Source organism: Diplotaxodon limnothrissa, linkage group LG8 (assembly GCF_057381915.1).
Source record: "Diplotaxodon limnothrissa isolate DT_005_m linkage group LG8, D_limnothrissa_male_GT1.1, whole genome shotgun sequence".
NCBI classification, from domain to species: Eukaryota; Metazoa; Chordata; class Actinopteri; order Cichliformes; family Cichlidae; genus Diplotaxodon; species Diplotaxodon limnothrissa.
This window is the reverse complement of record NC_140603.1, coordinates 5736698-5880876: the sequence shown is the minus strand read 5'-3', so window position 1 is coordinate 5880876 and position 144179 is coordinate 5736698. Positions and strand designations below refer to the sequence as shown.

At 39.9% G+C, this 144179-nt stretch overlaps 2 protein-coding genes across 2 annotated transcripts in view; one reads left to right on the top strand and one right to left on the bottom strand.

Annotated features, from left to right (window-relative positions):
• The window catches only part of dnah9 (dynein, axonemal, heavy chain 9), a 199808-nt gene extending 169800 nt beyond the window's left edge, over positions 1-30008 (top strand). The window contains exons 74-78 of the mRNA XM_085361180.1: positions 2985-3155; positions 13629-13811; positions 27513-27766; positions 27849-27984; positions 29781-30008. Coding sequence (XP_085217306.1) covers positions 2985-3155; positions 13629-13811; positions 27513-27766; positions 27849-27984; positions 29781-30008 — 972 coding nt within the window. The remainder of the gene's footprint in view (positions 1-2984; positions 3156-13628; positions 13812-27512; positions 27767-27848; positions 27985-29780) is intronic.
• Positions 30009-45600: 15592 nt separating this feature from the next.
• On the bottom strand, positions 45601-126058 carry shisa6b (shisa family member 6b). Its single transcript, XM_085361181.1, has 9 exons — positions 125535-126058; positions 123805-123965; positions 112018-112119; positions 69126-69164; positions 54328-54390; positions 53179-53199; positions 49028-49180; positions 46652-46755; positions 45601-46455 (listed from the first exon to the last, which is right to left on the bottom strand). The coding sequence occupies exons 1-9, from the start codon at positions 126056-126058 to the stop codon at positions 45601-45603; spliced, it is 2022 nt and encodes a 673-aa protein (XP_085217307.1).
• Positions 126059-144179: the final 18121 nt, after the last annotated feature.

Here is a 144179-nt window from a genome sequence, read left to right as displayed (position 1 = left end):
AAATTGAATTTTGAATTTGATGGGGAGCCAGTGCAGTGACATCAGTGGAGGTGTGACATGGGAGGTAATCTAAGGAGCTTGGAAATAAAAACCAACTGGACTTGTCAAGTTTCTTGAATAAATTTCACCTCTTATCCGAGAGGCTTCATCTGTTAATGGTGTAGAGTCCCAGATATTTTGGCCCTAGCAGGAGTTGTCTGTTAAGAGAGTCGTTGACCCTCATCACATGAGCTGACATGTGAAAAAGGGTGTGGCTCTTTAGATTACCAGGACCTGGGTGACTGAAAACCTGCACAGACATCCAGGGAGGTTTTATTGTGACAAGTTAAAATTGAGTTACAGCAATCAAGGCAAGATGAAATAAAATCATGAATAACAATCTCAATCTCAGATTTTGATGCAATAAATCAGAGTTTACTGATGTTTCTCCAATGATTAAAACAGGAACCAAACCTCTGTCCTGCAAATCCAATAATAAAAGACACTCCTGTGTTTGCAACAGTTTCCAAAGATCTGGAGGACCAAGCTGAAAATGATCTGATATCCAAGACTGTATGCAGACCAAACAGTTTTGTATATTTTCAACTTCAGAAACACATTTGAGGTTTAAAGTTTGATGTAAAATCACCATCATAACAACCACAAAACTAAGAGCGATCATGGCCACAGATCTGTGTGTTGTTGCTTTTTTAATTTTGCGCTTGGCTTTGTGTTATAGGAAATATTGAAAAAGCAGTTATTTTGATTGTTGTCGCCTGAACTCACTGAATATCGTTGATCTTCTATAGCCTCCGGTCACTTCTAATAGCGTCCTTTGTGGGCTGCTCTTAAGGTTTATAATGTAAACGTATTATTTTACAAAGTATCCCAGGCCATGCTGTGGAATAACACAAACACAACTTAACAAGCAACATAAATAACAGATATTGTACATTCCGTTCTTTTATTTTATTTTTGGAGTTACAATCCAAATGCTAGGTTTAACTCCACGAATCCAAACAATCCAACCTTGTTCTGAAAAATCAGAAGTTTAACAATTTGATGACATTATAGTGTTAATCCGCATACAGAGAAAATGGTAAGCTTTGGAAAACTGTAATGATGTTAATATTCTTCAGTCAAATTCTTTATATGACTCAGATTAAACCCAGGAATTCTTTTACTGGGTCACTGCAGTGCTATCTTAGTTACACATTTAAGACTCTTCGAATAAACCTGCAACATATTGTACATTTGCCCATTCCCTGTGTGATCACAGTTAATAATGTTGACATGGACATGATGAAACCAGACTGTGACAGCTCCAAGCATTATCACGTTACTGCTTCCCCTCACTTGACCTCACCGTGTTTCCTGTCTGTTACTTGTCATTTAACACTAAACTCTATTGATAGGGTAAAATCCTACAGACTTCACAAGCAAGGCCAAGTATGTTCAGGTTGCTTTAGAATTTATCTTCAGTCTTTGACGGCACAAACCAGCGTGACATTTCCCTTCAGCATTTATGCAGTTCACATTTACTGCATGTGAACCACGAATTGTCATTGCTCTTGTGAGCACAAGAGCACAGGGGAGCACAGGGGACTCCCACAGGGAGTGGAGAGTTTTTTTGCAGTTAGCCTGACTAGGTGGTGGTAACTGAGTTTTTAGCTGTTTAAATTTGTCCAAAGAACAAAGGCTTTAAAGACCTTTGTGTTGTTGGAGGTCTGTTGGGCCATCTCCTACCATCTAAAACAAACCTACTGTATAAGAGAGGAGACAGGTGGACCAAGCACAAAGAAAAAGCCAGCGAGTCAGCAGTTCTCCTCCACTTTCAACAACATACAGGTGTACTCGGTGAGTAAATGTTAGCCAAAAAGTACTGAGGCTATCTCAAAACAGCTGACTACAAAGTGTTTCTGTATTAAAGGCCAGTATATTTTCCATCAAGACTTTCATCAGGACTTGATTAGAAGAACTTTTTTTTTTATTTAAGTGCCCCACAAAAGCCCCCCTTTTCAGTTGAGTTTTCACTTTCATCTGTACTGACTTAAAAGCATATTGATATTCATTATGGACCAGCAGATGGAAAATGTCACATTTCCTTTCCCTTGTTATAGTCATTAACAGTCTGTCAATTGATCCAGAGTGTTTGAATCTCCCCCAGAAATATCTCACCATTTATATGGCTCCATTCTTGTCCTTTGTCAGCAGTACTTCAAACGAAACACCAGAGTGGAGAAAAAAGTGATGGTACTTTCTAGACAGGAAGCAATTGAGTTGCAAATTTCCATTTTGTTATATACGAAAGAATGAAAAGGAATCTAAGTGTAAATTAGGGTTAGTCAAAGGAGCTTGCAAAGAAAAGCGTCTGGACTTCTTTAGGTTACTTGAAGACGTTTCACCTCTCATCCGAGAAGCTTCTTCAGTTCTAAGGTCAAATGGTGGAGAGTCCCAGATATAAACCCAGTGGGAGTTTCCCCCCACAGAGGGACAAACGGACCCCCTGATGATCTCTGATGATCCCCTGAGCCAAGGTGTGAAACTGGGTGTGGGTCCCAATCAGCCAGAGTTTCGGGTGAGTTCATTGTGAAAACCTGGCCCCACCTTATCATGCGAATTCCTGAAATCAGATGGCCCAGGATGTGAGTGGGCGTTAAGGCGTCTGGGAAGGGATCTCAAAACTGGATTATAGATGGCAGAGAGTTGGTGTCGTAAACCACCGCCTCTGTTCAAAGATGGTCGCTCACAGTGGACAAGAAGCCATCTATGTCCACTGTGAGCGACCATCTTTGAACAGAGATGAACCTCTCATCTCGGATGAGAGGTGAAACGTCTTCAAGTAACCTAAAGAAGTCCAGACGCTTTTCTTTGCAAGCTCCTTTGACTACGATGACCTGGATGACTGAGAACCTTCACAGACATAAATTAGGGTTAGTTAATCTTAAAAGAAAACAATACTTTCTGACTGATTCTGATAAAGTTCTGACTTTTTCCTGCTCCAGTACATCGATGACAACCTTCCTCCTGAGTCCCCTTATTTGTATGGCCTTCACCCCAATGCTGAGATTGGCTTCCTTACACAAACCTCAGAGACACTTTTCCGCACTATCCTGGAAATGCAGCCGAGGGACAGAGGAGTGGGTGAGGGAAGCGGGACGACGCGTGAAGAGAAGGTAAATGCTTAATTTGTTTTTTACAGTTTAGTAAGATAGGCAAAGTTTGCAAAGTACCTTGTATTTAAATGTAGTTATTAGTAATTAGGTTGCATTGGGAACCATAAGATAGTGCTCTGAAAATCCACTGTCAGCTTGACGCATCGCAGTCCTATTGAACCATCGGCAAATTAAGCTAATAAATAAAAGTCAAGGACTGTCACTAGTGAGCTCTAATTACAGCGTGTCTAAGAATCCATTTGTGTAGTACATAGATTGTATACAAAGATCGTCACCCATTGGTTTTAACTGGGCTGAACTGAAATCTTGAGAACCCCTCTACAGTTGATCCCATCTTTATCCAGCTGGAGCCAGAAATATAGAAAGCACTTTGGACCAGAGGTAGTGACACCGCAAACATCATTAGGGCTCTGTCAGGACGTAACTTTCTTTGAGGATCAATATCTATCAAATGATTAAAATTATTTTTTTAAAATGACCACTAGCATACAGATCATAAAGAGTGGATTTATCTAATAGTTACTGACCTCATGTCAGGATCCATCCATCCACTTATCCAATTCAGGGCCATGGGAGGGCTGGAACCTATCCCAGCTGCCATAGGGTAAGAGGCAGGGTGCACTCTTAACTGTCAAAGGGCTAACACAGAGGCACAGACAACCTTTCACACCTATGGTCCATTTAAAATCCCCAACAAACCCAAACTCACTAACAGTCTTTGGACTGTGGGAGGAAGCCAGAACACCTGGACAGAACCCACAGAGGCACGGGGAGAACATGCAAACTCCACACAGAAATGCCTCAGCATTCAAACCCAGGACCTTCTTGCTGTCAGGCAACAGTGTGAAGATGTCATAGGGTAAAAAAAATTTGGTGAGATGTTGTGTTTTGTCAGAACCGAGCGAAAAACAGCTCTGGTGCTGAAAAATGAAGCTAAACATAAAGTGACAAATTTCAGATACTTTAATGGTTACTTGAGTCTAAGGCTCCGAAAGTGAGTCAGTCCCAGAGTTTTACAACCTGGTGCAAAAAATAGGCTTTGATTGTATAGATAACATACAACCTAAACCTGTATCAACTGTATGGTGGTTTATTTGTGAGTTGTTGTTTTTTTTTTATTAATAACTCAACCATTTGGTATTGTTGTTAAAGGCTGTGTTGTGTTTGTATAGCATTATGGAAATTTTAGTGGATTTTCCTAACAAATAATATGCCTCGTGTCTTATACCGTCCTTAGATGTTTCTGCCCATGTGACCACTATTATATAATATAATATATGACATAATAAGAAATGGGGAAACCAGGTTTTCCACATGCAGAAACAATATTTCAGGAAATGTAGATATAAGTTTACGATATTTTATATTTATTGTATGTAAATAGAATGATCCCATTAATAAAAATATTAGTTCATTTTGAAAACATTTAAATGAAACCACCAAACAGGGGCCCTGAGGTCACCCACAGCATAAGCTCATCCCCTCACAGAAAAGGGGCTCCGCTGTTTATCATGTCTTGAGACGTGACCAGATACTCTGAAAATCCAGAAATCTCATAGTAATGAAATATTATTTGCAGTAGCAGTAAGATTTTATTTCATTTGAACTATAGGAGCTGGCAACACCCAAGAAAAACCAGACCAATGTATTTGTTTTGAAAATGTAACATCCCGCCTCTACTTTCCCAAAGCTGATGTATCCTGATTCTTTGGCAACTGATAATCATATCTGATAAACTAACCAGCACCATTTTTCTTGCAGTGAGATATGAAATAGTTGCAAATTAATTTTGTGATGATTAACTAGTTGAATAATGGACTAAGAAATTGAGCTCTGATGGGGAAGTACTTTAGGCTGTATAAAATCTCTTTAATTGGCACACAAGGACTTGCAGAAAGATTTGATCTGATTTCAGCATGTTTTTTCCTACTTGCTGATTAATGCTCTGGCATTTTTAGGAGTTTCTTACTTATACTCATTGCTTAGTTTGACTTGCTTTAACTTCCTCCAAAGATTTTCTTTACTTTTGTCATTTCTCCTGATCTTCTGCCAAAAATTGATGTTCTTAGTCTGAACTGACAGATTCATTTTCACCTGGTATTACTTTTGATTTTAAAATTAGGAAACAGCCTGGATCTGTTCTGTGATGACCTTTGTGATCAGGGCAGGGAGGAAGGAATACACATATTCATTAACTCTAGTGACCTGTACTAGCAAGTTCAACATACCAAACATACCCAAGATATCCATTATTTTTCTTCAATTACATCATATTACACTGACATCAGGCTAAGCGGGCACAAGAAGATGGTGTTCAGCCGGATAGACCAACCACGAGTTTTCAAGTCTATCTGTGAGTACATTTACATGAAACGGGGGGTATTGTGGGTATTTGATCAATCAGAAAATGGGCAGGTGTGCTGGCAAGGGAGTGATGTAAGAAATAATGATAAAAACTATGCTGTGAAAAGATAAAGAAGTTACACACATGCTGAAAGCAACTCAAACAGCAGAGTGTGACTGTGTGTAAGAGGAAAAGACTGTACAATATTTTAATATTGAAAGCTTTAAACGACAGAGTTAGCCCTCAAGTTTTGCTCAAATCCTGCTTCAAACTACAGGGCTCTGTTGTCTGTCAGAAAGTGTCCATACCATATAAACATCATATACATATATTCAGCTAAATATTAACAGATCCTCATGAGGTGAGGAGGATCGTTGGAGTGGTGGTGGATGAGCCCAAAACTACATGGGAGAAGCTTGTTAATGATCTGAGGGCACTTTGGAGCACAGTCACCAAGAACGCAACTGGTAACACACTATGGCTTAATGCAGCGATTCCCAACTCTTTGTAGTTTTGTGTCTTATTTTGAAAGAAATATTTACACGTTACCATAGCAACCAGAGAGCATTAAGGGGCAGAGAGGAGGATGTCACTCTCAATGTTGTTGGCGCATTTCAGGAGGACGGTGCTAATAAAGTTGCACAGTTACACAGTGAATTTGCGTTTATTATTATTATATTTACAAAATACCACAGTTTTTGTCTTGTCTTGTCTTGTCATTTCATTTTGTTGTGTTTATCTGTGACATTTTAAAGGCCAGTCCGTAAAAATATTGTCTGATATTAAACCAGTTGGTGGTGCAAAGAAGGTTGGGGACCGCTGCCTTAATGGATCGGGCAATGTACTGCAAAATCTTGGATGAGAACCTTCTTTGCTGAGCCAAAATACTGAATATGCCTTGTGCATGTGTAACCCATTTGTGTGTGTTATGCCTATTGATGTGTTGTGGTCTGGCGAATGAATAAGAGGCAGGAGACAGCACTGGATCTCTGGGCTCTTTACTGCAAATTGCTGTAACATCTGCAATCTTCCGCCATGCTGAAAGGAGCTGTGACTGGGGTACACATGCACGCACCTACGTCATCACGCAGCGCACAAGCACACAAACACACACGGGCTCGAAACACATAGACAGGAGATTAAATGAAGTATTTAATTTTAAAAAAGGGTGTTTTGGGGAAATTCAAAAGCATTTAACACATATCCTACACAGGATCTTCCAGGATGAAAATGACCCAAAACATATTGTTCAGGCAACAAAGACGTGACTGCAGAAAAAGCATATGAAGGTCAATGAGTGGCCTTAGCTGGTCTCCAGACCTCAGTTTCCAAGCAGCACCCAAGAAACCTAAATAATCTAGAGTTTCTGTAAAGAGTGGGCCAAAATACTTCATGAGATGTGTGCAAACCCAGTGAACAACTGCAGGAAACCTCTTGCCGCTGTGCTTGGCAACAATGTTTTCTCAATCAAGTACTAAGTTTTGTTTTGTTTGGAGATCAAATACAGATTTTTCTGTTTGTTGGCTGATTTTGTGTCTCGCCATTTGAAGTATGTTAAAAATTAGAAACTGTTCATTTCTTTGTAAGTGAGCAAATTTAGAAATTCAGCAGAGAATCAAAAACTGGTTTCCCCTTCCTGTGTGGTGCCTACGAAAATTATTTCATTTTAATATTCCATGTGTTTTGTGCCTGCACCATATCTCCAGTTTTATTATTTGACACACATTCTCCCTCAAAGACTGGCCTGACATATTTGGTACCATTACCATCTTCAGTAAAATGTGAATTAGGTTTAAGCAGTGTTTTTCTGCATAGTGAATATTTGTTATGACAACGCTACAAGCAGGTCAGTTATATTCATGGGTATATGGGAATGGTAGCATTTAAACTCAGATTTTGATTTTGATGTGATTTTCTGCCCTTGTGTACGATAGATATCCCAGGCAGATATATGAACCAGGGCCTTAGTAAGTCTCACACGAAATTCTAAGCGAGATCCTTAAAACTTAAATGTGTGATGACAACGGGTGACATTTTCTGTGGCTCCTGCATGGCCAATTGAAAATAAATTGTGACCAACTGTTTGGGGCTTTGAAAACACCTAGGGTGAGTTTTACAAGGATGGCATTTTGTGGTGCATTTTTTGGTTCAGTACTGCTGTGAAATAAAGTTTATATGACTGTAAATGGCCCGTAGCAATGGGCCAGACACCCCATATTCCCGCAACACCTCCCACAGGACACCCCGAGGGACACGGTCGAATGCCTTCTCCAAGTCCACAAAACACACGTAGACTGGTTGGGCAAACTCCCATGCACCCTCAAGTATCCTGGAGAGGATAAAGAGCTGGTCCAGTGTTCCGCGACCAGGACGAAAACCGCATTGTTCCTCCTGTATCCGAGGTTCGACTAACGGACGAACTCTCCTTTCCAGCACCCTGGCATAGACTTTCCCAGGGAGGCTGAGGAGTGTGATCCCCCTGTAGTTGGAACACACCCTCCGGTCCCCTTTCTTAAAGATGGGGACCACCACCCCGGTCTGCCAGTCCACAGGTACTGCCCCTGATCTCCACGCAACATTGCAGAGGCGTGTGAACCAGGACAGCCCTACAACGTCCAGAGCCTTCAGGAACTCGGGGCGGACCTCATCAACACCAGGGGCTCTGCCACCAAGGAGTTGTTTAACTGCCTCAGTGACCTCGCCCCCGGAAATTGGCGGGTCATTCCCCTCATCCCCAGACTCTGCTTCCTCCTCGGAAGACGTGTCAGTGGGATTAAGGAGGTCCTCGAAGTATTCCTTCCACCACCTGACAATTTTCTCAGTCGACGTCAGCAGCGCTCCGCCAGCACTATACACAGTGCAGGTAGAGCACCGCTTTCCCCTCCTGAGACGTCTGACGGTTTGCCAGAATCTCTTCGAGGCAGTCCGAAAGTCTTTTTCCATGGCCTCTCCGAACTCCTCCCACACCCGAGTTTTTGCTTCAGCCACTGCCCGAGCCGCATTCCGCTTGGCCTGTCGATACCTGTCGGCTGCCTCCGGAGTCCCACAGGCTAACCAAGCCCGATAGGACTCCTTCTTCAGCCTGGTGGCTCCCTTCACCTCTGGTGTCCACCATTTGGTTCGGGGATTACCACCACGGCAGGCACCCACCACCTTGCGGCTGCAGCTCAATGCAGCAGCTTCGGCAATGGAGACGCTGAACATGGTCCATTCGGACTCAATGTCCCCAGTCTCCCTCGGAATGCTGTTGAAGCTCTGCCGGAGGTGTGCGTTGAAGATCTCGCGGACTGGGGCCTCTGCTAGACGTTCCCAGCACACCCACACTACGCGTTTAGGTGCACCAGGTCTGTCCAGCGTCCTCCCCCGCCACCTGATCCAACTCACCACCAGGTGGTGATCAGTTGACAGCTCAGCCCCTCTCTTTACCCGAGTGTCCAGAACATATGGTCGCAGGTCTGCTGATACGATTACAAAATCGATCATCGACCTACGGCCTAGAGCGTCCTGGTGCCACGTGCACTTATGGACACTCTTATGTTCGAACAGGGTGTTCGTTATGGCCAAACTGTGGTTAGCACAGAAGTCCAATAACAGAGCACCGCTCGGGTTCAGATCAGGGAGGCCGTTCCTCCCAATCACGCCCCTCCAGGTCTCGCTGTCGTTACCCACGTGAGCATTGAAGTCTCCCAGCAGGACAACAGAGTCTCCAGGTGGAGCACCCTCCAGCACCCCCCCCCCCCCCCAGGGACTCTAAGAAGGCTGGGTACTCTGAACTGCCACTCGGCGCATAAGCGCAGATGACAGTCAGGACCCGTTCCCCGACCCTAAGGCGCAGGGAACAAACCCTCTCGTCCACCGGGAAAAACCCCAACGTACCGGCAGCAAGCCGAGGGGATATTAGGATACCCACCCCAGCCCGCCGCCTCTCACCAGGGGCAACTCCAGACTGAGACAGAGTCCAGCCCCTCTCCAGGAGACTGGTTCCAGAGCCCAAGCCATGTGTAGAGGTGAGCCCGACTATATCTAGCCGGTACCTCTCAACCTCACGCACTAACTCAGGCTCCTTCCCCACCAGAGAGGTGACATTCCATGTCCCTATTGCCAGTCTTGGCAGCCGGGGGTCAGTCCGCCAGGGCCTCCGCTCCTGGCCGCCACCCGGCACACAATGCACCCGACCCCTATGGCGCCTCCTGCGGGTGGTGGGCCTGCGGGAGGATGGGCCCATGTCTCCTCTTCGGGCTGTGCCCGGCCGGGCCCCATGGACTAAGGCCCGGCCACCAGACGCTCGCCCTCGGGCACCCTCCCCGGGCCTGGCTCCAGGGCGGGGCCCCGGTAACCCGGGTAAACTGTTCCCTCGGTGTCCTTTTCATAAGGGTCTTATGAATCGCTCTTTGTCTGGTCCCTCACCCAGGGCCAATTTGCCATGGGAGACCCTACCAGGGGGCAAAAGCCCCCAGACAACATAGCCCCTGGGATCCCTGGGACACACAAACCCCTCCACCACGATAAGGTAGCGATTCAAGGAGGGACACGCCTTTGGCTGGAAACTTCACCTTCGCACTTCGCTTCCTCCCCGAGACCTTCCACCCACATGCCCCTTTTTAATTTGTCATTTATTAAAATTATAAATATAGATTTTAACTCAAAAGTACAGTTTTTAAATTTAATCCTAACCCTTGTGCGTGTTTTTTATTTTGACAGCGAATGCGCACCTGTGGACCACTTATGTGCACCCCTGGTTATTTAGCTCATCATATCCAGCCACAGAAATTATTTTGTCCATGAAACCATAAAGCTGCACTTTCTTTTTGCCTTATAGTCTGATTTGTCATAACTTTTCCGTTTTGCGGTAAGCTTTTCTTTGGCTGTCACTTCTTCACCCTGACCTGTCTTATTTGGCTCAGCAGAACTAAAATATATATCCTGCTGCTTTTACACAGGCACTCACATAAGCTCAGCGATTCTCTGCGTGATCAACCACTCACATGTTTAAGCTTGCTGCGGGAGATTTCACTTGTCATGTTTGCATAGTAAGCTAACGATTGATAAGACGATGTCAGAGGAATTGGTGCACAAATTATCATCACTCACAGATCAGTGCTGTCGCTCTCTATACACAGTTCACGCGATTGCAAAGTGAAAGCAAAAAAACAAGCGCAAATTCAAACGCGATTTCAATATGTCACATATTGACAGTGGCTCACCGATGCCAATGACATAATTACCCAGCTACATTTCCGAAAGAATGCAAAAGCATTGACATATATTTTTCCTTCCTACAATAGCCGGACGGGCAGGGCAGAGATAGATTTTGGTAGCCCGACTGGAAAAATCGCTAGCCCCAGGACGTCGGGCTAGCGATTTTGCGAGCCCTGTATCTGATTGAGGAATCATGCATCTTTGGAAAAGAGAGTTTATTACAGAGAAATGGCTCTTTCCAAAATAAAAGCTATACTATACGCTTCTTCTGGGCTATATTCTCAGCAGCATATTAAACATATCAGGTCCCCATAAGGAGAATCATGTGCTAACGGCTGTCTAAATGACTCGGGTAAAGTTTGTAGCATGCATGCTTGTTGTTTTTGTCTTTGCACTAGGATGATGTCGGCGTAAATGTGCAGTCATATTCGTTATGTTCCCACTAGTGCTTTCAGGTTAACCTCGTTAAAATGACCTTAACGCCACAACACGGCAAATCTCCGTTAACACGTTAACGAGCTAACTGCGCTAACACACTAGCTCCCACCCATGTAATGACCAAAGTTGTTGCAACTGTGTGCAATGAACTTGTGATTTTGTTGCCTTTGATATGGTTGCTTTGAAGACGGGGGACAGATCCTTGACCACTCAGTCAGCTGCTATCTTCAAAGTGATTTTGGTGACTCACAACAGCAATTAAATGACAGTAAAACAGAATCAGTCTCATTAGATGTTATCTGTTTATGATAACACAGCAGTTACTGTAATAAATAGGCAAAAAGTACAAATCCAGCTACTGCAAATGTGTTGCTTTTTACATACACGGAAATTCACATTAAAAAGGAATTCACATTAACTGCTTACATTTAGAATCCCAGAAGATTAGAATCAGAAATTCATTCACAGATAGTGACATAGTTGGTGCTTAAAAATCGCATTCCAACTTTTATATAGGAATATAATGAGAAGACGAGTTGGCAACCGGCTTACTCAAGTCCCCTACTGCAAAAAGGCATGTCACAGACAGGTTCAGCTCATCGGTTCAGACTGACTTAATTGCGAAGTTTTGGAAAATAAATGCCAATTATTTGTTGACCTTGACTAATCTGTCTAAGAATGATTACAGTTAGTCCAAGATGGACTATTTGAAGATTGTTTAAAGATAACTTAGAAGTGACTACCCCAAGGTTAAGCATGAAAAGGCCTTAGTTGGTTGACTCAACTACTTGTGGTCAGATGTACAATGCAAAAAGTTCAATTTATTAATCTGATATGCATAAATCTTTCCTATTCACAAAGAGACTCTCATCCTATTTTTGCTCTAATATGACTGAGAAAAGTAAAAGCTTAAATTAATTGCTTTAAATAAAAGTGCCCTGTAAAGTACATGGTTATGGAAGCTATTTATAAACTAAACTATAGCTAAATAAGCCACACAGCCCAGAGAGTGGTCAGCAACCATCTGACAACCATGGATTGCAAAGGAAAAACAGGTATTCCCCAACCAAACAATTGACTGCTGGCAGTTGTTGTGAAATTGATCAATAAAGCCCCATTCACATGTGTATTGTCCATTATTCAGTCGAGTAAACTGTGTGTTGACAATGTTAAAAATGGGAGTAGTTAATGACATTGGACAGAAAGACAAAACTGGAAAGTTCATCACAGTAACTGTGAACAGATTATGAACAAGCTCCTCCTGTGTAGTTTTGGGCTCATCCACATTCCAGCTCCCGATCAAGGATGATTAATGGACAGTCTACAGGTCTACAGTCTTGTCCCTGACATCTTTAGACAGCTCTTTGGTCCATGTTGGTGGAGGAATTGGTGTGCTTTTTACTCATAATGGGTTGAGATCAGATGTATCTATAATTGACTGATTAATTGACTGTAATCTGCGTGTCACATGGGAACACAGTCATCTGTGGGAGTCAGAATTCTGGTTGGGTAAGACTTTCATGTAATGTGTTTTTCTGGATTTTTGTTGATATCCTGTCTCTCTCCTTTAAAGTAAAACTATGGTAAAAATTAGAGACTGTTCTTTTCTTTGTAAGTGAGCAAATCTATGAATTCTGCAGGGGATCAAATAATTATTTCCACCACTTTATGATTACAATTTGATAATTGCAACAACCCCTTTCTAACAGAAAACATTAATTTGATTTCACCGCTGACCATTAGGGAAGTTTGCTCAGCATGTTTCATTCATGTTTAATTCATATGCGCATGCTTTTAACTGGGATTGATTTACTTATGTTTGCTCTCATCTGTATTTTTAAGTCGATGATTAGTTGACCTTAAAATGTCTAAAAACATATATGTAAGGTTGATTTGTGACTTTACATTTGCCGTGTGTGTGTGTTTCCGTGTTTCCATTGGTCATTTAATATATTATGATTTGGAATCTTTCTGGCTTACTGAAAAGGCCCACTTTGTATTCTGGGTGTTCAGTAGCTGCCAAAGTCAAGTCAGATATTCAGAATCATCAGGAATAAAAAATCCATAGATACGATGACCTGATATCCTTAGTTTGGTACCTAATCCTTTGATTGATCTCTCTTGCTGGTTGTCTTGGGAAAGTTTGGACACAGACATTAGCTTTCACCCCTTGTCCACAAAAATACGATGTGAGCATTGATTTTCTGAAGGAATAATACTGTTATTGAAAACAAAAAGCTGGTGTTGCAAAAATGTGTCTTCATGAATATTTATGGAACAATTTCAAACAGTTTCTCAGACTGTCAGCATTGACAGGACTGAGTTTATGTGACTCAGATGAACCCATCTCTTTCAGATGTTTGCTTAGGATAGTATTGTCTTACCATTGGTGTTTCTTGTCCTACTTAGCTTTAATATTGACAAGCATAATGGGCTACTTTACTGGGAAACACTCCTCTCACTTTTTTCTACATTCCTATCCATGTTATCAGGTGCATGCAGTGCTGGAAGAGATACTGGAGAAACTCCCAGAGGAGTTCAACATGGCTGAGCTTCTAGGGAAAGCAGAGGAGAGGACTCCCTATCAGGTCGTGGCGCTGCAGGAGTGTGAGCGTATGAACATTCTCACCCAGGAGATCAGATGCTCTCTTCACGAGCTAAGCCTTGGACTTAAGGTGAGTAGTGGCTTTGAAGTGTTAATGGGAGGCTATGCACTGTTATGAGACTGGAGATGGAAGTGTTTTGCCTTGCAAAAACATTTACATTGTACATGTCCTGTGGACAAAGCCTGAGTTTTATTATGATACAGTATTCAGTAGCTACCAAGTCAAATAAGATCCATCCATTGATTCCTCCACTCATCCATCTTCTTTCACCTATCCTGTGCTGGGTCACATGAGCAACCTAAGCAAGGAAGCCCAGAAGTCCCTCACTGAGGTGTTCCCAGGCCAGCAGAGAGACCTATTTGACATGGGTCTACTCCTGGGCCTCCTGCTGGTAGGAGATAGCAACTGGTCACACTATTTCAGTCACTACCCAAAGCCCATATCCATACGTGAGGATAGGGACGTTGATCGACCAGTCTAGTCTAAGGTTCTAGTTCTCATTCCCACTGCTTCAGACTTGCAAACCACTCCAGTGCAAGCTGGAGGCCACTACCTGATGTTCATCCTAATAGAGATATCTCCAAATGGAGCAACCTTTGAACGACAGTCAGGACCAATTTTCCAAGCCGAAGGTGCGGGGAAGCAACCGTCTTTTCCTGTAATAAAAACTCCAATGGTGATACGTAGGATATCCAGGCCTCCCCACCTCCTTCCACCAAAGGCAACTCCAGAATGGAAAAGAGTCCATCCCTTCTCCAAGAGACTGGTTCCAGAGCTCAAACCAACTCAAATGCATTGAATTTAGCCGTTTAAATTTATATAACACAAATGACACAGCAAGTGGAAGCCAGAACGACAAGTCTGGGGGGGAGAGATCATCACCCCCACCCGAGATTGGATACCAAGCCCCAAATGCAATGGAAGAAGGATTGTTGAGTGCAAGAGGAACTGACCTAAAAGACAGGATCATAGCGAAGCTTGAAACCTGGACCTTCTGTAGCCGGTTACCAAGATTACAAGTTCCCTCTGAAGGCCTACTGTCGATCAGAATCAGAATACTTTAATAATACCTAAGTAAATTATGTAATTATGTGAATGCAGTACTACAGACAATACCTACTGCAACCATTACCAAGACAAATCAGCTGATCTACACCACGGCTATAGTGATCAGTGAGATGTTTGGCTAGGAGTTGAGCGACCATAAGAAGTATAGAGAACATTCGAGATCTCTGTCCAGACGAGTGCAGTCCTAGGAACAGCCAAGATACTGCACAGGACCCTCAACGACTAAAAACCTGCAACGCAAAACAGTGAACTGTGACTTGAATCCCCACCATAAAAAGCTTCAGTTATTCTCAACACCTATGATTCACTTTACATAGGCTTCTCTACTGTTGACATCAACAGACTGCTTAGTTAGTATTCCTGCACAACTAAATCTTTTCCTTTGTTGTTTGTCAGAAGCACGGTTGTAAGAGTGACTCAGAGATCTGGCTTACAGAGTAGCAGAAAGGAATGAGATGTCGGCATTCTCTGTGTCAAGCCTGACTGAGTCATGTGTTAACAACAAATGAAAAGAGAAAGAAAGGGGGAAAAATATGCATTGACATATTTTTCCCCCTTTCTTTCTCTTTTCATTTGTCAGGAGTTATGAGGCTTCGATCTCCCCGCCCTACAAGCCCCAATAAATCGGCTCAGTGATTTAAAAGCCATGTACACTGTTGTACCAGCAAATGGAATCATATGTTGCCTCTATAGTTCAATAAATAGGAACTATCAGAATGTTATCCTGGTTGAGGTGTTGGAGCTTCATAGTGCTATGAGGTTGAGTATGAAATGGCTGAACTGATGGATTATTTTGAGGAGTGGTTAATGATAAAGTCACTTATCTAGATAAACCCACAGAACCTTATCACCCTCATAAAGAATTCTTATGTCAGAAATGGGTATCTATACATCAGCGATACATCAGCTACACTATCAGCAGGTGAAGGACACTACTGTTTTCACTCGCATGCTGTCTCATTACTCATCAGTGCCATCTTCTCTTGGCTATCTTACAGCATGTTTCCTTATCTGGCATGGCTTGCTTATTCCCATGTTTACTGATTTCTAAAGGGCTTGTTACCATTCAACACCTTAAGTAGCTGGAAGGTCTCACCTCCAGTGTTTAGCTAGACAAGCAGGAACTTTTTTCCCTTCCTGTAAATAGCATTCAAAAACCAGCAAGAAGTTTTTTGCACAGACACAGCATTTGTCAGCACTGAGAGCACTCGCCCTAATTAAAATGGGTATTTCCAGATGATCAAGAAGAGCATGAAAGCCAAATTATACAACAGATTTTTCATATCCACAAGCAGCCTGTTCAATAAAGTACAGCAAACAATGGCAATAGAACTAATATTAGCATTTATGGTGACATCACCAGCCTAGCAAGCTCTGGTGATTATACTGCAACAAATCCGCACTATATCAACATAATGTTATCTGAAAGATTTTTTTTTTCAAAAATGAAGTTAGAAATTGGATAAATTAGATTTATCTATTTTCTATGGCAAAGGGACAGAACTTGCCGATACCCGTGTAGATGTTGCAGTTTCGTGTTTCATGACCTGCCTATCAAACACTGGTCGGGTCACACCAGCAGTTCATATTGCAATATCTAACATTTTAATGGAATCCTCACATTCTAACAAGTAAATCCATACTTTTCTATTGCATCATATTCATGTTTGTTTTAAAGCAAAATGTCTTGAAATTACTGAACTTCAAAGGAATACCAAGGGAGTATCCAAAACAGAGGAAAATGTTGTAGCTTATGAACACAATCAAATGTTATTTTCCTTTTCTGTTGGCTTCCACACATATAAGTCTCAGAATTCTGCATGTGGGATAACCTATTGTTATTGTAATGCCGACATAGAAGTGTTCTTTAATTTATTATAGTGGTAGATTTATGAAGTCAGGCCTAGACCTCAGTTTGCACCCACTATGCAACAGCAAGTCGTTGGTCTTCCTTGGTCTCTTGTGCTCTGGGGGTCTCTGGATGTCTGGAGCCTGGATCTCCTCCATACCTGCTTCATGCCCTGGAGGACGGGGCTGTGGCTCCCCACACCCTCTAGCAGATCATTACATGAAGGAACCTTTTGAATACAAGCGCGCTCATGCTCACAGGTGTACACACGGGTGCTCACAGACACAAATTACACCTTACCTTCCTACCTCAAAGCACACTGTGAGCTGTTGATCTTATGTGCTGCACAATAATATTCAATATTTAGTATTTACTTTTATATTCACACAGGTTATCGTGATGTTGTTGTTTATTATATTGCTCTTTTTTTTGCTTGTTTTCTCTTTTTTCTTTCTCAACCGGTGATCCAGGTGATGATTATGTATTTTTTGTCTGTTTGTTTTGTTTGTTTTTGTTTTGTGCCCTTTATCACCGTTCCTCTTCCCCGCTGTTTTTGTTTCCCTACCTCTCTTTCTTTCTCCCTTTTCTTTCCCCCAGTCATGTCTGTCCCATGTGTAGCAAGTGAAAATAAAATAAAATAAACAATAAAAACAAAGGTCAATCAAATGAACCAATACGGCAAGGCCGGGATGGTCCATTTGGTAAAGTAAATCCGTTGGGCATCTTTCTTGGCCTTTAGACAATAATTCTGATGGCAAAAGAACCAAACGTGACAGGTGGGGAAGAAAAAAAGGCACAACTTCGCATCACACTTTCTTAATTTTCACTATGGCTGAGTGGTTAGTTAGCATACTCTGTGTTAGCTAGCAAGTGTTTGCAGGCAAGGCAGCATCTTCCACACAATCTACAGGCAACCACAGCAGTCTCCTAGCTACCAAAGCAATCACAGGAAGGTTTTTCGTATACCACTGTCTTTGAGGCCAACCTCACCCAGCAACAGCCTCTAGTAACCACACACCAGCTGGTCAGGAAATACACCACTGTCAACCATTCTCTAGGTCTGTGTGACAGAGGCCTTAGCTATCCAGCTATCTGCAGTCCTTTTTGTCTAGTAACACCACTTTGTACCTCTTTCCTGACTGTCCTCAGCCATGCACAACAGGAAGAAATAGTTTTGCTATGCTCATAGAAAGATATTTACTGAAAACGCTGCAGAATTAATAGGATAAACAGGATATAAAGAGTGGCTAGTGTAGGAGCCATAATTGAATGTATTGGATTTTGATGATCACTGGGTTTTTTATTTGTTTGGTTGTTATGGGAGTCACGTGGGTGCTAGCGGTGACATAAATGGGCGTTGTCAGTCTGTCATTCACTGGTTTTGATTTTGACAGAGAGGAGGGCTGGGTAGCCGTAGTTTTTGTTGACCGCTGCACGACATGTTCGCTTCGTTATATTAGAGCCTGTGATGTTGTAAGAGTTTGAATCAGGAGCCGATGATACTACTCTGTAAAAATCGCAAAGCACTTTAATTAAACGAGCAAACAATTCCATCTCTCGCATTATTGCGTAACTGACAGCGCGTCAGGCAAATAGGCAGGCTCCATCCCCGGCCTGTAGCGACTGAGGAGCGCAGGTAAGAATACCTGTGCATGTCTGGTTGTGGAAAAGGAAGCCACATTGGATTAGCGCTGAGATGTTTCAAGAAGAGACACTGAATGGAATGAATGTTGGTTAAATGTGCAACGTTTTTGGCTGCGCTCTTGGAATGATGTCTGCGCTGCGTCTTATTACCGTAATTATGCTGCTTGGATGACGTTCAAATGGACAATTAAAGTGCCGTTACGTTGAAAGGATTTTATGGTCAAAGTCTATTGTGGCTTCCAGTGGATATATGTTTTAATGGATGATCACTGAAGATTAAAATAAATAAATAAAAAATCGAACAAACAAACGGGAAAATCATGAGTCAAACAGCTGGTGATGATTGTTCCTCTAATCATTTGAGGGGAAAGAGAGAAAGAAAATTGACTGGAAAGGCATTGTTGAATAAAATCGAAAAATTACAAAATGAATGCAAAATATATGTCAATAAAATGAAAGGACTAATACAAAAAATGAAAGCGCTCATGCAACACACTGAAAATCTTTCTCAAATTAAGCAGTATTTGGTGGATTTAAAGGCACTGTGTGAAAAGGCTTCAAGTTCACATGTCTTTGGTGCCAGAGGAAGAAGTAATAAAACAAGAGGAATGGTTTTCAAGTATCATGAAATACACCAATGTGTTTTAAATGAAATTCAAAACTGGATAAATCAAAGAGAACAAAATCCTGCTGTTCGTCCAAAGCAAATCAATTTATTGGAAAACAATGTTGCATCAAATACTGAGACAGAAGTGGAGGATGATATCAAGCCAAGTGATAGTGTTTCAAATGTTGAAAGCCACAAAACTTCTTCATCAAGATCTTCAACTTCATCTGTTCGTATGAAAGCTGAGGCAGAGTTGGCAGCTTTAATGATAAAGCAGAAATTATTGAATGAGAAACATGTACTGGAAGAAGAGGAGGAACGTCTTCGTAAAAGAAAGGAAAGGCTAAAATTGGACACTGAAATTGCTGAAAAAATGGCTACAATAAATGTCCTTAAAGCTCAAAGTATAACAAGCAAAAAAGGCTCTTTAAAAGTTTCAGATGGAATGAATTCATACATTTCCCATGAAAGATCTAAACAAACCCTTAATGTTGATGCATTGGAATTTATACCTCACATTTCTGCAAAACAAAATTCATTGACTAATGCTGAAACTCAAAACAGGAGAAAAGATAAAACCCAGGAATGTGTCATGCAACAAGCCGTGCTGACTGAATCTTCTCAAAATAAGCATCTTCGACAATATTCAGTTATTCCTTCAAACCCATCTGATGCAAATGGACAAAATGACTGTCATACAAATGGTATGGTGGAACTGGAACCACAAAATGATGTTATTGGAATAATGACTAAACAAAATGAAATAACAACACTCTTAATCCAACAACAAAGACTCTTTTCTTTACCAAAGAGAGAAATACCTCATTTTGATGGAGATCCACTTCAATATTATTCATTTATTAAAGCATTTGAGAATGCAGTTGAGTGCAATACGAAAAATAACAGCGATCGTTTATATTTTTTGGAACAGTACACAAGAGGCCATGCAAAGGAATTGGTGAGAAGCTGTCAACAAATGAACTCGGATCGTGGTTATCACAAGGCAAAATCACTGTTAAAGGAACACTATGGAGATGAACAGAAGGTCGCAGCTGCATATCTGGACAAGGCACTTTCATGGCCATCAATTAAAACGGAGGAAGTAAAAGCTCTTCAGAACTACAGTTTGTTCCTCAGGGGATGCTGTAATGCAATGGAGGAGGTGCAGCATCTGAGTGATTTGGACATGCCTTCTAATATGGTGAACATTATTAAAAAATTGCCGTATAAATTTAGGGACAAATGGAGAAGCCATGTTTGTGACCTGCAAGAAAGGCATAAAAGAAGAGCCAAATTTATGGATATTGCAGACTTTTTGGAGAAGCAAATAAGAATATTAACTGATCCTGTATTCGGTAATATTCAAGATTCTCCGCTTTCTTTACCAATAAAAGGAATGAGTAAAGCCAAGTATCAAGGCAGACCTGGAAATAAAGGAACAAGCTTTGCCACCACTATGCAAGTTGTGGAGAGTACACCTAAGCCTGCGGAAATGGAAATGAAAATTAATCAGGTTGGAAGGAACGTCTGTATTTGTTGTGGAGGAAGACACATGTTGGACGTCTGTGCACAGTTGGGAAAAATGGCTCATGAGAAAAAGATAACCTTCTTAAAGGAAAATGGCATCTGTTTTGGCTGCTTGTGTATAGGACACATCAGTAAAGATTGCCGTAAGAGGATTTCCTGTTCCAATTGCAGCCGGAAACATCCCACCATCCTGCACAAAGAAAGTTCACCTTCTGAAAAGACCGACAGGAACATGCAGCCGCATGTGAGCACACTGGTGTCGAGTGGTCTTACAGGGGCTGGAGACCAGGACTGTAAACTGCCCATTGTGCCTGTCCAAGTAAAGTCAAAGAAAGGAAGCAACATTATTACAACATATGCTTTTTTTGACCAAGGGAGCACACTAGTTTTCTGCACTGAGAGTCTGATGCGCAGACTTCACCTTGAGGGAAGGAAAGGAAACATCCTCCTCAGAACCATGGGCCAGGAAAGAGTTGTGAGCAGCAACACTTTATCAGGACTGGAGGTTGCCGCTCTTTGTGGTGATGAATTTCTGGAACTGCCAAAAGTGTACACACAGGAGTCCATGCCTGTACATAAAGGAAATATTACAACACCAAGAGATATTGAAGGATGGGCACATTTAAAACGCATAACCTTGCCTCAAATAAATGCAGGAATCGAACTTCTGATTGGAACAAACATTCCCAAAGCCTTGGAACCTCTGGAAGTGGTGTGTAGTGTTGATGGAGGACTGTATGCCGTAAGGACAAGGCTTGGCTGGACCATCAATGGACCACTTTCAGGAAACTGTGAAGCTACAAGTGATCAGAAGCATCCACAAGTTACAGTCAACAGAATTTCTGTTGTCACGCTGGAGGAGCTTTGGCAGCAACAGTTCAAGAATGACTTTCCTGAGAGCAAAGTTGATGAGCAGGTTGGATTGTCAAGAGAGGATCAGAGATTTCTGGAAATAGTGACTAACTCTGCCAAATATGTGGGTGGTCATATCCAGATAGCATTACCTTTTCGGAATGCCAGTATCAGTATGCCAAACAATAAGAAAGTTGTTCAACAACGTCTGTGCTTTCTACAAAAGAGATTTGAGAGAGACACAGTGTTTCATACTGAGTACAAAGTCTTCATGAATGAGCTTCTGGCTAAAGGTTATGCTGAAAAGGTCCCGGAAGAGGAGATCAATCGCAATGATGGCAAGCTGTGGTATATACCACACCATGGTGTTTACCATCCGACCAAGAAGAAACTCAGAGTTGTGTTTGACTGTGGAGTGAGTTATCATGGAACATCTTTAAACTCCCAACTCTTACAAGGACCTGATCTTACAAGCTCTTTAATAGGAGTGATCACAAGATTCAGGAAGGAGCCAGTTGTAATTATGGGAGATATTGAATCCATGTTCCATCAAGTCATGGTTCCAGCTGAAGATAAAGATCTATTGAGATTTCTCTGGTGGCCTAAAGGTGATCTGGAACGACCAACATCTGAATACAGGATGAATGTACATCTCTTCGGGGCAACTTCGTCACCAAGTTGTGCCAAGTTTGCACTCAGAAAGTATGCGGATGACTTTGGACATCTCTACAGTGAGGAAGCTGTGAAGAAGTTGTTGCACTGTTTTTATGTGGACGATTGTCTTGTGTCCGTTGAAACTGATGAGGAAGCAGTGTTACTGTACCACGAGTTGGTTTCTTTGTGTGCCAAAGGAGGATTTTTGCTCAAAAAGTGGATCACCACCAAGCCTGGAGTGCTGGAATCAATTCCTGAAAGTCACAGAGCCACAGGAATGAAAGAGTTGAACATGGAATTGGATTCCTCAATGATCGAGCGAGTTTTGGGCGTGGAGTGGTACATAAAATCAGACTCTTTTAAGTTCAAGATTGTGCTCAAGGACAGACCGCTCACCAGAAGAGGAATCCTTTCAATTGTCAGTTCTATCTATGATCCTCTTGGAATGCTAAGTCCTGTGGTCTTAACTGCTAAGAAAATCCTAAGAGATCTATGCCAGGAAGGAATCGGCTGGGACGATAACGTACCAGAGCTGTTTTCCAAAAGATGGTTAACATGGCTCCAGCAGCTCCAGCTATTGAGCAAGTTTGAAGTGAGTCGTTGTCTGAAACCTGATGGATTTGGAGAAATCACGAGTGCTCAGTTGCACCATTTCTGTGATGCCAGTGAGGATGGGTATGGAACAGTGACCTACCTGCTGATTGAAAACATTTGTTCAGAACGACACTGTGCGTTTGTTATGGGAAAAGCTCGTGTCGCTCCTCTTAAATCCTTTACCGTCCCGAGAATGGAGCTCATTGCAGCAACCATGGCCAGTCGATTGGATGTACTCTGGAGGAAAGAGCTGCAGATGGAACTTCTGGATTCTGTGTTTTGGACAGATAGTGCTTCTGTTCTTAAATACATCAGGAGTGAAACTTCAAGATTCAAGGTTTTTGTGGCCAACCGAGTTTCACAAATCTTAAGAGTTTCATCTTCCTCGCAATGGAGATATGTGGACACTGCCAGTAATCCAGCAGATATGGCCTCAAGAGGAGTGAAAGTCGATGTTTTTATGAAGAATACAAAATGGTTGTCTGGGCCTCAGTATCTTCTACAATCTAGAAGTGAATGGCCTGTCTACCCAGATGACATCAGTCTGCTTGCATCTGATGATCCTGAGGTAAAAACAGTTGCCACAGTGAGTGTTGAGCAAGCTGGAGAAAATTCTGTTACTCGCTTGTTTAAACATTTTTCCACCTGGACACGTCTTAAGAAGTCAGTGGCATGGCTGTTAAAATTTAAGGACTTGCTTCTGTCCTTTGTGAAGAAAAGGAGAGAATTGTGTTCAAGTTTACCACAGTCAGAGGTCACCAAAGAGCAACAGAAATCATTTGTGGAAGAAAAGCTGAGGAACTTTAAGAGGACATCTGTGATTAAGAATCTTACAGTGGAAGATCTGGACAAAGCTGAGGTTGTCATTATCAAGTTCTGTCAGAGGAGGAGATTTTCCTTGGAGCTTGTGAATCTGGAGAAGGGACAACCCATTATAAAATCAAGTCCTCTAAGAAGAAGGAAGAAGGAAGCTTCGCCCCAGAAAGGCAGCAGGCCCAGACAAGGTGTGTCCTAGGATGCTTAAGGCGTGTGCTGCTGAACTTGGGGAGCCGCTACAACGAGTCTTCAACCTCAGTCTGCGACTGGGGAGAGTGCCCGCCCTATGGAAGACATCCTGCATCGTCCCGGTCCCTAAAAGGAACCGGCCCAATGAGCTGAATGACTTCCGACCGGTGGCACTGACGTCACATCTTATGAAGACTCTAGAGCGGCTCTTCCTCAACTTCCTCCGACCACAGGTACAACATGCCCAGGACCCACTACAGTTTGCATACAAGGCGGGTGTCGGAGTGGAGGATGCCATCCTGTACCTCCTACACAGAGCCCACTCACACCTGGATGGGGGAAAAGGCACGGTCAGGATACGGTTTCTTGACTTTTCCAGTGCCTTTAATACCATCCGGCCCTGTATGCTTCAGGAAAAACTGAACAGGATGGAGGTGGACCCCTGCCTGGTGGCTTGGATCTCCGACTACCTCACCGACAGACCACAGTACGTCAGGCTGAAGGACATCACGTCTGACACTGTGGTCAGCAGCACAGGAGCACCACAGGGAACTGTGCTGTCCCCTCTTCTCTTCACCCTGTACACCTCTGACTTCTGCTACAACTCTGAATTATGCCATATTCAGAAGTTTGCAGATGACACGGCCATCATGGGGTGTATCTGGGATGATCAGGAAGAGGAGTACAGAAGTCTGGTGAGGAACTTTGTCGCATGGAGTCACACAAACCACCTGCAACTCAACACCTCAAAGACTAAGGAACTGGTTGTGGACTTTGGGAGGTCCAGAGAAGGTCCACTGCCGGTTCAGATAGAGGGGGAGGAGGTGGAGGTGGTCAACAAGTACAAGTACCTCGGGCTGTGGGTGGACAATAAACTGGACTGGTCATGCAACACAGAGCACCTGTATAAAAAAGCCCAAAGCCGACTGTACTTCCTCAGGAGGCTGAGGTCTTTTAACATCTGCAGGAAGCTCCTGAGGATGTTTTACCAGTCGGTGGTTGCTGGAGTACTTTTCTATGCTGTGGTGTGCTGGGGGAGCAGCACAGCAAAGAGGGACTCATCCAGGCTGGAGAAACTGATCAGGAAGGCTAGCTCTGTGGTCGGCATGAAGCTGGACACTCTGGTGACAGTGGCAGAGAAAAGGACATTAAAGAAACTGATGGACATTATGGACAATGCTGGGCATCCTCTGCACACGGCCATAAACAATCAGAAGAGTCTGTTCAGTGACAGGTTGCTTCTCCCCAAGACAAGAACTAACAGACTTAAAAACTCCTTTGTCCCACACGCCATCAAACTGTTTAACTCCTCTCTGGAGGGGAGAGGGAGGGGAAACAGGAAACAGGAGGACAAAGGAGGGGGGAACAACTAAGCTGTAGTGCCTCTTCACCTCACTGTACAATACCTTGTGCAATACTTTTTGTAAATAGTCAACAGTGCAGTAGACTCAATGCTTGAAATGTGCAATTCACTTGTATTTTTATTTTTTATTCCTATTTATTCTATTTATCCCCTTTGTATACTTTATTTATATTTGTCTCTGTATTTATATGTGTGTGTGTGTGTGTGTGTGTGTGTGTGTGTGTGTGTGTGTGTGTGTATATATATATATATATATATATATATATATATATATATATATATATATATATATATATATATATATATATATATATATATATATATATATATATAACAATTCTGTAACTGTAACTTCGGTCGTTGCTGTGCTTTTTTTGGAAGTCGAATTTCCCAGAGGAACCCACCCGAGGGATTAATAAAGTTCTATCTTATCTTATCTTATCTTATCTTATCTTATCTTAAGACTCTGCCCACAGCTGCAAGATGGAATTCTCAGAGTAGGTGGGAGACTTGGTAGATCATCAATGCCGGTTGAGGTGAAACATCCCATAATACTAGCAAGGGATCAACACATTTCCGAGCTCTTGCTTAGACACATACATCAGGAAGTTGGACATGGTGGTCGTAACCACATGCTGTCTAAGCTAAGAGAAAAGTACTGGTTGATTGGAGCTAGTACAGCAATAAGAAAAGTGTTATCTAAATGTGTCATCTGTCGACGTCTTAATGCTCCACCGGTGAATCAACAGATGGCGGATTTGCCCAATGAAAGAATCATTCCAGATGAACCTCCATTCACGCGGGTGGGAGTGGATTACTTCGGACCCTTCAGTGTAAAAAGTAGGAGGAGCGTGGTGAAGAGATACGGTGTTATGTTCACCTGCCTTGCTATCCGTGCTGTTCACATTGAGGTTGCTCCATCATTGGATACTGACTCTTTCATTAATGCGTTCAGACGTTTCAATGCAAGAAGAGGTCAGGTTCGAGAACTGCGTTCTGACAACGGAACCAATTTTGTAGGTGCTGAACGTGAACTTAGAACTGCCATTGAACATTGGAACCAGGTAAAAATCAATGACGTCTTTCTGCAAAAGGGAGTTAAATGGACCTTTAATCCACCTGGAGGTTCACATCACGGAGGAACCTGGGAGCGACTGATAAGACTGGTTCGCAAAGTACTTAATTCCATAATGAAAGTACAAAATCTGGATGAAGAAGGTCTTCATACTGTACTTTGTGAGGTTGAAGCCATCATTAACAGCCGCCCAATTACCAAAGCCTCAATGGATCCTAACGACCTGGAAGCTTTGACCCCTAATCATCTTCTTCTGTTAAAGACCTCACCGATATTACCACCAGGAGTATTCCATTCCACTGATATGTACACACACAGAAGATGGAAACAAGTCCAATACATGTCTGATTTGTTTTGGAAAAGATGGGTGAAGGAATACCTACTACAGCAACAGGAACGTCAGCGATGGATTGGAGTAAAAAGGAACCTCATCGTGGGAGATCTGGTTCTCATCATGGACAGTTCGGCACCTCGAAACTCTTGGCCAATGGGACGTGTGATAAAGACTTTTCCTGACCGAAGAGGATTCGTTCGTCAAGTTCGGATTAAAACTCAGACTAGTTGCCTGGATCGACCTATTACCAAACTGTGTCTACTGCTGGAGGCAGATCACAGTTAAAGACTTCTGGGTCCAATTATCAGACTTTGATTGTATTTGGATATAAAATGTCTCTCATTTTTCTTTATAGATAGACTTTAAGATTACCTATAGGATTCCTGCGGGTAATATTGAAATACAGTAAATGCTTGACTTTTCTCTGCATGTTTTATGTCTCCTACTTGGTTAATTATGGGTAATTATTAGAAGGGATCCTAATAATTAGGGGCTGGTGTGTAGGAGCCATAATTGAATGTATTGGATTTTGATGATCACTGGGTTTTTTATTTGTTTGGTTGTTATGGGAGTCACGTGGGTGCTAGCGGTGACATAAATGGGCGTTGTCAGTCTGTCATTCACGGGTTTTGATTTTGACAGAGAGGAGGGCTGGGTAGCCGTAGTTTTTGTTGACCGCTGCACGACATGTTCGCTTCGTTATATTAGAGCCTGTGATGTTGTAAGAGTTTGAATCAGGAGCCGATGATACTACTCTGTAAAAATCGCAAAGCACTTTAATTAAACGAGCAAACAATTCCATCTCTCGCATTATTGCGTAACTGACAGCGCGTCAGGCAAATAGGCAGGCTCCATCCCCGGCCTGTAGCGACTGTGGAAGTCGCTACAGCTAGTATTTCGTTTAGCCTTGTTCCTTCCCTCTCTGCTGGTGGTAAGGTGCAATCCAGAGGACACTGCCTAAAGCCCAAATCAAGCAGATTATCCAGCAGATCATCATGCAGGTTGTTTGTTGGAAGGTGTCAATGTTGTATCAGTGGGATTGTAGCTTAAAACACCAGGTGCTCTACTGTCAGTGTGTTGCAGAAATTAATGAAAGGAGAAATAAGAAACAAGAATTTTTTTTATTACTCCGTTAACGTGTAGCAGTATATATTTTTTTATCTCATCTGTTCTCTCTCCTTTAACCCTCGCTCATCAGGGAGAGCTGACCATGACCAGTGACATGGAAAACCTTCAGAATGCTATCTTCCTGGACATGGTGCCAGAGAGTTGGACCAAACGGGCATATCCCTCCATGTCTGGCCTGGCCCTGTGGTTCACTGACCTGCTGGCCAGGATCAGGGAGCTGGAAGCTTGGTCAGCTGATTTCAGCTTACCTTCTGCAGTGTGGCTGGCTGGCTTCTTTAACCCTCAGTCCTTTCTCACAGCCATCATGCAGGCTATGGCGAGAAGGTAGGGCTACTCAGCATTAAGATATAAGAAAATGATGGAAACCACATGGCTTGTTAACAGGAAATTTGTGGTTATGCGGCAGAAACGAGTGGCCCCTGGACAGTATGTGTCTGCAGTGTGATGTCACAAAGAAGAATCGCGAGGACTTCAGCTCTCCACCTCGTGAAGGGGCCTACATACACGGGTTGTACATGGAGGGTGCACGCTGGGACACACAGGTACATGAGTTTTTATTGATTTCCTTGTTTAGCTGAGTGCCGCAAAGTTGCTACAGAAAGTTGATACAACAAACACAACACGCTTTCACTTGCAAGCTCCTCAGACTATATATCTAAATGAGGTGAGCTGACCCTCACCTCATTTAAGCTCACAAAAAAAGCACCTTCACATTTCCTTAGTGGCTTCATTTTCTGCTTTGCAACCTGCTTGTGTTCAGCTGTTGGGGCATAGCACATTACTCAGCTTCCCAAAGCTCTTTCTATCTCTATACATTCAAGCTCTGCATATGTGCCCAGCTTTCAAGGTGCATCCCACTAGACTTCTTAATTAGGGAATGTGCAGAGTGTGCACTTGAGCACTGAGATCACCCTTTGGAGGAGTGGTTCCTTTTTTCTTCATTAAAGTTGGAGGCGCAGGCAAATAGACAGGCAGCCCTACAGGCTGGGTGGCTTCCACTCACACAACTCTTCTCCTCCTACCCATTCTCCTCTCAGCCCCAGGGCCAGTTCTGTGCCACTGGCAGGGAGTAGCAGAGTGTGAATAGGCGAGTATGCAGCGCTCCGTTTGGACAATGCTCTGTGCAGCCATTAAAGTCAAAGATTTATATTAAACCTAATCTATATTAATGAACCTTACATTTTATTCAGAGATGGTTCAGACATCATGTATTGCATGTGGAATCACAGAATATGCAGATATGTCCTTTGAAATGATTTGTGTTTGTGATGGACACTACTTATTGATGTCCTGCTTTGTGATGTACTTGATTCTTTCAATATGTTGTGTGAGCACACGATCAAAATGGATATTCGCTAGTGTAGTAAGAGTGTAGACACAGCATCATTAGGACAATTTATAATTGGGCGATCGTGGCTCAAGAGTTGGCAGGTCGTCTTGTAATTGGAAGGTTGCCGGTTCGAGCCCCGGCTCGGACAGTCTGGGTCGTTGTGTCCTTGGGCAAGACGCTTCACCCTTTGCCTACTGGTGGTGGTCAGAGGGCCCGGTGGCGCCAGTGTCTGGCAGCCTCGCCTCTGTCAGTGCGCCCCAGGGCAGCTGTGGCTACAATGTAGCTTGCCATCACCAGTGTGTGTGAATGTAGTGTAAAGTGCTTTGGGGTCCTCAGGGACTAAGTAAAGCGTTATACAAATACAGGCCATTTACCATTTTTACCATAATGACTTGCTCACTTTAGGATCCTCATCATTGTTATTTACCCGAAACAGATATAAGGTTATTGGTACTTAGCAACTCTTTAAAGTGTTGTAGGAATTGCAGATGCAGTCCGGGCTTTGTCCTCTTTGCTTTCCAAAGTCATCAGGATTTACATTCATTCCTGAAAGTCACTGTGCATGCATGGAGAAACTTCTGTTTGTCAGGAGCTAATTGTAGGAGGATTAATTAGCGAGACAGACCACTCTGTTTCCGACTGTTTAGAGAGTGTGTATACTAAGACAGGGTAGCTCGACTTCAGCTCAGACTCTCTTGACTTTCACCACTTTTCAAGGGTGCCACAAAACTGTGTTTAACAAATTCTAACTCTGCTTGTGCCATCCAAGATTAGTCAAACAGCTTCTTTTCTTTTCTTTTCTTTGCTTTGGCACAAAATGATTATTAAATGGAGGCTCAATGGCAAGCACAGCATCTGAGCAAAGCTTCCTCAAACCTCAAACTAATTTATAACTTCAGTTCTGTGAAATGTTCCTGTCTGGGGTTGATTGGCTTGTCATTCCTCCTTCACACCCTCCCTCTCCTTCCCATCTCCCCGACTTTCCTTCTTTATTTCTTTTTCTTTCAGACTGGCTTGATTGTGGATGCCCGTCTCAAAGAGCTCACCCCAACCATGCCGGTCATGTTCATCAAGGCTATCCCAGTGGACAAATGGGACAACAGAAACCTCTACCAGTGCCCTGTTTATAAGACTCGTCAGAGGGGACCCACATACGTATGGACCTTTAACCTGAAGACCAAAGAAAACCCCTCCAAGTGGACCTTAGCTGGCGTGGCTCTTCTTCTACAGATCTAGAATGGTTTAAGATGAACGCGCTAATGATCCTGAAAGAGGGAATGGTTCAAATGTCAATGGACATATATGAGATGTGTTAGTATTTGGGAATAACAAATGAAAAGGTAGATTTATTGGTCAAAGCACTCAGGGAATTCTTGCTATAGCCTCTGTTGGTTTTACTCTAGATAGTTTCAGAAAGCTAAGTTAGACCGTTCTTACTTTTCCACCTACATATAAACATTTCAAAAGTTTTGCAAAAATAGAAACTGACTCAAAATTAAACACCTTACCCCGCCTAAATAACTCTAAGACCCAATGTTTTTAGCATTGCTTTAACAGGAACCCCATATTATAGCATTTGTTAAAGGTAACTTGGCGTCATTGATTGTGCCATTATTGTTATAGTGGGACTTGTGGCCACAATGGTTGCTGTTCTGATTATGGGACACCCGTGATTATAGGACTTCATTTCCAATCTTGTGCTTCTGAGCATAGGACTCTTTGATGATAAGAACCACTCTGACACTTGTCCTGTGGGGAAAGTTTCTATAAGAAACCTTTGATCTAAGAAGAGATTTCTCATCTTTGAAGGCCTGTCTCTCAAGTAAGTGACACATGAAAAATGGCAACATGTAAAACCCACATTAGTGTATTTTGTAAATCAGTCACACTCTTACATTTTCTCCTGTCAGGCTGTTGAAGAGCTCCAAATCATTTTCTGAGACACTGAGCTTTATTTTATTTTTTTCTGTCATCATTTACGGCAACTATAATTCCGGACCTTCCCTATCAGGAGAGCGTCACATACATTTCACATAAATCATGAATTTATTACCTCTGTAACAGCAGAATTCATTTGAGCTTCTGTGGTAACTACAAACAGTCCATTTTCTTGACTCAGTCTGGTTCATTACATATTATTTAGCCCAGACAAACCAAGACTTGTTCCAAACTTAGCACATGAACATCTGCTTTGGAAGACCTGTACCCCTAAAGAAAATAGGATCACGTTCCATCTGACAAAAATGTGAAGAGTTGGTAAAGAGATATCAAAAAAGTCCCTTTTAAAGATCCCAACAACTTAAAAGGGTTGAGAAAGGTGAACCATCATCTTTTTTCAGTCTATTACAAAGAATTCAACCAATTTGACTAAAAGAATTCTAAGTGGCACATTGGCAGGAAAGTGGAAAAACTAAAACTAAGCTAAAATTTAGAGCAACTCAACTCCAAATTTACAAAGTTTCACTGAAACTAAACACACAAATGAAGCGTCCCATTATTTATTTGTAATTTGTTTTTAAAAACATTTGATTGACTTTATTTGGTTATACAAATCTCTGAACAGTCAAAACTTATTGTTCCCACATGTAAAGGAGGCACTTTAGTATGAGTGGTAAGCAATGTCCCCTCCAGTCGTTGGAGGTCGTGACTCAAAAAAAAGAACACATTACTGGTTACTGTAATGCAGTATGTTACTTAACTACCAGAGTAATGTGTTAAACTGCTTGTTACATTACTTTCTCGCAAGGCCATAAATGGACCTAAAACTCATTGTCACATAATTACCAGTTGACAGTATAAATCCATGCACCAACACATATCCCTGAACTCTAGTGTTTACGTGTGAACACAAAGCCCACAACAAAAAGCAAAGATTAAAACCAGCCCAAAGAGACCTCAAAGCACTCGCCACAGCAGCTCTGCTGTAGAAACATGAAGAAATGGAGGCTGCAGTGCTGCAAACACTCAAAGCAAGTCCTACTCACCCAATCACATAGACAGTGTACAGCACTTTTACATTTATACACACACATTCCAGTGCATGCACTGAGGGCAGTTATTTGCCCAAAGATATTTCAACAGAAACATGGAGAAGCCAGGGACTGATCCACCAGCCTTTCAATCTTTAGACTCCCCATGCTCACACATGCTCCACAGCTGTCTGAAGTGAAGGTGAAAAGGCTAAAAACTGCATTTTTTCCCACTTGAGGCTGGTTCCATACATTCCCATGTTAAAACGTCCAGTTTTACAGGGCTAAAATCATGCTTACAGTCCTGTACAATAGTGTTCTTGTCTAAGAACAGTTTTCCCCTGCATAACAACTATGCAGTGGGCACTTTTAAAATTAGGAGTATGCCTACATTTTTTTAACTGTTTTTCCGAGACAGTCACCACCAGGAAGTGGCAAAAACGTCCTGTTGGTGATTTTATATAGGACTATATAGAAGTGTCACAAAGAGCAATGTTGGATCTTTTGCATGATGTACCTTTAAATGTAACTTTGTGAAGCTTGAAGCGTTTTAATTACTGGTCATCTGTGTGTGGAGAAATTCTGCAAATATGTATCTGTGAGTCACTGTATGAGGAGGTGTTGTAAAAGATGTGGCTGGTTGGAAAATATCACAGAATAAATTTAACTATTGGGTGATTTAACACTTTCTTACTGAATTCACATCAGTAGAGCTACCTACACTATGCACACATAATCTCATAATCATATCTTAACTAACCACATACAAAATATATGTTTGAAATATATTTATATGTGTAAATATTTTATTCATTTGTACTTTCTTCCAGAAAAGTTGCAGAATAAAAATGCTTTATCTTGCCTCTCCAGATTGCACATGTGGTTTTATTTTCATATACTCCATGATATATCCCATTTGAGTGCCAATATGCAGTCATTTCGCCTATCTCATGTTTCCAGTTCCCCACTCCTGCCTCTTCTCTTCCAGCTCTTTAGACCTACTCTCTCCCCCTCTCCTCCTCCTCCTTCCTTCACCCCTTTCTTCCTCTCTCCTCCCCATTTGAGATAATAAAAAAAACATCTCCAAAGCAGAAAGTGCGCAATCTCCCAGATACACCCACGCACACACACACGCACTATGATATAACCCAACTTTAAAACTCTGTCTTCCTTTCTTTTTTCTTGTTCTGCTGCTGTCTAAGCCCAGGTTCCCCAGCGTCATCTTTATCTGGTTATTTGAGAGCCTTAACAATGCTCTGAGAGACAGAGGCACGAGGAGCACGTGAGGGGAAATAGGAAGAGAAAAGTAGCGATAGTAGCACATTGAGGAAATGTATCCAGTGATTACAAAGGACTTTGTAATTATTAAGCCTAACATTTGAACTTTGAAGAAGTTTTGTTCTCCTAAATGGTTAATGCTACATTAGATTTCCTCGATATTGTTTCACATATGTGTGCTTTTTCTTCGGTTTCTTTTCTTTCATTATCCCTCCTACATTCATTTTCAGGTTACCTTAAAAAAGTCAACCACTCCTCCACTGTTTTAGATGATAACAGGACAGTTTCCAAACTCACATTTATTACTACTACCTTAGTTGAAGGAAACAATATCCTTAATAAATTCCAATCTTGTTACAGACAAAACCACATCACTGAAACAGCTGTATTAAAAAATAAGTGCTGACATAAGATGAGCCTTCCTAGATTTATTGGCAGGCTACGCTTATCAACAGATTACAAAACTGGTGGGCATCATTGGTACTGCGCTCAAATGGTTTTCATCCAACAGTTCAGAATTCATATTAACCAATGTGTGTCCTCATCTGCAACCCTCATATGTGGAGTTCTCATGGCACAGGTCTTGGACCAATTGTGTTTTGATTTTTAATATATATATATTACCTCTGGGTAATCTAATTAATAGTTTTAATCTCCTGTCACTGGTATGCAGATGATACACGGCTGTACTTTTCTGTTAAGCCAAAAACCCTCAACAGCCTCTCTAAAATTACTAATTGGATGTATTCAAATGTCCTCCATCAACTGGCCCTGACTGACCTTCTCTGACAAAAGTACACACATTCTGTACTTAAGTGGAAGTATAGATATGTGTTAAAAAAAATACTCTGGTAAAAGTTAGAGCGGATTGTAGGAAAAGCTGACTCAACTTCTTTATTCAAGTGAAAGTGAAAAAGAAGAGACTAAAATGCACTCAAAGTAAGAAATTTAAAAGTAGATCTTCGGTGGATATTTCTAGCAGCTATTTTTGTGCAAAGATGACTAAAAGCTGTGCAATATTAATGGAATAATAAGCAATACTGATAGATAGGATTACATTGGACATTATAATACATTTTTTTACATGATTTCCTCTGGGATTAGAGTATTCTAATTCTAATCCTACTGACTTTTAGTGTGATTTGGTAGGTGGGGAACCACCTGGCTCACTGTGGGGAAAAGAATCACAACTCACAATAATTTCTGTTCAGAGCTCCACTAAAATTTGCTAAAAATCCACACACAGCCCAGTACTTACTCTTTGACTCCCATCACCCACCCAGGGGATTATTACCTGTGACTCTACACCAATTGTTCTAGACCTGAAGAAGCCTCTCAGAGAGATGAAATGTCTTGAAAACCAAGAAGTCCAACTGTTTTATTTTTAATCTCTGAAGATGAGCAGGACAGAGTGTATCGGAATGAATTGGAATTTCAATAAGAATAAATCAAATGAAAAATGTAGTCAGCTTATGACTATTTTTTGAAAGCAACTAACAGCTTTTTTAGACACAAACATCAATAATCCCTTCATGGTTATAGTTTTGGAAAGGCTAACAGCCAAAATATAAATGCTGAGTTGTGTGTTATTTATTTGCAGTGCAGACTAATAATATGAGCTTCAAAATGCCCCTGCAGATCAGCACTATCCTGGTGTGTCATGAAAAGCCAGATGTATCAGCTCTTAAGAGCAGTTAATGATGCGGCTTTGCCTGCTACGCCAGCTACAGACCCCTGGTCTCAAAAGGCTAAAAAAAGCATGACGATTCATATTTCATATTTGTAGGTTATATGAGTGTTCTTGGCATGCTACTGAGGAGAATGCTGGAGTCGAAGTAGTGGGCGGGGGGGATCTATCAAAGGCTCCATGCTCAGAATGGAAAAGAAGGTACCTTTAATCATCTGCTTGTGTGAGATGTCACACGGTTGCTAGGTTACAGGTCAGCCCAGAGAAGCTCCTGAGTGTTATAGAGATGCCTTAGTGTGTATAATGTGTAAGCATGTCAAATTCTAATTACAGTCATACGTGATGATTTAATTCCAGAGCTCGACATTAGCAAATGATCGTGGAGATGTCTTGATGACGTCTTCCCATTTCTGTTTGTTACTGTGCTGCAAACATTCCGCACAAGTCCAGCATATGCAAAAATCATCAAGATGGTCATCTGACTAGAGGGTCAGTAATCCTGCGATCATGTGGCGATTGCTGTCGCTGCTCACTGGTCACGTCTGTGCTGTTTTCACACTATACACCTCTCAGGAACCACTTGGCAGCCAGACTGTGTCCACTGCCCATCCTAAAAACTCACATCCCACTCCTTCTGACTGCTGAGAAACGTGCTGCTGAGATATATCACTAGCAGTAATTTCCATGACAGGCGTGTTACAAGCTGATAAATAGTACAATGTTTTCTCAGCCTGTAATTCTATTTAACCCATTCTTTCCACTTCTCTGACCTGCAACTCTCAGCCATGGCAGAATGGCTGGATTAGCCACTCTGATTCCTGCTACAGCACTGCAAGCCGGTCTTGTCTCCTCGCAGCCTCTGGCTCCTCATATCCTGTCACAGCCAGCAGACTCAGCTGTTATGCAAACCAACTGCGAGAGGAGCAGTTTTTGGCTTTGGCTGGAAACTGGGGTAATTAGCTTTGACAGAGCTGATGAGTTGCTAATTAAATGTTTATCTGAATCTGGCATCTGTCGTAAAACAAATGTCTGTTAGCTGCCTACAATCTGTGGATTATCAGAAATAACTGGGGTTGGGTCCTGCATCCAGGCAGATAAGCAGAGAGGACGGTGTTTTGAGCAGTCAGGCGGAAACTAGTCACAACAACAGCACCTACTGTGTACATGTTAGGAGCTTAAACTCACCCGTAATGGTTAGATGATTCTGTCAGTCCACATTCAAGCTGGCACTTGTGTACCAACAAATGTTGTTACAAGTACTGACTAATATCAATTTGAAAATCTGTTATCAAAGCTAATTTTTGACTTTTTAATACATTAGTTAAGAGTTATACATCTTTGTTTGTTTTCGTGACAGGGCATTATCTTTAAAGGGAAACCTTGACCTTTGACGATATTTTATTTTTGCAGTTGTTTGTGTTTTCTGGTGTGACACTGGATGCAGATGTTCACTTTTCTTGGCATTCCTCATAAATTCAAGGTTTCTTAATGTGATAAATGTTTGAGTTAAGACTAGGTTTTTGTACTACACTATATGCACTATGGGTAAATACAGAATGTGGGGTTGCTAGTTTTGCAATTAACAGAAATTACATCTGGCATATAATAATGAAGAACAATTTAACATGCATGAACACCAAATAATAATAAAACACATGTAATTGCAATGCATAGAAAAAGATAATGCTATGTTAGCTTGGTAGCAAAGCAGTGGCTCAAGCAAACACATTCCAAAAACAGTAGTTTCGAGGGCTGCATGGCTCCAAAACCCAGACTCTAGTGTTAAAATGCCCAGCTGTACACCTTTAAACAGGACGTTTACAACCTGGTCCAAACTCTTTTAAGCTCTATGGATAGTTTTCAACTTCTTAATCACTGCACGTTTGATTTTTTCAAATCACTTGGTTACAATTTGTTCATACATTGTAAGTTTACAAATGCTGCTTGCTAACAATTTGCTAGTGGTAGGTAATAACTTAGCACTCCAAACAATGCTAATCGTGAGGGTTCAAAATGTGTGGTCCAGAAACCGGTGCGTGATGTCATGGCAGCTGTGTCCATTTGTTAGCTACACAATGATATTGTCACCATAAGTGAATCTTCTTTTAACAAGCTAAAAATTATTTCAAAAAATTTCACACTCAACCTTTTGACCATTACGGGTGTTTGTTTAATATTGTAGAATCTGTAGTCTACAATTTAAAGCACCTTGAGGTGACAGTTGTCGTGAATTTGGGACATATAAAAGCCTCAGACTTGTCATCGTGGCTGCACATATACAGCACGTATGCGATTTGAGACACCCTAATCTTTTTTTAAAGATGCTATCACCTGAAATCCTCCTGCTGAACTGTATAACTTTTGTTTAATTATGTAGTTATTAAGATAAAGATCTCTGATAATGCAGATCTTGTACACAAACAGAATCAGGAACAAACAAACTTTTATCCAGTGTAATGAAGGAAGTTTTAAAGTCTTTGGGGATATAATGACACGTTTTTTGTAGGAGTACAAAATAAAAGTTTTGTGGCTTTCTTGTTTTTGTCTCAGTTATTTGTAAAATACTGCGTTCCACCAAACAGCTTCACATGTCCAGAGTAGAGAAGATCAGAGCTGATCATCATGCAGATACAGTCAGTTGTTGCTATGATTTCACAATGACAAACTTCATGAGGTGAGAGTGAGAGTGAGAGATGTGGCGCTTTGAGGTTTTTCAGAGCTGGGTACTGCTTTGTCAGGAGAGTTGGTTGTTGCTACATACATCACAAGAAGACTTGCAAATCATTTTTAGGGCTGAAAATATTTTATTAAGCCTGTTATGTTCAACATTATGCACTCCACACTGTATATAAATGCCACTTGTTTTGCACATATTCAACTCTGTATATTTTATATATTTTATTATTATTATTATTATTATTATTTTATTTTATTTTTTTACTATTTAATTTGTAAAAATGTGTATACACACACACACACACACACACACACACACACACGTAGGAAAATATTTAGTATACACATCCAGAAATGCATACACTATTATATATTGTACATATATTTATTAGTTTCAGGTTGGCCATTCTTGTATTTTGCTCGTTTGTGTTGTTGTGTTTGCACATCTCTGTTGCTTGTGGGGCTCGCACACAAGAATTTCACTCGCATGTGCTGTGCCAGTGTGCCTGCACATGTGATGTGACAATAAAAAGTGATTTGATTTGATTTGATTTGATTTGATGTCTTTGGGACAAAACTGTTGTTGTGTCAGTATTTATGAATATTTTATTATGGCTGAAAAAAGAACTGAACATCAGACTCTTTATACAAGGCACTGCATAGCAAATGTTTTGTTTTGTTGTAATTTTTTTAAATTGTCTTCGACCACCCGTGTAGTCACAGACTGAAGTGGTTTCAGTTTACAGACAACAGATGTTTCTTGGAAACGGTAAAACAAAGTGTCTTTTATTTTGGCTTTTCTTTGGATCTGAAGTTTAAAGTCGCTCTAACCCACCCATCCAGTCTGGTTTCATTGATTAGCTTTTGTTGAATTCATTAGTCTGTCATTCAGATTTGTTTTCCATCCAACATTATGAGTGCTGAATTATATATGCAATATGTACATTTAATGTAATGGAATTTATATAGCCCCTTCTGACTGACTGACTGGAGAAAATGCTTTTAGACTACGAGTTATATTTAATCACACATACATCACTTTTTATTCTGTGCAATTAAAATGGACAAGAGGAATACAATGATTTATGTGATCTTAGTTACAAGAGGTTGTGTAAGTTCATAGTTGTCGAAGATCTGCATATATTTGAATTAGATGGTCATTATTGTGGTTAAAGTATTCATGTTAACAATATCATTATGAAATGTTTGAATAACTATAATGCTACTAGTGAAACTCATCAACAATTTGGTAATTGCTTCATCTTTTTTTTTAATTTAACCTCTTAGGACCTGACATCCACATATGGTGACATCACATTTTGGGTTGTCTAGACCACAGTACTAAACTTTCCTCTTTCAAATGAGCCATATTGCTCAAAAGGGCGCAATTGTTGTTTCTCATTTTGTTTTGTACTCAGGAGAAATGTTGTGTTCAGACACCAAATAAAGAGTTTTGCACATCATTACTCAGTTCTATCGGACACTATAAAACCAAATAGCAAAGAGAAATGAAAAATGCATGCCATGAAAGACTTCAGGTCTTAGGAGTTTACAACAAAATAGTTTTTGTAGTATTTATGATTGTATTACATTTTTGACAGAGGATGCATTACTTTATGTGACAAATGCAAATATATGTATTTTTTGTATTTGTCCAGGGGTTGTGCTGAGCAGCAGCTCCTGTTTTTGCTTTTTGCTTATTTCATTTTAGTGACTTGATCACTTGATGAAACTGATATTTCTTGCTTATTGTGACTCATACGAAGGTGAAATAGCAACTTTTTGTTTTGGATGTCCACAGCTTTTCCCCCCTTCTTGACAGCAGATAATCTTCACCAGCTGATTGTGCCGACAGTTCTGCTGAATGTAAGGTCTGTAATTATGGAGGAGACACAGAGGAAACAACGGCAGTTCAGAGTGGGACCTGTTTCATGTGTTTCATGGAGCATTGCAGCGTTGAAGTGAGACACTGCCGAACTCTTACTTCCCAGACCACAGTGTTACCATACCTGGCTTTGTGGCTTTTCAGACAGAGAGGATGTTATTCTGGTGAGAAGAGAAGTGGTGCAATCCTGCTAGCTGTTGGAATGCGTCCACATGACTCACCGAGGAAAGTCGTCTTTGGTGTTGCTGTTTGAATCCAGTTTGAATCGACACTGTTTGGATTCTGCTGCCAGCAGAGGTCATCCGAATGACTGTGGCTGTGGTGAATGGATGTGAATAATTAGTGGATCCTGAATACTCTGTGCATTACTTACTGGAGATGCACATGAACAGCTTCTCTAACAACTGTTTCAATTCTGCTGAATCACCTCACACAAGCATATCTGCATTCATGTTTAAATTGAAGCTACTTATTTTCTCATATTTAGATTTTTGGTTTATTGAACACTTCATTGTTTTGTATTTTATGCTTAACTGAGCTCTTTGATTAGTGGAAATATTTACCTTTATGAACTATTTTATTCCATATTTGTTGTTTTTTTTGTATGCAGTGCATGTATTTTAATACTAGCAAATCTAAGTTGTTTTTCATGCTATGACTGCTTTAATTCTTTAATTTTCCAAGTTTTAGGATAAATATATTTCTTATGTTTTTTCTTACGTACATTTGTTTCCATTCACTTTAGTTATATATGTTTTGCATATTTAAGTGTACTTTATTTTGCTGTGTTTTTTATGCGACACTCTGCACGACTGATGATTTGACAGTCTAGTCACCTTTACCGCTGCATGATGAATCTGGGCTGTGTGCTCTGTCATGTGTGGTGCTAAACATTGAAAATTAGCGTGCTTTGCCTCGAGGAGATGAAGATTTCCTCGAAGGCATTCTGAAGGGCAGTAGTCAGATTGTAAGTATTTGAGGAAAAGAAAATAAAGAGCAATTATGACTTGAAATAGCTGGCTTGAACATATCGCCACAATGTATTACACGTTGGCTCGACACAGTGAGTGTTTTGGCAGGTGCCGGGCCACTGTCATGTTCTTTTGACCTTTTTCAAGATATCCACGGCAGCTTAAAAAATATCAAATAAAATAACATAAGTCATTCCCTCTATTGTCATCACTGAGGGCAGTAGAAGGCGTTTCATTTTACAGGATTTCAGTTTCGTACCTGTCATCGTGTTTGCTGTATATAAAAAAAAAAAAGCATTTTCCCCACAGCGGACTAAAATTGCAGCTTTCTATAAGGAAGATGAAACCCAGAAAAGAGCCCACTGCCTTTTTTTGTATTTTTTATATGTCTAAACTACATCCTCTGAATGTCACAGGGAAACTGAAAATGTCTTTCTGTTTCAAATCCAGACATGACAGTGCTCACTGACCGCACTCAGAGCTGGCGAAAGCAAGGACCAAATGGAAAAGTACAGAAAAGGAGATTGAATTTTTAACCAGCAAAATAAGACCTCTGTTCCTGTATCATGTTAGCATTAAATGCAGAACACATGAGTAATGAAATACATTGTTGAAGAAATGTGTGCTATTTGAGATGTGGAAAGACAGTTTGAAAGCTGCTGATTGTTTTATGGAAGACCATGTTCTGCACCTCCTCCTCCTCGCACCGCTTGAGCTGCAGTCATTGTTGTAGCCAGCCTTCCTCTCACTCTTCAGCTGCTCTCCCATTCATAGATTCTTTTTGACTGCAGTCTCATATTTTCATTTAAATGCTGATGGGCTCGAGGATCAGTGTAAATTGCAAATGCAAACTTTTTCCATTTTTTTCTTATCGCTCTTTAAAAAAAACAAAAAAACAAACTTGTGTGTTTATGGAGGAGTGCAATTTGCAGACGCTGTTGTTTGCTGCGAGAATTGTCCTTCACACCCATGGATTTCCATGAATTTAAACAAGGTTTGAATTTGCAATGACCAGCATTAAATTAAAGTTAAGTTAAACATGCGTGCCGGGCTGGCTGTGGGATGCTGTCAGAAAAGGTGCGTGACCCCCACCGCTGTACAATCAAACCTGTACAGCTGGCAGATTGGACCTGTAATTACACAGACAATTTTCTGAGGCATAGCTGTTCCAGAATCATAAATAATCTTATTGGTTGCTATACTTCAGTGGGCAGCGACAAAAGTGATGTTTGCACAGTGTGAGCTTCTTAAGTTGAGGTTAAGAAGGTATCGTCATTAGATAAAACGCAGCACTTGCTGTTTGTTAAAGCTGATTAAAACAACCTGTTTGTCATACTGAAACAAGAAACCTTAAAGGGTGCTCTGTAAACCCAAAGTTACTGTTGCATGAAGTTCACACAGGACCTAAAAACAGCAGCAGCAGCATATATCTATTAAATCCATAATGATCAAACTACAGAGAAATGCACTTACTCCAGTGCAACTCAATAATGTAGACATCACTTATCCACACCACAGACACAGACAGCCTTCAGAACTACAAAAGATATGGTTCTGTAAGTGAATTTAACTATTTCTAACTATTATTTTACAATATAGACGCTAGACCTTTATGTCTAAAAATGCCCTTTTGAGTAAGGTAAGGAAGTTCGAATTGTTGTTTTTTTTTAAGGTCAAAGTATAGAGATATCTATGTAATTTTGGTGTGTGTCAACACTGTATATATATATATATATATATATATATATATATATATATATAGTTATATCTCATATAACTAGTGATGTAGTAATATTATCAGTTGATCGCCTAGTGGCCAATCATGTGTAAATGATGCTTTCTGGTTTTAGTTTTCGATCAGAAAGGAATTAGATATGAAAACAAGCTCTACAGGACATCTACAGTTAGTAACTACTACAAAGCAGCCTTACCTTGCCTTGCCAGGCTTGATTTTCACAAGATGAGATTCTGCAAATCATGTGAGGATGAAGCTGTTCGTTTGAATGTGCAAATATTTGTACAGACACATAAAAATATGCATATAAATGCAAACTCTGTTTTTTGACTTTGTTCTTTGAAGAGGTAAGGATAAGCACAACAGGATGGATGGATGCATGTGATAAAAAAAGACGATTGGTCTTTTTAGATCGTTTCCAAGTACACGTAGCAGACACTTGGTTTTTACTGCAATTCACAAGTCAAGTTTTGCAGGTCTACTAGCGACTTGTCTTTGCATTGCACTCTTGATGATTAATCTCCTCGGGCTGACTTTTTTTTGCCTCGAGCAAGGCCTGTAATCCTGAAGAAGCTATGAAGGAAAGAACAGGGTTTCAGAGATGGAGCTTTTCCATCTACCATCCAGCAATCATCATGGGGAATGTGAGGTGTTTGGACAGCGAGCTGAGAAAGACCAAAAGAAACACACTGAGTATAGTTTGATGTGTAGTTTTTGTGAGATATTTCCACACTCACACATCCTAGACCACAATATGAAATTTCAAAGCTTTTTAGGTGCAATAGTATGTTGATGGTATAAAAAAGGCAGATCTGTTACATCTGTTGTCTTGGGTTTGCTTTAGTGTTTTGTGAAACATGCCAGGCCTTAGAATACACTTTCTTTATGAACTTTATAGATTGTGAAATGAGTTCTAAAATCTGGAAATTAGCTACAATTTTGCACTTTTAAGTCACCACCAGAGATGGGCAGTAACGCGTTACTGTAATCCGATTACTTTTTTCAGGTAACGAGTAAAGTAAGGGATTACTATTGCAAAAACGGTAATTAGATTACCGTTACTTTCCCGTAGGAACGCTGCGTTACTGCGTTACTAAAACCGTGATTTTTGGCGAGAATGTCTCATGACAGTGACGTAAGCGAGTGCGACGTTCGTGACAACAGCTGTGTGCAGATCAACAGTGGATCATATGAGTGCGGGAGAGAGTATGAGCGTGCAGCGTTTAAAGCGTGGAAGTACTGACCTTACTTTGAGTTAGATTCCATCAAAAGTGACAAAAACATTAGTGTCCGTTGTGCGTGGGAAGAAAACTTCCTTTTACAGCGAAAAAAACCCCTAAACTTCCAACAAGCACCGAGTAGCTACGACTTAATGGGAAACTCACAGAGAAACTCGCGGATTCTTCAACTGACCGCGGCACACCTGCACCAGGGTAAACCTCCGCCTGCCCAACTCCTGCTTTACAGGTGAAAATAGAGCAACAGGACCGCTGAGTCTTTGACTTTATTTATTTTCTGCTGTGTTTTACTTGCATCTATTTGAAAGACTGAGTGTAAACACAAAAAATATTTTATTTTATGTGCTGGAATGTGTAGAAAATAGGTTTAAATATTAAATTAATTTATTCAAGTCAGAGAATGTTGCATATAATAAAATTTTTGCTTGAGGCATAAAATTAAAAGATTAAAACTAATAAAACAAGTTTAAAAAAAGAGACTTTTCCATTTGATTACATTTTGTATGATGGATTATGTAGAAAAAGTAGAATTGGGCTGAAAGATCTATCGCTTTATCACCTATTCAGGTTGTAAATCGTGTTTTTAAAAAGTAACTAAGTAATTAATTACTTTTGAAAATAAGTAATCAGTAAAGTAACGGGATTACTTTTTTAGGGAAGTAATCGGTAATTAGTTACTGATTACTTTTTTCAAGTAACTTGACCAACACTGGTCACCACTAATGAACTTCAAAGCTACTGCGTGTTCCACGTAAAACATTCATTAAATCAGGCTACAGTAGTTGTCACACACATTTAGTGTGATCCTGCTGAAACTTAATGTTGGTGATACTGAGGATAAGCAACCCTGGTGTAATTTATTTTTGCCTAACATTAGCATTTTACTTTTTTTTCACTCCAGTGCCACAAATGATAAAAGTGGCTTAACTTTGTGAAGATGTGTAATTACACACACACACACACACACACACACACACACACACATATATATATAGTGATACATGGAGAAAGAGAGCGAGAGCAGAAGACACAAACCCGAGCCTGCTGCCGTACAGTACATGGTCGCCTGCTCAACCACTGAGCTAAACCAGTGCACAGATTTGTCAAATTTGTGAAGCACAGACGAAACAGAGGTATCTCTCCAAGAACAATGTTGCATGTTTAGAAAAATATGGATGGTTTATTTGACCCTACTTTGACAAGCATTATATTCCATTTCCATGATGTTCAAGTCTTCTGAAGTCAATGAAACACAGTCTACATCCAAATATGAACAGTGGTATATCATTTGTCAAGAACACATTCATTCACTTTTCGTCCTACAAACAGTTTTTGCAAAGACACACACAGTATAGTATTAATTTATCCGGTCAAATACTCGGTTAAGTGGGCTTCTATTCTGAACTCACGAAACAGTAATGGTTTATAGTTGTTTTTTAAGAATCTATTGAAAACAGACAGTCTAATATAAAGTCCATCCAGTACAGACTTGTCCATAATACTGCTTCTAGAATAGCTTATTTACAATCGTCTACTGGAAGCAAAAGAGGAAACAAAAAAGAAAAAGAAGAGAAAAAACGCCATTGCTTTAAGAACAAAACAAGCTAGCCATTAATATTAAAATTCAAAATTAATAATCAAAAACAGAACATAATGTTTTTTTCATTGATTGTGCTTTGTAACCCACAAAACCACTTCATTTTTCGAAATAGAACACCTATCAGAGGCACCAAATAGGAGTGCTGATAACATCCAGTTCAATTTCTCTCATTGAGATTCTCTACAACTATGAGTAGGACAGGGCATACAAATGGTTCCTTTTTTTCATTTATTTATATATTTATAAAGTTATTACAGGCTCATTCTCTCAGTTCATCACCTGTGGTGGTGTTATGTCGCACAACAGAAGTCACGTAGGAATCGGTTCGTGTGTTTAACCATGCAAAGCCCTTTAAGATTTGCCAGAAAAGGTCACAGAATAGATTTGTTGGACAAAAGGGGGCTGATAAAGGCATAAACAAACACAAATGGTGCTTTCCCACTAAAACATACACAGAATGGTGCCAAAGCCTGTGGATGAATAGGATAGGCAAGACAGTGACAATAATAGTAGGCAAGTTAGCAGGATAATACTACACCTTCCCTATCCATAACCTCCTCTGGCTTCAGATCTGGCTGGGCCTGTGTATGCAATGTACAGTGTAGCTCGTTTTCCCGGTCTCTCACAGTAAGTAAGTGGAAGTTCTTGGTCCTGGAATCTCTAATTTGGCAGAAGCCTTGGTCAAAGAAAGCAAAATTGCCACCATCCTACTCTAAAAGGAGGCCAATATACCACCGTTTGTCAATCAGACCCAGCCCCTGGCATTCAGCAGTGAGTATTCCTGAACATTTACACAGTCACCTCAGTCTTGCTGCCTGTGCGGTAGTGCTGTGGCTGTTGTTGCTGCTGCTGGTGGTGCTGTGGGATGTAGTGGAGTTGTTCCACAGTGTGAGTCCGTCTCGAGGCAAATGCCTGCCTCTTATTTGCTGTCTGGTTCATGGCTAAGGTGTTGGAGTGCCCACTCCCGCCTGCTCCCTGTACCCCACTTCCGCTGCCTCCACCACCGCTGTTGTTAGAGGCACTGGGATGGGAGTGCATTTTGGTCATCTTGTAGCGATCCATTAGAGGCGTAGTTGGAATGAACACGTCTGTGTGTGAGATGGCCCGTGATATTGACTTGTCACTGCCATAAAACCCGCCAGAGATACTGCTGACCATGCCGCGCTTCAGCGACCTCATCAGCTTATCTGGCGAGAGCAGAGGATCCTGGGACAGGAGGCGGTCTTGTGAGTATAGACGTTCTTGTGAATAGAGGCGATCTTGGGAGTAGTGGCGGTCTTTTGAATAAAGATGTTCCTGTGACAGGAGTCTGTCCTTGGAGTACATACGGTCCTTGGAGTAGAGGCGATCTTGGGAGGTGTGGCGGTCCTGTGGAAGAAGACGCTCCTGGGATCGAAGACGTTCAGCAGATAGGAGCTGTTCATCGGACAGGATCCTACCTCCGTACAGGGAAACACCGTTAGAAGACATGGTATAATCTTGCTGGGGGGCTCTTTGAGGGGACAGGACACGATCTTGGGACATAGCCCTCTGGACACGACGGGGCCTCTGCCTCTGCTGAGACTGCTGCTGTGAGGACTGTGACTGCGGAGGGGCCTGGGAGATGGAGGACTGTGGGGGCTGGCTCTGCTGTTGTTCCCGGTGCTATCGAGCAAAAGACGGATGGGGTGAGTTTATTCATAAACTCAGGGGTAAGATGCTCTGCTGCCGACTACTTCAGAATAACTTCTAACATTTAAATCTGGAAACTTGTGCTCTTGCATCATAGATACATAAAACTTGATAGTACATGACCTTGTTTTGAAGCGTGCACTATTGAACGGAACACTTCTGTACCCACCTGTTCTTGACTCATTTTGAGAACATGAAGGGGAAGAGTGCTTCTTGCTGCCAGGTCGGGCAGGTGGCGCTTACGAGTGTAGTAGTCTTCGACTTCTTTATCTGCTGCAGAGGACACAGTGGAAAAAAAAAGACACGAAGTGAAGAGGCAATTCAAGGAGCGAAAGAAAGAGAAAACACGGGTAGGTACAGAATGCTAGGGGAGAAATCGTGTAACGTGGAATTGGAGAACACGGCACACAATGCAGAGAATAGTGTTGGGAGACCCATCGTATTTCACCTTTCCAAGCTCATAGAGGGGAATAGAAAATAGAGGCAGAGTATCACAGTCAGACCACATTACATGCTAGGCACATAACATCCACATATCCAGACTTGATCAGGGATGCTGCAGGCAGTTCTGGCTGTGGGGGATAACTTTTCAAAGGTCATTTGAAAGTCTATAAACAAAAAACATCATATACAGACATGGAGGGAACCACGCAGGCACCTCACATATATGCATGCTGGAAATCTAATAGGATTATTACACAATCACATCAACACTGAAGCTGGGAGTGTTTCATATAAACTCGAGTGGGGGTTTTCTTTCGTATTCCTGTGTGCAACCAACAAAAACCTCCAAACCAAACAATGAATATAACATGCATTTAAAAGCAGATCAAAAAGACGAGAATACATTTGCAAAGACGAAGTGTAGGAGTGAATGTAGCATTAAATTCATGCCACACGACAAAAACACATGCACAGAGAGCTGTATCGACCAAATAAATACATAAAAAACACACACGCACACACAAAGTGATGCACATTTACAAAAACTTGACATCTGGTCATAAAGACAGTAGCATAAACCATTCAAAAATGGAAACATTTATAAGTCTGTGAATGAGCGTTTAACCCGCACAACAAGAGACAGGTGAATGCCATTGCCATTGATGGTGGAAAGGTATAATGAGAACAGATCTCTCCACCTTATTGAGAATTCGTAGATGGCTTTTCGGTGCGAGTCTGTCTTTTTCAATAATGGTACAGCAGTGTTCACACCACCTGTCCAAATTACTCTCATCCAAATCCCCTTCAGCGCCGAGTCACGGGTGCTTGCTGCAAATCGATTCATTATGAGAGATAATAAAACAAGATGTTCCTTTCTCAAGCATAATAGTCTTCAAGATTTGGGCAGCGCATTGCAAACTCATCAACCATATTACCAGAGTGAATGAATAACTCATGATATATAGTGTCCTGCACTGCAATGGGCTAAGTGCTTTTTTTCTCTTCAGTTTGATACCAATTTGCATTAATAAGCAGTACCATTCTTCTTTTATTATCTCAACAATGAAAACTCCGCTCGATGTTCCCTCCAGCGCAATCCGGCATGATCTATCATTGTGCAGACACTAGTTGAGCAACAAAAAGAAACAGCAGAGCCTTTTGGCTATTTGCTGCAGCAAATAATTTGCTTTTGAAGCAAAAAGAAAGTTGGGAAGACTGAAGGAAGGACACCGCCAAGGGATATTTTTCCATTTCAGAACTGTCTCTTTGGTGGGGTCCTATCTCTGACAATTGAATTCATTTGGTTTTGTTTTACGGTCCATCAAAAGCTATTATGTTAATTCTCACAAGCATTCTTCAAATAAATTGTGGTTGTTTTTATTTCTCCAAAACAACTGAGAACCAGTAAATACTACTGCAAACTTGTTTTACCATTTAGTTTCAAATGGTGCCTGGCAGCTCTAAGTGGGAGCCAGTGCAGAGCGACCCCTGACGGGATGAGTTGTAGATGTCCATCTTTCATTTTGACTTGAGCCAGCTGCGAAGCAGGACGCTCATGATGAAACTACACAAGCCGTAACGGATATTTGTATTTCACTTAGAGAATAGCATGAGACGAGAGCTCATTATGCTGTAGAAATTCACCAAAGAAACGCTAAATTAATACCGAGCCAGGCCAGACGCAAGAAGCCGCTGATATATGTGTGATTCAAGAGAAATCATGGCTGCGGCGAGGGAAGCAGGGAATATCAATGAATCAGAGGTTTTTTTTGAGGTGATTAGGCTGCTTTTTTGACAGCTCAGAGTTGAGAAGGGGATACTTTCTGGCTTTAATTCATAGTGCCCTCCATCCACTTAGATCTTTAATCAACGGCGAGCTGCAAAAAGTCCAAAACAACATATACGGGTACTTTTTTCTACAGTTTAATGTCCCGAGTTACAGCAGGTGAGCCATTGTTACATCTGAAATACTTCAGAGCCCTTCAGAAAGTCCCAGCCTGGAGTCAGGAAAGCACACTTAATGCAGTGTTTTTATCATGCAGGGCTTTAGGATCAGGGCAGGGCGCCTATTCTTGCATTATTGCAGTGAACTTGGACCTACTGAGTTTCTTCAAGGACGAGAACCGGTTGAGGTCGGCTTTGACGGCCGCCTCGTAGGAGGGTGGCAGGTGTGACAGGCTCTGGAAGGAGCGTGAGAAAGACAGGTCGTAGGGCTCCGTCTGCGAGGTCAGGATGCCACTTATCCGATTGTTTTCTGGAGACACATACATACATATACAGACACAGAAGAGGGAAAAAGGGGGGGAAATGGGCAGGCTGACGTCTCCTACGCCACCCCCCCCAAAAAGGAGACCCCAGGCAACAATCACAGAAAGACCACCTGCTGTGAAGAAAAAAGAGTGAGCTGGCAGACAGGCTGGAGTTTCAGCTGTACAAATATTTGCTGGAGGCAGAGGTCCTTTGAAATAATCTCCAAATTAATCTCGTCAGTATAAAATAATAATTCCAACCAAGGGAGCCACCGAGTATATGGAAGCCCTGCTCCTCTTCTGGGAGTTTGGGGGTTGTAGTGACCTAAGAAAAAATCTATATTTGTACAAATACACATGAACTCACACATGAGTACATATAAAATATGTTTTGAATAGCTGGTTTTATAAACCAGATAGAGTCAGCAGCTTACATTTCATACTTTGTATCTCTGAGGTGTGAGTCTTTACTAACTCTAACTCTAGACAATCAGAATATGTAGTTTTTGTTTTGATTAAGTTGTTCTCCTGTGTCTTAGCAATCAGGGAGCAAAGAAAATAATCATTCTAAGTGACATGAACTTTCTTTCCTAATAGTCTATTGTGCCTTTCTCCAAACTATAAGGGTAGGGCAGAGTTAGAGTTATCCCTTATGGTGACTAACCTCAGAGGGTTAAAGAAAGAAACTTCTGAAGGAAGGTACATGTGAAAGGGTTGGAGAATGACTGAGATAGATTTTGAGAACAATCACACTTTATGTTGCTGAAATAGAAAACCCAGTCCACTCGTACTAAAGTGGAGTGAGAGAGTTACGTATCCTGTTGATATTTCAGTAAACTAGACTATTAAAGATAGTCATGGCTATAAAACATTTCTTATTTGATAACCCTTAACATTAAAGCCAAACGGGTTGTGTAGGTTCCCCTATGCCAAAGCTACTCTAACCCTTCTAGACACGACACCCTAGGTCCTTTGGTATTAAGCACCAAGATATTAGGACCAGATTCTTTTAGTCATACAAGTTGCAAGGTGGAGCGTCAAATCAATTAGACTTGTTTTTCCAGCACATCCCACACATGCTCAGTTAAATCAGATGGGAATCTGGAGGCTGAAGGACACCTTGATCTCTTTGTTACATTCCTTAAACTATCACTCCAAAATTGTTGTATTCTGGAACCACATATTATCCTGCTAGAAGATACTTTCTGCCTAATAAAGCCTACTACCTTTTGACAGGTGCTGTTATTACAAATGATGGAACTGAACTGACCTGATTTTAATGTTGTAACTTAGTTGAAATACTTCTATCACTTTGGTTGTAGGCTTTCTATGGTTTGTACCATAGCTCTAAAGTTCTAAGTCTTATTGTCTTAATCATCCCTCTGTCCTTTAAAGTTCAGCAATAGTTTGCTGAGGAAAAAAGTTGAATATCTGCCTTTAAGAAACTGTTGCATATTTTAAAACTCCAACTTGTTGGTGCCAGTGATGGGGGAGTATAGGCGGACACATCAGCCACTCAGTGAGTGTTTGGTGTGGGACTGACTTGACAGGCGATGCGGTGGTTTGACGGGAGGAAACAGTGGTCCAAACAAGGAAAGGCAAGGAAAAAATAGACAACACACCAAACAACAGATGTGTGCTGGAGAGTGACCCTGCTTGTGACAGTGCTGTGATGTGAACTGGGACAGGGACGGGAGCAATGCCTGGCTGCCTGTTGTTGGTGTGATGTGAGATGATGCCAGGAAGACGAGGAAGGTGGGGGTGGGGGACTGGACCCAAGCCTTCTTTTCTTCTCACTCTACTCCTTCTCTTTATCTCTCTTTTTCACACATGTCCACACACAAACATCCGCAGTCTGTCCCATTCCACTTCCCTCACTCTGTCAATCTTATCTGTCTTACCATGCTGCCACCCACTTTCCTTTGCTCCTTAATTCTTTCTTGTCCATTCAGTATTCCCTTCTCTCTCATTTTCTTTCCCACTCCTGCTCTATCTAGCTTTCCCCTGCAAGCTCCGAGTCTGTCACGCAGTGCAGAGCAGCGGGCATGGGTGTGACTCCACACTAGCCTCCAAACGACAGATAAGAATAGTGTTTTTAGTAACTGCTGCAGGATGGAGAGATGGAAGAGAAAGAGAACAAGAGATGGGGATAAGAGAATCAAAAAGAAACAAGAGACTGAAATGCTCAGTTGTGGTCACAAGCTTACGTGCATTCATTATGGACATGAACGGCAATAATTTGGTTTTTTTTTTTAATAAATTCTTTGAACTGTTCCTTTTAGGGGTGAAATGATTGTGCATGACTGTACATCCATAATGACTTATTTTGGATTGTCTCTAAAGCACACAGAGTCAAAGTTATCCATACAGGCCCAAAAGTGTACATACAGCTCATTTAAATTGACACTAACGTCACTAAAGATGTAGATGGTAAATGGCCTGGTTCTTATATAGCACTGCACACAACTACATTCACCCATTCTATCCAACATTCACACTCTGATGGACGCATCAGAGACCAACTTCGGGTTATCTGGCATGCAGACTGGGCAGATGGGGACTGAACCACCAACCTTCCAATTAATAGGTGACCTGCTCTACTACCTGATCTACACAATCGTTCCACCCGGGGAAAAAATTGATTAAAGAAATAAAAGCTCATGACATTAATGCCTATGATGAGCGTATGTAAACTCATGACCACGACTGTAAGAAGGAACGAGAGTAAAGTAGCAGGGACGGCAGCATGGCTGAGTGACTGCAGGGGGTCCTGGGAGCTGCGGGGGGGGAGATCGAAGTGAAAAATTTGTGAGTGGGTTGTCTTCCACAGCTGCATTACTAAGTGGGGAATCAACTCAGACTGTGGCATGCTGTTAGCTATCTCATTAGCAGACATACTTTATGTTTAAACACAGTAAAGCCACACAGATGTGGCTCCAAGACTTAAATAGTTAAAAAAAAATCAGCAGAAGATTTTACTTCATAACTTCATAACTATTGTGATATAGTTTTGAAAAACAATAATTATGAGTTGTATCGGTCAAATCTATAGCTATAACTATCTGTAACTTTGATTGTTGTGTTGTTTTTTTCTGGCAAATTAAACCTAAACCCAAAGGCGCTGACTATGTAACATAACCTTTGGTCATAGTAATGACATGAATGACATGACAGTTGATAAGAGCAGCAGTCTTTCAGAATTAAATAACAGTATGGTGTTATGTTCACACAGATGCAGAATTTTAGATGCAGAATTAGTAGGTATCAGTACGTTTACTGACAGTGGCACTAATACTGCTCTGAAAATCAACTCAGGGGATGCAAATGTCCAAGTAGAACATTCTGAACCCTAAACTTAAAGGATACCCTGAGTCACAACGACAAATGCTCATCATTGATGAGAACCACGGGTGACCACGAGAAACTCGTCTCATGGAAGACAGAACATAATTTTGCAACATAAAATAAGCTTAATTGGATACATCAATGAAATGGAAGAAGATAACAACTGATATAAGAGCCTGTCACACAAAGCATTTACATAATTTCGAACAGAATTACACACAAAGTACCAGTCCTCTTACGTGTAACACACATATGTGAGTGTCCCAGTGAAGCTGGGCTCTCAGTAAACTGGCTGCTTGTCAGTAAAAGCCATTCTTATAAAAACCAGCATTCAAAATTGTTGATTTGGTTTTGGTCTTTCTGATGGATTTTTTTGACAGTACGAAAAATACTGCATAAATATAACATAAATAATTTTCTACTGTAACTCATCAGCTTGTGTCCCTGATTCCTGTTGGCCCACATGACCAACAACAAACTGTGCTGTCAAAGCAAAGATCAAACAGAAACTCTTGCTTGAATCAGGTCTGAAAATACACTGGTTTAAGTTAGAGAAAGGAGGAAACAAAGGTAAGAGTCGTGGTATGTACACAAATGTGTGCTGGAATGCAGTGACTGAATATTCACACTAAATTAAACATATGTATGCATGACTTACCACGTCTCAATGATCGGTGAGCTACCGAAACCCAAATGAAAAACAAATATTTCAGAAACATGTTGATGGTAAGAGAAACAGAACCTATTCCTGAAAGACCTTCTGCATATTCAGCACAGCCAGTACAGAAAATCTCCCCTCAAAATTATTCTAATGAAAACAGCTTTTAAGTCCAGAGGCATGCTATGTACACTTGTGTGTATGATTGTGCATTTTCTGCTCTGATATGGAGCAGAATCTCCTGGTTGTTTCAGTCAAGGGCCGCTGGGGGGGTTGTGGCTGTGGGTTTTTATCTGGAAAATACACTGTGTGCCAAAACTTGAAGGATTTCTGGCAGCTTGTGATCAAAGTGTCTGTGTTAGATGTGTTGAAATGGATTTTTCATGTTTTCCATAGATCTCCAAGGCATTTGTTCCCAGTATGCAGTTTTCTTATCTATGCGTGTGATTCTGTGTGAGTCTGTGGATGTATGTGTGTGGACTACACGGTCAGTTGTGTCCATAAAGAAGGAATGAGTCTGTCTGCAGAATTTAGCTATGGCTCCAAAGTGCCTCAACGATAGCAGGTTTTTAATGTTTGTGGTTGAAACAAACAGTATAAAAATCACACGGTGAGATCAGGGCAATGTAATAAATGCACAAGGCAGGGAATATTCAGCTCAATGCCGCTTTTTCTTTTATCTTTGCTATCTTTCCTCTTTCCTCTCTTACACGACTGCTCAACTGGCAGACTGTGACCACGGGCCGCCTCAGTTCCCTCAAAGGAACAGCTGATTAACTTGAGTAATAAAAGCTGATTCACGGTACTGCTCCTCTCAGGCACCGTGAAGTTATGGTGATAACTTTAGTTTTTTAGGACAACAGTGGAGAACATTGTCGTGGGATGGGATGACCTTGACAGAGCATTACGTTGTTTTCACTTTAAAGAAAGAGAGACAGATGGCCGACAACTACTGTCTCTTGTCTCTCAAAGAAAAAAAGTGCCCCCATTTCAAAAATTAAAAATGAAGAAATTGAAAATTAGATCAGTTCAATGAATTTACCCCATTAAACATGTTAAGAGCTGCATTCTAGACTTCCAAACATTTGAAACATTGAACTGACCAGGGAATTTACTTGCATAAGACCCTTTCCCTCTAGTTTTCCTTACCATTCTTAGGTGTGCGTGTGGGGCTACCTAGAGCCACATGGTTATAGTTGGGCTGATGGGTACCTGCAATGACAAAAGCAATGAAAGATCTGTTCAATGTTCACGAGGAATGCTCTGTATGTTCTAAAACACAGACTTCAAGCAGTGTGAGGGTGATAATTAAAGAGATAATTCACTGAAGAAGCTGGAAATGTTGTCTTCTAGTGGCACTTGGAGATATGCTTTTTATATAATTCACAAAATATAGATCTATGTAGAAAACATTGTGCATTTTTAATGGACTTTTATAGTTTAAATAAGACACGATGCCGCAGTTACTTTCCACACTTGCGTGTAAACCTATTCACTGAGTGAAATATCCCTTTAATTTCCTCAAATTAAGAAAAGACATGAGAGACTGTGTGATGAGTAAATCTAAATGGAGTCCCCTGTAAGCTTGACATTAGCCTGCAAAATATGTTTACACCAGACATATTTTGGAAAGTAGGCTAAAACAGACGAAAGGAAAAAAACAGAAATATGGCATACAACATCCTGTCCTGGAAAAGTCAAGAGCAATTACTGTATTTTTTGTAAAGTGTATTATTTAAGAATAAAGACGCGCATTTATGCATTCATCATTACAAAAGATCCATGAACTGCAGTGCTGCAGGTGCATTTGAACACAGGAAACCACCAGTACAACTACAAATGAACAGAGAAAGACATTCTGGTTTAAAATTATATGACCAGTACACAAAAATACACAGTGAACCTACCAAGAGAGGTTTTGCACCAACATTTTTACATAAGCAATGACCAAGCAACTCATTAGAAATGAAAGTTATATTGAACTCACATAAAACATATTTTTTAAAACAGATTTCTTTTAACCTCAGACAAAAGTAGTTAGCAAAAAAACCAAAACAAAGCCAAACCTTCAGAGCAAATTTCAAGGTCTGCAGCCTGTTTACACTGAGCAATTTTTACCTGTTCGTGATGAAGTCTGACTATCATGAGAGAAATTAAGTGAAATCGGTCATTGGTCATCACTTACCAAAACAATTTGTTTTACACTGAAGCCAACCAAGAAATCCCAGAAACTTAGGGGCAGTGTTTGTCAGCTGACTTGAAACCATTGTCATACTTTTATTTACAAAAAATAAAACAACAACAACAAAAAACAGTTGTGGAAAAGAAAACAAAATCCAAACTCAGAAAGAAAAACTATGGAAGAAACACAAAAAATGTTATGACTCATACAAAGAAGGAGCTGATAGTGTTCCCCTGCTTTGGTACATAGTTTTTCATATTTAAATCTAAGACGGTGAAGTTATTGTACATTTTTGTGCCACCAGCTAACTTGCTAACATTGAATGGTATCAGCTTACAGGTCGGCTAGCGACACTGTTATGAACAAATAGTGAAGGATTTAGATTCCTCGGTGATGGGAGCTGTGAAGTGCAGTGACCTTCAGAGATACCACATCAGTAGCGTTCTGAACTGTACTGTCAGCAAAACATTACCAGAGCACACAATTACACAAGGTGACAAATATGTTTCATGTTGTTTGCTTAGCTAATTTAGCTAATTAGGCTAGCATAAGCTTTGCCCTGGTTGCTTCCCAAATCGTGTTCTTGTTAATCTGAATTTTTTAGCATGCATATTATACAGTTGTGTGTTATCTGACACGGTCAAAAATCAAGCCCAGTGTTTGTCCAGACAGGTCATGACTTCAAGCTCAGCCAGAATCCCAGCAGACTAGCTTATGGCTCCAGTCCGTTTTTTTCACTGATGTTCTGTGCTGTAGGTCTTACTGCTGCCATCTCTATCTCTGGCTTTCCACATATGTGCATGGAAAGGCAGTAATTTTTCAGGATGAGTATGCATCAGAGTGATTAATACGTTTCTTATGGATAATGTTTGTACAATATATTTGGGATGTGTTTTTGAACTTGTAGTCTTTGGAATGGACTCTGCAAACTTAACATGCACTGGTCCTCATCTCTGGCCATTATCCCTTTTTTTTCTGTCTCTGCAAGGAAGCTCTAATCAGTAGTAACAGTCAAACGTGTTATCATTTGAGTAAGCAGAGCCTTTTTAAATTTCATCTCAGAGGATAAACAACAGTTGGCCCCAATCACCTATCCATCCTGCTGTGCTGGAGTGTTTGTGGGATGACAGGGAATGTGATGCAGTGGTATGGTGCTCGCCTTGGCACCGCACCGTGGAAGTGCTTTAGTTGAAAGATGGGACCTTTACTGAGCCCATTGTACTGAGAAAGTTGATGAATGACAGCTATTCTCAGCAGCGTGGGTTTGTGTGTTTGTATGAGAGGGGAAGGCAGCAATAGATGGAGACCCCAGTGTAGAGTGTTGCCATTGCAACACGTTCATTTGCTGTCTGCTGCTGTGCCTGTTTAAAAATGCATTAGAGCCAACTGCTGAAACATCCATTTACATCTGTCACAGAAGTGAAGAAGGAGAGTGAGGCCCGACGCTCTCACATCATGGGTTTCAATATTTGCTCGAGCTATAGAGATAGATGAGATGTGTCTTCTGTGTGTTCCTCCACTGGCTTTTTCTTTTTTCTTATCAGTGCTTAACAGTGACTCACAGAAAAGATTATTCAAGGGGATAAATTCACAGACTTCAGAAACTGCTTCTTTGGAACATATTAAATGAACAGCTTAGTAATATAAAGCCATGTATAAAAAGCTATGTCTTTTTAGTTACTATATTATCTGTATCTGTCACAACAGATCTTTCGTTTTTACTTGTCCCTGGTAGCACTATCGTTCATTATTAATGATCTATTATATCACAATAATGCTGCTTATTTTACTAATGCATCAAATCAATGTGTTCTTCACTTTTATCTATGGTCTATGACCATGCGATGGGGTGTATTGCTGGTGGACCAAAGAAGATGTTCAGATTACTGTCATCCTCATTTCTAAAGTCTTCTCCTATCTATGTTAGAATTCAGGAGAAGACCCCTAAAATGAAACCCCTCCTGATCAGGAATACGCCTGCCAAAAAGAGAGATTTCTTCATTTGTTGGTGTGATTAAACAGGTGTACTCACACTAGGCTCATTTGAATCCCAAAGTCCAATTCCTTTGACTAGTGTGTTACTTTGACTAATTGCTGAGCACTGTGTCCGGGCATGCTTAAGTGTAGTGTGACTGTGTCACCACTTACAAATGAAACCACAAAACACATAAACTAGGGAAGCTAATTTTACTGTGAAAAAGCACTTATCAAAAGCTTCTCTGTGCATGAAAGTGAAAGAGAGTGAGAGGATATGACTTGCTGAGACAAACTGAAGTGCGTTCAGGTCATTAAATGACAACAACAAGGCAACTATTTTGTGCGCTGCAGGTGGCACACCAAGAGAGCTTGAACTAGTTTAGCTTACAAAATAATTATTATTATGAAGTATACTACTGAATTATTTCACCTAAAATCAGTGTTTGAGAAACTTGCATCAGATTTATTGTTGATTGATGCAATTGATGTATTTATTTGCCAATTAGGCAGTGAGACGCTTCTATTATGGTGTCTGGATGAATACCTAGAGAAAATAAAGTATCAATACTACTGATACAAAGGCTTGTTTTGAGTAGTGATGCCAGGAATGACTGGATCACTACAACCAAGACTTTCTGTCTCTGCTAAAGCTCACTGCATCTACTTTAGCTTATTAGTATAAACAATTCATGAAATAAACATTTTTGGTATGTCACTGAATAGTAGAGCGACTTATGAATGAATGTGCATGTGATTATGCTAATCGTATTAAAGGTGACTAGTAAAACAAAATGTGGTTGACAAACTGGTAATTACATAGCCCTTTCACTACTCTACCTGAGCATTCAAAGTAGCGTGCAAGCCACATTCACACACTTTATTCTATGCCTCAAGCACTTCCTCAAAATCACACATGGACACATTGAGGGTTAGACACTTTAGCATGCAGACTGGGGGGAGGCAGGGATTCTGATTAGCAGGCGACCTGCTCTACTTCTAACCAAGACATGCTGTGTCTGGGAAAACCCTCAGTAATGGTGATAATTTAAGAGAAACAGCCTTTTAATGACACATACAGGGTACATAATAGCAGATTAACTTCTTTTAATTATTAAAAACTGCTAATGACTATGGCCCAGGTATCAGTTGGTTCTGGCGTGGAAAAAACTGCTATGATTTCACTTGATCTTAATTCCTATACTGCAGAGTAGACACAGGATGCCTTATCATAGCGTGCACAGAGTGCATGCATTTAAATCAAACATGGTTAAAACTGGTCCATTTCAATCTAACAAAGAAAGCAACAACCCCGCCCTATCCCCACCCCCAGGAAAAAAACCAAAAACCAACGTGCAGTATTATGTTAATGAGTCACAAAGTGAATGACTCATCTCTGCAAACAAACTTTTTCTGTAATGAGCTACAGCAGGTGACAAGTAAACATCTGTCCTCTGTGCAGAACATACAATAATTTATTTTCTTCATTCAATTCAATTCAGCTCAGTTCTATTTTATTTATAATGTATTTATATAGCGCCAAATCACAACAATAGTTACCTCAAGGCGCTTTATATTGTAAGGTGAACTCTTGCAGTATGTATGAAGGGAAGTAGAGAAAAATTAATTAGAGTGTAGAATACACACTCTAATATTAGTTACTCCAGTAACACATGAACATCATATAGTTTCAGTTAATTCATATTCATGACTGATTTATATGTTCTGGCTTGTCTTCCACCCTGTGTCTTTTGTCCTGTCTTCCCCCCCCCCTCAGCCCCAACTGGTCGCGGCAGATGGCTGCTCCCCATGAACCTGGTTCTGCCGGAGGTTTCTTCCTGTTAAAAGGGAGTTCTTCCTTCCCACTGTCATCAAATGCTAAAAGGGGGTTGTGTGATTGTTGGGGTTTTCTCTATATTAGTGTAGGGTCTTTACCTTACAATATAAAGCACCTTAAGGCATTTGTTGTGATTTGATGCTGTATAAAATGAAACTGAATTCAATTAAATTGAATGTTTTTACTTTTAGAACTGAAATAATATTTTCATTCTTTACTGATAAACACAACACTAACAGTAAGTATTTATTGTATATTTAAAAATCCAAATGGTATTTAAGCCAATTCCACAACATAGATTAGACTTTTTTAAGTCATTATTTTGGACAGTATGATATCTTTTACCAAGCCTGGTAAAAGATATGTTGCAGTTCAACATGTTTTCAGAATAAGGCTGCCATTTCCACAAAATCCTAGAAGATTAAAAAACATCTGATTTGAAGATAAGAAACATGTTTTCAGTTGAAAAGTAGTTAATTGAGGATAATTGTGGAGAGGTCATCACCAACCATGTAAACTGCATGCAGTTCACGTGTTGTTGCGCATGAAATGTGTAGTTTCAGTACACGCTACCCAGCAAGTTTTTAAAAAGTGACAAACTTCAAGAAAAATGGACCGTGCTGATAGGGGAACTCATCATTGAAGGATATTATGTGTCTCTACTGTAAAAATTTGAAAGCAACAGAACCCAGAAACAGAGCATAACTTTGTGAAGTTTTGTCTCAATCTGGTGATTTCCATTCAAAGTCTGGTCTGAGGGGTCCACAGAGAGAGCCAAAGCTGAATGACGGGCTGAGAAGCAGGAGAAGACTAGCTCATTAAGAGCCTGGAGAGCAACGTTCACTGATCCCAAAGTAATCAGGGGACCAATTAACCACATTGAAGACAGAGTCCCAGCACAGTTAGCACCCCCAAACTCTCAGGGCCATGAGTCTGCTTATCAGCTCGGAACACCCAAATGCACCATCATCCTCCTGGGCTCCTGGAGCTGACATGGCAAAAAAAGAAAAAGAAAAAAACTCTCTTGGTACTACTTTAAAGCACCCCAGGAAACCTATTTTTCAGTGCTTAAGTAAGCTTAGTGTGGAGGGTGAGATCTCCTGAATGTTCCGCCATCCTTTACTTATTGCCTTCATCTGCTTTAATTGGCATATTAAAATAGATTCAAAGCCAGTGCTGCTGTCTAATCATACAGTGGGTTGATTATCTGTGATTGACGTACTCTCCAGATTGTTAGGTTAAACAGGATCCCTATCTAAATTGCTAAATGGCCGATTTGCTGTCAGTATGTTGATGACGGAGCTGTGTGTTTGTCAGATGGTGTCAGTCAGATTTAATGGTTAAATCAAGCATATACACCCATACCTGTGATCAATGGGCTGCAGAGACTAATCTTAAACACCTTTTTTGGATACAGTCACCCTCAAGTCCGCAAGAACATTACTCACATTAAATTTCCCTTTACTGACACGGTAAGTGATCTCTGGAGAATACCTCCTTGGCAAGTTTGCATAATAGCATCCAGATGGCGTGCAAGTGACTCAGTATTCTGACATTTGGCGTGGCATTTTGTTTCACATCACACTTCCAAGCATTGCATCCACATACAACACATAAGGGAGGTAAGAGAAGGCATGCTGAGAAACTCAGAAAATACCTTGAACCCCTTGGCAAGGTTAAATAAGCATTTGTAGTCACATACTCTGAGGTATCATAGAAACTATCAGAACATTCATTTCTAAGGATTTGCGTTCTGTCCAACTACTGAAAAGCCAGCCACTGAATATCCAGTGAATAGGGATATGTGTATTTGGCCACAATCTCTAGTGAAGCAAATGACAGAGAAGAGAGTGGTGAGTGATGAGAGACTGAAAGGGGAGAAAAATAACAAACATATGACCAAGGTCACCAAGCTCTAGACACCAGCTGCCTAATGTTAGCACCATGCACATACAAAATCATTTTGAGCCACATACAAGCATCATGTACTGTACACAAACATAACAGAGTGACAGTGATATATGAATAAATTAGCAAAGGTTGACTTTTCTATTCCAGATCAGTATTCCCTGGGGATTCACTTTAGAAAGGACAGTTTCACATTTAATAATTAATAAAATACGTTCAGCACAAATACAGTGTGCCCTTCGTGTAGCTAGGGTGAAAGTGAGGCTGAAGACGTACAGTAGCTGAATAGCGGAAGCTCCAAATTTCATGAAAGAGGCTGGATTTCATTTCCAGTCAAAGCTGTAGTTAACCCCAACCCCATATCTGGGTAAGGAAAAACAAATGTTAATAAATGGTGTGAACACAAACATATTTGATGCTTCAGGCATGCCCCGCGTCCAGTTTAAATGAGATGTCGCATTGTTTGTGCTCAAGAGTTGAGAAACGCTAAGCTTTTCAAGTCGCTTACAGTTCTCATATAATCACACTGTGTTTATTGAAATGGTTGAGCGCTGCTGCAGGCTAATGAAATCAAATAATGCTTGAGTAGCTTACTGTTCAAGGTGATTTTTTTTCTATGCTAACATAGATGCTATGCTAACAGCTAATCAAAAGTTGTGTTAGCTTGCCATGTAATTTGCTATGACGAACATACCCAAACATACCCATTTAGCCTGTTTTTGAAGATTCTCACCCGCCCTCTGCTCCAGCTGTGTCCCTGTGTATTTCTAACCCTCTCTTCCTATTTTTCACATTATCCGTTCACCCTCATGTGTCTACCAGTTTTCCTATCTTACATCATTTTTTCGATTTCCTCGCATCTCTGTTGGATTAGTTTTCTCCTCAGCTAGATTTGTACAGCATGTTTTGATTTATCCTCTTTTTTTTTAGTTTGGCAAATAGATTTTTTTGTCATCCTGAGATTTTGTCCAACATTTGGATCCATTTCTCACCATATGTATGTTCAGAAATCAAATCCAGATAAATTACAGTTAATACCCAGTGAAATATTCATTAATCCTACAAGACTTTAACCATAGCTTATGATGCCACGATTCCAAAGTTTTCCAAACCTTAACTCTAATGGAGTTCTGAATTGAGGAATCATTTTGCTCATCCAGTATTCTAGCCTGCCAGTAAGGGCTGTGCATACTGCCTGTCTCATTAGCATGAAACTTGAGCTGTTGCCCTTACAAGAATGCATTATTTAAAATCTGCTGAGGAATGGGAGATTTCATAGTAACACATCAGATGCTCTTCACTACCATTAACCAAATGAGGGAAGAGACTGTATTTTCAAAAAAAAAAAAAAATGCTTGCTATCACTCCACTGGTGAACGTGCATCAATCAGCCACAACATTAACACCTGTCTAAGATTGCACAGGTTCCCCTCACTGCATCAAAACATCTCCTATCCACCAAGTCCTGGACAGGTGGGACTCTTCGGTCCTCTTAGTTAGGGTGGGGACTCAGTGGAATAGGTTTGTTCTGGGGCAAACAGCAAATCCTTAGATGGAATGTAGCGCTGGAACTTTTAAGGCATGGTGAACTTTTTTCAGGTAATTTCTAAAGTAATTTTGCTTTGTGGTTGGTTGGCAGTAATGTTTAGATGTGTAGTCCTTGGGAAAGTAGTACACAATGTACAAAAATACTTTGATCCTAGCAGAATGTTGAATTGTAATAAGATCAGTGTTGGGGAGTAACATAATAAGCATGACAATATATTAGGTAATCCAAAGTATTCAGAATATGTTACTCACATTAAGTAAATTAACAGAATACATTACAAACGACATTTTGGGGCATGTATTCTGTAATCTGTAGTGGAATACATTTTAAAAGTAACCTTTCCAACACTGAATGAGATAATCACTGCTGTTTAATTCACCTGTTCGTAGTTTTAATGCTGCAGGTTTGAGAAACTGAGAACTCATCTGCAGCTTTTTGGTGGTGCAATACCTTACAGAAAGCTGGCTTATACAAACGTGTACCATCAAAAGACAACTTTAGCTTGTATAACACAGAGAAGATATTTACTTTTTTTGTTGTGTTCTTCTTACAAAACAAAACATATCCCTTTAGATTGTTTGTATGATTTTTAAGTGTATTTGCTAGTGTGGAGCAGGGAAATTATTTTACTGCTATTGTTAAATAATTGTCATCATTACCATTGCATTAATAATATAATCTGGAGTTTATATTGCATTCAGGGGTTAAACAGTGTCTCTTTCAGAAAGACTGAGTTGCAGGCTGACAGGAAGTTGTATGCAGAAGTGGAAGTTATTTTGAGCCGCAGGCTAAGACGAGGCTTTAACAATGTAACAGATATTTTGAATCTTAACACTAGTTTGGTGTCTTTGGAAAAAACAAAGCATGAGCTGATTATCATAGAAATCCTGGTGGTCAAAGACAGACTTCAAGACACTGGTGTTAAAGCTGCTCATGCACAACTTAATGGAACCCCAAAGGCCTAGTATTTCTGAACAACAAGGAGGAGGAGGGAGGAAAGCAAGCACAGTGAGACAGAAATACAGTGAGCAAAGGATAAAGTGAGACACAAAGTAGATAAGAGAAGGAGAAAGTATGAAAAAGGAGGACGTGCTGGGGTGCTGGGATGAAAAGTAAATGGCCCAGTGACCACAAGGCATCCCTCCACCTCTTCCCTCTGACTCCAAAGCACCCACCCTAGTTCTATTAGAAAGCCATCTTCAGCTTTCTGCTCCACTCTCCTCACGACACCCCTCTTTAAAACCAGCAGCCCTGCCATCCCATTAGCCTTAGCTAGAGCAGCTACCAGCATTATAAAAGGCCCAGAGGAGATGGAGGTGGTGACAGTGGGGTTACACTGTGCATGCGTGTATCTATGCACCAGAATCTGTGCAGAATGAGTGTGACAGATATGCAGTATATGTCCCATTGGCTCAGCTGACAGCCCAGTGGCACCAACATGTCCCTTCCCTTCCTCTCGCAGCAAAGGTAGACGAAAGGAAAGCCGCCATGGGCTTGACATTTACCAACTGAATAGCCCTACTTCACTCAGTAAGTAAGGGACAAAGCTTCAGGCCCCACCTCCTCTCTGATTTCACTGGAAGAGCAGGAGGCTTAACTCTGACCCAATTGCAATCCTAGTGATAATGCTTATAAGTTATATTTATAGCACTTTTACCCCATCTAATTTTAGCCCTCAGTGCTCATTCTTAACTGAGTGGCTCTTATCTGTCAAACACAATTTTAAGCGACAAAAGGCGTAGACTAAATATTTGACTTTAAGGCCATAACAAAAACAATGAGAACAGAAATTTCAGCAGATAGGAAAAAGACTTTGTACAGCATTACTTTGCAGTATCAGCAAAACACATTTCAAATTAAAGAAAGCGCAGGGAACTTGTTTGCAAATAAAACTCTGTAATAAATACTCAACTATAACATCACATTGACATCATGTTAATTAATATGACGGGATTTCCTTTGGAGAAAATTATGACCATCCTAAATGTAGCTGTTTTAATTCTCGTGCCTGACAACAGCGTGGTGTTATGTACTGGCAGAAAGAGCGGCGATGATGAACAGTATATGCAAAGGCAATGGAAACAAGACTGAAAATAATGAGCTAACGGCATACGGGTTGATAATTCAGCACCGAAGTTTGCCATTAACAAATCCAACAGCTCTCACACAACCAAGGTTTTCTGAAACCTTGTTGCTGTCTTTTTCAGCCACTTGAGACTAAACTCTAGAATTCATATCATAGATATATTTGATATGCTATGGCCTTGCAAAGATATGACAAACATATTCACACACAGTTCTGTAATTTCTCAGTCAAACTTCACTATGTTAGATCTTTATATGAATTTTAATCTTAGACTATGAAAACCTGAGTTAATACAAAATACAGTTTTTAAATGATGATTTCATTTATCAAAGGAAACAACCATCCAGACCCACCCGGCCCTGTGTGGATAAGTATTTTCTAATTGTACCATCATGTAATTCAACAGCATTTCATAAGAAGAACATCATGCCAATAGTCAAACATTGTGGTGGTATTGTGAGGGTCTGTTGGTGCTTCATTGCTTCAGGACCTCGACAACTTGCTGTAATTTAGGGAACCATGAATTCTGCTTTCTACCGGAAAATTCTGAAGGAGAAAGTTGGCTGAGCGCACTTGGGTTATGCAGCAGAACAATGATTTGACAAACACCAGTAAATCCACCTCTGAATGGCTCACTCTTTATTTGACTGTTCACTATGCCACTGTGTTCACCAGCTAGCAGGTGTGGAATATATTGTTAACTTTACTTTGTACATATAGCTACTTTCTGATGACTTTAGACTATGAAAGAATCTTATTCCACAAGTAGGAAAGCAGTAGCCATACAGCCTATATTAGTCAGTCATAAACAACACAGGACACCAATTATATATCCTTCTTAGGGTGTGAGACAAATGATTTTTACATTTAAGTGGGAAACTGGATTCCCGGAATCTCTAAAATCTGTTTTGTTTTTTTTCAATGGCCTGAAATACCAAAGAAAGGATTTGCCACACATTAGTGAAAGGAGAACAGAGGGAGAAGCAGGTAATGACTAAAATAAAGTGCAGCTCTACACAGCTAGTAAAAACGATTGAATTACAGGTCAGTTTCACAAAACAAGTTCTAAACAAAACCATGTAGTAACACACTATCTTTTTCTCATCCGTATGCTGTACTTGTCACTGGCTTTAAAAATCAGATGAAAGGTTTGGATCGTATTTTAAATTATTTTATTGATTTTTCACAGCAGCGAGTTCGATTACATACATTAATGAAAATTTTAAAAATTACAGTAACTGGAGCGGTTTCCTGTCTGTATACTTTTAGTATTACAGACACAGTGTATTGCTACATGGCCAAGGTTGCGGACTGATCTCTACCTCATGTCTGTTAATGAGTGTTTTGAATTGTTGGAAGCTAATAGCTGCACAGAAATACTCAGATTTTATTATGCATTCATAGATAAATACATTAACAAAGAGGGTTGCTACTATGTTCTTCCAAGTGCAGTAAAATCCAAATACAACACAGACTGTGTCTATCCACAGCGCCAGTAAGTATCGCTCTTTATCTCATAACTCACAATCACCCCCAAGACACCAAAGGCCAAGCAGTTACTTGACAATTCACTGCCTCTGCTGCTTGACAAATGTGCCATGATAGTCTCAGCAGGGAAGGGGAAGGGCAAGAGGTTGAGATGGACTTCATACCCAGTTCATTTTGAAATGTGATAGACACTGAACCCACTGTGGACTGTGACCCCAAGTGTTAAAAGGCAATAAGGCATCCGTTTTATTGAAGTGGTGTGTCATGATGTTCCTACAAAGCTTGCGTGGTTACACTCGGTTCTCTCGCCACAAAGCCACAGTGGCTCCCTGGGTTTAAAGATAATCTTTCTTGAAAATCAAACAGTGTAACAATATGCCGTTTTCATCGCTTGGCGCACTGTAGGAATAATACCTCAGCAGAAAAGAATCAGTTTCTTCTGCTTCACAGTTGATCGACATACCAACCGACTCCTTTTGCAGGCTGTTGAAAAGCAGACTTCCTTTGGGAGGAGGCGGAGGGCGAAGAAGAGGTAGAGGAGGAAGAGGAGGGTCCGTATATCGTAAGCAAGAATAAGGACAGATTTATCTGATGTCTTCTTAAAATTAAAAAAGTAACATCATCAAAACTGCCTTTATCCATGCCTTCATAGACCAGCCCTCCTCTCCACTGAGACGGACAGAATCGAAGAGCACGTACACCATAGAGGTTAGGACATTCAATTCAGTAAAGAGGACAACACATAGAAAGTGAAACATTTCAAAACATACAGTCCAAAGGGCAGGAATTAGAACACAAGCGTGAAACAAGACCAGTTGGGTTTTAATGCACAGCACAATTTTAAAAAAAAAAAAGTCATATAATGTGGGCCAGCTTCAACAAACATCAGGAGGTACAGAATATTCTTGTTTACAAAAAGTCTGTCCTAGTTTGGTTAGCTTTTAAAAATATATATTTTTAAATAAGTAGGCTGAAACTTTTTTAGTGCAAATCTCCTCTTAACAGTGTTTTCTTATAGGCAAGCCCACATTACCACACCAGTGACCTAAACAGAACTAGATAGGGGTGTTACGGTACATACATATAGCCTGTTACAGGGCATTGGGTTCAGTTTGCCTTTAAATTAGCGTAAGACTAATTAAGTCTATATTTTAATGCAAAGGAAACTTGTTATCTCAAGTTAGATGGTCCCATCTGCAGAGCTTTAACAGATCGCCACTTTTGTCCAACAACATACTAATGTATGTATTAGCCCCTGGATGTATAAGAGGCACCACCCGGCTATCATTCAAAATGACAAAAACTGGACACAGACTAGTGCACCACATTCACTGAGTCTACCAAATACGTGGAACTAAAGCTTGGATGAAGAAAGGTAGAGCTAGGGTAAAAAAAAAACCACACCGCCCCTTTTCAGTTCTCAGGTTTTACATATCAGGACAACCTAAAACATTATCTGGTCCTACTCATTAATCTGATTAGGTTTATTAGCTTGTTTCCAAACAATCTGTCCACGAATCCAAAGTTCTGTAATGGAGTGATGATGAAATGGACATCCAGGGAAAATGCATCCCAAAATAAAATTGACCAGTTTGCAGAGGAATTACAAAAACTTACATCCTGGATCTATAAACTTCAGTAAGCACGTTAAAGTTCAGGACAATACAATTAGAAAAAAACTGAACAAGTATGACATGTTTTGGAAAGGTTGCCAGTAATTAGCCACTTCTCTTTAAAAGAAACATCATTGCATGACATACCAACTATCTAACACGGTGGCGGATCTTGGGATACAGACTCAGTACTGTGTACCAACTTATTCTGGAGTTAAATGTCTCACAGGTAACATAAGGTAATGAAACAGGACAATGATCCCAAGCATACTGGCAAATCTATTTAAAAAAATGGGAAAAAAATAATAATCAAGGCACTGCAATGGCCCAGTCAGTCCAGATCTCAGCTTATTTGAAATGCTGTGGCATGACCTTGACATGAGAGCTGTGTATAAACAAATCTCTGCAAACCTCAATGAAGAGACTGACAAAGCCTTAAAGGAAATGATTAATTTAAGTTATTCCTAATAAAAATGATTCTACAAGCTACTGAATCATTGGGCGCACTTAGTTTTTCCCTCAGTGCTTCTACATTTTGCTTTTATATTTCTTAAATAATGACTTGATATATTTTTTTGTTCATCTCTCATTTTTTGTGATGTCCTGATATGTAAAACCTTGGAATTGAAAAAAAGAGGTATATTTTTCTTTTAACCATGACTTGACAATTCTAATGTGCAATTAACTATTTTAGGATTTTAGAGTCCAGTTAGCGGCTGCATGACAACCAAAATGTGTTGGAGGCAACCTTACAGACATGACTGGAGGCATGCTTTAAGGAAAAACCACCAGTGATCACAGCTGATTCAAAAGTGCCAGTTATTTGGTTGTTTCGTATTATAGCTTTGGACAAAACCAGGTTGGCTATTTCCTCATAAATCTGTTTTTTCTGCTGCTTCAGGCTTGGAAAAATATTCTTTGCAGAAGGGTGACATAGCATGTTTGTCTTTATTATGCACAACTTCAACTTGTTTTAACATTGCATAGACTTTTAACCATACTAATTATTTTTGTGTACCGTTTCACCCCTAAAAATAGCACACAAATGAACCAGACTACACATGTGCACTTGTCACATAGACAGAAAAGCTAAATGTCAAGTAGGAGGTTATATACTGAGTATACAAATAGAGATCAATGGGAAGGCACTTCACTACAATTAACACTGCAGGTATAAGCTGCCTCCAAACACGCAGGAAGTTGATATTATCTTATATTATCTGTATAAATCTTTAACAGGTTCATAAAGCAAATGTAAAATAAGTGGCTAGAGGCAGCTTTAACCTTTAACAAAGAATAGCCATCCCTACCATGGTGACTCTGGGAGCGGACCGGCCAATGTTTTTCTCCTAGAAAACAGAACCAAGTGATTAGATTCTGCCACTTGGATGGTTATAGAACATGATCACACTGAATAACTGGCAGTTATTGTTTTTGCATGTGGTTAAATTTACAATAGTCTTGTTCAGAGGTGAAAACAACCATTTTGCTGTTATTCTACATGCCAAAATTCAGCCTCACTGAAGCGTAGTAGCTTCACTCATGACAAACATGTCTTTTATAGTGGTTACAGGCAAAATGTTACCAAAAGTGAGGTCATTTTTTGTGCACCGATACTGATTGTTTATTAAAGGTTAATATTTTTCTTCCCATCTGCTAGTGTCTGATTCTACCTGACACCATGACACAAAGCATCAAGTCACCTCTCTCCCCACTCCAAAATTCAGACACACATTGCATTCCTCTTAATATAGGGGAGAGACAGAGAGGGTTTCAAGATGAAGAGAGAATTGGGGTAAAAGGGGAGACAAAGAGGCTAATGAGTAGAAAGGAAGAGATGCAAAAGTCACTGTTGTTCCGCACACCCTAACACCGCAGGGCTCCAGCCATGCAGCACTTTGATCCATCATCATCGATTTAACATCAGCTTCTCATCGTGGTTGCCTCCCACACAACAACACGCAGCTACAAGGATATTTTCCCCAGCTCTGTGTCTACATGGTGTGCATGCCAGTTCTGACCTTAAACCCAACGACTCTATAATACATTCATGACAAAAGGTGGGGGTGTTATTTTACTGCGGATATACTGATGAGCATGAATTGCAGATTTAAGTGTAGTTATACATATACATTAAGTGGTTTATGTGAAATCCCCTGTGAGAGAAATCTGCAAACACTACACCTCAGTAATGAAATGCTAAAGTACACATACCCAACAGAGTGAAGACACATGGACACACTAGTGTGCTCACTGTAGTGTATAGCTTACTGGGTCTTTCCTGTCTCCCTTTTATATTGTAAAGAACCACCCATAGCAGAGAAATCAGATCATTTTATCTGACGCTTTATATAGTAAAACTACATAAAATATGATTTAGAACTAAGCTAGTAATAGGTATTTTAACTGTGGACACACTATTGCTCCAAAAACAAGCTCCTGTAACAACATAGTGAGAGCAACAAAGCTCATGGTTACCAGCGGCTGCCAAAATGCGATCTGGCTACACCATTAAATATGTTATATTCAATTTAATGGTGGGAGTGAAAGAAAAAAAAGCATAATGTATGCCAAAGCTTTCCTTTTTTATTTCAATTTTCAAAGTGAAGAACTGCATGCAGCTGCAGGCGGTGGACCGAAAAACTGTGTGTTTGCTCAGCTACGAATAAACAGACGTACAGACAGCGGTTTAGTGTGTCATTTTAATAGTTAATTAATTATTTGTTACTATCATAGTAGTAGTAAATTCATATATTGATTGTATCATTTTATTGATTTTGAGCTGATTCTATATCTAAACAAAGTGCTTTAACTTTTTTGACTTATTAAGCTGAAATAGAAACAACATACAGCAGCTTGGAATTGCCTGCAGCTGAAAAAATAATGAGCTCATATCTTCCAAAAATACGAGGAAAAAACTAACTAATTAGAGCAAACATCTGTCATAAATATTTGGTGGAGAGGTAGGGCAATACACTAACAAATATTAAGACGGGTTGTATTGAAAGAAAAGCTGAGTCATGTATCTTTTTCATTTGAATCTTTTGACATATATATTTGAATGTGCTCATTATGATATCAGTAGCTGAGCTGCTGTAGAGTGTTATTGATGAGTAGTTCATGATAACCTCTTCATCAGATTAGCTATGGTCACTTTGACTTCACGAGGTTGTGACCTTACAGGAGCAGTAAGACCACTGAAATCAAACCCTTGCTGTACCCTCTCAAGCAGTATGGGTGAAGACTCTTACAAGATGACCTTGAGTTTTATTCACATCAATAAATAATAAATGACTTGATAAATCTATAAGACATGTGATGCAAGGCTGACGTATTGATGGTTGCAGAGTGTTTCCCCCAGAGAACACGCTCAATGCACCTGATTGATGCCCTATGCTTGGTGAGGGGGATAATGAGGAGGATGTGGATGTATTCCTGCAGCATGGGAGCGTTGGGGACCTGCAGTGAAATCTATGCTCAGTTTAAAGCCTAGTAAAATGTGTAGCTTCCATAAACCTTCAGCTTTAGTAGCCACAGAATATATTTTCTTTTCTTTATTGGAGGTAATGCAGGCAATTCATCTCTTTGTGACCCTGCTGTAAGAGCTGCAAAAGACCAGCCCTATTTGTGGTTTCTCATGCCAGCCTGAGGGTTGATGCACATTTTTTAGAAGCAAATTGTGACAAGAAACCTTGATACCTGAGCATTAGTTACTGTTCTCCTGAGTCAGCATTATGCAGTGTATTTTATGATGTGTGCAGTGTTTTAGTCAACAGAAACTCATATTGTTGAAGACTGCTACAGGAAGATTCAGCATTTCCCTTCAGCGTTGCACAAGCAAACAACTGTCTCATTTCACAGTGTTGCCATGTAAAGCAGTCAGTTATTTTGCATTTTCTTAAATACCGAGAAACCAGATAAATTAAAGGTTTCAAACAGTCCGTTAAGAAATTAGATAAATCAAAAGCTGGGTTACAAATATAAAAGCTCAACAGTATACGACATTAGATGTGCTCCTTACATGGAATAAGATGGTTACACATACATACATTTATTGATGCTGGCTGTGGAAGCTGTAGAGAGAAGTGGGTGCACAGGGGAGACCTCCTTTCCTAGGAAAATCTCCTTGCCAGCACACCCACCATCAGAAGTGAACAATGTTTGCTCAAATTTTCAGCCCAAGATTGTTCTACAGGGCCGCAGCTGCATTTCCAGCCACCTATGCCCCTGTAGGCCCTGACATATCAGCAGGACTACCTGAAATCAATGATGTGGAGTCGGCCTGCTCAAATGTCAGCCCCAAACGTGGCATGTGTTCATAACAGAGGTGGGACCAAGTCATTGTTTTGCAAGTCTCAAGTAAGTCTCAAGTCTTTATCCTCAAGTCAAGTCTCAAGTAATGTCAGGCAAGTCAGAGTCGAGTCTCAAGTCACTGGTGTAAAAGTCCGAGTCAAGTCACAAGTCTGAAACTTTGAATTTCAAGTCCTTTCGAGTCTTTAAAAAAAAAAACGAAAAAATAATGTTGCAGTTATGCTAAATGTAAATATTAGACCATGTAATTTTAAAATCTGTGTTTTTCTCAACACATGACAAAATAGTGAACTTAGAAAATATACACAAATTGTGAAATTGCACCTCTTTAAAATGCAGCTCAATTAAACCTAGCTCCAAGAATAATTTTCACCGACAGTTCTGAGATAAGCTGCATGTCATTCTTGGATGCGGTTGTAGGACCGGCTTTAAAATCGCATGACAAAAATATCATACACATTAAAAAAAACTGTATCACCAACGTAGCCTGGAAAACATTTGCTAGTTAGATGAAGTCAGCTATCTCATCGTAGCATATTTATATGCATATTTATAATTATACGCTTCTTGGAGTGAGTGCATACACTCATGAAGTTTAGTAACTTCCGGTCACTGCAACAAGCCCAGGTACAGTTTACCGACAGATGGGTGCAGGACCTTGAAATGACTGGTGTCAAGCCAGCCTCCAATTCGAGACTTGCAGTCAAGCCAGCCTCCAGTTTGTTTTACGTTCCCTGTGTATTCAAAGTATTACGGGAATGGATGTGGAAACCGGATTTCAAAATAAAAGCCAACTTCGAGTGAATTAACAGATATGTTAAGAACATAATAACATATAATTTAGGCTTTTTTTTTTTTACAAACTCTAATGTTAGATCTATATGACACAGCCTTGTACCCTAATTGTGCCCTGTCACTATCAAGGCCATCTTATTTTGGATTTCAAAGTAAAAGCCCTGTGAATCTTCATTTTTGAACTACTCTTTCAATGACTTAATAATGCTCTTAAAAGCAAAAGTCGTATTTCCAAATACTATTTGAACTTTATATCAACACTTTCCAACCACAGTCTTTTTACAGTGATACCATATCAATATCAAGTCAGTCTGATTTTGCCTTTCATAGTAATGGCCCTTTGAAATTGTCCATAATTGACTTAATCTTCTAACGATTCAAAATGCTCTAAAATGAAAAATTCTTGTTTCCACAGGGTAATTCCACCTTAGATCAACAGTATACAGCCCCACAGTGATACCATATCAATATCAAGTCATTCTGATTATGCCTTCCAAAATAAAAGCCTTTTTAAATTGTCCATAATTGACCTAACTTTCAGTGATTTCAAAATGTTTTAAAATGGAAATTTCCTGTTTCCACAGGGTAATTCCACTCCAGATCAACAGTATACAACCTCACGATGTTACCATATCAATATCAAGACATTCTGATATTGCTTTAAAAAATAAAAGCATTTTCAAACTGCCCATATCTGAGTTGCTCCTGGAACAATTTCAAAATGCTCTAAAATGGCACATTCCTGTTTCCACAGGGTAATTCCACTTTAGATCAACAGTATACAGCCCCACAGTGATACCATATCAATATCAAGTCATTCTGATTATGCCTTCCAAAATAAAAGACTTTTCAAATTGTCCACAATTGACCTAACTTTCAGTGATTTCAAAATGCTCTAAAATGGAAATTTCCTGTTTCCACAGGATAATTCCACTCCAGATCAACAGTATACAGCCCCACAGTGATACCATATTAATATCAAGTCATTCTGATTATGCCTTCCAAAATAAAAGACTTTTCAAATTGCCAAGATACGACCTACTCTTTTAAAGATTTCAAAATGCTCTAAAAGTGAAAATTGCTGTTTCCACAGGATAATTTCACTTTAGGTCAACAGTATACAACCTCATGATGTTACCATATCAATTTCAAGTCATTCTGATTATGCCTTCCAAAATAATGGCCTGTTGAAAATGCCCATAATTTACCTAACTTTCAGTGATTTCAGAATGCTCTAAAAAGGAAGATTTCAGTTTCCACAGGGTAATTCCACTTTAGATCAACAGTATACAACCTCACGATGTTACCATGTCAATTTCAAGTCAGTCTGATTTTGCTTTTCAAAATAAAAGCTTTTTCAATTTGCCCATATATGACTTACTCTTGGAGCGAATTCAAAATGCTCTAAGATGGAAAATTGCTGTTTCCACAGCATAATTCCACTTTAGATCAATAGTATCCAACCCCACAGTGATACCATATCAATATCAAATCAGTCTGATGTTGCCTTCCAAAATAAAAGACTTTTCAAATTGCCGATATACGACCTACTCTTTTAAAGAATTCAGAACGCTCTAAAAATGAAACTTGCTCTTTCCACAGGATGAATCCATGTTAGATCAAAAGTGTACATCCACACCATGGTACTACTTCAATTTCAAGTCATTCTGATTTTGCCTTCCAAAATAATGGCCTGTTGAAAATGCCAATAACTTACCTAACTTTCAGTGATTTCGGAATGCTCTAAAAAGGAAATTTTCTGTTTCCACAGAATAATTTCACTTTAAATCAACAGTATACAACCCCACAGAGATACGATGTTAAGATCAAGTCACTCTGATTTTGCCTTCCAAAATAAAAGTATTTTCAAATTGCCCGTAGACGACCTACTCGTTTAACGATTTCAAAATGCTCTTAAATTGAAAGATGCTGTTTCCACAGGATAATTCCACTTTAGATCAACAGTATCCAACCCGACAGTAAAACCATGTAAATTTCATGTTGGTCTGATTTCGCCTTTCAAATTAATGGCCCGTCGAATTTGTCCATATGTGATATACTCTTTCAATTATTTCAGAATGTTTTAAAAATGAAAATTGCTGTTTCAACACATATTGGGTTTTCATTTTGAAAAGCAAAATCAGACTCAATTGATTATGACAGAATTGAATCATAAAGATGATGTAAAAGGAAGCTGAAATTGCCACTAGGTTGTAATTGATAGTACGTTTATATTTTAAGTCTGTGGAAAGATGTCATGGTTGGTTTGCAAGCTGTTTTGTAATTTCTTTATTTAGAATGACATCTTTCCACAGACTTAAAATATGAACGTACTATCAATTACAACCTAGTGGCAATTTCAGCTTCCTTTTACATCATCTTTATGATTCAATTCTGTCATAATCAATTGAGTCTGATTTTGCTTTTCAAAATGAAAACCCAATATGTGTTGAAACAGCAATTTTCATTTTTAAAACATTCTGAAATAATTGAAAGAGTATATCACATATGGACAAATTCGACGGGCCATTAATTTGAAAGGCGAAATCAGACCAACATGAAATTTACATGGTTTTACTGTCGGGTTGGATACTGTTGATCTAAAGTGAAATTATCCTGTGGAAACAGCAATTTTCACTTTTAGAGCATTTTGAAATCTTTAAAAGAGTAGGTCGTATCTTGGCAATTTGAAAAGTCTTTTATTTTGGAAGGCATAATCAGAATGACTTGATATTGATATGGTATCACTGTGGGGCTGTATACTGTTGATCTAAGGTGGAATTACCCTGTGGAAACAGGAATTTTCCATTTTAGAGCATTTTGAAATCACTGAAAGTTAGGTCAATTGTGGACAATTTGAAAAGGCTTTTACTTTGGAAGGCAAAATCAGAATGACTTGACATTGATATGGTATCACTGTGGGGCTGTATACTGTTGATCTAAAGTGGAATTACCCTGTGGAAACAGGAAATTTCCATTTTAGAGCATTTTGAAATCACTGAAAGTTAGGTCAATTATGGACAATTTAAAAAGGCTTTTATTTTGGAAGGCATAATCAGAATGACTTGATATTGATATGGTATCACTGTGGGGCTGTATACTGTTGATCTAAGGTGGAATTACCCTGTGGAAACAGGAATTTTCCTTTTTAGAGCATTTTGAAATCACTGAAAGTTAGGTCAATTATGGACAATTTGAAAAGGCTTTTATTTTTGAGAGCAAAATCAGAATGACTTGATATTGATATGGTATCACTGTGGGGCTGTATACTGTTGATCTAAAGTGGAATTACCCTGTGGAAACAGGAATGTGCCATTTTAGAGCATTTTGAAATTGTTCCAGGAGCAACTCAGATATGGGCAGTTTGAAAATGCTTTTATTTTTTAAAGCAATATCAGAATGTCTTGATATTGATATGGTAACATCGTGAGGTTGTATACTGTTGATCTGGAGTGGAATTACCCTGTGGAAACAGGAAATTTCCATTTTAAAACATTTTGAAATCACTGAAAGTTAGGTCAATTATGGACAATTTAAAAAGGCTTTTATTTTGGAAGGCATAATCAGAATGACTTGATATTGATATGGTATCACTGTGGGGCTGTATACTGTTGATCTAAGGTGGAATTACCCTGTGGAAACAAGAATTTTTCATTTTAGAGCATTTTGAATCGTTAGAAGATTAAGTCAATTATGGACAATTTCAAAGGGCCATTACTATGAAAGGCAAAATCAGACTGACTTGATATTGATATGGTATCACTGTAAAAAGACTGTGGTTGGAAAGTGTTGATATAAAGTTCAAATAGTATTTGGAAATACGACTTTTGCTTTTAAGAGCATTATTAAGTCATTGAAAGAGTAGTTCAAAAATGAAGATTCACAGGGCTTTTACTTTGAAATCCAAAATAAGATGGCCTTGATAGTGACAGGGCACAATTAGGGTACAAGGCTGTGTCATATAGATCTAACATTAGAGTTTGTAAAAAAAAAAAAAGCCTAAATTATATGTTATTATGTTCTTAACATATCTGTTAATTCACTCGAAGTTGGCTTTTATTTTGAAATCCGGTTTCCACATCCATTCCCGTAATACTTTGAATACACAGGGAACGTAAAACAAACTGGAGGCTGGCTTGACTGCAAGTCTCGAATTGGAGGCTGGCTTGACACAAGTTTGAAATGCACCGTGTAGAACGAAAGACCATCGTACGTATCATAAGTTTACCAGTCTCACAAATTGTCGTCATAAATACACATTCCTTAACAGTTTATTAATAGGACCTTTGAGCTCAATGGTAATTAATTAGTAGTGGAAATAATTTCTGGTACCCATCACAGAAATGTAGCAGTGACAACAATATTGTATGCTGTAATCGTACTGGGCAATTAGTGATACAAAAAACCTGTTTTATCCTGTGAATAAAAGTATGTTTTTGTCAATGTACCATAATAACAGAAGCGAAACGCAATATTGTGTCAGGACAATTCACTATTTATGCACAATAAACAAAGGAGCATAGCGCGACAATTTCTGTTCAGCGCCAGACTTGCTTGTAACCTATATCACTAATTATGTTATGAAAATGACGTATTAAGTACTAAAAAACACTGACCTTCGTGTAAATGCTTGGAGCAGACTAACCTGTGAGCTGGAGTGTTCTGGGACGTTATATTTGATCTTTGAATGGCTGCAATCCAGGCCATCCGTCGCGTCTTTGTTACTTCGGAAACATGGCTTGAACAATTTCTCTTCAACGACGTAATCCGATAACAACCGATCTCTTTACCCGTCGGCTTCCCGTGGCTGTCATGCGACCGGCTATTGCAGTTAATAATACAACGGCTTCTTGACATTTTTGTGTTTCTTTTTATCGCTGTATAACTGATTTTAATTGAAAGCCTGCGTGCGCTAGTACCGCTTGCCACGAGTTCCCAGAATCCTTTGCGGTTCTACCCGTGAATGACGTCACATTTTCAATCTCTATATAATATGCATGTTAAATTTTATATTTGGGGTAAAATATCAAGTCTTTTCAAGTAAACCGGTTCAAGTCCAATTCAAGTCCCAAGTCATTGGTGTAAAAGTCCAAGTCAAGTCACAAGTCTTAGAACATTTTTTCAAGTCAAGTCTAAAGTCATAAAATTAATGACTCGAGTCTGACTCGAGTCCAAGTCATGTGACTCGAGTCCACACCTCTGGTTCATAATAAACACAGACCCAAGGTGAGGGAAAAAGTATGAGCCAATAAAATGGGCAAAACTTGGCCCCCTGATATTTACTGAGAAGTTCATAATTCACAAATCTGTTTCCATCCAGCAATCAATGCTGTAAACATCACTGATAGTAATGAGCATTAACGAGCAACATGATGGGAATACTGACTTCAGGGGCTGCTGCCATACTGTGATGCATGTTGCAATAAAACTAAATGTTTTTTTATGACTACAAATTCCTCGCGTACTCTTGTATTTCATATTGACGCAAAAGTAGCATATGTTGGCCTAAAATCACATTAGCCATGTTTGCTGATAGTGGAGATGCAGCCTGGGAGCTGAACACACAGTCAAACAAAATGATTATTAATTCATCACAACAAATGGATCATTGTAATGAGCTAACTCGAAACCTTCAGCGTAACATGCAGAGCAGCTGTTGGGATGCCTCACTGGTTTACTGAGATGGAAGGAGCCTCCAATCACTTCAAGATCATTTAAAGCAAGCTACATATTTCCATAGTTCAGTCATAGGACTTGTCTTTAAAATGAATTACTTAATACAGCAGAAGAATGCAGTTAGAATTTGGGGCATATGATACCCTGTAAATAGAAATTCTTGTAGGGTCACATGATTAGCGGTCATGTGACTGCAAACTCTGCAATGCAGCATGGTCCATATACAGCTTGGTATTTGTTTTGGTTAAAAATCAAGTGTGTCTATCTTTGGTCTGTAAATAAAATGGTTTAATTTCAAAAATGTGCATTTTGTTTCTTCCCCACTTCCCCTGTTGTTGATTTCTTTCAATCAGCACCTCACTGAGTGATGCGCGCTCAGTTTGTTGCTTCGCTAATCTCAGCACATTAGCATGTTAACAAATCAAATTCCCTGAAGGAGTGAATCTCTGTACCTGTGGCAAAACACTGGGTGTAATATTATGTAGCGTACTGAATGTGTGATTTGTTTCACACCCCCAGACCCACACCCAATATACATCCACACACACACACACCGCCGCTCCCCTGCTGGATTGCTATCAGTCCCTGAGAAAGCTGCTTACATAACTACACTTCTAGCATCATCCCGCGTCAGCCTCCATATCAGATGATAGCATCTTAAATGGCTATTTGACAATGTTGCATCTCAGTAGCAGTTTATGAAGACATGGCCACATATGAGTGTCTGTGTAAGGACAAGGGCGTGTAAGTGGTATAAAATAAGATGGTGTGTAATGAAAAGAAATAAACAGGGAGATTACTGAGATTGTTACACGGAGAAGGCTGAAGCCATTCGGCCAACTACAGTCCCGATTCATTTGTGTAGCAGCAGCTCATGCAGTTATTTAAGCCGTATTCATAGAGACTTGAAAATAACAATGTTAAATATTCATGCTTAACTGGTTCAGGGGTTGGGATTGTAAAGCATGAAAGCTGATCGTGACATGATTAACAAAAGCAGAGTACAAAGTTGTCAAGAGTTTACCCGTCTTCATGCAGGGGAAGAAAAAAAATCTTCATTAACTCTTCATCTCATACAGCTATCCCCCAAGCTCAGAAAGAGTGGGGTGAGCAAGCAAGGGAAAGATTAAGAGAGGGAGAGTGAGAGTAGAGATTCGATAAAGAAGAGTCTTATTTCAGTGCTTCACACAGTGCTGGATGATCAAAGTAGAAAATGCTGTTTTAATTCCAAGGATCATATCTCATCTCCTGTCCACAAGCTCATTTTGGAGAACTATGCTGTAGGACAGAGGGAAAGAGAAGTAGCAGAAGCACAGGAGGCATCCAGCCAGATTACTACAGTATACTTTTTAGCACTGCTATATAACTAAAATTGCTTGACCTGTGACGGATGGTTTAAATAGTACTGTGTTTCCCAGCATTGTCTTTCTATAAATTCTTCACCTACTTGATCCACATGAGACATCTTCTGTGTTTAACATTGATAGATAGATATTTTTTAAAGAATGGCATTGAAGGTATTTAATGAACTGACAATCAGCAGGGAAACTAAGCATATAAGCAGCACTCTGACTTCAGATATCCTCAAGACCAAAACTCATTAAAGTTGCCGTAGTCTTGGCTGGCTTAAACTAAATGGCCTACTTGTATGCACACCTCCAGTACACTCCTATCTAAATACACAATTTAAATTCAATTCAGTTTTTATCAGGCCAAATGCCAACAACAATCACCTCAAGGCATTCATATTGTAGGGAAAGACCCTACAATACAACAATGTCAAATCTTAAAATCGTGAAAAACCACATCCACTAAAAGTGGATGAATAAAGAAGTTTTTTAGCTTCTGGGCTTTCTTCCACATCATGATTCTACTGCTCATTAATGTCATTACTTCATTGCTTAATCCTAAAATTCATTTGAGTTTACGTTTAATAATAATTAGTGTGTGATTTCTTATGTTATTAAGAAAAAAAGTGATTACAGTGATCTCTCAGGGATCTTTGGCCACTAAATAGTAATAAGTTAAGGTAAGAAATTCCAGCAAGGTGTTCAGAAATGTTACATTCAGAAATTGGTTGAACGTGGGTGAAAAAATAACTGGTCTACATAACTGCACATGTGCACATATGCAAGTCAAGAATATAATGTTTCCAAAATAGCTGTCAAACAATACAGACGTGTTAAAACCAAGTCTGGGTTTGAGAAGTGAACTCAGTGTGGAAATACCTTCTTTCTAATGATCAGCATGAGAGAACTCTTCTGGTTACAATACAATTTCCTTCTGCATAGAAATTGTGGGCTTGTTTCAAGTCATAATGAATACATACATATTTATATATGATTCGATAAAAGTTGTCTTATGAGTGAAAACATTCAGATGCTGTGTCTAATCACTCTGTTCTTCCATTGCTGGAAAAAAGCAGTAAGAACTGGTATACAAATATATCTACGCTTACAATGGCTAATGCCAAATGTCTCTGAGTATACAAGTAGAACTGAGTGCAATGGATTAGTTTAGGTAGTATTTAATGCCCTCTTTTAACTGGTGCTCCAGCTTTAGCAGTTGATGCTTTCTTTACATCAAAATAAAAAAAATTACAATAAAATTCAAAGTAAAGATGAATTGCCACCAGATGACACCTGATGTCAGGCTCCACAGCAGTCACCTGTACTGAAGTGCGACCACTGTGAAAAACCCTTCCCACTTCTAGACAGCGAGCAGACACCTGCACACACTGTGCACCCTGTCCATACTTCTCCAGTTCCCCATTCAACAGCACAATCAGCCTCAGCAGGGTCTCCGGTCTCCAGTCAATACAGACAGTTAATTCTAAACTCATTAACAATGGAGCCATAACAATGGTGCACACAAAAGCAGAAGGTGTGGGTGGATCGTCTTTACACAAGAGGAAAAAAAGAAAAAGCTGGGTTTTTCATAATCAACTGTCAGTCATTTGCTAAGATAAAGGCTTCTTTAAGACTGCATAAGGGACGGAAGCCTACTGTTGCAATTCAATTACCATTTTGCTGGAGTTTTATAAAAGAAACATAAGGATGCGGTATCATGGCTATGACGGGTTTACTTCATGAATAGAAATGTGTTTCTGCAGAAGAAAAGAGGAGAGACTAGAATTAAAGCTTTGACACATTCATTGAAAGTTGTGCTTTTTCCATCTCCTTTGGCCTCCTGGTTGAATGAGGAATGAAATATCAAAAAAAGATTTGTATGCGTATTAATGAGCCTTCTCTGTATGAGTGGAGACCTTCAGAGCCCCGTTGCTTGGCTTTTGATCATTTCTGACCATTTATCAATAATTTTTCACCATTTGCGCCATTAAAATTTCAGAGGCTCATCACATTCCTGGATGTGACAGAAAATGTGTCCTGCTTCAAAATCAGCCTGAAGCACAAAAGCAGACAGCACTTGACATGGTTTGCACAATTGGCTCCAGGCAAAGGGTGTGAGTGAGACAAATTTGAATATTGATTAAGGCTCTTTAATCCACCTAGGGACCTATTGGTATGTCAATCATTCTCCCAAATCTAGTAAAGCGTAGCAGTCTCAAGAGCAAAACAGTGGCCCAAGGACTCTGTTCTTTTCTGTTGTGTTTTAATTGCTGTTGGCACTGCATGCCGTGACTCATGGTAATGATTTAATGAAGTCATTGAGATTTAGTGAGCAGCCACAGGCTACAGAGCTCCAGCTGAGAATAGTGCACCGTTCAGCATGGCTTTATTAACATGTAAGAAAGATGCCACTGGTCACATCAGTTGTACCGATCACAGCAATTGTGATTCATTTGGTGGCGAGCGAGGAAAAGCTACACAAAAGGTTTTTATAGGACAGTATTTAGGATTCTTAGTATTTCATGTTTCTCACTGGGAAGTAAAACCTTGTCTCTTTTGCAGATTTTTGTTTTCAGTTCACACACAGTCTGCACCGCCTATAGAAAGTACGCATTCCCATCTATACTAGATGTGGCTTTTTGCTTTTTGACTCTCCCTAGGGTACTCAAAGCGCTCTATACAACATTCAACTGATCACTTTTCTTCTAATTTTTTTTTTTTATAGCTTCCTAATTCATGCTTCAATGGACGCATCAGAGAGCAACTTGGGGTTTGTATCTTGCCCAAGGATACTTGCCATGCAAACTGGTGGAGCCAGGGCTTGAACCACTAACGTTCCAATCAGTAGATCACCTGCTCTACCTCCTGAGCTACAGCCACCCCACCCCCTTTTTATCCACACTAGTGTAGTGATGGCATAATGAACCTTTCTGCTGGTTGCATAGGATACATTTGAGCATGTAGTAATTCTCTGATTAACTAATTTGCGCCACCTACAAGTCAAGATAGAGAAGTTGGAAGAGCAATCATCGATTAATAATAGTATCCCAATAACTTTGGGAATTTCTGAACTAATTTTCAATTTGTTGTTTCTATTGAAATACTGAAAAAAATCTATTTTCTAACTTTTTGTGGAAATTCTACTTCAGGCAGTCAGGGGTGGTGCCCTGATCTTTTACGCAGAGTAATCATTAGGTTAAACACAGAGAACATGCTGTAATGGAATCACATCATATTATATACACCAGATTTTTATATAGAAGATAAATATGCTTACTTAGTGGGGACTCACAAATATATTAAAAGGCATCAAACAGGTAAGTGTGCATTGGTCCCGTCGTTTAAGAGCCCCTTATTGAGTAGTCATGGGCCATACCAACCCTATTTTCCATGGCTGGATTAATAAAGACACATAAATACACATTAAAGTATTCAAAACAGCCACGGTGGTAGCTTCAAGAGCAGTTTAAATGGACTGGTACTTGCATAGGGCTTTTTTGCTGCAACTGGGCTCTCAAAACACCAAAACCTTATTTTGGTTCATAAATTACAAAGTGAACATAATGTGTTTTTTTAAATGCGACTCAAAACTAGTAATTGAACAAAGCTTACTGAGGTAACGGAGCAAAAGAGCAGTTTTCCTACTACTACAATAGTAGTCATCTCCTGCAGGAAAATTACAAAGAACACAGATTTCAGCATAAGCTTCATTTTTCAGACCAAGAAAAGTTTTTCAACTACTTGGTTCTGCTATTCTTTCCACAAATTCCACTGAATTTCAGCCCTGTTCTGCAAACTCCGCCAACTCAAGTTCAAGATGCCATAATGAAATGCATTGGAAAAGCAGACTTGAATCAAAAGGACCCTTCCTTTTACATTCTTATTAGATTTATGTTATAGGAAGTGCCATGTTATGGGTTATTAAGCAGTTGAAGTGCAGCCTCCTCTAGATGACAACATGGCTATAGAACCAGCAGTCTGGTTTGACTTTGATCAACTCAAAAACACTTGTCTTGTTTGAAATCTTAAAAGAAAATACATTTCCAAGTATACATGCATTCAATAAAAGCCACCTAAATCATTTAAAAGTCACCGAGAAGCCCTGATGCCATTTTAATCAGTCATTAAGAAATGGAGAGAGCTTGGCACAGTTGCAAATTTGAGTAAGCAAGCGAGAAGGGGACTTCTAAGGAAGGACGCCAAGAAACAATAACTCTGAAAGAGCTTCAAGCTGTATCATTCAGAGTGAAGGGACTGTGCAGACAACAGCAGCTGAACCTTGTCCTTCACCAGAATCTGTGGTGTGGCAGAGTGCCAAAAAGAAAGCGCTCAAACTAAACCACGTGACGCGTCAGCTACAGTTTGTCAGATGACACACAGGAGACACAGCTGGAAGACCCGTTCATGCTCTAATGAGACTAAAGATTTACTTGACCATGACGGCAACTTCCTAACAGACGTATTGCATTTTTAGGCACTACGCACTTTAGTTATTATTTTATTACCCAAGTGTATCATGTAATAAAATTCAGCAAAGAAACATTTTTGAAGGGGATAACTGAGCATGTTTACCTAGAATGAAAGAAAAGATTGTACTGGACCACACTTTGTTTAAAAAATAATCATCTCTTAACATCATGTCATGAAATGCTTTCGTTTGTACAACACTTAATTTTCATTATAATTGATTTCAGTTCAAAAGAGTTTTTTTTTCTATTTCTAATGAGCAGTAAAACTTGAAAGATTCTAGATTCCAGCTAATCCTGAAAACAGGGGACTCATCCTGCAGCGAGACATGGGTAGAGAGTAAAGCAAGAGCAGGGATTTGAGGAATGGCATTCATATATTATTTCAAATTTCAAATTTGTCAGGTAATTGGTTAAAGTATCTGCCAGGCGATCAGTATTCCACACAAGCAGCTGGGGTAACAAAAGTCTCAGTTGGAGGCAGGGGAAATGTCTGACAGAGCCTTCCTCCCATCTAATTAAGTAATAACCCTCACTCAGAGAAAACCAGAATAAGCCGCGAGGAAAATCTATAGAATTCATTTCCAGAGATGCAGCAGTAATTTGTTGCAAAATGATAAATATTGCATTTGTTAGATGCCCAAAACATAAATCATGAGACTCTATTATGGTGTGAAAGGCCAGGTTTGACATTCTTGGTCATGGCACATTAGCACTCATTGAAAGAAAATCTGCCTGTGTGGATTTCCTCTTCCTTGATGTCTCCGTCCGGTCTTCCCCGTGCTGTAGTAAATGTAGCAGCCCCTTTGCCAATTTTTGCATTCTCCATAATGGTTGGGGGAGGGGACGATCCCCACTGTGTGAAATTACGTCTGCACAGTCAAAATGACAACAAAACCAGCTTCAAATATGGCAGATGGGGAAAGACAACCAGCGAGTCTCTCCTGCTACCTCTTCATAGCGCAAGCCATCAACAAATCTGGGAAGCTGAGAACGCCTTGCTTGTTGCTTTTGTTTGCATGAAACATCAAACTCTCTGACAAATAGCTATTTGATGGTGTGCGAGCGAGCCATTTCTTTCTTCTGCCACTATTACTCTGCTGATATCGTGTGGGGAAACAAATTGAAAGATGAGTGAAGTGGAAAATGACTGTTGGTATATAACCAGTGAATCATTGTAATTATGCACCACAGCTAAGCATGAAATGTTTACCCAGGGAGATGTTTGGAAAATGCGCAACATGTACATGTCAATATATGAAATACAATTGGTCTTTATGGGTGTGTTTAATTATCACATTCTGCAGCTCTAGAGCCACCACTCCTCCTCTGCCTTTAACAAAGCTTCATATTTCATGTTGGCATGCGTTTCAGTCAAATGAGAGTGAGTCAGGTTGATAGATCAGGCGTCTGCAGAGATGATGCATTTCTTCTGTGATTGCTTTCATAGCCATTACTCACAGCATAGGGTGATTAGTAGGCTGGCAGCTGACACCTCTGCTTGCGCGTGCATGAAGGAGCTATCTCATAGGAGGGTCCTGTTACCTCTGCCACAACACTGATCTTTGGGCACAATCAATGGGCTAAAATAATGGATTAGGCACAATCCTATCAATCAGCCTGTCAGGGTGGAGGAAGTCATGAAGGACAAAGAGCAGCCGAGCTATTTATGTAAAAGGCGACAGGACTTTCTGAAATATCACTCAAACGTTGTCTCCCGGAAGTCATCGTGTTACCATTCATAGGTATTTTGGGAGGAACGTACTGTATCGGTGCTGACCTTTGTTTGCCTCTGCACACAGTGAGAGAAACAGCAACAGTCACAGAGCGTCGCCCTTTAACTGAGGTAACCCAGTCTTTGGCCGATCAATATTTTCTCACAGTCAGGTTTGAACAAGCATGTATAATGTTTACATTAATGAGAAAGCAAATTACATTGCCCAGTCCTAAATCCTATTGCAGAATCAATGTTTAACTCATCATCTATTAACATCAACTATCAACTGACACACAAATAGATGAGGTCAATATTGTCCTGATGTTACTAAAAGACAGTTTCCCATATAAAGGCAGCAAGCGGCCCCATTCAAATCTATGAAACAAAATGCGTTAATGCACACAGATTTGATTTTGAAGTCAATAGATGGTTACATTTTAACAAGCGAAGAGCAGGAGGCTTATGAACTGCAACACACTGCATTAAAAGAGGGTTGTGGGCTGGGATTGGCTTTATAAATGTGATATAAGGAAGGGCTTTTCCAGGATATTTTAAAATGGGAGAGTAAAGACAGAATATTTCTGTTCTGAATATTCTTGTTTAATCAAAAATTCAAATCAGAAATATCAGAGGCCATATATCACATATAATGCTAGATTTAGATATAATAGATATAATGCTAAATTTTTCAAATATCAGAAACATTGATTTGATATAAACACAGGGTGACTGGTTTCTTTAATGTAATGTAACTTATAATAATCATTTATTTCCTTTATTTGTAGATTAATAGATATGTCGTTTTAGTTGTAGCATTCTAGATCATCATTTATGTTTAGAAGCACCACTGAACGACGCAGGAAATCATTCCTGCCTGTGGCCATCTGTACAACTCATCCATTTAACACACTGTATACTGCAATAGCTACACACTTTTTGCAAGTGTTCTTCCTTTTTCAGCTATTTATTAATAAGTGACCTTTATGTATATATATGCTTGTATATATTGTGCTATTCTTAGTTAGTGTATTGTCTATCTTCGTTAATGGTTGTTTATAATGGAGCACTGTAACAAAAAAGAATTTCCCCTAGGGATCAATAAAGTATTCTGATTCTGATTCTGATGTACACTTGTGCAAATAGTTACAATTTTGATTGTATTTTTGGGTTTGAAAAAGGATTTTACAGAGTGCGAAACACAATATTTATTCCCAGGCCAGCTGAGAGATATAATCTCTCCAGCGTGTCCTGGGTCTGCCCCGGGGCCTCCTCCCGGTGGGACATGCCTGGAACACCTCACCCAGGAGGCGCCCAGGGGGCATCCTTGTCAGATGCCTGAACCACCTCAGCTGGCTCCTTTCGATGTGGAGCAGCAGCTGCTCTACTCTGAGTCCCTCCTGGATGGCTGAACCTCTCACCCTATCTCTAAGGGAGAGGCCAGCCACCCTTCGGAGGAAGCTCATTTCTGCCGCTTGTATCCGCGATCTCGTTCTTTCGGTCACTACCCACAGCTTGTGGCCATAGGTGAGGGTAGGGACGTAGATCGACCGGTAAATTGAGAGCTTCGCTTTTACACTCAGCTCCCTCTTCACCACGACGCACCGGTGCAGCGTCTGCATTACTGCAGCTGCAGCCCCAATCCGTCTGTCGATCTCCGGCTCCCTTCTCCCATCACTCGCGAACAAGACCCCGAGATACTTGAACTCCTCCACTTGGGGCAGGAACTCATCCCCGACCCGGAGTGGGCACTCCACCCTTTTCCGGCTAAGAACCATGGCCTCAGATTTGGAGGTGCTGATCCTCATTCCCGCTGCTTCACACTCGGCTGCGAACCGTTCCAGTGCGAGCTGGAGGCCCTCACCCGATGAAGCCAACAGAACCTCATCATCCGCAAAAATCAGAGATGAGATTCTGAGGCCACCAAAGCGAAAGCCCTCCGCCACTTGGCTGCGCCTAGAAATCCTGTCCATAAAAATTATGAACAGAACCGGAGACAAAGGGCAGCCCTGGCGGAGCCCATCACCCACCGGGAACGAGTCCGACTTATTGCCGGCAATGCGAACCAAGCTCTTGCAACGGTTGTATAGGGATCGAATGGCCCGTAGCAATGGGCCAGACACCCCATACTCCCGCAACACCTCCCACAGGACACCCCGAGGGACACGGTCGAATGCCTTCTCCAAGTCCACAAAACACATGTAGACTGGTTGGGCAAACACCCATGCACCCTCAAGTATCCGTAACCGTGAGAAGGAATTTCTTAAATGTAACAGAATAAATGTCCGTGTGAACATGTGATTGTGTAAAAATGTCAGTTCGATTAGAAAAAGGTTATTACAATTTTTTGTTGTAAGTTTGTTGAAACATAAACACTCCAGTTATGAATATTACTAAGTTAATTAGTAGGTTAATAGTGATGCTGGTCTAACATTCAAATTGAACTGGAGCTGCAGATGCCATAAAACATTTATTGTTTTATTTTCTCTTTTTTTTATATAATCTAATCATAAGTATGATAAAAAGAAAGTTTCAACATTTTAACCTCTTCACATACAACAGGTCAGATTTAGGGGATTCTAAAACCTCCCATAACTCTAAACATGTTCCCAACAACCAGGTGGGTATTAAGAACTTAAGCAGTTTTTTGGGCGGTACAGTGTCCTACAACTTATTTTACAAAGCTTTAGTAAATGAGAATAAATTGTTTTTTGCTGTTTAAAAACATTTGATAATGGTACCTTTTGGATGATTGTACATGTGATTAATTGTCTAATTACGTTTTGTCGGTACAAACTAATGCATTTTTGTTACTTCTCTAACCCAATATTATGGTCAATTTCAGTTATAATCAATTTAACCTTAGTGATGCCCTATTCATTGGGGGAGTTGCATCAAAGATCACTTACTCTTTTTTAAAGATCCCTTAGACCTACTATAATGCTAAATAAATCAAGCTAAATAAAGGCATGAAATTAGATCATTTTTACTAGGTGAACTGGGGAAAATGGCATTCCCTCCGTCTCTCTTCTGGGTTTATAGCATTAGATGAGATCATTAGTGAGCTGCTACATCCTCAGAAGTAGGCTCTGCACTTGGTTGGTCTCTTGTCTCAAATCGTTTGACCAAAACCACCAGTTTAAATATGAATATGTTTTAAGTGACCCTAATTGCACACAGATTGCTATCAGATGCAATTTGGTAGCACAGGAGTGCATCTGAGCGGCTCCAGGCCAATAATTAAAATCAAGGTACATAACATCAGCACACTGTCACCAGAGTCTGCAGAACCTGTTATAATGAAGGGCTAATGAGCTAGCTAGAGGACTTGGGTCAATGAGTCACCAGTACTGTAGATGTCCTCCTCTCAAACACTGTTCTTTACTATATCTCCCACAGGGCATTGTGGCAGCTGCATGGCTGATTCCTCCTGGTTTAATTTAATATCTTCATGCTTCCCTAGATTGCTGTATCTGCCAGATAGACCACAGTGGTCAGGAGAGAGATGGAGGAAAAAACCAGTGAGAAGTCAGGTGGAGTCTGGGCCAAAATCTGGTCCAGCTGCGTTTTCAGAAGACAGAACTGGAATGCCTGAATTCCCTCTGCTGCTACCACAGGTTTGAGTGCTTTAACTTCCAGTGAGCAAATATTGACTTACTCTGTTGTAAACATTTAATCTTCACAGTGGATACTGTGGACCACATACTAATTACAAAGAATAACTAATTAATATTTGAAGTGATTAATAATGTAACAAGTCCTGTTTTCCAAAGCTCACCTTGCGCCACAAAAGAAGTGGATCCCAATTATTCAGTTCTCCCTCGCACAAAATAAAGCCACTGGGTGAGATGAGGCGGCATGTGATTCTTGCCAGGGAATGAAGACAGACATGTTTATTACCTCTCCCTAGATGGAGTGCAAAATAGTTCTGAGCTGTTTAGAAAGAACTTGATGCAATATTGATGGTGGTGGTCAGACTATCAGACAATGCTCCGAGTAGGCCGATCAATGCCACATCAAGGGAATAGAGACAGTTTAGTACAGGGAGCACAATTGAACTGGAGGCAGATCTGGTTGGAGATGTTGTGTTGTAGCCCGCTGTGTACAGTTTCTGTCCATTCTAAATCACACCGTGTATTACTGGGGGAACAAAAACAGCCCCTGCAATGACACGATTGCTTCTTTATATCCAACACAGGTACAGTTATTTATGTCGGCAATTTTTATTTTATTTTTTTATTTTATTTATTTAGGACAGTGCATGTTAATGAACATAAACAATAAATTACATGTAAACATGCCAGATTATAGCCAAGGGCTAATTTCCATATGTTGTCCATAAAACATTAAAAAATAGACATGACATGACACTGACATGGTGTCAGTGTCATGTTGTGCTGTGTTTAGGCCTGTTTTACCTACAATTATCTGACTCTTATAATTAAAAGAGTGGGCAAACATACACATACTTTGGTAGCAGAGTGTCTGCGGCATGGATATAAGAAGAGTTTTTACACTAACACCTCGGGTGCTTCGCTGTCAGCCTTTGCAGTTCATTGCCTCTGGCTGCAGGAGTCAACTCTCTCTGCAGGGTCCTTTTATGTTTTTCCCATTATCAACTGACTCAGAGAAAACACTGACAGGAAATTGCTTGGGTATAAGACATACACGCTAGTCTTTTATTTCAAGTTTGAGTTATTAAGTGTAAAGGAGAATTTCCATTAGATGATTCAGCTGTAAATACAGAAATAAGATTGAAGTGTCTTTAAGTGATTGGACCTCTGTGATATCCCAGCAGTACTTAATATTATTTTATTTTATTTGACAATTGAATGAGTCATTATTGGTTAGATTAAATCCTGTATATATCTACAGCCTAACACTTTGTTTCTTTTTTAATACTCGTTAAATATTGTCTGTAGAAATAACGATATAATAAAACATGGATGTAACATGAGGGTTGGAAAAATGAAGCTTATCCAGAGTGATTTAAACTTGAATTCTAAAGGCTACCAGATGGTGATAGCTGTGGTTGCAAAAAGATGGTCCTATAGAAGTCTATGGGAAAATGGCTTTCTCACTTGACCTCAATTTAGTAAGTCTTGCTCTTAAAATGTTTTACAATGGCAAATGGTGGTGGTATGCTCGCTGGCTTATGACTTAATCCAGCGAGTAAGTGGTTTCGCGGTCAGACTGAAGCGTGAAGATGGTGACCAAGAAACCATGATGGATTCGTTTGTTTTTTTTATTTATCACCAGTCTATATTTAGGTTTTGCAGACACATGGCTACTAACAATATGACATTAGCTTGCTTGCCATCGTGGATTATGTGGCAGTTATAGTAACAATGTATCAAGTGAATACGGTCCTAATCAAACAGTCCTAGATTCAGGGTCACAACCTTTGACAACCACCAGTCATGAGGGAAAAATTTGTTTTGCCGGATGTTGATGGCAGTCATGTAAATCCCAGTCATGCTGGCCTACAAACCAGTCAGCAACCCTGCCAATATCCTGTTGCTAGGGGAAAAAGTGCATTTTCCAATGGAAGTGGCAGACTGGTCTACGCACACTATCCAGCTACTCTCTGAGGCAAAGTGGAAATGGAGAAGGTTTGCCTTCTAAGTAAAGTTGTGCCTCAACACTGCAGCCAACATGTTGTAAAAGGTGCAACTTTTACTTTCTTTTTTGCTCAGCAATAGTAGTTTATGGCACACACATAATGTCTTAGAGAAAAATGACTTTTATTGGTTGTTTCATATAATGTTCTGTAAACCCTGTTGTTCTTGTGGCAGCCTCTATTTTATAGCTTCATCCATGGACTAGCCATGATGTTGTATTCCCAGTATGGATTTTTGAAACATCGGTCTTTCCTTTACCACAGTCAGCATTCCTCTGGGGATTCTGAGTTGTGTGCAAAATAAAAAAGACCAGCCAGTATACCGTATCTCCAAAGGCAGACAGAAGGAGAGAGCGAAAGTATCGACACTCTTCTGTTTTATGCCAGCATATGGATGTTTCAATTCTGCCATATGTGCCTGAGGGGGATTCTCCCTTGAGCTGGCTCTTTCTCTTTCTTCTGCCCCTCCGTGGGGATCTATGGCCCCCTCCAACACTGCTTCTGTCATCCAAAGCATGCTAGCTGGGAGCTTTTTCTCTCCTGCGTCCTCCCCTGGCTTCTGTCACCAACCGCTGTCTGAGTGTCTCAGTTGAGTCCCTATCTCCCGACAGCCAGCTCTGCAGTGCACTGTGCCAAATGTGAGGTAATTAAGACACAGAAAACTCCTCCACTCAGTTGGGAAGAGGATTGAAAAGCTCATATCTGTCAGAAGCGGCAGCATGCGGCTAATTTTGCCTGATTTGAAAGCGCTCCAAGGGTGCACCAATTACTATGTGCATATAGTATAGGCAGTGACATGTGATTCACGTTTGGGGATGGGCATAGAAAAGTAATGAACACCACCAACAGGCTATAGTTAGCCTTTTGTTAAATATCAGATGGAAGATTACAAATTTTATATTAACCATCAGAACGTAGCCATCCATAATTTTTACACTGAATTTCTATCAGTCACCATATTGCCCACTTTAAATAATATTTCTTTTCTAGCATCTTTTCCAAACAGTCTTTTATCTCTGAGATTGAACATTGTGTCGTAAAATTGGATGAACTGTGTGTCACAGATATAAATCTTGCTGCTTTGGACTTGTCTGTAGTGAGTCAATTAGCCTGCCGTAATTAGACATAATATAAGTAACAACATGGAGACAACTTTGCCATAATAAACATGTCCTTTCTGCAATAACAACAACAAAAAGTCATGCTTATATCGACACTATTTTAAAAGTTATAGACTATTGTACTATTTTATTATTTCGTGCACATAAGCTGAAATCAGCTGATTGCAACAAGTGTGAGGAAAAGAAGCCAGCTTTGATATTTGTTTTCTTAATAACATTATTTATGGCCAGCTAAGAATCACCAGTTGACCTAATAAGCATATCTTTAAACTATGGGAGAAAAACCCGGGAGCCAGAGAAAACCCATACAGGCTCAAGTCGAACATACAAACTCCAAATAGTTTATCATTTCTATTTGAAAAAAGAATAAAGAAGAAGTGGCAGTAGGCTAATAACCTATATTTGCCAAATTAAGATCGATTGATTATTGATTTTATTGTTTTTATTTTATTAAGTTATTATTGTTCAAATAAAATAAAATACTGGTTAGGGCCAATGCAGACTCAGTGTAGGCCGTGTAGCAATAATGGCAGAGAATCCAGCTTGGATCCAGAGAGAAGGATTTACTCTCAGTTCCTTTTGGATTTTTTTTAGTAGATGGCAAAACAATGGAAAGTTGATTGACTGAATAGATACAGAATAAGCCTTATATACTGGCTAGTAATAAAAGTGTCCCGCGCTGCTGGTTGCTCATGGTGTGATTTTTTCTTATGTCATGTTGAGTAAAAGATAACCGCAGAACTCCCTTAGAATGAATGTCCTTATTTTCATATCTTAACTCTTGAGTGATATTTTATTTTCTAATGTGTAAATATGTAAAGTTGGCATTTAAATAAATGTACATATAGAAGTAGGTCTGTTTTTCTTTTATCCCCTGTAGCTGTGAATGGTTCATATCCGTGTGTAGGGTTTTTGAACAAATATTAAATTGTGACTTTTACCCTGACATAGTACAGACTTTATTAATAAGAAAATATTTTAAAGTAAATGTAGTTAAAATATGAATCACACACATATTTTTGACAGACAATTTTTAAATGTACGCTGCACAGTTCAAATGTACGGATTTTTATCCTGTTCAGCAATTCGTCTTTTTTGTCTTGGTTTATAGTTTGCCAAATTTTGACAGCATAAACATTTAATGTGAGTTCAGTGACTATTTAATCCACTGGTTTTCATTGTCGTAATTAAGGAATGTGAAAGTAATAATACTACTAATAATAGACTGGTTTCATAACTGGAGGCAAGGTTCAGCTATATGGATATTGTGTCTGAAAATTAATGGAAACTAATGGTTTTGACTCCTTTCTGTAAACCATTTGACAATCATAAGATACCAACAGATTTTTAACACTCAAAAATGAAATAAATGTTTTAGGTACCCGAAGCAGCATTTGTAAACTTAAAAAAAAATCAATTTTGTTCCATTTCTTGTTACCCTTTACTTAATATTTTCTCCTCAAAGTGCCACTGATGAGATCTAACGCAGTGTTTAATGTCACTGAATACACTTAATTTACATACAAATGAAGTGAATTTGAAATCATTTAAATACAGTACATACATAATCACTGTTGCCATCATTAAGCAAAAGTGAGGTTTGAAAATCTTTTTTCTTTCTCAGTTCACAAATCAACATTAGAAATTATAGTGTGAATAAGTGTGAACACGAGTATACGCACTGGGTTGTTGGCCCTATTCAAAAACACTGAACTGTCCCAAATATTTTACAATGGAAATGAAGCCCTATGCTAGAGCCATTTGAACTGAACAAGTAGAGGGCAGTGTTATCACCAAATGTGCCATGAAACTGATTTTTGTAACAACCTGACCTGGGTAGATGTAGCTCAAAGGTGCACGGGGTTAAAATTCGTTCAGTATTTGGAAACAAATTATTTAAAGCATATATCAGTGAAATCATTACAGAACATTGAAACTGCGGTGTGGTTAATGTCCAGCACGTTTTACATACCATAACCCAAATCATAAAAAGAAGAACTGTAATTCCAAAATGAATACAGTCAACATAGGTGATAATCCTAACCCTGTTCCATGAATGCCAAGACCTGAGAGAACAGTTTAGTTGCACCCCGCCTCTCACCCTATGGATTGCTGGATGGACAAAAATCCGTGTTATGGCCCTTGCCATAATTTGAATCCCAGTGGCTGTTTTTTTGTTCTATGCTCTGTGTCTTTAAGAGTCTCTGCAGGTCGTTCCTGATTGGAGAGCTGGCAGCTGCTGATTGGCTTCCTGATCAAGTGGCTATTTTGAAAAAACCTCTCCAGCAGTTGTCCCCAGGCAGCAACTGACAGCAGCAACAAACCCGACCTTGGCCTCCAAACCCTCTGTGATTCTTGTGCATGTTTTCCCGAGGACTGTTGAGCTTTGTAACTAGGTTACTTATCACGTGTAAGTAGGAGGTGAAGCTGAAGGGGTGAGCTGCCTTATTATTTTGTTTTCTCAGTTATACTTTAAATCCAGTTTAGTTTTAAGTATATGGCTTTAATGGACCCTAGATGCGTCACCAATGACCTAATGTAGAGTGGTATTCTAACCCTAATCCTATACTTTGGAGAAAGGGAAAACAAGCTTATGTTGGAAAACTGTGAAAAGATGTGTGCTAAATGAATGCTCGAATGATTGTCTCTGTTCCCTGAATGAGATGTGAAAAAACGATTTAAAACTGGTACTGTTAGGATTGGGATCGACACCAGTGATGAGTTAGGCCTCATGGGTTCAGCTAGATTTTAAACATCAACAAACGACAACTGCAATCATTTTGCAAAATGTTTAGCAGTCACATACATGATGTGTAGTACATTGGCTGTGTCATGGAAAGCTGCTGATTTGTCTCCCTAATGTCTCACTGAATTTGTCAGTTAATAGCACTTTCAGATAATACCATGTTTGCGTCATGCACAGACCTGTTCCAAGTGATTCATAATGAAGCCGTGTGAGTGACTCCCCCTCCTGTGTTTTCACACCCATATCATATTCCCTCCATGCCTCACCCAGTGGGGGGTTAACAGGATGACTCGATATATGTGAAAACACCTTCCACCATCTGAAACTCTGCCTTCCCCAACCCTTAACAGCCCACAGGGAAACTTCATTATGTATCGCTACTGAAGGGGCCTTTCAATTATAATATCTCAGCCTCCGTGTCTATTACCCCACAGTCTGTACTGACAAATTGATAGATATTGCCTCTATCTGTGATAATTCATTCGCCCACCATGTGATAAGTTCACAGAACCAGGAACGGCAACAAGGTAGAGGCAATTTGCAGGTCTGGTCGGAGATAGCTGAGAGTACCATGTTGTAATGTGCAGCGGGGGAATGGAGTCAGTGACAGCTAAGACATGTAGACTTTGCTGCACGTTCTCTCTTCAACCAACAACTCGTGGAGTAGCTTTTTCACTCCAACAGAGTACCTCTCAGCATGTCAAGTCTCTCACATCTTGTGATTTTTTTTCAGATTGCAGCCTAATACCGAGCCTGACAGGGTGTTGATCTCTCGTCCCTCCAGCTTGCGTGTACAACAGTGTGAAATAGATGCCCAGGAAAACACCGCCTACTTTATGCAGAGACAGAGAGACTTGGTTTGTTGTTAAATATATTGCAGAGATAATAAAACAATTACGTATAAAAGTGTGGTTGAGCCCAGATCAGGAAATGTATTATCCCTCTGTCCGAATTCACTGGGAACAATAAGGTGACTGTGTCGTAGTGGTTTATCATCTGTGACTATTAGCAAATTGTGAAGGCGCTCAGTAAACAATCGCCCTCTGCAAATTGATAATCATTACTGATTATCTCAACAACAGGAGTCATTTATCAGCTTTTACACCAAGAGTGGGACCACTGTTTGTTTGTGTGTTTGAGTGTGTCAATGTGAAAACATTAGTATGTTTGTTTTTGTATTTAATGTGACCATCCTGAAATGATCACCTTTTTACCTTTTTTTCATATTTATTCATCAGTTATTCGTTTTTTACAGTGATCTCAGCTTTGAGCTCCACAGCTCCTTTTTATCACATAACAAATATATCTGAGGTTAGAAAATCTCAAGTTAGATTACTGCAGGATGCCCCAAATCATCAGTGGGATGACTTCAGCTCATTGAAAATGCAGCAGATTCCTTACCCCAGTATTTAAGGGGCTCTTCATTGGCTTTATAGCCTTTGGTGTTTTATTTCATTATATATTTTTTGTTTATCTGAACACATACGTGTGTGTGTGTGTGTATATCTACATATATATTCGTATCTGTAAATGAAAATATATATGTTTTTTGTTTTATATGTCTGAAACAAATAAAGAAACAAATAAAGATACAATACAATAGTTTGACTCCCCCATTTCTACAACCCAGTCAGACCTCTCAGACCTTTTCATTTTTTCCTCTAGATCTAAAATTTATATGGATTTAAAAGATCTGATTCTAGATCTTTTAATTGTTCCTAGAATCAGGTCTCAGGCTGCTCTCAGTTACTGTTGTCCTGGTCTTTGGAACAAGCTGTCTTGCTGATTTGGGGTCAATTACATCTGTACGTATACTCAAAAACAGACTCAAAACCCTTATATTCAGACAGGCCTGAGCTTAAGAGGTGTTTGTTTGTTTTTTAATTTTGTTTTGTTGTTTGTTTTTTGGTTCTGTTTTGCTGTTTTCACTGCCTTAAGGCACTGCAAACCTGCGCAGGTTTTTATAGTGAATGAAATGTGCTATATAAATGAAAATGTCATTGTTAATGAGGGAAACAAAAACAAGCTAGTCCACTCATGGCAAATATTATTCTAGTGACTTAAGGCCGGGGTCCATTATGTAACATTTATGATATATATATATATGACCATTGGACTATATATGTCCCAACAGACTAGCCACAAACTTGTCTTTGGAGTTCTCTTGGAATAACAGAGCAAATTAGCAGCAAACTCAAAACGTGTTCACTTTTGCATTTTCAATTTTTCATCTGCAAGAAATAGATTTGGAGAAGGATACCATCTCAGAGCTGATAAATTTTAATTTGATCCCTCCCGTGCATTATTATTTGCACAATGCAACTGGCAGCCATAGCCTGTGTGCTCTGAATCTACATTCAAATTCTGCACAGAATACAAATTTTCCCCTCTCCTATACAACAAAAGGCAGTCGTTCCATTTGTTTTCCCCTCACAATAGCTTCTGGATAATAGTAATGAGGGGTTGAGGGGCGGTGGATGGAGAAAGAAGTGACCAAGTTATCTGCTTCTCCCAGTCTCTACTCTGCCTCTTCGTTATGAATAATAGATTACAGATGAGCGCAAGAGATTGCCTTGTAAGGAGGTGGGATATAAAGCTGCTCGAGGTCAGCACAGAGGAGGCAAGATCAGTCTTTTACCAGGTTTATCTAAAATACTTGAGAAAGTATCCTTAAAATGCCCTTAGCATCACTATTTATAACTGCTGTTTTCTCACTCAGTGCAACTCTTTAAAGGACATGACTGTGCACAGTGATATGGTTTTCAATACGATAAACAGCTTGAGCCAGTGCCATTGTTGCTCCTGTTCCAGCTTAGCTGCTCTTATGTTTGGTATTTTGAATCTTCAGCTGGTGTAAAAAGAGCAACAGCAGATAAACAGTTTAAAGGTATTTAGAGACAACAAGCATTAACACAACTGCCGCTGTGTAAGTTAATAAATAAAGTCCAGACTTAAAGGCATCCTAAATAGGAAGTGTTGCTATACAAAGGCTGTTAGATTCAAAAGCCCATAACTGTCCTTTGAACAGTGGATTAACAGCTCTCAGATCTGCACCCATGTCTCTAATGAGAGAGGGTGTTCACTGCTCACGTTCATTCATAAAAAATCAATTAAAAACCATTGTTTCTGCTGTGAAATAGAAGAACAAAAAGCGCCCAGTGTAGAGAAACTTGAAATTCAAAGACCGGGACCAGACCCAAAACACAAACCGGCCGCTGATTACAGATTCACAAGGGAGGCAAAATGGTCCACGGGGTGAGAAATTTGGGCCAAAGTTCACAAGTTTATTTCATTTCAGAGAAGGCCACCGCATTTTTAGCATATCCTATCAGAGAGGGGGGCAAAGGTGGTTAGGCAGGAGGCAAAGGTTGGATTTAGAGTTGCTAAATGTTCTTCTGATGATGGAACCGCTCCCAGAGACAGAACTGGAACAAGAACAGAACTTGAATCCCATACTCTGTTTGTTCTCCACTTTTAAAGATGATAAATGCTCCCCTGCAAAAAGAAATTAATGCTGCACTCAATTTGGTTCTGAACAACTGAAGCGGGATTTAATATATCACACGGTTTCATTAAACATAAATAAAAGTCCTGAGTTTGCTAAATAAACTGAAGCAGCAGAAGCAATTTGCAGATGTGATGCATCCAGACTCATCAGGCAGCACACCCTCTGCTTTATTTGTGTGCAGGACCATGTTGATCAAAGATGATGAATAACAAATCTAAAAGAGGGAAATTAGCATGAAAATGTCCTTGCATTTTAACTGATGCATAAAATATCTGCACTTACTTTAATGAGTGGCGATAAAAGTTGCCGTGCTGTGCAGTGGGCAGCATCTTGATTGATGCTCCACATTTAAAGTACACTGTGCTCGGGCAAACATCACCGCAGCCTTGTCAGTCCATTGTCCTCCAGCTACCTGCCTGCAAGTATTCTCTATCACTTCTCCTGCCAGTTACCTGCCAAACAGCTCCTCTCAAAGTACTTTTTTAGCTTGCTCCCTCGGTTAATACTCAGATATTCTGTCTGCGCTACAATTCTTGCATATTCCCCTCTCCTGTCTTTTCAGAGATAAAAGCGTTCTTTCTCTTCCCCTCCAGCATACCTCACTGCCAGATAAATAGCTCCACTTGTTTCAAAGTGACCACAACAGAAGGACAATGATAAGAGAGCTGTCTCCCAACTGTCATTTCCTCTGTCTGCCCCCACATCTCACATCACTGTAATTGACTGCAGTGTATCTAGAAGTGCTATTGTTCCTCGGGATACCCAAGAGTCTTGTCAGGAATTGTAGGGTGGCTTGTCATTCACTGACCTCGACATATTTGTTCTCTGCTGGTATTTTGGAAAATGCTACAAGGTGTTTGTCACATGTGTTAAAATTTCAAAAACCAGAGACAGTTGCTAAATCAGTCCTCAGCTAAAGGACAGTGAGGATTACTTCAGTGTTGTATAAATTCATGAGTTAATTGTGGGAAAGAGAAGCTGCCATTAAATCTCTGCAGCTGAGGAGAAACTATAGAGATCTTCAGGACACAACAATACAAATGTCAAATAATAACCACTCAATTCAATTCAATTTATAGTGTCAGTTCAGAGCTGCAAGCCACTTTATATTGTGAGCGTTCAATATTAGAAACATCTGACAATCACAGATGAACAAGAAGTTGATAATGATGAGGAAGGAGACCTTTTTTTAAAGGAAAACACCTTATTTAAAAAAAGGTCAGCCATGTGCAATGACTGGTTGAGATGACGACAAAGAAGAAGAAAAGACAGAAAAAAGGCAGATGAAGAAATAACACAGACTACAGGGCAGAGTAGACAAAAGTAATGATGTGTAATAGTGACTTAGAAACACATGGGAAGTGAAAAAGAAGCGAGTAAAAGAGAAGTGCTCAGTGCTTCATCTGTAGTACCTCATGAGGTACTGCGTCTTGTGAAGCGTCCCACCACCATACCTTGTTTATGCTGTTGCGACATAATGTAGGGGTGACAACAGACCACCTGATCCAACTATACAACCTTTATCAAAAGGTCTACTGAAGCCAACAACTAACAACTAACATTGATTGTCATCCTACATTTGCAATGTTCTACTGGGAAACCTTTGATCCTGGCAAAAATTGTTGCAGTAGAGACACAAGCTGCCGTGGAGATAACATTCCCCAATGGCTGTACACTCCCAGAGTAGAAAAATGCATCCAAATAAACCCAGCAAAACTACTCATAGACAGTTCAAAGAACAAAGGAGCGAGAGACAGGATTCATTGCTAGTGACACCACAGGACATCACAGAGATTGACTGACAATCCTTCAATGGGTATGGAGCCACGGGGATCCTCAAAATACAAAGGATGTGATATTAATGTTGTGGTTGATCACTGTAGCCGTGTACCTCAGCAAAACTGATCATCTCTTCATGGTGTGGTTGGGAGTGTTGAGAAAGATAATTTAACTTATTCAGCAGCACTTTTAATGTTACAATGACCATGCAATTTGATGTCAGTTAAGTGCAAGACTGGACTGTATGAATTTGTTCACAGTTATCCAAATATTTAAACTTCCATCTACGCTCCGTTTGGAACAAATACAAACACTGATTTCTGCCAAACACAGAACTGTCAGAACTAATTCTAACAGACTATAAACTGGCCCAAAATATGGTGAAATGCATAGCAAGTCACTTTTTTTCATTTTCTTTTACAGACACAGTTGTTCACCTCTATCCTTCTCCTCCTGGGCTCCCCTACATATTCAGTGGAAGAACTTTAAGAGATGGGACAAGTCCAATCACTCTGTAATGTATCTGAAAGGAACCTGCTAATGAGCACCACAGCCCCAGCCTTGCCCTCCACAGGACCTTATTAACACTTCTTTAATGGTTATTCCGTGATTTGCTTAGCCAGCAGGTCATCCATGCCACCTCCCCAGAACCTGACCATCATTTTGAATGTGCAGGATACTTTGTAGTGCTGTCAATCAAAAAATCTGCCACAGAGCCAGGATGGATTTCCACCTAAGACTGATTTGGGAGGTAGAGATTGCTCCCTGAAGTGGGACCTGGTTCCAACGTGTTTTAACCTGAACTGATAATAACAAACGGAAGGAAAAGTCGCTGTAGGGAAAGTAACCAGCAGAACCACGAAGAACACTTCTTAAATCTAGAAATAATGCATGTATTCCTTATAAGACCATGTTTAGATGCCACATCATATACTATAAAATGATTTTTTTAATAGCTGTGAAGGCCTACAGAAGCTTGTCTTCTTTAGCATCTTGCACTTTAAACAGCTAATCATCAGAGATGTAAGCAACACAAGAGACCTTATATATTTCGCTTAAGCTGCTATTTTAAAGATGTGAAGAAACACAACACTAAAACTGTCTTGTTTTTTCGAAAACAAGCCAATGTAATTCTCATGAAAGCTATTCAAACAATGACAACAGGAACTACGAACAGTTTATAGTTATTCTTCCTACCTAACTCCATTACTTATTCAAATTTTGAAGTCATATTTGAAGATATCATAAAGATTTCTTCAGTTTGTCAAATGACAAAGTGAAAAATGTCACTTATTGTGATGAATCTACAGAAAATTATCAGCAGACTCTCTTGTCAGTTTACAGTACGTCTTTACTGTTTTGTTTCACTCTTACGCTTGGCATACTGCCATTTTCTGTCACAGCAGGCAGCTGATTTCTCAGATAAAGCTCTCAAAAGTCAGTATACAATACTTGACAGACACAATTACAGGCTATCTGGATAACATAGTTGAGCATTTAGCAGCTCACAATGAATTGGTTGAACGGTAAATGGAAATAGGCCTATAGTTGTTGAGATTTGGAGTTCAGACCAGTTTTTTTTTTTGCAGTAGCATCTCACTTACTAGTGTAATTGTGTGAGACTGTAACGTAAGTGGTGTTTATTTTATTCTTTAACACGATTTGAAGGGTTTTTGATCAGTGAAAGGACCTTGCAGTAAACACTCACAGCTTTTCAAGGAAATTTAGTCAGTTTTTTCAGTCATACTGAGTCTCTCCCTCACTAGACAAAACAACAAACATAAAATCAGAACAATTTTTCAAACATGTGTTCACTGAGATTGTTTTGATGAATAATTGACCTACAATAAATAGTTCTGGTGGTCAGGTCAGGTTGTTATACAAATGACTTCTTACTAAGATAAATAATAAATTACAATATACGTGAATAAATGAAAGAAAAAGGTAAAAGGTAAAAAAAAAGAAGAAAGAGAAAATACTCCAATACTGCTGATACACAAATGGCCTGTGGGAGTCTTTGTGGAGTTACTTAAGCTAATTGCTCATTATACAGCATGTTACAACTTCCAGTGTAAGCTATTAAACAGTGAAAAAAATTCACACGACAGAGCAGGCCATTAAGGTGCTGGTTACATGCGTGAAATTGGGGAGTTCTCAATTTATAATCCATGTTGTTGAGTGTCAGATGTAACCATAAAACCCAACTCAAACAGCCACATTTAGGCAATCAATGCACATTACACCTTATCAGCCAGAAAGCCATCTTTGACTTGCTGTGTAGCCCCTGATCTTCATTGTGTAAAGATACTACTGCCACAGAAAACTGTTTATCATCAGTTTTCAAGTTCTGCACTGTCTGCTGTAGCTGTCCTGTCTTGCTTCTCCCACGCTCCACTCCAGCTTCCCAGTAGTAGCTCAGCTTTCAATTCTCTTTGTGCGTTTGTTTTTAACAAAATTGCAGAAATGGAGCCAAAAAAAACTGACAGTGTTTACTCTGCTTCCATTGTGAAAAACATTTCCAACTTTCAAAAAGTGTTTTTTTTTTCCCAGGAGAGTAATAATAAAGAGGTATAAACTGCGTCTGGTTCCCGTCTGTACTCTGGCTACGACATGCGACCAGCAGGGAACGCCTTTCACCGTGTAAGTTCACCTTACAGTCCAGATGTTTCACAAGGCTAATTAGAAGTCGGTAGAAGCTGCAGGGTGGTTAGCATTTCGATTGCTCGCTCATTCTGTTACATTGTTTGAATCCCACTAGCCACCTTTGTTATGTAATCTCTTTTTTATATAAGGTCATTATAATACTGTTAAGAAGAAATTCTGCATTATATAACCTTACAGCACCAGTGTTAGTTTGGCAACCTCCTAGATCCACTCACATTGATGTAGATTAGTCTAAAGAGGGCAAAAGTGCTTATTTAGTGACCTCATCCAGGATTAGGGGTTCCTCTGGCTGTGGTTGAACAGGCAACCCATACTCTGCCCTAGGCCACTTCTTGTCTGCTGTACTGTCTTGTCATGAAAATAATCAAACACATTACAGTTAAATATTTAAATAAAAAGGATTAGGGACTTTGCGGAATCCGCAAGCTGTCGTGACGTCGTCTGAAGGAGGGCTGAAGACTGAACTGAGTAACTAAGAACACTAAGTGTTGTATCTCATCTTCCATGTCTAGCCTGACGATCCGTGGCCACCATGTGAATCAGTTTATCTCTGGATTTGTTTTCCCTTGCACACTTTAAACAACAGCAAACGCTTTCACGGGTGGATGTTTTCATCTTCGGTCTTATCAGCCTGGAGTGGTGATTACACAGACTGGAAATGATGATGCCTGTAGGCTTGTTTTGTTTTTGTTTTTGTGTTGCATCTGATTCATTCAGAGGAACAAGAGATGACTGTGTCACAATCAGAGGGGAGTGCTGAAATGCAGGGAGGGGCTTGTCATACCCTGCCATCAAGTTCTTCACAAAAAGGTAAACAAAAAAAAAGAACACATCAGAGGCAAACAGCTGTTAGTACATAACAGGAGAAACAAATGACTGGTGTTTGCTCTGCTAGTCCTTTCCCTTGATAGTCCCTACAGTCCCTCGGCACGATGCCGTTGTATAGTACAACTCGAGTTGAATGCCAATTAGTGATGCCTGGACTTGTTAATATATTGAAATTGCGTTGTAAATAAAAAGTTAACTTCCCCATCTAATTCTGCTGCTGCATTATCACATGCAGCATTCAAAACACATTGTATTCATACAGTAAAAACACTAATTGCCTGCCATGAAAACCAATTTGCCTTCCTCCACAGGGCAGAATTAAAAGTTGGGCTTAGCAAGGTAATGAAGTATGACACGCTAAGTCAAGGATGGAGGCTTTGTCTGAAGTAATCACTTCTCCGGATGCCGTGACTTGGCCGTATTTCATATCAACAAGAGTGACATATGGAAAAATAATTAAAATGGACACATTCGAGTTGTTGCCTGCAACAACAGCTGGCAAGCTGCATTTTTAATACACCATTAAATTTGCATGCTAGCTGTCAATCCAATCTCCTGTCTGAGGCAGAAAATTCTAATCAATCAAGGTGTTAGAAGTGTAATCTAACTACATCAGTGGCGTGGATTTTGAGCTTTTCTCTTTAACCACACTCGCGCACAGAGGAAATATGTGCTAACAATGTGACAGTGATTTACAGTGCTGAATTTGATTCAGTGACAGTGAGTGAATAGAAAAGTACACTGCAGTTCTCTCATGACAAAAGCAATTAATATAAGTTTGCAATGGCACTGAAGTCAGTCTGTGAAAGCTACGAGTGGTGATGTGGTGTAGCGCTGCCAGCAAACGAGAAGAAGCACCGCCTTGGTCTTATCCTTCTTCTAAGATTATGCTTCCAAAGAACTTTTATACAATTACTGGTGACTCTGACGCTTCAAACTGAGTTCTGCAGTTTTTACACCCAAGGCAGAGGTAACAGTGCGGTTCTATCTGACAGCAGCACACACACACGCACACACACACAACAGATCTTTGAGAATCTTTATTGGTTTGGCTCAGTTTGACAGAAGCCTCAACCTCCCTGCCTCCTTAATTTTGGACAAGAGGACAAGAAAAAACACAAGTGCAAAAGAATGTGTCAGGCAGTGCATCGATCTGGACAGATGGCTGAGGGGACAGAAGCAAGGTAAGCAGCTGTGCATGCTAAATGAAGGGATAAAAAATTGACAACCAAGTAACAACAAAAAGATAATAAAAATGCTTTACTAAATGATATTTTTGCAAGAAAGACACATAAGCCTAATGTTTTTGTCATTTATCAACTTGAGGCATTGAGCAAAGGGAATTCATGCAGGGAACAGATGGCCACCCACCCTCACAGTAGACCTGGCTCCATACACCACCACAAGGCTTTGAATGGAGTTGTGAAATTGAAAGAAATGAAATATTTTTACACAAAAAGCTTGCATCTGCTGGTGGTTTGACTGCTGGGACAAAATAATGCAGCTCTTTTTTTCTATCAGTGGAGATGTGAATGGGCTCTAAGATGGTGTGAAGTAGACTACAGTATAAAGATGCTGTGACATATGTGAATTGAATCAAAATATGCATTATCCATGGCACACCTGCTGATAAATTTATCCAGCCAAGCTCCAACATTAAAAGGTCGAGGTCTGTAATTGCTATCAAATATTTTTTATAAATTCAATTAATTAATTTTCTTTGAATTTTATTTTTCAGCCAAACTATTGCATGTATATATATCTGTGTGTGTGTGTGTGTGTGTGTGTGTGTGTGTGTGTGTGTGTGTGTGTGTGTGTGTGTGTGTGTGTGTTGACAAATTTGACTGCATTGCCAGACACTAAAACCAAACACTAATACTGTTCTATGCATTTATTGATGTATTTACAGGTCCAGGTTTTTTTTCTAGTTATTCTTTTCATTGACTTTTAATTTTAGTTCTGTTTAGTTCAGTCCTGGTAACTACAAATGTCGTGATATGGTCCATCCTATTTTTTTTTACACGAAAAATAACTTTTTTGTGTGTCAGAAGAAAAAGTCCAAAATGTGTAACGTTGTCATGGCCACATGAGTATGTATTATTGGAGTTAATACATACTGGAAGCATGTATTGGAATTATGTGCAGTAATTCAGCATTAGGGCAGCACAGTGGCATGGTGGTTAGCACTGTTGCCTTATAGCAAGAAGATTTGGAGTTCAATTTCTGTGTGGTAAATAGTCTGGTTCTTATATTAGCGCTTTTCTACTCTTCTGAGCACTCAAAGCGCTTTACACAACTTGTGCATTCGCACAAGCACATTGTTCTAAGTGCTTTCTAAGTGACATTCACACTCCGATGGATGCATCGGAGAGCAATTTGGGGTTAATATCTTGCCCAAGGATATTTGGCATGCAGACTAGGGGAAGCCAGGAATCGAACCATCAACCTTCCGATCAGTAGATGACCTGCTCTACCGCCTGAGCTCCACCCCATGGAGTTTGCATGTTCTGCCCTGTGTTTTTGTGGGTTCTCTTTGTACTCTGCTTCCTCCCACAGTCCAAAGACATGCATTTAGTGGGTTAGGATAATTGGTAACTCTAAATTGTCCAAAGGTATGAATGTGAGTGTTGTCTGTCTCTATGTGTTAGCCCTGCAACATACTGGGGACCTGTCCAGGGTGTAGCCTGAATCTCAAAGCTGGAATAAGCTCCAGCTACCCCATGACCCCGAAGAGGATAAGCAGAAGAGAATGGATGGATTTATCATCATCATCATAGTTTATTTATATAGCACTTTAAAAACACACAAGGCTGACCAAAGTGCTGAACAATAGAAATATAAGAGATACAATAAGAATAATAAATACGATAAAATAATAAACATAGCAAAAACAATAAAATATAAGTAAATACAAGTCATTTAACCACTGAGTCAAAAGCCAGTGAATAAAAATGTGTTTTCAATCTGGATTTAAAAACCAGCACTGATGTCGATTGCCTAATGTGAAGAGGAAGATTATTCCAAAGCTTTGGAGCCATGATAGAGAGCGCTCCTTCTCCTCTAAGTTTCAGCCGTGATTTGGGGACTGAGAGCAACAGCTGCTCAGCTGACCGGAGCAAACGAGTGGGGACATAGGGCTTCAGCAAATCAGACAAATATGCAGGTGCTAGACCATTTAAGGATTTAAAAACCAATAAAAGAACTTTAAAATTAATCCTAAATTCAATTGGAAGCCAGTGCAGGGAGGCCAGAACCGGAGTAATGTGCTCAAATTTCCTTCTACCAGATAAAAACCGCAGCATTCTGCACTAGTTGCAGGCGTGTCAGAGTGCCCAGTCCAACCCCTATTGAAAGGGAGTTGCAATAATCCAAGCGTGAGGTTATAAAAGCATGGATAACAGTCTCCAAATCAAGGTTTAACCTTCGACAGACATCTGAGTTTGTCGAAGTTGAGTTGAGTTGAGGATTTAAATGAAAATAGTATTTGTACAATTCTAATGAACTTGAAAGTCAATAAAACCTAAAGAATTATGGATTTGATCAGGTGGTCTGGTAATGAAATTGACACCCTTCTCTTCTCAACGAGAAGCTTGGGCTTGGGAGAGCCCGATTGTCCTTCAGAGACATTTGCTGCCGGATACTCAATGTGTTTTCGTGGTGTTTCATTGCTTCTTGTCCTAAAGGATCATGTAAAAAATACCAGTCCCAGCTATTTTGACAAGGTTCCCAGCACCACTGGATAATATGCAACCCCAAACAATGATTTCTAAAGAAATGAGGGGGTGGCTCAGTATTGTTTAAATGTAAAATGATGCAGAAAACTGACTTGGTGACTCCACTGGGATGAAGAAAACAACAGATGTGTGTGGAGAACTAAAAACCTTCCCCAAAACAGAAGCGTCATATCTCTTTATGTTCACTGTTGTAGGTGTGATTAAAGGTCTTTTAAAATAGTGTCTGCTTCTACAGGGGTTTAATTGCACCATACAGGAACATTTGGTTTATTCAGTTCAATTCAATTCATTTTTAATGATATGGTGTCAAATCACAATGGCAGTTGTCTTAAGGTGCTTTATATTGTAAGGTTAAGATAACTATATAACACCTATGAGCAAGTGCTTTGGCGACAGTGGGAAGGAAGAACTCCCTTTTAACAGGAAGCAACTTGTAGCAGAACCAGGCTCAAGGATGGGTGGCCATCTGTCATGACTGGTTTGGGGTGAGAGCAGGAAGGCAGGACAAAGACGCGCTGCGGAAGAGAGCCAGAGATTGATAGCAGATTATTATTAACAGAAAGGAATGAACCAAAGTTTTAATTTACATTTCCTTTTAAGGATTAGGTTAGAAAAATTGTGAAGAGGTGCCTTCTCCAGACACTCATGTGGATTTTGCTAGTATTTTACATTTTCTGGTGTTTTAACAAAATGAAACGTAATAATATGTAAAACAATAGAGACACAAGGTTGTAAAATCAAATCTAGATAAAAACACATCTTAAAATTTATTCTTAGTTGCAGTTTGTCACCACAACTACTCACTAGTCAGTCAAAGGTTGTGCATGAACATTCTCAACCGTTGACTTTCATCCACTTTCATGGTGAGTGTTCACATTGCTTGGTGGTAGGGAACCTGTTTCCATAATCGTACATTGATGATAACCCAGCCCTGACCTCACCTGTCCTCCCCAAGGCATTCTGTCCCAATGAGCTCAACTCATTTGATATACAACTCTTTAACAAAGGTGGCTCAAGTCAAGTGGTTGCTAACTGGTTGTATTCTAGCCATATTTTGATATAAAGCCAAAGTTTTTGACTTTCTGCCATTTTAAAGTTAAATGACTATCCTGCAGTAATTGTTCACAAGTTGTGAGTGATTTCTGTGTATGTGTATTGAGATTTTCACAAATTTACTGCAGTTAATTGAACCTTTTTGTGACAAATAGTTTGCATGTAATTGCCAATTTTACCACTTAGTCCATTTCAACATCTTTTCTAACCTTAACCAGAGGTCTTCTGTTGCCAACCCAAGCACAAACATGACCACCCCCTAATCCAGGTTGTCAAATATGACCACTCAAGTTCCTGATCTCTATGTAAAGCTTGCTAAAAGCACTTTCAGAAATGTGGGTGATTCCTATCTGAAGTAGAATCTCAATCGTACTCAAAAGGGTGATTTATACTCTCTGAGTATAAATGTAAGCTCCCCCTTTTTCATGCTCAGAGCTGATCTCATTTGACACATAGTTGTTTTGTATCATGCTACACAGATGTGAAACATCCAGCTGCTCTGACGCCCAGAAACCCAGTCCTGACTTCACCTGTCCTCCCCAAGGACTGCATTACAACAGCACACACACCTATACACACAAACACACACAACTTGCCATCTAATTACCAACCAAACATACCTTCTGCCTGTGTAATTAAGTGCTATAACAGATGCTATGCTAATCCGAGCCAGAGGACTACATCATGACTTCTAAACTTCGTTGTCAACCTGGCAAAAAAACCCATATATAACAGAAGAAGACAACATCTGTTTCAAATTCATGTGGCAAACAGACTTTTTCCACTGACTGACCTGTGAATATGTATTTGCATTCTCTCATTTTTCCAGCTTTGTTACTCTTGGCCTAGAGCAAACAAAGCTGTGCAAACCTCTTCCAAAAAAAACGTAATGAAGGTCGATATGATTTAACTTCAGCTGTTTACTTGATGTTAACTTTAACGTGGCTCACATCAGCCCACATGTTTACTGTTTGGACATTTTAGAATCCATCCACAGATTTTGGATAAATCCAAAGCTGGTTAAAGAGAGGGAGAAAGTGACTTTCTGACAATTGTAAATCACTGGGCTGGAAATATTAACACATGTTGTCAGAAACTCCGACTTTGATGTAAAGTAGGTAGAAGAAATTTAGTTTCTTTTGCCCGTCAAGGAGAAAACTAAGAAGCAGCTGAATCCATTCTGCTTTAGTGGATTTGTAGAGGACTTGTTAAAACACCATGAAAGAGTGTGGGATCCCTAATTAAACGGTTTGTTTGCCTCTGCTGTCCTGAAGTGTACATTGCTAAAGATAATACAGAGCAGTAACAACATCTGAACCAAACTTCACACCACCATTTCAATGATTTCAGGATTCACTCCACAGTAATACCTGCCTCTGGGCACGAGCATGGCCAAACAGAGATGTTGGAAAGAAGAATACTGTTAAAAAGAACTGGGGCTCTGCAAAAAGCTTCACATATTTGTTTGTGAGAAATTTAAGCATCAGAACGTCTTTCTAAGATTCCAAATTCTCAGTCTGTCACATTTTATTTGTTTGTGCTGTGGAGGAATCAAAGGCTACAGTTTGCAAGAAAACACGGCTTTAACTGCACAGATGCTGAATGCTAAACCATCCCCCTTGCTGCTGTTATGACAAGTGCAGGGATGCGGGAGTGATATTGTGATATTTGTACAGGGAGGAAAATCTGCTTAAAAGAATCAGGATTCACAAAACTTCATTACTCATCTCTGGTAGAGAAGCGCTGGGTGGGGGGTGGAGGGGCTACAGAGCATATCAGAAGGGTTTTTTATTATTTTTTTTATTATTTCTAGCTGCACATGAATGCCATTGTGAAACAAACCCCCTCTGGGGATGAAAACAAATGAAGCAGAGAGCAAAGAGGAAAACGGCTAATTTCATGTAAACATAAATGCGATGGTTCCTCATTAGAAGTAAGAGTGGGAGGAAAACTTGCAGGCTCCTGCAGTCTTGTGCACTTGGAAACAAAGTCATGATGTTTGTTGAAAGAGAATCCGTTCCTGCTGGTAGAAAAGCCACACATATACAGTTACACATACACACAAACAATCACGCACACACAAATACATGTCTACCGAGCAACACATAAATCTGAACTGGTATTTATTAAAGCAACGGCAGGTCATCAGCTGCCGTAATTATGATGATGAGCAGGAAATCAGCAGGTTTTGATAGCAAAGAGGAAGCGTGGAAATACATCAAAGTACACCACAGAGGAAGCAAATTATATTTAAATCGAGTCGATTTTTTACAAAGGCAGTCATTTACCATGAAACGGTACAAGCATTCAATTAAACATTTGAAAGCAGGGTCAGGTAAAGGATGTCATCTTGCAACCACTGCAAGGTTGCACCAACACACACACAGCCACCAACACACACAGGCACACACTGAGTCTGATTTGTTGGAGCTAAAATGGATGGGAATAAACCACAAGAGCTTAGTCAATGTGGCTGCATACTAATCAGTGTGTTACCCATGGGAAAACTCTACCCCCGCCCTACTAATAGGTGCATGTGGGTTGAGAATGCATACACAAAGTCACCTTCTCCACCCCATGTCGCCCATCACCGGAGCTATGTTTATGCTTGCTTGTATTTGATTGCAAAATGTATTCATGGGGACTGGATAGGGAAATTGAATCTGGAAATATTTTACCTCTGTCCAGTGTCTCGTAGTTGATCATCGGTGATGTGAGTGGAACAGTGAGCAGGACTTTAAGCATTCAGCAGGTATAAAGTGTGGTGTTTGCACAAAAAGAATTTAAACTTCTAAGTAAGAAAAAGAGAAGGAAACGAGGACAGAAAAACTACTTTACCTTTCTGATGGCCTCGTCCCAGTGTCACAAAACCAGAAGAGATAAAGTTGTGAAGGTCAGCGCCTCCACTGCTTCTGACGCTCTCTTTTCCGTAGTGGAGACCTGATCACATACAGAGACACACAGAGGCAAGCATGTAGAGCCACAACACAGAAACATTATAACACAGCAGTTGGGGAGACCTGAATGCACAGTGTTAGTGTTCTGAATCCTGAATATGAACGTTTAAATTTTGTGTAACCAGTAGGTAACTTGTGTCTGAGATACTGAGGGCGTGCTGTCCAAGATGTGTACTTGCATTTACGCAGCATTTTCCCAGTCTCACTGACCGCTTAAAGCACTACAAGTGGCATTTTTAATCATACATCACATTATTCTATGCACTTCAAACACTTTATACCTCACGTCCATGGCCTATTAACCAGTTAACATATATGACCTTGGGACAGAGGAAATAAGATCAACTGAAAAAAACCCATGCAGGTCTAGCAATAACATTACAAACTCCACACAAAACAACTCCAGCTAGGGTTCAAACCAGGAACCTTCTTGTGTGAGGCAACAGCACTAACCACCATGCCAATCAATAAAGAAGGGAGCTTTATCCCACCAAAATATCCTGTTATGCAGAAGTGACTAAATACACCCATTTTCCCTGATTAATAAGAAGGCATAATATTGCAGTAATTTTTAAACGTCATAAGGGAATGATGTCAAACATACTCACTTGTTATTTTAGTTTAGTTTAGTTTATTTTAGATTATTTTGTAATCGGAAGGTTGCCGGTTCGAGACCCGGCTCGGACAGTCTCGGTCGTTGTGTCCTTGGGCAAGACACTTCACCCGTTGCCTACTGGTGGTGGTCAGAGGGCCCGGTGGCGCCAGTGTCTGGCAGCCTCGCCTCTGTCAGTGCGCCCCAGGGTGGCTGTGGCTACAATGTAGCTGCCATCACCAGTGTGTGAATGTAGTGTAAAGTGCTTTGGGGTCCTCAGGGACTAAGTAAAGAGTTATACAAATACAGGCCATTTACCATAGTAAATAAGCTGGTACTTATGTAGTGCTTTTCTACTCTGTTCATGCACTCAAAGCGCTGTCTATGAGCTTCATTCATCTATTTACACAGATTCATACAAATGCTTTTATTTAACATTCACAAACTAAATTCAGGGTTCAGTCACACTCCAATGTCGTGTACAAAGCTCTCCGATTATTAAATGACTCGTTTTACCTCCTGAGCTGCAGCCACTTGATATGAAATGTTAGAAATTAACTATAAAAGCTACCTGCTTTCTCCCAGAACTCATATTCAAATGTCAAAAGGTGGCGCCCATTACAAGTGAATCTGACAGTTAGGACAAAGATTTAATTTATTAGTTTGACTCAGTGTTTGGTGACAGGATAGAATACTTTACGGTTATTGAAAATGCACAATCAGACTAATGGCAGAGATTGGACATTTAGATTATTGCTTTTACTGTGTTGGCATGTAATTGTCCGTGTCATTGTAACTCTTTTATATCACTGAAAAGCACAAATATCACAGATTTTTTCATTTTCTTTGTGACACTGACGCAGTAAAATGTAACATTTACACAAAAAATGACATATAGAAATGTATAGAAATTACAAAGCTCAAAAAGTTATGTATCAGTTTTTAATGGAAACTAAATATAGAACCACTTTAATACTGATAGAACCCTTGGAATATAATATATATACTAACGTATAAAATCAACAATGTTTCACTTTAAAAGAACATTTGCAGGGCAGCTAAATTGTGTTTGAGTGTTTCTATCAAATTTCTTATTTGCCTCAGATGTGTTTTGTTTGTTTTTTTTGTGCCAAATATAAAATTTTCCCATGGTGTCATTACCCCTCAGACATGGATTGAGGGGAAGTGGCTGAAATGTGAACAGCAGCTGCAAACACAGTGCTGTGATATTCAAAAAAAAAAGGAAGAAGAAGAAACAAAGCAATATGTTTCCACCACCCACATACTAGTGCACTTTGAACTCAATCACACCTCTCCCTGTGCTGCCTTCATGCTGCAGATAGAATATCTACAAGGGTTATTTTACGCATTCAGTCATACCAGCATGCATGTATATATATCACATGCAGAATTGCTAGTGCTGCTGCACTATTGTCTTCTTTTGTCATATTTGTCATTGGTAGGTAACTCCACAGGCCATTGTAACGACCCTGGAAAAACCATTCAAAAGTGATCAGAATTCACCTTTTTTCCCCTCCCGCTTTCTCTCCCACTGCTCACTACTGAGAGATAGCATGAAGAGTCTGCAGAGAGAACGTTGCACATTATTAATTTATCCTCCTTGATACAAAGAAAATCGTGACTTTCACCTCAATGATGTACTATGGAAATGAACAGCCGCTGGAGCCAATGCACGCTGAGGATTCATATGGTAATATTTTTTTTAATCTGACCTCTTCACTGCACACCTACACCTCTGAAATTGGAAAAATGTGAATAATAAGATAATTATATTATGAACAAAGCCTGATGTAGTGCAGCTTGGCAGGCATTGGAGAGACTATCTGAATCCAAGGTCGATTAAGGTCCAACACAGCCAGGCAAAAGTAATTTGATTCAATTCAATTCAGTTAAGTTTAATTTTTCGAACATCAATTCACAACAACGGTCACATAGAGATGCTTTATACTGTAATTTAAAGAACCTACAATATTAGAAAGAAACAGAAACAATCACATGACCCCCTTTGAGCGAGCACTTGGTGACAGTGAGAAGGAAAAACTCTCTTTTAAGAGGAAGAAAGCTCTGAAAGAAACAGGCTCAGGGAGCGGCAGCCATCTGCAGAGAACTGTTGGGGGTGAGGGGAAGAGACCAGTCGGGACAAAAGACAGATTACGAGAGAGAGAGTTCAATTCTAACCTATGATTAAATGCAGTAGTAGTGTATAAACACCAGTTAAAAGGAATGAGCAGCCAAGCAGCCTGAGCTTATTGCAGCATAACTAAAGACTGGTTCAGGGTCAACTGATTCTCCCTAACTATGAGCTTTATCAAACAGGAAAGCTTTATGCCTAATCTTAAAAGCAGAGGCAGTGTCTATTTCCCAAATCCAAACTGAAGGCTGATTCCATGATGCGGCTTGATAATACAAGATATTATATGTGAGGAGAAGGATTTTAAATTCAACTCTGAGCTGAACAAGGAGTTGATGAGGAGAAACTAATATGGGAGGAATGTGGTGTCTCTTTCCAGTCCCAGTTAGTACTCTTGCTGCGGAGCTCTGGATCAACTGAAAGCTTTTTGGGAAGCTTTTAGAGCAAACTGATAAAAATGAATTATTATAGCCTTGAAGTTATAATTGCATGAATCAGTGTCTGAGACAAGATGTTTCTAATTTTAGCAAGAATGCACAAATGAATCAGAGTGATCCTATATATTTGTTTGATGTGCTCACTGAAGGACATTTCCTGGTCACAAATGACTCCAATATTTCTCACATTATTACTGAAGGACAAGGTAATGCCACCTAAAGTAAATATCTGGTTGGATACCATGTTTCTAAATGTCCTAAATGTTTCAGGCCAAGTATACTAACTTAAAAAATGCCTGTAGTTTAACTAGGTGATTTGTACCATGAGACTTCATGGATAAATAAAACTGGGTTTCCCCTGCATAGCAATGAAAATGTGTGCAGTCCTTTCTAATAAAATTCCCTAAAGGAAACATGTACAATGTAAAAAGTATTGGTCCCAGCACAGTCCTCTGTGGAACTCCATGACTAACTTTTGTGTCTGAGGAAAACTCCCCATTTACATACACAAATTAGACTCTGTCAGATTGATATGATTCAAAGCACTGGGCTGAGATCGAACAGGAACAATACAGAGGTGAGGCCACTGTCAGACGCCAGTCACTCATGCTGTTTCTGTGACATGATGTACTCTAACTCCTGACTGAAACGCTTTCCAATAAAACAACATTCCTTTGTAAATGATCAGTTAACTGTTTGACAAAGATTTTTTTTAAATGATAGGAAGGTTGGAAACTGTTTTTTTATGGCTGGATTGAGTAAGGGCCTTAAAAGCGTGTGGTTCACAGCCTGTTAATAAAGATGGATTAATCATATTTAAAATTAAATCATTCATAAATGGTGAAACTTTTTTTAACAATCTTGTAAGGATGGAGTATTGATGTTTTAAAGGAAGACATTATTGAAGTTAACTCTGAAAAATTGATTGGAGAGAAAGACTCTAAGTTCCTCTGCTTAATGACACATCTGTGGGATAGCTGTGAATATTTTTTTTCTCTATTGGTTAAAATATGTAAAGAAATTCATAAAGTCCTTGCTAATTTAGGTCAAAAAGGAATAATTGGCTCAAGAGAGCTCTGACTCCGTCAGCGTGGCTACAGTGCAGAAAAGAAACCTGGGGTTGTTTTCCTTGATCGTACCAAATAGTAAACGTTCTAGCTTTATGGAAGACTCTTATTGTGGTACAGTTTTGGATTTTTGATTTTTTTCTACCCAAATTAAGATCTTTAATGCAATTTTCTCTCCAAATGATGTTATCTACTTTAAGGCACAGATTTATCAGTTACGCAAGGTACCAACCTCTGTCACCAGTATCGATCTCTGATTTGTTGCCTTCTTTTTTGGAGCAGCCAAAGTATCTGGGGTTGTAACCTGAGTATGATTAAAGGCATGGCTGGGCTTATTTATATTTTCTCTAATAAAAAATTAAATGAGGTGTTAAGGCTGGGGGTGGCTGTAGCTCTGGAGGTAGAGGTTCGATCCCTGGCTCCTCCAGTTTGCTTGCCAAGTATCCTTGGGCAAGATACGAACCCCAAGTTGCTCTCCGATGCATCCATCAGAGTATGAATGTTCATTAGGAAGCACTAAAACAGATAACACCTGATTTTTGGCTTCTCTGATAAGGGTGGACAAAGTTCAGAGTGGCTTTCAAATGATTCATAACTCTGTCCAGGTCTTTGGTTGATTAATAAGTAAAATAAGTAAAAGACTGCTGCCACTCCTCTCCTTGGCCTCTGACAGTATGACTTGTGGGTGCTAATTTATTTAAACTAACATATTCACATTGTTGTAACAAGGTTTCCTATGGAAAAGAAAATCATCATTCTGATCAATTATTTATTGATTTATAAATAGTGATTTATAAGAAAGAGAGCTAATATTTAATATTGCACATTCATTTACTTTTAAGTGTACTTAATGGTATTTGATCAATCCTCTGTGAATTTTAAGTCTGCTTCCTAAATTAAACCGTAATACCATTTATATGCTGGTTTTAGAGAATGATCAGAACTATATGTGTCATTTTGATAAAGCCATTTGACTGTAGCTCAGTGTCACATATCTCATTCTTTTTCAGTTTCTCTGTTATATAAGCTGAAACCTCTAAAGGAAACATTTTCAGTGATACCTTGGAAAATACATGCCCCTGCCCTCTCATGAAACTAATTGTGCAGTGCAGTCCTAAGTTCTAACCCACTCTGGGCTGTCTTAAACCACAACAGCTGCGGGATATAGTTGGATTCCTGCCTCTGCACCTGAAACACACTTACTGTATCCACATACACACATATGTCTGGCACTCGGGGTGCCAGAAGTCCAGCTGTATAATAAGGGGCAATAATGAGATCTAGGGCAGGAAACAATTAGGTGGAGTCTCTCAGTTGCTCAGGTTAAACACAGGTGCACTCAAGAGAAAGCTTCTAATAAACATGTTGATGCAGTCAGCACAGAAATGTTGTTTTTAACATGGGGCCTGATGATTATCTGGCCAATGGGGAGCCAGTGAGGTCACAGCGGAGATGTTATTGCTGCACACTTCAAGGATTAATTGGAAAGAAGCAGCAAGAAGAGGAAGCAGATGTTTGTTACATGTGTGTAGTAGTGGTTGAGGCGGGATGCCTCACTGAATATAATTATAAAAGTGCCTATTGGCAAATAATTAGAGTAATTAATTCACTGTTTTGTTGTTTAGGCAAAATTTGGGGTTTATGTGGAAAGAAGGTGCTACACACAGAACGCTTTTAAAAATATGTATCTGAAGATCACGTCATAACCGCCAAACAGCCGAAAATGTTGTTGCATCATCACGACCTCTAATTGTCCACAGCAGCTGACCTTTAAGCTCGAGAGTCATCGCATAAAAGGAACTGACAGCTCACATCCCTTCAGTGCTGCATACAGTGCAGATATATAAATACCAGCTCAAGGCTTTTCAGCTGCTACGAGAACCCTAACATGCGGCGATTCAATGAACTCAACACCATAAATTATAATCCAATCTTTAATTCAACTCATTACAAGTTTATTGTTGTAGTTCACCCATTCTACTTTTGAAAACTGGGCCTGACCACTCAAGACGTTGCTCATTAGGAGATGGAGGATTCTTTCATTCTCTTCTGCATTTAACAGGGAGACAAACATAAGATCTCTCAAAGATCTGATCTCTCTTTCAGTAAGAGTACTACCAATCCCTGCAAGTGTTCTAAGTGAAGTGAATGCTTTTAAAACACTGTGATATTAGGGAATTCTAGTTGGCCTGCCTATAAGGAACAAATGCGCTTGACTAGTATTTTTTGGTTTCTGTACCTGAAAACTTTACTTCATCATTCTCTGCATTAGGAAACTGTCAGACAGTAAACCAAGCAACACTTTAAAAACCCTCCGAAAAACAGGCAACTCTTTGCCTGTGGTTTGTGGTGAATAAATCAGCTTCATCTGAAGAGAGCTGTGGGCCAAACTGCATTACTCAGAGAGGCGGTTATTGTTTACTTTAACCGACGGCAAACTCCTGCAAAGGTATCTGCTCCTCCCTTTCAAGGCCGGCTCCTTGTTGTGGCTCCGGGGTGCTCTGTGTTTACACCCCGACCTAAAAGAGGATCTGAGCCACACAACAATGCAGAGTGGATTCGAATAAAAATAGAAGCACTTGCGCTGGTATCATATTATGCTGTCTGTACTGTGCAGGGATGTTTTGCAATGCACCAAGGGTACCATGTTGCCACACAAGATCTGTGATGTGAAAAAATAAATCAGCGTGTATTTTTAGAAAAGGGCTGAAATAAAGGATTTTAAAATATGTTGGGGAGGACATCTCTGCAGCTAAGAGAGACCGGACATGTTTAAATGCAAAGATCAAAGAAGATATGGCTGTTATACCCACTTTAGACATAAGTTGACAGGATCCTCTTGGGCCCCTTAGCCTTTTACTTCATGAGGTCTGTCCACCTGATATAAAAGTGTCTCAGAAAGCCTCTGGATGTGAAGTGCCAGCAGCAACAGTTCCACCCGAGAACCCTCTCCTTAAGAGGCCTGCCTTGCCATTCTGTGCCAAATGCCCATTTAGGCGTACATGAATATGCATTTTCTATGTGAGCGAGTGGACTCCCTCTCTGTTCTCTCAATTTATATGCACACATTAACGACACTTGTGCCCGCACTGTCACTGCCTTTCATGTCCAACCCCATCAGGACGGCTGAGGTCCCTGATGTGGAGGGGGTGGGTTTTTCTATTTTATCTAGGATAGACTGAGCAGAGCTGGCGCAAGTTGTATTCTCTTTGCAGTGACTCTCTGCAAGCAGGCAAAACACAGGCGACAGAGCAATATAAAGATAAAGCGATGCCCGAGCTCATGTGAGGAAAAAAACATGCAAGTGTGCACTGAAGGCAGGCTGACATGTGCAGCTTTGCATCTGCCCTCTCTCCCTCTCTGTGCATGGGCCGGCAAGTGACCATTAAGGATAGACCAATTCATTCACTAAGCTGAGGAGACATTAAGTGAATGAATGCAGACTGCAGCTGCAACAAGCACTGTACTGCAAGAAAAATGCCCCCCCCCCCAAGTGTGTGATAGATGTGAAAGTGACAGAAAGAGGCCAAGTTTACATGACATTCAAGCAGCTGCAAACCCAAATAAAGCTGAGAATATGCACAATCTATTATTTAAAGATGAGGATGCAGAGAGACTGTTGCTGTCTTGTCACACAACTCAGCCATAACAACTTCATGTACTGTGTTAGGTTCTGTGCTGCTTACATCTACAGCTCAGAAAATAAACATTTTAGCTATAATATTCTCTTTGCTCACATTTTCTGAAGGTCGTTATGACTCTCTCATCGATTAATATAAATATGTTGTTATATGATTGGTTTCTAATTAAAACATTTCAAAAAGAGTGGAAAAATAGGCATGGATTAAGATTTAATCGAGGGATAGGTGGGGGTGGCATCTTAGGGGATAGCATCAGGCAGTTTATTTCCTACATTCTGGACTACATTTGTGCACCAGTTTATATACAGGGAGTGCAAAATTATTAGGCAAGTTGTATTTTTGAGGAATAATTTTATTATTGAACAACAACCATGTTCTCAGTGAACCCAAAAAACTCATTAATATCAAAGCTGAATGTTTTTGGAAGTAGTTTTTAGTTTTAGCTATTTTAGGGGGATATCTGTGTGTGCAGGTGACTATTACTGTGCATAATTATTAGGCAACTTAACAAAAAACAAATATATACCCATTTCAATGATTTATTTTTACCAGTGAAACCAATATAACATCTCCACATTCACAAATATACATTTCTGACATTCAAAAACAAAACAAAAACAAATCAGCGACCAATATAGCCACCTTTCTTTGCAAGGACACTCAAAAGCCTGCCATCCATGGATTCTGTCAGTGTTTTGATCTGTTCACCATCAACATTGTGTGCAGCAGCAACCACAGCCTCCCAGACACTGTTCAGAGAGGTGTACTGTTTTCCCTCCTTGTAAATCTCACATCAGATGATGGACCACAGGTTCTCAATGGGGTTCAGATCAGGTGAACAAGGAGGCCATGTCATTAGTTTTTCTTCTTTTATACCCTTTCTTGCAGCCACGCTGTGGAGTACTTGGACGCGTGTGATGGAGCATTGTCCTGCATGAAAATCATGTTTTTCTTGAAGGATGCAGACTTCTTCCTGTACCACTGCTTGAAGAAGGTGTCTTCCAGAAACTGGCAGTAGGACTGGGAGTTGAGCTTGACTCCATCCTCAACCCGAAAAGGCCCCACAAGCTCATCTTTGATGATACCAGCCCAAACCAGTACTCCACCTCCACCTTGCTGGCGTCTGAGTCGGACTGGAGCTCTCTGCCCTTTACCAATCCAGCCACGGGCCCATCCATCTGGCCCATCAAGACTCACTCTCATTTCATCAGTCCATGAAACCTTAGAAAAACCAGTCTTGAGATATTTCTTGGCCCAGTCTTGACGTTTCAGCTTGTGTGTCTTGTTCAGTGGTGGTCGTCTTTCAGCCTTTCTTACCTTGGCCATGTCTCTGAGTATTGCACACCTTGTGCTTTTGGGCACTCCAGTGATGTTGCAGCTCTGAAATATGGCCAAACTGGTGGCAAGTGGCATCTTGGCAGCTGCACGCTTGACTTTTCTCAGTTCATGGGCAGTTATTTTGCGCCTTGGTTTTTCCACACACTTCTTGCGACCCTGTTGACTATTTTGAATGAAACGCTTGATTGTTCGATGATCACGCTTCAGAAGCTTTGCAATTTTGAGACTGCTGCATCCCTCTGCAAGATATCTCACTATTTTTGACTTTTCTGAGCCTGTCAAGTCCTTCTTTTGACCCATTTTGCCAAAGGAAAGGTAGTTGCCTAATAATTATGCACACCTGATATAGGGTGCTGATGTCAATAGACCACACCCCTTCTCATTACAGAGATGCACATCATCTAATATGCTTAATTGGTAGTAGGCTTTCGAGCCTATACAGCTTGGAGTAAGACAACATGCATGAAGAGGATGATGTGGACAAAATACTCATTTGCCTAATAATTCTGCACTCCCTGTATTTTCTGCACTAGTTTCCACTTTAATATATACTGCAATATAATGTACTGAGACTCTTTGGCACTGTAGTGCTTTCAATTAAATTTTCATGACGTTTTTTACATTCAACACTATAACTTCCACATCTACACTTACATGTTCTCCTACTGTACAATGAGCTGACAATATTGGCTGCCATCAGGCTGCTTTTGTGCCTTTTCTCAGGTGAAGTAACCTGCGTAATCGTCCATGTATGTATGAGAATTCATTTATTTGCCCTGGATTTGGGGGCTCAGATGTGTTTTAGTATGATACACATATTTATGGAACTGACTGAAAGTGAGAACAGCCAACATTATCTCAAGGTCAGTTAGCAAACTAGCAACCATATTTCCAAAGGTAAAAAACAGTGGCTCACAATATCCTTTCACTTCTGATTTCTCCAACCTGCTCATTTTCTCACAGCATCCGAGCTGTGAAGCTGCTGGCAGAGATCAAAACACTTTGTCTCAAAACTTTGTCCACTAATCTGAGGTTCGATCTCCAGCTCTCACAGTCCACAAGTCAAAGTAGCCTCGGAAAAGGTACTACACAGCAAATTGTCCGATGCCTGCATTGGAGTATTTGAATGACAGATAGCCCTCAAAGTCCGAAAATGCTTTGAGTGCTCATTCAGAGTATCAAAGTGATATATATACCCTGTCCAACTATAGTTTGGATATAATAAGAATTTCTATACAGCAAGATGATTTCTAAACAGAGATAACTGCTTGTTTGTCATTTATCACAGTGTGAAAGCATCCAAGCAAACACTTTGACTCTGAGTAACTGTTAGCTGATTGTCTTTTATTGAGGCCTTGGATGACAACATGACAGTTCAGCCTTCCCACGTGTTGCTCGAATGTCATTCTTAGACTTTTTTTTAGCTAAGGGAAGTTTGCGTATGAGAATTATTTTATATTGTTCTGTTATTTTAAAAATGAAACTAAATTTTCTTGCTGAACTCATGAAAAGTTAAGCTGTCATATACTGACGTATGTAAAGACAGTTTCTTCTGGCTTTTAATTTTAGTTTAGTTTATATAACTTGCAGGAAATCCCCCAGCCGGACTTAAAAATTAAAAAACACAATTTGTAGTTACTTACCAGTGTCAACCACCTGAGCTTTAAATTAGGGGTATATGTATAGCAAGGGGAAGTTTCTTCTCTGACAGTAAATACATAGATAAATTAATAGATCATGCCACAGAAAACGTTACACAGCAGTAAAGTCTGCCGTGCTTTCAGAGCTACATCACCTTTAATTTTCTACTCCGTATCTCTGCATTTGCTCATCCTGCACAGAGGCTTAACATCTTTCTGTTTTTCTTTCCATCTCAGCAACTCCATTGTAATATCTCATTATTTTCCATCTGTGTCCCTCTCCCCAAGTGGCTTTGTATCTCTCCATCTGATAACACCTGCTTTGTCTGTGAACCTGCCAGTGCTGCCTGGATTCTGTGTCCGTTTTTCAGGCCATATTAATGACTCACACTCCTGTCTGTTCTTGCAATTGCAAGGTTAAATGACTCCGTGTGTGTGCTGACTGAGTGAGAGGTCATCACTTCCAGCCTATCAGAATCTGCTGGGCAGGTCTACCTTTGCTAGTCTGTGATTATCTGTCCTTTAGTCTCGCTGTTGCTCTCTCTTCTCTTTTGCTCAAATCAGATGATTACAGGATGTTACCACGGAAGATTAAAATGCTGAAAGGGTCAGTACAGTGGCTGCGATTTGAATGGTATTGCAGAATTTTACACACAAATAATGATGATATGCTGCAAATGCATTGCACAAAAATGCTCTCAAAGACACAGGCACAGGGTTCAGCTGCTGAAATGTCCCTTCAGCCATAAACATAAGCTTTAGAGCTTCGAGTATAGAGAGGAGAGCAAGAAGAGCTCTTACCATGGTTGGATTTGGAGGTGTGAACAGGGGTGTAGTGGTTCTTGGATGAGGTTCTGACTGGTGTGTTGTCTTTGGGTGAGCCATTCATGGCTGCAAAATTCTCACAGTCGTATTGTGATATAGGGATGGGCCCCTGCTGCCTCAGGATGTCTGCAAGGGCCCTAAAAACAGACAAGCACACAGCAAACAAGTGTGAACATTACACCAAAAAGGAGGCTTTTCCTCTTTGTACAGGTTGTCTCTGTGCATGCATCTGAACACAGTTAAAAACCAGACGTGGATTGTTGAAACAGTGTTGCGCTATTATGGGTAATTCAGGGCTGCTCCGTTTCTTGTTCTTCTGTCTCTCTTTTCTTTTTTTTCTTTTTTTAACACGTCTGGGAACATGACGAATGTTCATTTGCAAGAGAAACAGCGTTGGATGTGTGAGTATCTCAGCTAATTGGGTTGAATTTGAATGTTTTTCAGACCGCACCAGGTGCATGTGGAAGGATGAAGCCCTCGAGGGGGGTGAAAGAGGGAGAGAAGCAATCATGATGAAAGAAAGTAAAAAAAATGTTTGTTTGCTTTTTTTCTGACATCATACTTAGAAAAAATGGGGGGAAATCTAATTACTTTGAAGGCGCCGCAGCATCTCAAAGCTTTTGTACGACAAATATATTGGTGGTTTAACCTTTGCCTTTAAATTAATATCTTAGCTTCACTTTACCTCCCCCCTCTCCCCACCTCAGCGATTCATCCCTTTCCCACCCTGCCCTCCTTTGTGACCCTTATGGAATGTGGTGGTGCCAGTGGTGCATGCGTGTCACACAGCCTTGATACAGCCAAAACATTAATGCAAACATCATCTATTATTCACAGACTTAAGATTGCTCAAGACTGTGAATAATGCATTCAGTAATAATAAAAAACAATTCAATGTTGAAGATCTTATGTGTCAGCATTTGTTCGTGTTGGTCTGCCCGTGTTTGATGGGGCCAGTATGAGGAGATGGGATGCAGTTGCGCCATCTCTGCTAAGCATCCTCATCCACCTCCTCACCTGAACACATCAGACAGCCATGTGCTGATGTGTAGAGGCTGAAGAGAGGGCTGTCAAGTATGATTCTTGACAGCTGGCTGGTTGCCTCCTGAGCCCAGTATGCAGACTAGTGTTAGACTCCAGCACTAGTTACAATTACTTTTTCTTTTTTTAATTCTGCAATATGAACTAAAAAACATAAAATATAAACGTTGGCCATTAGTCCTTCTCACTCCCACTCATAGCAGATGCACGCACTTGTTTCAGGAGCACCAGCCTACCACAATCAGTATCAGTATGATAACACTCTTTCAACTTCTCTCTATAATTATTTTAGGCTTTGGTTTTTCTGGGATTTAACATCTGCTGCAGATCGAACACAATTTGATCTGAGAAGTGCTGCCTTTTAGATAACAGTCTGTTCATTCATTCCAGCGCTTTACCAGCCTCATTTTCACTTCGTTAGCGCTGATGGAGAGGAAGAAAACAAGTTGCTTGCTTGAAAAATATCGCATTTGACAGCACTTTGGGCCTGTTTCTTTGACCTTTAGCCCCTGCCTGTAAATGGACTCTACATCTCTGTGCATATTATGGTCTGTCCAGTTATACATATGCATGAAGTGCAAAAGGCAGACTTTTAATATGCAGCTTTGTTTCTTGATTAAAGGGAGCATGTTAAGCAGAATTATTACAGTCTTCCTCCCACTCACCTGTGTATATTCATTTCTTGAGGCGGCTCTGTGGCTTTGTCATATGCAACTTTGGCCGACACTCCCAACACTATGATGAAGGCTATGATCCCACAGGTGATGTAGACCGCCGTGTTGGTCTGATCCATGGAGAGATAGGGATCATTGGTCGGGATGGGGGACGGAGTGGCCGTCTCCAACCAGCCCGGCGTTACGTAGTTCGTGCACGCAGTCTGATCAAGTCGGTCTTTCTTATACTCGCAGCAAAAGCGCAGGAAGCACGTCCCGCAGCAGTACCGGTGATCTGTGTTGTTGCACTCGAACGCACTGTCAAACTGCCCGCTTACATCGAAGTAGCCCTTGCAGGACTCGTGTTTCCTGACGGGCGACGGTTTTGGAGTCTTCTGCGGGACGACCGTGGGGATAGCGGTGGCTTTCGGAGCCTTCCTGGTCGCCGGCTTGGGTTTTTTACCGCCCGTTGCGGCGCTCAAGACGCACAGGGGGTCCAGGTAGATCAGCAGCAATAAAAGGTACCTTATCCCCATGATAATGTGAAGAAGTCTTCCAGTGTTATGTGCTTGCACAGACACTTCAACTCTGGTTAAACGCTCAAAGGTTCAGTCTCGTGCAAGTCTTCCCCTATTCGGTCAGTGTCCTGTGCAGCCGTCATGCTGAATGCAACTCTGTGCGGACTGTTGTCAAGGGCATTCTCTGCAGTTATTATGCAATGGACACACTAAAGCCCATTGCGAGCCTTCGCCGAGTGTAGACAGGAGAGCACAACCATATCTTGACCGGGCTCAGGAACTGACAGCCGCCCGGGCTCTGCGCGTTCTCCCCGCCTCTGCTGAGCTGTTGCGGCGCGTCGCTATCCGAGGTGCTGATATCTGGAGCCCACAGTCAGCTCCGTTAAGAGTCAAAGTTAGGCTGGGGGAACAAATAAAACAAATGAGCTCATTAGGTATTATCCTCACGTCAGAAGCGCGTCATTAATTCATTTTTCTACCCGTATAAATATCCCGACACATTTGAGCCATGAATTTGAGTTCGTTCGTGCAGTTTGCGCGACACCTCGAACTTGATAACATTCCACCCACACATCACAGGATCGTCCAAATGAATCTGGTGTGTTATCTTTATGTTAAGCATCACACCCGAGCATTGCAGTACTAAACTAAACGTGGCGCCAAGAGCATTCCAGTCATTAATTTCAAAGAGGATTCAAAGTAAGTTGACGACTTTTATTTTTCTCGATATATTCACGGTATTTTAATTCGGAGTGGGAGTATGAAAAGCCAGCCTACCTCTGTTAGGATACCCACTGGGGAGTTGCTCTGTGTCTGGGTCTCTGAAAGTCTCTCTCCCTATCTCTCTACTTCTCCTCTCCTCTCCTCCTTCTTGGTTTTCTCCCTCCCTCTTGTCTTACATCACTTCGGTGCTGGCGTCAGAACTCAGCCATGTATCGGTAAATTGCACCCCCGTCTTCTTCTTTTTTCTCCTTCTCCTCCTCCAAGCAAGCCTGGTTATTGGCATTAACACTTCTAAATTAAATGGCTGCACAGACCTCTTGTTCGCTGGCGGTATCCGGCAGCATCCTTCACTCTCCGCATGGGTTGCATGCTTATTCGTGCTTGCAGTCTTCTGCGCAATTTCCTGACCTTTCTGTGCGGCTGGCTGTTATCATTTTGTGGCTTAATGTCTGTAAACACGCATTGTTTTCAGGAGGAATCAACACTAAGCTGTGCTCCCGATCACAGTTAACACACTCATTATTCCAGATTAAGTCATTCACGTTGGCACTGTAGCCAAGCCATGGTACCTGGGGGATTGTGGAAAACTGATAGGGCTAAATTACCAGTCAAGTGTGTGTTCAGCACTGTTGCACTGAAATGCACACTTCCACAAACAGATCTCCCTTTTTCTTTTTTAAACGGCGGTCAGGAATGCAAACCGCCCATGCTTTTATTTCCAAATAAACCCCTTCACTAATTAACACACATTCAGCTATAGAAATCGGCAGGTACAGAGCCGGGTTATAATGAAGAGCTGCATACATCGCTCCTAGCGCTTGAAAGCAGAGTTATACTACACATCATATTCGCACCCAACACTTTCTCGCCTTCTGATGACAAACTGCCAGGGGTGTCTTGACAGCAACAGCTTCAGAAAGGTGTGGAAGCTGCGGGGTGAGAGTGGGACCTTAAATCGCAGTTATCCTCCATAGCTGGAAGCGCACAGCAACGTGAGGAGAATTCAGCGTGTTGTTAATGACGAGTATTTCTGGTAGGCAGCGGGCTGTAATGATGTGAGACAAAGGAGCACTAGTAAAGATCAGACAAGAGAGAATGTTGTGAGAACTTGAAGAGAGAGAAAGAAGAAGAATCGACTAGAAGTGTTTTATTATTTGCAAACCTCATTTGATTACACGTTTATTAAAGTTATAGCTAAGTGCGATTATGTTTGTGGCTTTTATTGCATTTTCAGAAATCCACTCTCCCACACAACATAATTCACAGTGGAAAGACTGAGCAAAGACTTTGGTGGAAAGACTTTGTATGAAGCTACTAACCTTATAGACCTAAATAAGTACACTTTTCTCCCCCCCCCCCCTTACTTTAACTCCCCGAGTTCTGAAATCCCAATCAGTGAAGACCTACTCTAAGTGTTTCAGAGACAAGCAAAAAGAGAATGTTTTAGTATTTTGTCTTCCAGTTGCCAGTACGTGGAATAACAATTTAAGAAAAAGAGTTGTGTTGAGTTGATGAAATCGAAGCGTTTTGGTGAACTACTTTGGAGATTAAAGAAGCCCACTTAAGAATCTTATTTCAGAGTAATTATTTTTGTTTGTACATCTAATACACTCTGTAGGTGGAATTCAGCAAATATGATGGGGAAGTCTCAGAGTTATTAGAAGAGTGAGACATAGCACTCAAAGAATTCAGAGTAGAAATCTATGGGAAATTTCTAGCAAAGGTAGTAATGACCGTATAAATTCCATGGGGCAAAAGGCCATTTAAAACCTAATTTTAGAGCAGTTCACAAACCTTTTAAGCTGCTTTTATCGGATTTGATAGAACTTGATTCTATACATGCAGCTTCCTGGTAAGTACTGAAATTAAAGATAATTTAAGTAATGGTGGAAAATAAGTGCCTGGAAGTGTTTCAAGAAGTAGAAAATGGGAAGTAGAAAATTATGCATAATTATACTGTATCATGTTGAGTCGTTTGGGGTTCTATTTCTCTCAAGCTCTGTTATTTATGGCTGTGTAAAGTAATGAAACTACAGTTAAACACTGCTTTTGTGTGATTAAGAAGAAATTGACTGAAAATTAAGTGATATTGGCTGAATAACTATAGTATTTAAAATGCTTAAATTCTAAAACCACAGGAATTTTCAAGAATGCCATACTTTTAAAGCAGTTTGTATTAGGATTTTCATGTTGAGGATAAATGCAGAGTGGTAATAGATACTCAACAGAGACCGCTGACGTATGTAGGCTTGGAAACTATTTAGGGTCAGCTGTGTAAATGCCCAGTACTAAAATAAATGCATGAGTTAGCTAACTCGTGTTTTCTACTGAATATAAATATTTATTTTAATATTTTCTAGTTTATTCAAGTTTTACAATATCCTATTTTAATTTCTTCAGAACTTTAAATATGGATTTTTTTTATTCAAAAAATGTGTTCTAAATATAAAAGACACAATAGTAGTTAAATACATTTGCAAATAGCTGTTTCCCATATGTGTATAAGGTCAAAGAAAAAAAAACACTTAAACAGCATGGTGATAATTTGTCCAATGTTATGTCACAACTGGTTTTACTGCTCTAAAGTGACCAAAAAACCCTGTCTTAAATAAAGGCAAACCACTTTTATGCTCCCATGAAAGATTCAAGAACCTGAAATTCCACTCATGCAGCCATTATTTACAGTCCAACAAGCCTGAACTTCCAAATCATTACAAAACTGGGCATGATTTTTGAATGTGCTGGAAATGAAAAGTTACTCAAAAGGCCTTTGCAGTGAAGTCACGTTGCTGCATTTTATATCTAAATTTTATAGGCCAGGGACAATTGACTACAGTGGAACTCACCATGCTTAAATCAGGGTCAAAATTAAATCAATTATGTATTTATATGTGAAACACTTTGCTTATGAACCATAAAGAATTATCTAAACAAATTACTTAGTATGTCATAAAAGAAAAAAAAGTGGGCTTTATGTATAATTGGGAAATTTTCTGGAGAAAACCTGGACTTGCATCCATGTTGTTGCAGCAATCTACCTCTTCAGCTTCAGCTTTAATTCATTTGAAAGCCTGATGCTTAGTCTTGTCCAGCTGGAAAACTCAAAAACCAGGTTTATTTGTTATCTATCATCCACCCTGGCCTTACTCAGAGTTTCTGTCTGATTTCTCAAACTTTTTATCTGATTTAGTGCTCAGCGCAGATCAAATAATTGTTGTGAGTGATTTTAACATCCATGTAGATGCTAAAAATAACAAGATCAACACATCATTAAGTCTATTATTAAACTCACCCGGCCTCTCTCAAAATGTAAAACAAAAATGTTGTTCTGATGTACAGGATAGATGCCTGAAAGTGCATAAGAATGAACTAAACATAATATCTCCCTGTTGATTTAGATCATGCAAGTGTGGAGCCAGTCGGTGATAACAATAACTTCATTCTCCAGGAACTGTCTGGTTCTATGGAAAATGCCAGTTGGGCTCCACGGTGCCAGGCGGTGAGCACTGGGCCCATCGGGTCCTCAAATATCAGTAGCAAAATGGACCTGTAAAAGCATTCTTGTTTTGGTGTTTGTCTCATTGTTGCCCCTGTGGCATCCCTGTTTTTTATTTAATTGACACCAAAGCAGCTGAAACCAATTAACAACCCCTCTGCTACTTAACTGACCAGATCAGTATCACAGAAGTTTCACTTACTTGATGCCATACTCTGATTAAAAAGTGTCCCCCAATTATTTTTTCGAGCAATGCATATCTGACAAATTTAACGCTTACAACTTTTACCACATCATAAGCTTTAATCATGTAAAATTAGCTGAAAGTGAAATGAATAAAAGTATTATTATTCAATGTGTTTTAACTTCTTTCTTTCACATTGTGTATTAATTGTTCGAGAAATTTTCTGTGGATAAATCAATAATTTATACATTTATTGTAAAACATTTTAGGCCTTGAACAGTGTTTCTATGTTTACATGTAAATTTCAAAAAGACATGGGTCTACACACAACACAAATAGCTTTTTCCCACTAGTACTCAGCTTAACTTGACACTACTCAACTGGACTCTACTCGGTTTCTGTTGTTTTCCATTACAATTGAGTACGTCCTAATGTGTCGTCATAGCAACATGCCCGAAAGTCTCATGACGTCATGTGTATGCAGCACAAACGCAACACAACACAGGACGCCGCTGAGGCCATAATATACATGCTGCTTGGTGTATCACGGGGTTGTTTGTTGAGTTGCCATTTCTCTCATTGTCAGGTTTCAAAAATGGCTAAATTAATTTTCATGAATGAGTCGCTCTCATGACTCACCAACTGACTCCACTGACTTGCCAATCAGTGGATCACCTGTGATTGCTTAGGCCCCCTGAAGTACCTGGTACCAGGTATTACCACCTAATGGAAAACCTTAAAAATCGAGTCGGGATGAGCTGAGCCGAGCCGAGTAGGTACTAGTGGGCTCTCACAGTCCTGTGAGAAACAGTATGAATAAGGAAAAATATTCATTGCATTTTTGGCAACTTTTTGTTAACAACAATGTTAATTTTAGACAAAAAAAGAGTTTCTTCCATAATATTTTGAAATTATGGCAAGTATTGATCATGTTGATAAAGGTCTCAGAAACTCATGTATCAAATATGATACAAAGGACATTATAGGATTAATCCCAGATACAGATACTGCAGCTGAAAAGAGAAAAAACCTGGCGCACCAGTTGTGGATGAATCAAAAGTAAAAAGTAGTCAACAACAAATATATCATTTACCTTCATAAAAGTAATGTTTAAAAGAAAAAAGGAAGAAAAGAGAACGGGAGACAGTAGCTGTTTCAGGGAGTCGCTGAACCTTTATTAACATAACATATATTTTCCAACCATTTTTTTAAAACCCTTTTAATCCTCATCACTTTAAATAAATCCAGTTCTAATCCTAATTATCAGACTATGTAATTTAAAAAATGCTTTTCTCTGTAGTGTCCAAATTTAGGATTAGGATCACTGATGATTACTGAGAGTTTTACTTGAGTCTTTCTTAGGGTTACGTCACAGTAAGAATGTTTTCTTTAAAAATAGGGGTAGGGTTTCAGGGCTAGGGTTATTCATCAATACCCGAGACCTCAGAGGGTTAAGAGAGTCTACAATTCTTGATTCTGAACTATGATATCACAAGGAAACTGACTATAAAGTTGCATTAATCCATATCTTTCAGCACTCCCCACCAGAAATGCACAGGAACTGCAAGATCAGATAACATCGCTGCAGATGGAAGTCATCTGACCACCACCTTGCTGTTCCATGACATTTTTTATGAAGCACACAAACCCGCTTACGACTTCTGCATAAGCTGAGAGCAGAAGACTTTTCCTGACTGTGTCACTTCCAGTGCTGTCATCTTTCCGTTTCCTCCCCTCCCTGCTTGTCCTCCAGAGGAAATACTGTAGGAAGGTGGAATGCCAGTTCTCATTAGAAAAGGGATTTCAAAAACTCCCTGACAGAAACAGCATGGGGGGAAAAATGCTTTGCATAAGCATATTCTTTCCACTATCACCAGTGGTGTGACTGGCAGCAGGTTAGGGTACCAAAAGATCCTAATTTAAAGTCTAAGCCTCTCCTATAAAACTTACAGTACTGTATCTCCTGAATAGATTAGCACATCAGGCTGACGTTGATAGACTGAGTCAGGAGGTAGATTTGCCCCTCAGGAGAGAAATAGAAAGACTTTTTGAATAGAAGTTTTCTTTTTTTTAATTTAGGACATATCAAATATTTCACTCAGTATAGGTTTAGCACACTGAGTGACATGCAGTGAAGAGAGAGAGACTGTGATGATATTTGTGTCTGAATCTCAAACCAACAATGCTGCTGATTGGGAGGCTGAGAAGCAGTTGCTTGGTAACCACGTTTTACGATGCCATCCATACTTGTGATGAAAAATTTAAAACTACTCAATACTGAACTATTCTCTGGGACTTTGACATAAGATATAGATGGTGCTTTGAAACATATGGATTAGGACACCAAGCTGAGCATCAAAGAAAAATACACAGTGGTGCAAAACATACAAATACACAGTAGGAGTTCAGAGTGTACTCTGTTTCCATGAGTCGCAATTCATATTGCTGTATCCCCAAACGCACAAATGCATATGCGGAGGGTAGTGTTTTAACCTAAACCTTGTACTTTCTGTGTGCTGTGGTTTGTGACCAAGTGGGATGATGTTCCATTAATGTTTCAGATCCATTTCTGTTCCTGCAATAAACATGATTGAAGATGCATCTTGCATAAGGCTGCATTTGGCATCATTACTACATCCCATTACTGGTGGTGTCATAACTGTATTAATGTTTGATTTGGTTTTGGTGGCATATGTTTTTTACAGGTTTGTTGTCATGGTCGTTGTAATTATTCTTTTGGATTTCCTGCATGTTGAAGGTTTTCCTTTTTTCATTTGCCTCCTGTCTTTCCCCAGTTTGCAGCTCATATTTTTCTCTGTGTTTATTCTTGGTCTCTTTCCCAGTTTACCACAGTCTTTATTTTGAAGGTTTATGCCTCATCTGCGTTTTATTGCTTTTTATTCACTAACACTTGTTAGTGAATAATTGAGTTTACCTATTCCTTACTAACCTTCTCTACCTTGTGTATATCTAACTTTTGTCTACTCCAGGAGCCCTTGTCAGGTCCTTGTCATCTTTTTTTGCAGTTTTTGTATTTTTCCAGTTGTTTCTATGCCATGTGCTCTTAGATTTTGAATGTCTCAGACTTCAGATCATAATGTGAACACCAAGGAGAGACATTACTACTGGTAATTCCTATGTTATATGTTTTAACTGGCTTCCTAATATTAACCATGGGTTTTAGGGATGTGCACAACTAAAAGGGTCAGCTGAATGACATCTAAAATCATGTCTGTTTTGTTGTTAAATTGAAATACAGTTCCATTCATAGCCATCTCATCAAACCAGTTTGTGATAACATTCCAATACGTAAGTGTAATATGCTAGGAAGGATGATTGTTGGTGCTAGGACTAGTGTCAGCAACACTCAGAAAACAAATATTAGAATCATGAGGAGTTACATATTCCAAAGAACCTAAAATAGGATTTTTCTAAATGATGAATGTGAATAACTTCTTAAAATCACTCTTAAATATATATATACAACATATGTGTGGACAATGTTTAAATTTTGAAAAAGGAGACTAAAGTGGGCTTCAGGGTGGGCCTGCCTTGTGATTTACAAGTTGCTACCAAATGAGTGCAGTGTTGGCCAGTTTCTAAGTATAGTCCACCTCACAAAAATGCTCAGCTTCAGACTTCACTACACTTTACTAATGTCACAATGGCTTCATCCATGTTTTATACACAGTCTGGGTTCTTGTCCTTAAGGTAATAACACCATCATATGTTTTAGATACATATGACCACTACTGGCGGCCTAACTTTAAAACATGTGTAGCTCAGAACAGTTTGCATAAAGCACCAATGGGGTCATTTTCTTGGAGAGTACAGTCTTACATCCCAAGCATGAATATATGCTGGTCCCATCAAGTTTATTTTAACCTCCTAGGACCTGGTGTCCACATATGTGGACATCACATTTTGGGTTATTTAGACCAAAATACTCAATTTTGCTCTACAAGGGCCTGATATCCACTTACGAGGACATTATACTGCTACTGTTCTATCGAAGTTTTAAACAAATATCCTCATATGTGGCTCTCATTTTTCTTTGTAACAACAATCAGGTAAAAAAAATCTGGTTATTCTTTGTTTTTACATTCATTGGGTCCCAATCAGCCCAAATATCAAAGAGAAATTAAAAATGCATGCTGTGGAAGAGTTCGGGTCTTAGGAGGTTAAACCTTTCTTAAGCACTTTGTGTTGTAAAAGGTGTTATATAAATAAACTTTACTCATTACTAAAGTTCAGTTTAATTTAATTCTATTTATCTACCAGCTATATACTGTATAATAAACACCATACAATTTTAAAGCAAAAATCCACTACAGGCAACTGCAAGTGACAAATAAAGGCTCATTCATCATCATCATCATCATCATCATCATCATCATCATCGTGCAACAATCACACAATCATCCACAAGCAAGCTCTTGGTGACACTAAGGAGGTGGAACTCCCTTTCAACAGAAAGAAACCTCTGGCAGAACCAGGCCCAGGAAGGAAAAGCCATCTACCATGACTGCCTGTGACGTGTAGGGAAAGAGAAGACAAGAAAGGAAAGCATAGACACAAGAACAAAAAACACAAAGAAGAGTGATAAGACAAAATCTAATGAAATGTAGTATAGTGAGGAAGGCACACTTAATGCATCATGGGAACTGCCACAGCAGCCTTAGTCTAAAGGACCCAAATGCATTCTCACAGGCAGGCACATGTAAACAAAAAGCAAACCTTTAATTAGGCTGCTGTCAGATTTACCAAGAGTTACCAAGTCCATGACATGAAGAGGCAAACTAAAGCCCCAGTACTTCATAAACTGGCAAAGAACACGAGGATGACAACAGCGAGACGAGACTGAAGGCAAGACTGCACTACTAAAACACAAAAACAGTGATTAGGGAATTGACCACTGGTGGGTAATCAGAGGCAGGTGAAGATAATCAAAGACATTGACACATGAGGCAGAAAGTAGAGCTAAACACAAGACACTAGAGAAAAGTAACTACAATAATCAAAGGGAAAAATACAGACACAAAAATGAACTTAATAAGGGAGCTGATGAGACAGGAAACACCCGAGAGAATAAAATGAACTCCAATAGAAACTAGAAGTAAAAACCAAAGTGTCAGCATACATGAAATTCAGGGAATGAACAATAATTAAAGAGAACATTTTAAATACAGAATATCAAGTACAATAAACTGCACACCCTGTGGAAAACCCAGGGATTATTACAGTAGTAGTATAATCCTATAATGCCCTTTGTATCATATTTGATACGTGAGTTTTTGAGACCTCTATCTCACCAACATGATTAATACTTGCCATAATTTCAAAATGTTATGGACAAAACTCTTTTTTTTTTGTCTAAAATTAACACTGTTGTTAAAAGAAAAGTTGCCAAAAACGCTTTATGTATCAAATGCGATACAAAAAATATAATAAACATCACCCAGTCTATAAACTTTATCAAAAGGGAAAGTTTGAAGTCTAATTTTAAACATTGACAGGGTGCATATTGGACAGGGTGCTGCTTAATTAATATTAAATGTTGGAATATTCCTTAAAATTGTTACAGACAGGGTCTTTAGTTATTGTGCAGCTCCATTGTTTAATATACTTGACTCATGTGTCTGTTAGTGTTGCGTTAAACAATTATAATGAAGTAAAAGTACAAATTCAGGGTTTTGTTAAAATCTGTTAAGAATCAACAGCATCTCTGTTTGTGTAGTCATAATGGTGAGTTAGAAATTTTCACAGTGACCAGCCGAGCGGAATAAAGACTGATTTTTTGAGTGCCTTGGTTTTCTCGCTTTCTTTTTCTTGTGTAATTTTAAGCTTGCAATCATGACTAGCCATGCAGAATAAAGGCTTCGGATACATTTGTTTCAAGTGCCATGGCTTTCTCTTTTTTTCCCACATGGCTGCCAAGAGACCTTTTTGACACTGAAAAGCAATGAACTTTACCATCACTTGAGTCAGGGAAAAAATAAGCCTTTTATTTGCTTGTGAAATGACCTGATCGGTGTCATGACCACACTATGCATTACCTGAATGTGGAAGAAACAGAGAGATGGGCTGAAGGAGTAGAATTATACAATCCAAGACTTTGCTGTTACAGCACTGACAAACCAGTGAAGCGCGGCCCTGTATGAGCAGGACACCATTGTTCTTGACTCCTCTTTCTCTCTCTCCAGGGGCCAATCCTTTATACATGCCATGTTCTTCTGCCATTACCATGACCCAATTTCTTTTGAAAACCGTGTTTCCCAAATTGCAGAAAGAGCCGGTGCTGGTACAGGAGCTTTCAAGAGAAACTGTCCCCTTGAGTTTAACTATGCGTGCTGCTGAGTCTTACTCCAGAAAGTGCTTTGTTAGGAATTTCTGATAATGCTTCATTTTTTGCCCACAGGGCTACAAGTTTGAGCCATCGGTGGAGTGTGGCGCAAACTAAAACCCAGACAGATTCTCTAATATGGAAACAGAACACTTCCCAACAAGATGGTGTTTCTAATGTCGTGTATGGCTGCTTTATCCTCACATGACGTCAGCAAAAATAGAAATACATGTTCTGTATGGTGTGCTAATGCCAAGTAAAATTAAGTGAATACATGCACCACTTTTGGGAGTGATGAAACACTTTAACCCTGTCAGTATTTTTCTTAGCTTTCAGCTGTTTGCTAGCTGTCTCATGAAGATGAATACTGTGGCAGCTCTAGAGTAATGGCACTTGCCAGCATGCTGTCATCACTTCCCATAACTGTCTTGTTAGTCTAAAATCCTGTCCCCGCACCAGCGCTGGCACGCCATAATATCTCACTAATTTACAGCCAGACTTACAAGTGAATGAGCCCGTTTGATGTTCAGTGTTGGCTTTTGATCAGGGCTGTATATTCAGAGCTCTCAGTGGTTGGGGTTATAAATGATTATTACTGAAGTGCCGCTTTGTAGAATGTAATGAATGGGAGTTGATGGTGTAGTGGAAGTGCCTGGGGATTGGTAGCCCATATAGGAATTGGAAGAGTTCTTTCAAAGTGCAGTCAATTACAGAATATAATAATCATCTGCTGTCGTCATCAGGGAATCTTGGGATATTCCAACTGTATGCTGTAAAACACTGTAAAAAGAAACTGCAAAGTGAAATTGTTGATTTCAATTTCATGACATTATCATGAATCAAAGATATACATTTGGACAACAGAGTGAAGCAGGGATGGATTTAGAGTGGGGTGTGCAAATAGCTAGCTCTTTAGAGCTCAATTAATGGATATTTTTGTGTAAACAATGGTTCAAATAACAGTATGCAATGTGGTTACTCACTCACTCGTGCAGTTTTTACTAGCTTGCTGCTCATTATTTGCTTTTTATAGCGTAGAATTTAAAGGTTTTGATTTGGTCCCTGAACTCGTATGACTATTTCTAATTTAATAAATTTACTGTATAGTACCTGGCAAGTACCAAATAGAAAATAGTTAGCAAAAATTAATGAAAAAGTGAACCACTGAAATGCAAAATTGGCAGAGGATGTCAGTTAATGCATCATTGAAGTTTTATAATACTCACACTTGTGGTCACTGATTCTAATGGTCATTGCACATCAAAGAATTCCATAACAAATCACTTGAGTATTGACCACTAGGAGGAACAAATACTCTTTGAGTTTGTGTTTTGTGTTAACTCTATCAAAAATGTACGGAAGAGAATTAGAGCCACTGAAAAAAAACGTTTTGTACTACAATGCCTTTTTTTTATCCTGCTAGATGAGGAACACTTAACAAGTATGATTCTTTTAAAAAACAAGAGACACAGTCAGTGTTGAGGAGTAACGGAATACATGTACCGCCGTTACGTATTTAAAGTGCAAAATACGAGTAATTGTATTCTGTTACAGTTACCGTTTAAAAAGGTGGTATTCAGAATACAGTTACTTTGTTGATATAAAGGGATTACATGGCGGTCTTTTCCTGTTTCATATGCTAGGCTATGCCCTCTCTATTTTTGGTAATTCCACGCCGGTGGAAATGCAAACAAAACACGCATTAAGAGGCTCAAATGCCTGTGTCTCAATCTCGCGTCTCATAATGCCGTGAAGAAATATTTTTAAAAATTATTTAATATGAAGGCAATAGGCAGAGCGTTACAGGCTTCGCCCTAGAGAATGTAGCCTGATGGGCAGTGTAGTCGTGCTGCAGGGAGAATGGACTGCCATACCCGTTATGTGTCTGTGAACGCGAGGAGGGAGAAAAAGGAGAGTGTAAATGTACGAGTTGTCATCGAGCAGAAACGGGAGCTGGAAGCATGTAAATATAATAATAACCACTGCAGCCAAGAAGAGTGCCTGACGAGCCCAGTTGTAAGTAAGCTATTAAGACTCAACTGTGCGCTGTGTTCGTGTTTTCCTCCGAAACAATAAGTTTCGTTGGAGCAGCCTTTCAACGCCTCTCTCTGTCTCTCGCTAGCAAAGTTGACCCACACAACAAAGTAAAGCTAGTTTTCAGCTACAAGCCCGTATTAGCCAGAGGTCCCTTTACTACGATTCGGAGTCTCGGACATGTTTTATATATGCACGGAATAGTTTTCTATACGAGATCACTTCAAAAAGTGCAGCCTTACCTAATGTCCACCCTACAGTTACTCATTTTATATTAACATTTAAAAATTTAGTTGGTATTGGTAGTAACCTTCAGTAAAAGTAATAATTCACATTCATGTAGTTGTAAAAAAGCACGATAATATATTAAGTAATCCAAAGTATTCTGAATACGTTACTCTCATTGAGTAACGTATCGGAATACGTTACAAAATACATTTTGGGGCATGTATTCTGTAATCTGTAGTGGAATACATTTTAAAAGTAACCTTCCCAACACTGGACACAGTAGAGACAAGGGTGCGACAAACTAGCAAGAGTCCTTATATTTGGAATGAAAAGTGTGTATGTAGGTGTGTGTGTGAGTACGGTGTGTGCATGCATAACTTTGTTTCTGTGCACCTGCACGTAGTGTTATTATAGAATGGCAAGCCAAGAGGCCAATAAACTAAAATGAGTCTTACAGGTACTGTTACTGCAGTCGTTGTCGTCTCCATCACAAGTGTGTGTGTGTGTGTGTGTGTGTGTGTGTGTGTGTGTGTGTGTGTGTGTGTGTGCGGGTTGGGTGGGGGGGTGATTACATATTTGAGTCTTAGTTTTTGTTCTGTGCTCCTTAAGTAAAATTCATTTGACTTTCAGTGTGTTCTGGGAATCCAAAGCAACATCCCAAGAAGGTACCAGGAAGTCACATACCAGAATGTTGTACTCTAAAAGTTACGGGAAACGCACTGAGGCCCTGCAAATCATGTCAATGCGTCCCAGAGGATGACTTTTCCAGATGCCTCTGTTTTCCTCTTCACTGATGCATTACGGCATTTGTGGGTGTGCGTTTGTGTGTATCATAGCTTGTGCATGGATGTGTAGAAGTGGGTCACAGCTGCCAATATAAGGGTATTTTTGCAAAGCAGGGTCTTTCCATGAGCAGGGAGCATCAACCTTGTCCCCTGCTTGTCCTCATCCAGCCCAGCTTCAAAATACATGTCCTCTCCTATGGAAGCAAGAGGAAGACAGTGGCAATAGCAAAGCATAAATTTTCCAAATAGGCTGTAATATTAATGCACATCCTTCCCTCTATCTTTTAGGTATCCCTGTATTTCTCTTTGATATCTGCTTTGTCTCCTCAGACCAAGCAAAGCTTGTTTCCTAGGTTGGCCTTATCTTTGTTGTTGAGGAAAATTTAATTTAGTCTTGTATTTCCAATTTCTGCATAGACTATGGTCTGAAAATATTTGCAGAATATTCTGCTTCTGTGTTTTATTCAAACATACTTCTGTTAATGATAAACCACAAGGTTTCTGTGTGTATGTGAAGATTTAATTATATTAGGATACCAAATACAACTAACGAGTGTCTGTGAAGGTTCTCAGTCATCCATGACTACAACTAACGAGCACCTCACCCTGTGCACCCTGTGTCTTTCTTCACTCTGGCTTTCTTTTATTTTTTCACCTAATTACACAAGCATCCACATGAAAAGCAAGTTAAATAACTTACTTCTGTTGGCTCGTTCCCCATTTTTCCTTTTCCCTACCACTAGTTATAGGCTTACATAATCAAATAGCTTCAGTGAGACATATGCTTATGAAAGGTTCAAAGAGGTGAGCGTTCACAAAATTGAGATAGCACCTCACACATTATTTATCGAGCCTGACACTTTCACATCAGAACAGTAAGTGACGGTCAACATTATCAGTGTAGTTTTCCAGCTCATTACCTGGAGTTCCTTCAAACACTGCACCTCTTCTGGGAGAGATTTTTATGTTATGTAGTGGATCTCCCAGGCTACGGAGAAAAAAACCATCATATGAATCCAGCAACATTGTGGACATGATAGCCAATGCTGCTATAAACTGTTCAGACTACTCCCATCAGGAAGGAGGTTCTGCAGCATCCGGTCCCGTACCAGCAGACTGAGAGACAGCTTCTTCCACCAGGCCATCAGACTGCTGAACACGTCATAGACACCTCAGCTTCACTACTGGAACTTTAACATTATGCACTCCATACTGTACAGTAATGCCACTGTTTTGCACATGTCTCAACTCTGTATATTTTTATATATTTTATTTATTGTTTACTCTATTTAATTTGTAAAATATGTGTACACACACACACACACACCCACACGTAGAAAAATATTTAGTATACACATCCAGAAATGCATATACTATTATATATTGTACATATATTTATTAGTTTCAGATGTAGCCATTCTTGTATTTTGCTTGTTTACATTATTGTATTTTGCACAACTCTGTTGCTTGTGAAGCTCGCACACAAGAATTTCACTCACATGTGCTGTACCAATGTACCTGCACATGTGATGTGACAATAAAAGTGATTTGATTTGATAGCAACGATCTTCATGTTATTGTTTGTAGGATCCTAATGAGTATTCTAGGTGTCACTGCCGGGATGGCTGATGTGTTTGTGGTGTGGACCCAAAAGCAGACATGGAAGAGAAAACTAAGTATAACAAAAGGCAAGCCGTTTGTTTTGGCGGAAAAACTCAAAACAAGGCAAAGTGAAACTGGGGGAAAAACTAAACTAACCTGAACTGGGACAAACTATAACTAAACATGGAAACTATGATGTGAAACCGACTGTTTCAGGCTCAGAAGAGTTAAAGTCAGCTAAGACTGTTTGTTTTAAGACTGATTGCTTGTCAGTCATAAAGGAGACATAGAAGAAACATAAACTAGACTAAAAGTCAACTAAGACAAACTAATAATAGTACTAGAACTTAACATTATCTCAATATATAATAAGCAATGAAAATACAAAACTGAAAAATGCTGGATCACAGATCCAGCCCCCTGACACTGGGCTCTCTATTTCTCATAGAAAATTGTTTCATTTGACCCTATGTTTTTTAAGTTTTAATCTTTGCCTTTGAGTTCAATCAAAAAAGATATGGTCCGCAGCATGCAGACCTGCAAATTGCCAATATTTAATTTAATGTTATGACCAGCTAAACCAGAGGGAAGTGGACCCAAGTGCAAGACCCAGACAAGAACAGGCAAAAGAGTGGAACTGAGTAGAACATTCTTTATTAACACACAGACATGATTTGGTTTAAGTACATGCAAGAGATCCAGCAATGTTTTGAACAGGCTTTAGCTACATTACATTAAAATAGATGGTAACATTTTTAGCCATAGACAGGCTCCCACACAACACAATGGTGGCCTTACTAATTTTCTAATCTTCACATTTTTGCAGTGCCTTTTATTTCTGAACACTATGCCAAACACACAACTAAATTCAAAAGGCCTGATGCTAATGCCACTTTGCTGACTAAATATCTAATTAAGCTAGTCAGCTAAGCTAACAGTTGTCTGTACTCTTTTTCTTTCAGAAAATAAAACAGGTCAAAACAATTAGACGTAATTTCTGACGTCAACAAGGGAAGATGGATGTTTCTAATGTCTATGCTAATCCATGAAGGTACCAATAATGAGCCACTAAACTTACGTTAAGGTAGAAAAAAGATGGGAAAAAAATAAGAGAGAAAACAGAAACAGAGCGACAGTGAGATCAAAGTTTGTACCCATGAGTGATGCAGGGAAACAGCCTCTTCTGCTTGGATGGCCACATCAAACACAGCCACAGCTGTGCTGAGTTGGCTTTGTATTACTGTAAGCGTGGATGTGCATGGATTGGATGCATGCATGCATGCATTATTGTTTACATGGATATATACTTTTGTATAATTAAACTTTTTGAACTGTATAATACAGTATATTTGTGAATTGTGTGAAAGGTGTGTGTATGTTTTCTTTCTGTGTGTGGATAACAAACAGTAGCTTCTCTGCAGATACTATAGTCAGTGAGTTCCTGAGTGTGACCTTCACTATGGGTCCATGTAAGAATGGCGTCTGCTTTCTGACACTGCCTCTCTCTCTCTTTCCTAGGGTCTTTCCAGCACGGGGTCCGCTGCATGGCTCTGTCTTCTCCATTTGGATCAGTCTTGCGTGTTCTCTGGGGCGAGATCCACTGCGCGCATGTCTTCGGTGATTGCGTCCATCCACCGCTTCTTTGGTCTTCCTCGCGGTCGGCCACCGAGACCAGGGACCCGAGGTATTTGAATTGGGTGGTCTTCTTTAACTCCTGGCCGTCGATCTGGATCGATCCCGGAGTCTGATGGCCACATTCTAGATACTCCATCTTGTTGGCGTTCAGGCGCATTCCACTTTCTTCCAGCCAGTCCTACTATTCTTGCGACTGCTCTTAGATGGGCAGGCAGTCTGGGTCTGCAAGTGCCATATCATCTGCGTAAAGGAGTCTCCAGGGTATTGGTGATTGTAGGTCAGTCGTCACTGTGTCCATGCAGAGGATGAACAGCAGGGGTGACAGGGCTGAGCCTTGGTGGACGCCGAGGCTCAGCCCTGTCACCCCTGCTGGCAGGCAGTGTCACTGAAATGATGGGTTGGGCTGAACAGTGTAACCACTATGACTATGCATTGAATGTGCAGATGAACAACAACATTAAATACCATCTGCTCAATATTGTTTAGGTACCCTTGCTCTGTCAGCAGTCTAGAGATAACGAGTGGTTTAACTTGGAGAATTTCAAATGCAAATTGATAAATGCTAAATGTGTGTATTTGTTGTCCTAAAAGTGTGCATTTTGTAAGTTTTACTTGTTATGATTATTCATGTTTGGAGTCTTGGGGAACTAAAGCAGGTACATGAAATTCACCTTCTATTTATTTGAATATTTACACATGTGGTTTTCTTGCTGTGACATGTCCAAAAAAAACACTCACTGAAAAGGTATATGTTTATAAGCTGCTAAATAATTTATACCCGGAAAAAGAAAAGACGATCATGCTACTTTAACCCCTAGGTGTCATGATATCAACTGAAAACTGATTATTTCTACACATTAAAAACAATAACAATTAATATCCTGAAAACCATGTGTATACAGTAAAACACATCTGCTAAATATTGCATCATACAGAGGCTGTGGATAATTCATCATGATGAAATATTAACAGCTGCTTATATACGTAAAATGTTCAAAAATAACCCAGGAGCCTAGAATACATTGTGATTCAACGCCTGGAAGAACACTGCAAACAGAGGTTCTTAGACTTGTGAGGAGTCCTGACAAAGATAGTATTATTTTGTTGTT

What these genes read in the sequence shown, in the direction of transcription:
- shisa6b (XM_085361181.1), bottom strand. Translation starts at nt 126,058, where the DNA reads ATGGGGATAAGGTACCTTTTATTGCTGCTGATCTACCTGGACCCCCTG. An exon ending in GGGACGAGGCCATCAGAAAG is followed by an intron (nt 69,165 to 112,017) that starts GTAAAGTAGTTT and finishes TCTGTTTTCTAG; the next exon opens with GAGAAAAACATTGGCCGGTC. An exon ending in TCACCGATCATTGAGACGTG is followed by an intron (nt 49,181 to 53,178) that starts GTAAGTCATGCA and finishes ATGTGTCTCCAG; the next exon opens with AAAACAATCGGATAAGTGGC.